Raw genomic sequence first — 114,827 nt, forward strand, 5'->3', positions numbered from 1 at the left:
TCAAGGCAAGAATACTGAAGTGGTTTGCCATTCCCTTCTCCAGTGGACCACATTCTGTCAGACCTTTCCACCATGACCCGCCCATCTTGGGTGGCCCCACAGGGCATGGCTTAGTTTCATTGAGTTAGATAAGGCTGTGGTCCTAGTGTGATTAGATTGACTAGTTTTCTGTGATTATGGTTTCAGTGTGTCTGCCTTCTGATGCCCTCTTGCAACACCTACCATCTTACTTGGGTTTCTCTTACCTTGGACATGGGGTATCTCTTCACGTCGCTCAAGCAAAGCGCAACCACTGCTTCTTACCTTGGAAGAGGGGTATCTCCTCACCGCCGCCCCTCCTGACCTTGAACGTGGAGTAGCTCCTCTAGGCCCTCCTGCGCCCCCGCAGCCACTGCTCCTTGGACATGGAGTTGCTCCTCTCAGCCGCCACCCCTGACCTCAGGCATGGGGTAGCTCCTCGCGGCCACGGCCCCTGGCCTCAGGCGTGGGCTAGCTCCTCCCGGCCACCGGCCCTGATCTCAGACGTGTGGTAGCTCCTCTTGGCCACTGCCCCTCGGGCATGGGGTCCTCCCGATTTCTGCCCCTGACCTCGGAGGTGGTCAAGAAATAGAGGAAAACAACAGAATGTGAAAGACTAGAGATCTCTTGAAGAAAATTAGAGATATCAAGGGAACATTTCATGCAAAGATGGGCTTGATAAAGGACAGAAATGGTATGGACCTAACAGAAGCAGAAGATATTAAGAAGAGGTGGCAAGAATACACAGAAGAACTGTACAAAAAAGATCTTCATGACCCAGATAATTACAATGGTGTGATCACTCACCTAGAGCCAGACATCCTGGAATGTGAAGTCAAATGGGCCTTACAAAGCATCACTATGAACAAAGATAGTGGGGGTGATGGAATGCCAGTTGAGCTACTTCAAATCCTGAAAGATGATGCTGTGAAAGTGCTGCACTCAATATGCCAGCAAATAGGGAAAACTTAGCAGTGGCCACAGGATTGGAAAAGGTCAGTTTTCATTCCAATCCCAAAGAAAGGCAATTCCAAAGAATGCTCAAACTAGCTCACAATTGCGCTCATCTCACACGCTAGTAAAGTAATGCTCAAAATTCTCCAAGCCAGGCTTCAGCAATACATGAACCGTGAACTTCCAGCTGTTCAAGCTGGTTTTAGAAAAGGCAGAGGAACCAGAGATCAAATTGCCAACGTCTGCTCGATCATCGAAAAAGCAAGAGAGTTCCAGAAAAACATCTATTTCTGCTTTATTGACTATGCCAAAGCCTTTGACTGTGTGGATCACAAGAAACTGTGGAAAATTCTGAAAGAGATGGGCATACCAGACCACCTGACCTGCCTCTTGAGAAACCTATATGCAGGTCAGGAAGCAACAGTTAGAACTGGACATGGAACAACAGACTGGTTCCAAATAGGAAAAGGAGTACATCAAGGCTGTATATTGTCACCCTGCTTATTTAACTTATATGCAGAGTACATCATGAGAAATGCTGGGCTGGAGGAAGCACAAGCTGGAACCAAGATTGCCAGGAGAAATCTCAATAACCTCAGATATGCAGATGACACTACCCTTATGGCAGAAAGTGAAGAGGAACTAAAGAGCCTCTTGATGAGAGTGAAAGAGGAAAGTAAAAAAGTTGGCTTAAAGGTCAACATTCAGAAAACGAAGATCATGGCATCCGGTCCCATCACTTCATGGGAAATAGATGGGGAAACAGTAGAAACAGTATCAGACTTTATTTTGGGGGGCTCCAAAATCACTGCAGATCATGACTGTAGCCATGAAATTAAAAGACGCTTACTCCTTAGAAGAAAAGTTGTTACCAACCTAGATAGCATATTGAAAAGCAGAGACATTACTTTGCCGACTAAAGTCCATCTAGTCAAGGCTATGGTTTTTCCAGTGGTCATGTATGGATGTGAGAGTTGGACTGTGAAGAAAGCTGAGCACCAAAGAACTGATGCTTTTGAACTGTGGTGTTGGAGAAGACTCTTGAGAGTCCCTTGGACTGCAAGGAGATCCAACCAGTCCATTCTGAGGGAAATCAGCCCTGGGTGTTCTTTGGAAGGAACCACGCTAAAGCTGAAACTCCAGTACTTTGGCCACCTCATGCAAAGAGTTGACTCATTGGAAAAGACTCTGATGCTGGGAGGGACTGGGGGCAGGAGGAGCAGGGGACGACCGAGGGTGAGACAGCTGGATGGCATCACCGACTCGATGGACATGAGTTTGAGTGAAGTCTGGGAGTTGGTGATGGACAGGGAGGCCTGGCATGCTGGGATTCATGGGATCGCAGACTCGGACATGACTGAGCGACTGAACTGAAATGAATGACTAATTACGTTGAGCACTTTGTCCTATATTTATTGTTCATTCAAGACTTTGTTCAAGACTTTTCCCTTCTTCCCTGACCCTTTAAAAGTTTTAAGTGATGTCTATATTTTTGAATGGTTTATAGTTACTTATACATTCTGAATATGTCCTGTTTGAGGGTATATGTATTTTCCTAATCTGTCCTAATTGCCTTTTTACTTTTTTACCTATATTTTTTAGGTGTCAGCAAACTTTTTCTGTAAAGGGCCAGATAGTAAATATTTTAGACTTTGTAAGCCATGTGACTTCTGTTGCAACTACCCAACTTCACCTTTGTAGCACAAAGCAGCTGTAGAAAGTCATACATTAAATGAATAAGCATGGTTGTTCCAATAAATCTTTACAGATACCAAAAATTTGGATTTCATGTACATTCCACATATCATGAAACATTATTGTTCTTTAAAGTTTTTTCAACCATGCAAAAATGTAAAAACTATTCTGAGCTCACAGACTGTACAAAGACATGTAGTGGGCTGAATTTTAGCCCATGGTTGGTGACCTCAGGTGTATTTTATAAATGTAAGTTCTTAATTTTAATGAAATCCAATTACATCTCTTCTTTTGTCATTATTACTCTTTATTCCCATATAAGAAATCTTTGCCCACCCAAGGTCATGAATAGATTCTTCTTTGTATTTTATCATTCATATTTATGTCAATTATCCATCTGCAGTTAGTTTTGTAAATATTTTTTTCTCTTTTGTTTCTGTGTACTCAAGTTACATATCTTTTCCAGGTTTTTTTCATAGCCCTTCCTTATCTGCTTTGTGAAACTTTCCCTGATAGCCCTATGTGAAACTTATATCTCTTTCATTCAACATCTACTTTTTGATGACTTATTATGTACCATGCTAAGCACAAAGATTTGGCTTATGTCTAAAAAATATAGATTTTTGAAGAAAGCAATTAAATCTTTACAATAAAATGTGATGTGTCAGGATAATACTGCAAGTATTTGTTTATTTTTTTTTCCTACTAAGAATGAGTCATTCGATGAAAGAGACCATAAACTTTCATTTGATTATCTCTAGCATCTAGCATGGAGAAGGCAATGGCACCCCACTCCAGTACTCTTGCCTGGAAAATCCCATGGGAGGAGCCTGGTAGGCTGCAGTCCATGGGGTCGCTAAGAGTCAGACACGACTGAGCGACTTCCCTTTCACTTTCCACTTTCATGCATTTGAGAAGGAAATGGCAACCCACTCCAGTGTTCTTGCCTGGAGAATCCCAGGGATGGGGGAGCCTGGTGAGCTGCTGTCTATGGGGTCGCACAGAGTTGGACACAACTGAAGCGACTTAGCAGCAGCAGCAGCATCTAGCATGAATTCTAGTATAGAATAGGTGCTCATGAAAATGTGTGATTAAATTAATAAATACCCATATATATATACAGTGAATAAATGCACATATATGTATACAGTGAATACATATATGGGATATGTATACATTGAATTCAGTAAATAATGCAATAGATGTGTATGTATGTATATGTGTGTGCTAAGTTGCTTCAGTCGTGTCTGACTCTTTTGACCCCATGGAGTGTAGGTCGTCAGGCTCTTCTGTCCATGGGATTTTCCAGGCAAAAGTAATGGAGTGGGTTGCCATAGCCACCTCCAGGGGATCTTACTGACTCAGGGATCGAACCCACATTCCTTATGTCTCCTGACTGTTAGACGGATTCTTTACCACTAGCACCACCTGGGAAACCCATATGTATACACACACACACACACACAACACCTTCACACATTCCATTCTTTTTCCAGACACACACAGCTGAAGTGCCACTAGGGCAAAGCTCTAATTTCTCCCTTGTATACCTAGACAGAGGACAAATTTATTCAGATTGATGATGAGAGTCTCAATGACTCATGTATCAGATGGCCCTCATTCAAATCCAGGGTCTAACACCTTGTAATCTCAGACCAGTTTCTTAAATTCTCTGGGCCCCAGTAACCTCATTTGTAAAGTGGGAACAGTTTCCTTACAGAGTTTTTTACTGAGTTCATACGTATAAAATAACTAGAGGCCAACAGCCTCAAAAAGGATAGGAATTTTTATCTGCTTTGTTGATTGCCATATCCCTTGTTCCTAAAAGAATGTTTGGTACATATCAGTTCAGTTCAGTCAGTCAGTCGTGTCTGACTCTTTGCAACCCCATGAACCGCAGCATGCCAGGCCTCCCTGTCCATCACCAACTCCCGGAGTCCACCCAAACCCATGTCCATCGAGTCGGTGATGCCATCCAACCATCTCATCCTCTGTTGTCCCCTTCTCCTCCTGTCCTCAATCCCTTCCAGCATCAGGGTCTTTTCAGATGAGCTGGCTCTTCGCATCAGGTGGCCAAAGTATTGGAGTTTCAGCTTCAACATCCATCCTTCCAAAGAACACCCAGGACTGATCTCCTTTAGGATGGACTGGTTGGATCTCCTTGCAGTCCAAGGGACTCTCAAGAGTCTTCTCTAACACCACAGTTCAAAAGCATCAGTTCTTCGGTGCTCAGCTTTCTTCACAGTCCCACTCTCACATCCATACATGACTACTAAAAAAACCATCTCCTTGACTAGACGGACCTTTATTGGCAAGGTAATGTCTCTGCCTTTTAATATGCTGTCTAGGTTGGTCATAACTTTCCTTCCAAGATGCTCAAAAATCCTTGTTGCATGAATAATAAATATTGGATCAGGAAAATATCAAAAATTATTGACTATTATCATTTAATGTACAATATAAAAATTCTGAATTATTCTTACAATTATTCCACCAGCTACAATGGTCACTTTGGGAATCCTAGCATTTTTCTAAAATGACACAAGGTGGCAGCATCAGTCTCCTTTTGAGTTAGCAGCCATGCTCCAGTTTTACTTGGTCTAGAGACGTTTTAAATTTGCAAGTTCCTTTGTCCATTCTGGATTTTTTTTTTAAATTAATGAACAGCATTGATTGTTTAAATTATTATGCAGTTAGTTCTTAACTGTGTAGTTTTAGCTAAAGAAAAGATTGTTGCTTGTAGAAAGGTAAAAATATTGACATGAATTGAGGCTGCTTTACAGTAATACTAGTGATTTGTATTCTCAAACTTCCTTTTGGTAACAAATAACTGCTTGACAAACAACCGATCCAAATCTTCCTTTTCAGTGACACAAAGTGCAACAATATCATTCCTTTCCAAATCTATAAGAAAAGACAAAACAGTGTAAAACTTTTTCTAGTTCTTTTTAATAAAGATGTGAGACTAATTTTGCACTCCCTTTAACGTACTCTGAAACTATAGATGAGAAGCAGAAATTTCTGATCATCTTTGAGGATGTAACGAAAAGAATCTTGATTTAGAAATTAAAGAGTGCTTCTGGAATTCTAGAGATTCCCTGGTGGTTCAGCTGGTAAAGAGTCTGCCTGCAATTCGGGAGACCTGAGTTTGATCCCAGGATCGGGAAGATCCCCCACAGAAGGAAATGGCAACCCATTCCAGTATTTTTGCCTGGAGGCACCCCATGAACTGAGGCACCTGGGGTGCTACAGTCCACGGGGTCGCAAAAGAGTTGTACCTGACTAAGCGACTTCACTTTCACTTTTCACTTTCAGGAATTCTAGTGCTTCAGGAATCCCCTTAACTCCAACTTTAAGTAAATCTCTTATCTTTCAAAAATTCAGTGCCTTCACTTCTAAAATGAAGATAATGATCTCTGCCTTACCTACCTGAAATGAGATCAGTGAATGTAAATACCTTTATAAACTGTAAAGGGCTCTATTTTACACAGCATGAGCTAATGTTAGAATCATTTCCATTTTACCTTCGGGGCAAACCATTCCTAGCCAGTTAAATGGGCTTGCCTCAGTTTTCTCATCTATAAAATGGTCTAATGATATCAACCCCACCTACTCTGGTGAGCTGTAAGAATAAAATAACAGATGTGAAAGTGCTTTTAAAATGAAAGTACTCCACTTGTACAAGATCATTAGTTTAAGCAAATAGCTTTTCTTGAGTTTCACAAACAATCCTGAAGAAAACCATGTGTAACTAAATAGTGTAAACGAAATAAGCATGCTTGATTTAATACCTTCAGAATTCTCAAGAAACTGCACATTTAAAAACATTTAGATATAGAGATGCTGAAAGTGTTATTTCATCTAGAGGAAAAATCAATAAAATTAAATGATACATTCAGAGTTAGTACTGGATGGGTGTTAGTCACTCAGTTGTGTCCAGCTCTTTTTGACCCTATGGACTATAGCCCACCAGGCTCCTCTGTCTGTGGAATTCTCCAGGCGAAAATGCTGGAGTGGATTGCAAATATCTCTGCCACATCTTTATTTGCATCCTAGGCAATCTGATACAAGAAGCACAAAGACTTTAACCCTCGATCTATACTGGATAACTTTTAAAATCTGAATTTAAAATAGGTATACTGTAGAAATAAAGTGCTCATTTAGGATTGTAACATTTAATTAACATTTGTCAACTATCTGTTGTATATATGTGTACGTGCACATGCTCAGTCATGTCCCACTCTGTGACCCCATGGACTGTAGCCTGCCAGGATCCTCTATCCATGGAATTTTCCAGACAAGAATACTGGAGTGGGTTGCCATTTCCTACTCCAGGGAATCTTTCCAATCCAGGGACTGAACCTGGGTCTCTTGAGGCTCCTGCATTGGCAGGTGGATTCTTTTACCACTGTGCCACCTGGGAAGCCCATTTGCTGTGGTGTACTACGTATTTTCAAATCTTATTTCATTACTAATGTTTTAGTCCCTGAAACCAGAGAAAAATGTCAGTTCCATTGAAAAGTTGAGGAAATTAAAGTTCAGAGAGGTTGTTGAGTGTTTCTCAAGTCAAACAGCACTCCCAAGATATTCAGACCTTAAATCCTCTGCTCCTTCCTGCCTTTCCTCCAGAGTGTTGCTCTGGAGGTCTCTGCTTAGTTCAGTGGGAGCTCTTGTGCTATTGAATCCAACACTTAGGAGCAGCAAGCCAACAAGTTTTGTTTAGTGAAAACCAGAGATGGAATGTAACACTTTAAAAGAACCTGGATAAATGGGTACTTGTTAGCCAAAACTTAGGGCTCCTTAAGTGAATTTCAACGACTTGGGAAATTTGGGCTCTGACCTTTTGACTACACAATTTTATGTAAAGAAACCCAGTTACCTTTCCTTTAAATATTTCCAAAGCCAATTCATGCCTTTTCAAAAAATAAAGAAATGATTAATTATTAAATGTTAGGGGTTAAAAAGGGAGAGAAATAAAGTTATGAGGTAACGAGAGATCTTAGAAATGAAGGCCATTTAAATCTCTTGGGAGGTATTAGTTATTTAAGAATGATGTGCTGTTGTTGCCACACATAATAAGTTAATCTTAAGGAGGCATTTATCCCCGCTGATGTTATAGTCTTTATACAAACTAGTTTAGTGAACTGAATGTCATTTTCAGGTGTGCATTCGGGTAGGCTATGTTTACCAGGAATTTAAATTATGTAATTACTTTGAAATGACACCACTCTAAACTATCAAGTCAGTTCTGTTGCATTTTACTTGCTAGTTGGTTTGTCCAATTTTAGGATTTAAAGCAAAGAGGCCTTCAAATGTATGCATCTGGGGAGGCTGTTTTATATCCTATTATCTAAAGAATGATACTGACACTATGCTTATGGCTTGTTCAAGTCCATTTTAATGAGTATCTGCAGTGTTCTGCTCCTTTGAAGAGTTATCCAAATGTAATAGTTGTTTGCACCCAACAACATGCATCAATTAGCACTATGATCTTTTTGTTATGGAAAAAGTAGCCCACAGAGCCTTGTAAATGGAAATATAAAGCTCTTATTTAAACATTCATTTATTTTCCCCCTTTTTCCACTCCCAGAATAACAGATTTTTATCCTTCTTAATAAGTAGCTGAATTTAATCCAGGGAACGTTAAAGCCAAAAAGGTTCCTGGTATTCAGTGTAGTGCTGAAGTTTACCATCAGTCTTACTCAGTTACTTTAAGGAGCCCAACAGCTATTGTTGAGTTATACCATTTAACTACAGTAAAAATCTAGCTTTTCAAAACGAGTATTCTTAAATTAATAAAAGTCATTCCATAGAGAGGGAAAAACAGACAGGAGATGTAAAGGGAGGTAACTTAAAATTCAAATAACAGAACAGAAGACTCTACAGTGGATATAAGTGGCTGTCAGTGGCACTTAATGATCCTCAGAGGACTTTTGATGCTCGGAGGAGGGAAAAATCAGAGAGGGCTGCTGAAGTCTCAGGGGCTTGTTTTTACTTTTCATCTGGGATTCCAAAGACGTAGTTTGGTGACTTAGAACTTCAAGGACGATCGTCATAACAAGGAGCGTGGGGTGGGCAAGGGTAGACACCAGAATCCCAGAGTTCCTTTTAGAATGTCAGTAATGGTGAATTGGCCTTGTAATTGTTGTAATTGGCCTTGTACTGTTTCTGCTATTTTAACATGTCAGGAAGAAGCATTTCTCACTGTAAAGGTGTCTAAGGGATCGGTTCTCTTAATTTCCCTGACTTTTCCTTGCTGCTATTTGAATGGAGAATGCTGGGTCTAATCTGCATCTAGATACCGCAGCTCCAAAACCGTCTTGGAGACAGAAGACAGCGATTTTGCCTCTCTTTGCCAACCCACTGGTTGCTATGCAGTCTAGACTTGAGCTTAATTTTGCAGGCACCAAACTCTGTGCAAGATACCTGGGAGATGCTTCAGAGCTGATAATCTACAGAGGGCACTAGTCTTTACTAACTATAGTACCAAATCAGATTGTGATAAATGCTATGAGAGTAAAGTGTTGAAGGGGAAATTAATTCTATTCAGGGGTCAAGGAAGGGCTCAGAGAAAAGGTGACATTTCAGACCCTAAAACAAGAGAAGCATTTTGGTAGTTAGAGAAGGGATAGATGTGTATTACAGGCAGAAGGAGAAGGAGGACAGAGTGTGGAGTGGGAAATGACTATTGGAGAGAAGGCAAGTGGCTTGTGGTGGCTGGATATAAGATTACTGAACCCCATAACAAGTCAGTATAAAAAAGAACATGATCAATATAATGTATAAAAAAGCTACAATATTTCTATTTCTGGATGTACAGAAAAAAGACATCTGGAAGGAATACCTATTTATGGTACTGTGTGCCCAGGTTTCCTATAGGCACTACAGAAGTTAAAAGGAAAGGCCCTTGCCTTGGAAATGTTTGTACTCTACTTGGAAGAAAAATTAAGAATCAAATACATTTTAAAATAAAATTAAAAATTAAATCAATTAAAAATAAAGTAATTTAAAAGCATATAACAATCTCTAAGGCAAAGCATTAGATCACCCCCAAACTACCCCACACCCCCCTCCCTCACCCCCCGCATAGTGGTATAGGTGGGTTGGGGGCCAGTTGATCTAGTGGAGGGCTTGGAACTCCTTCACCCTGGAAACAGGAGTAAAAATCACAGTTAACACCTATACCTGGCACTGTTCTAGGCCCTGAGGTAGATTAGCTATTTAAGTCTTCACAGTTCCTCTGTTTTGGAGAAACACATTAACTCCAGTTTACATATCGGGAAATCCAAGCACAGAGCTGTGGCCAGGCCAGGATTTCAAACCACAGGTCTAGTTCCAGAGTCCTGCAGTTCTTTTCCTGCTCCTATCCTCAGAATCCTGGGCTTCCCCACCTGCAGTGCAGGAGATGCAGGAGACGAGGGTTTGATGCCTCGGTCAGGAAGATCCCTTGCAGAAGGAAACTGGCTACCCACTCCAGTATTCCTGCCTGGAAAATTCCATGGACCACGGTGCCTGGCCGGCTACAGTCCATGGGTCCATACAGTCACAAAGCATCAGACACGATTGAGCACACATACACACACGCACCCTCAGATTTTACCCCAGTATCTGGTGCTGGGTGTTAAGATCTTAAAAACAATAAAAATAGATTTTTTTTCTTGGAATATTTTTGGGATAATAAGATTCAAATCAAAATAAAGACTTGAAAGCCCCAAACGTGTCATGGAGAAGAAACGCTTTTGAGCTGTACAGCCTAAACTTTTGCCTGACCCAAGGCCAGCAAGAAAATGTTTCTTTTTATACTTTTTTTCCCCCTCCTTTTGTGACAGTTCAGTGTTTCTGAACGCTAGGGGCTCCCGGATTCTCTGGTTTGAGAGTAACTTTTCCTTTTAGGATTTTTTTTTTTTTTTCTTTTGGAAGGGGGTGGGGGAAATGTGGCCTTAATTATCCTACGTCTTAGGCTGCTTAAGGAAGGGGCTGTGCTTTCAGAATCCCTTCTGAGCCAAGTAAGGAGGTCCCTCTCTTTCCCTCTCTCTTTTTTAAAAGGACCTCGTGCAATAAAAGTGCTGAAAACAAACCCTGGTGATCACAGCGGCAGCCGCGGCGGCAGCAGCAGCAGCAGAAAGAGGAGGAGGAGGAAAGTTGGAGTCGCGGCAGCGCTCGAGGGTGGCTGGGCTCCGCTCAGCTCCGCTCCGCGCAGCTCCCATTCATTAAGCAACCAGGCGCGGAGGAAGGTGGCCGAGCGCCCGAGCTGCCCACTCGCGGCTTTGCGCACAGACACGCCAGCTCCGCGTGTTGCAAGCAGTACAGCGCTGCAGAACTTTCCTCTCGAGAAGTTGGCTCCTTTCACCCTGGACTTTCGAACGATTCGCGATTGAGACAGGAAAAGCAGAGGAGCTCCAGGGGGAGCAGACAGCACCACCGCTTGCCTTGGGAAGCGGGCAGCGGGGCCGCACTCTCCCGCCGCGCCCCGAGCAGTCTCGGCCGGGAGGCGACCCGGGCGTCTGGGTGTGTGGTTGCTGTCGCCGGGCGTCTTGACCAGCGCCATGCAAAACTACAAGTACGACAAGGCGATCGTCGCGGAGAGCAAGAACGGCGGCAGTCCGGCGCTCAACAACAACCCGAGGAAAGGAGGCAGCAAGCGGGTGCTGCTCATCTGCCTGGACCTCTTCTGCCTCTTCATGGGTGAGCCCGGCCCCTCTGTCCCTCGGGCCCTCGGCGCCCGGCACGCGTCCCAGCCCGAGTCGGGCTGCGTGCGGGGCGGCGTCTCCCGGCCGCGCCGCGCAGTCCGCCTCGGGGGCCCCTGCAGGCTTCTCGGGAAGCGTTCGCGCGGCTCTCGGCCCCCGGGTCCCCGCCCTCTCGGTTCCCGCCGCCTCCCCGGCCTGTAGAGAAGCGTCGGGAGCGCTGTAGGCTTTCGCGGGCCACTTGGACACCGAATCCTAAAAGCCAAGCTGCAGTTGGAAACCCGGGCAGAATCCCACGAAAAGAGTGGGCTCGTCCCGCTAGGGAAGGGGAAGTCGATGGAACTGGGACCCGGAGCCGGCGTAGAGCTGGTTGGACATCCATCCAAGTAAGATGGATCTCCTGGAGCGCCGGGCTCCCGCCTGGAGAGTGCTACCTTCTCCCGGCCGAATGTAAACATCCAGCCCTTCCGCTGAGACTGCCCTGGCCTTTTCACTTGCTTTCACTCTCCTGAACGCCCCCCAGGGGTTGGGAGGGTGCTCTCGAGGGGCTCGATGCATGGTGCCTACCCAGCAGTCACTTTTAAAGCGCCTACTGTGTACCAGGTATTAGTTTTGACTGGCCCTCTCCGTGACTCGGTGCAGTATGAGCGAGGAGGTCCATTTCACCAGTGAGGAAACTGAGGCACTGGGAAAACTAGCCACCGTCCTGCACTGGGACCAGCATTAATTGTACTCCCGAAAAGTGAGGCAGTAGCTTGCTTCTGCTTTCCAAACTATTTGGAAGTCACAGCTAGAAGGAGTATAGGGCGTGGGGTGGGAGGGTCAGGAGGATTTATGAACTGCCCCCGGGGCGAGGGGTGGCTATTGACACGAATATACAGGAGTTCCAAGGTTGAAGTCAGCTTAGGGTTTTTTGTTTTTTTTTTTTTAAGCTAATCATGGTGAAATGGAAAGTGCGCAGGACTTGTCATCAGAACAGGGCCACTCTGCCACTTGCTGAGTGTACCACCTAACTGCCTCTTTGGCCTCAGTTTCCTTATCAATTGAGTGAGTGGGTTGAACTAGTTGCTCTCTGAGGCCCCTTCCTGCATTAAGAACTCGGATCTGGTCCAGGGACTGTTCTGCCAACTCTGCTAACTGAAGAAACATCTGTGTTCCTAATTTCATTCCCTTAAAATAGAACTCCTGCACAGGAGGTTCAAGTCCCCTTTAAATTGGATTTGTGCACGCAGAGTGTGCAAACCAGAGGCTTCTTGGGCTGGAGTCCCGGGTCCCTGTGTTCATGACTCTGTAGCAGGGTCCTTACTGAGGTCCGTCTGTCCTTGGCTTGACTGTCCATAGTGAATTTTCAGAGTCAAAGGAAGAAGAGACTCTTGGAGTTTAAATGGAAGAATGGCCTCCTTTAGATACACAGAGACAGCTGAAGGTCAGTTGTGCTCTGTGGAAGGGGAGAAAGGTGCCTGTAGAAAGGTGGCAAATCCCATTCTCACCTCTTCATATAAATTCAACATTAAGATGTTATGTAAAGGAATTGTCACTGGGGGGCCCACCTTCCTGAAGGCAACCGACTTATGCACAGTGGGGAGATTAGTGCTTAAAGTCTCCTTGCCAAGCTATTGAAGTTTTAAGAGATCCTCCCTGGTCCTGGGGGAGTACCAGGAACCCAGAAACACACTGAAGCTGTTTGCTGTAAACTAATCTGGGGCTTCCAGTCTTTACTGGTGCGTTTTGTTGGTGGAAGGGTGAACTCTTTCTAGACTGTCTGTTGCCATGTACCCTCCTATCTCCTACTTGGTGGTTAGGGAAGCAGAGCTCAGACAGTTTTGTTACCCTTCCCTCTGGGATTTCAGAAGGCAATCCCAAGACATGGTGTGTCTTATCAAAGGAAAAAGTGTGAAGGAATTTGCAGAAAGACACACCTATCAGCTATAGTTTAGCCAGGGACACACAAAACCAAAGATACTGTTGTGCACTGAAGGTGTGAGTAAGGTGTACATTTGTGCATTTCAGCTCCTCATCTGTCCCGAATCTCCCTGTGTCCCTTCCAAAGCTAATATTCTATACCTAGCTGTTTGTTAAGTTTATTTACTCTTGGCCTGTTCCAGCAAATGGTTTTGTTTACTGTAAAAAATGTTTATAAGATAATAGAATCTTTTATTTTACTGTAAGAATCACACAGCTCTCCATTTTAAGGGTATATGCCCTGCCATTAACATCATGTCAACCAAGTCATTTAAAATGTGTGCATATCCCCTGTGCATAGACCAAATCACAATATCACTAATTTGATGCATCTTGACCTCCTATAATAGGAAACACTGCAAGGTAAACATTTACTTGGGAAATTTATGCAGGAGAACTCCCTTTGACTTCCAAAAGAAAATTATTAACACAACATGTGATTTTAATATTCCACACATCACAGTCCTAAAAAATTGTTTCTGCTTGGTTCACTTTTTGCCTGGGACTGTCAGTCATGATTTAATTTTTATGTAGTCTATTGATCATGTGGTCAGGATTACAAAGCCCTAGTATATGACAAAGGGAGACACAGTTTTCTGTTTATTCTCTCACAGGAATGAATATACACCAAGATTCCTCTCCTTGTGTCTGGAAAAAAATAAGAGGCAATGTGCAATATATGTGTTGTTACCTTTTTGGAATGTAAAATTCTTGGTGAAACAACAGAAGTCCACTCGCCTTTGAGAGTGAAAGGAATCTGGTGTCAGACCATCACCTGTGGGAGTTTATATCCCAGAAAATAGCTATCTTTGCCAATTATTGCTTATAAATATGGTTATGAATCTTTGCATAGTAGTTTTTCTGAAATCGATTTTGTTTTTCTTTTGGTTGCATAATATGGATGGCTTTCTGTTTTTTTTTTAATACAATGTTTTTGCTGTACCAGGTTACAAGAGAGCAGCAGAGACAATTCCCATACAAGGAGGAAGGAGCATCTTTTCTATCTAAGCTCTATTAGACTCTTTGTCAAGTAAATTAGTTTATGTACTTTGCACTGCAACTGATGAAGAGACTATCTCCATTTTATAGATGAGATAACTGAGATTAACACAAGTCAATTTGAGTTGATCCCAGCGGGCTTGACTGGAGTCCATCCCCCTTCCCTCATCAGAAGAATCCTAAAACTCAGATTATTAGAAAATTTTTAAAGCTCTGTTGGTAGAAAGCCAGGATTTCTCTGGTGGTTCAGTTGGTAAGGAATCTGCCTGCAATGCCGGAGACAGGGGTTCGATCCCTGGGTTGGGAAGATCCCCTGGAGAAGAAAATGTCAACCCACTCCAGTATTCTTGAGTGGGAAATCTCATGGACAGAAGGAGTCTGGTGAGCTACAGTCTATGGGGTTGCAAAAAGTTGAACACACTGAGCAACTAACACACACACACAGTGCCCCTCCACATTTTCCAGCTAATTATTAGCAATGAAACAGATGGATAAAGGTGGTTCAGCTCTTCTGGTCAATGATATGGTCTCGTTGCCCTAAGGCATTGCTTTGATTTGGGGCTGTTCTAACACTGAGTTATTCCCAAATTTTGAGGGTGCTCTTTTACCCTATGAGACAGTGGTTCCAAAGAAAGCACAAACAGCGGTGCATAACTGTAGTGCAAATGTGCAAATTTGGTAAATCTATGTGGAGCTTCTCTGCTTCATCTCACCTCTTCCTCGTCTCTCTCCCCAGGTGTTTACTGACTGCCTCCTCCCAGCCCGTGCATTTTGATAAGTGGGCAGAGTAAGACAGGTCTAGCTTTTTGTCAAGGGCTCTATTCAAGGGCCTTCATCCTCTGAGGTCAGTGAGCCCATCTGTGAGATGGTGATCAGAGTAGCCGCTGCATTACGTTGCCATGAGCATCAGAGGAAATATTGGATGTGAAAATTATTTGTCATCTCTCAATCCTTGGGCAAATGCAAAGGATTTATAACCCAGACCCCTATATGAAGCTTTTGTTTTTTATGTTTATATGCTGTGTCTCAGAATCATAGGTAGATGAGACCATGAAACAAAAACTCAATAACAATATTATAGCAAAGACCACAAAGCATCCACGTCCAAAAAGAGAAGTTCACACTGGCCTAGTAGGTTGAAGACAGATGATTTTCATTCATTGTTGATCTAAACTTTAGCTGAGAAGGCAACCCCTAAAATTTAGCAGTATTTTGAGCCATCACATCTTCACAGTATATTCTGATCATGCTTTAGAGAAGGTTCTTTGTTCAGAATTTTGAGCATTACTTTGCTAGCATGTGAAATGAGTGCAGTTATACGGTAGTTTGAAGACTGTTCCTCCTTTGACTTTTGATCCTAGAAGGTGGGGTAACTGAGTTTATGGTGGGGGTGGGAGATCTTTGAAGGAGCAGGTGCTCAGGCAGGTTTGGTTTGAAAGGCTTGGCTCCTGTGTCATTCCTAACCAGGAAACACGGTTAGTGAAGCAAAGAGAAAGAAACTCAAATGGGTAAAAATAGTGAATTTGGATAGTCAGCAACTATGCTAGTAACTTAGTGGTTCTAGAATGTTTTTGGACACTTCTTGATTTGCAGTTAAATGGCTGAAACAAAATTCTAGAACTGGTTCAGTCTATGGGATAAATAAAATTATCATGTATTATTATTAAACTCTTCTCTTTTACTAGTGAGAGGGAGGCAGTGTGATGTAGTGAAGAAGATGGGAGATGTGGAGCCAGAAGTTCAGGTTCCAGGGTGGCCAGTGCCAGCAGCTAGTTGTGTGGTTGTGGCAAGTTAGTTTTTAATGAGTCTCAGTTTTTTTCCAACAGTGAAATGACTGGTTGGGCGGGATGATGTCTAATGTCAAAAGCAGCCTTGTGACATTCCAGGACCGATTTCTAGTAGAGAGGAATGGCACTTGGATTCATTGAATGTCTACCTGGTACCTGATACTTGCGCTCTGCTTAGCTCTTGGTTGTATATTAGCTCAGGAAGTCACAAGAATAAGGGCCTAGGAGTAGGAGCTCTGGTCTTGTATCGCCGTGTTGCTGTGTGACTTTGAGAACATTCCCTTGAATGCTGTGGGCCTGATTTCTTGATTATGATCACAAAGGAAAGGGATTAGATCATCTCTCAGACCGCTTCTAGCACTAACGATTTTATGAATCTGTGCTGATAGATAACTGGTGTAGAAACCCAGAAATTTCTTCTCCTCAATTATTTATCAACAGTTGAATTTTTATGTTTTTGTATCGAAGAAGTATTGCTGACAATTAGCTTGAATTGGGGTTCATTCCGGAGGGATAAAGAGCATTGTCTTTTCTTAGAGTTCATCCAATGTGCTGAGAAACTGGCTAGATTTTTTTTCCCGGCCAGGTGTGTCCTTTCACCTGCTTCCTAAAATTTATAGGAATTACAAACGAACAAGGGAGCAAGCCCAACAGGTTTTCCCTTCTACTTTTTTAAACTCTGCTATCATAGTCACTAAGTATGTGTTTTGATAACGCAGCAGACTTTGATAACTTAATCTACCACATGAACCAAAGAATTTAGAAATAGATTTTCACTTAGCAGCTAGTGAACCTTCCCGCCAAGAAGCATCCTGCACTGATTGAAATGAGAAGGGAGCCTCCACTTCGTAGGTAAGCCCTGCTGACTCTTCCAGGACAGTTCAAAACGTTTGTTTCTTCATTGTCTGGATTGGCTAGTTTTTTCTTTCCTCTTAGCTCTTTCATCCCTTTCTCTTGTACTTGATATATACCCTAGTGGTATAGCTGCCTTTGTAGGAGACTGTTAAAGTCAGGGTTGGCAGCCTCTTCCACGTGTAATGCTATTGATCTCCTGTCAATTTGACATTCTTTCTTTTCCACTTCCTGTGCAGTTGTTTGGGCTGGCAAACCCTGTTGTGCATAGCATGATATTAATAATGCCAACCCCCTGGGGCTACTTCCCAGCTTAAAAAGTTTTATTAATGGAGACTCACTACCCTGGGTGTCAGTTCAACATGGTACACATTATCTGGGGAGTGACAACTTTCAGGATTCCTGCTATTCAGGATTCAATACTTCATAGCCTCAGCTAACAAGAACACCTGTCTGGTGTGAAATACAGATTCTCAGGCTTCTTTCCAGAAGATTCAAATTCAGTATGCTCTGGACCATGGCCTAGGATTCTGTGTTTCGTAAAAGCTTCTAGTGATTCTTACCAGGCTAAATTTGAGAATCACTGTGTTGTTTAATAGCTAGTGTCTTAATGGCGATTGAGAAAAAGCTATTGGTTTATAGAGAAGGATTAAATATTCTGGCACTTTTTAAATTGTTAGATGGTCTGTATTTTTTTTTTTCTTTTTCTGTTTGTGGTCAGTATACCTGTCTTTTCCAATAAAAATGTTTAAGACACCTAGAGATGACCATCCTAAGTGAAGTGAGTCACACGAAGACAAATAACATATGCTATCTCTCATATGTGGAATCTAATTTTTAAAAAAATGATACAAATGAACTTCTTGACAAAACAGAAACAGACTTGCAGATGTTGAAAACAAACTTATGGTTACCAAAGGGGAAACGTCCGGGCAACAGGGCAACAGAAGGCGGGACAAATCAGGAGCTTGGGATGAACCTATAGATACACTATAATATATAAGATAGATAACCAACAAGGACCTACTATACAGCACAGGAAACTCTACTCAATATTCTGTGATAACCTATATAAGAAAAGAATCTAAAAAATGAATATGTGTATATGTATAACTGAATCACTTTGCTGTACCCCTGAAACTAGCACAATATTGTAAACCAACTATACTCCAATAAAATTAAGAAAAAAATATTCAAGACTTTTAGAACTCTTTCAAAAGGAAAAATTACCACTGGGTGCTTACCTGAAAGTCTCCTGTGATTTTTAGTGTGAGGACTTGGTGAATATGAAAGTGTCCAACTCTATGCAACCCTATGGACTGTAGCCCACCAGGCTCCTCTGTCCATGGGATTCTCCAGCAAGAATACTGGAGTGTGTTGTTATTACCTACTCCAGGGAATCTTTCCCATCCAGGGCTTGGTGGTGTCTCCTAGTTGCTGAGAATCTGGGACTTTTATTTAAACTGAGCTCTTGGTAGTGAACTTATTGAAGGCCAAGTAACCACTTTGGATATATGAAGTGTAAACTCTATAAATATTTTCTTTTGAGATATTGAAGTTTGTTGTGTGTGAGTAAAAAGTAAAATGAATGAATTAGATTTCTAAAGAGAGCCTTTAAAAAACCAAAGTTAGCTTGGCAGAGTACTGGAGAAATAGTACAAGCTTTGGATTCACCCAGAGCTGGGTTCAAATCCTGACAGAATGTCCTCTACACATGTGACTTGGGCAAAAACTGTTTAATCTTTCAGGCCTCAGTTTCCTCATCTGTAAAATACAAAAGCAAACCTCATGACACTCATGTATGGTGCAGCTTAGATGATATCATAAATCTGAAACTACTTGAAAAGTTTTAAAAGCACTGTCATTATTGGGTAGTATGTAGCTATTATTATTCATAGTAACAGAATTTTCCTTTCCTTCCCACTGTTCTTACTCTTCAATGGTTCTATGAAATCTTTTTTAATGTTTTAGTTGCAAAGTTGCCTGAAATATATTAGGGGAAACAGTTGTGAAGAGAATCTAAGAAAAAGCCAGACAGGGAATACAAATGTTCTCCATTAACCAGAGGAGAGCAGTGGCAGGTTTGGGGAAAGTCAGTGTGTGGGAACCTCAAGAGCCTTTGGTGGTTACTTTCTTCTCCTCTGGAAGTGACATGGCCGTATCACTTTACGGGAAAGACAGATACACCTTAGGAAGGCTGGGAGGAAGTTTGGACAAAGGGCCTGTTTCAGGGTCAACTCTTTTATGTGTCTTTTGAAAGCCCAGGGGAAAAAATCGAACTAAAAAGAGCAACCATGTTTGAAAATAATTGAAATGCTTGTCATCCAGGGCATTCTCCATGTCTCTTGAGGAAGGGAATAACTGTGACAGTGATTATATTCATTGCTCATGCAACCATGTGCTGTAGATATTAGATCCCTTTAGAGAGGAGGAAACTGCAGTTCAGAGAAGTAACTTGAACAAGAGCACCCAGCTAGTAAGGAGTCACTAAATTTTCCAGAACTCTTGTCAGCTTACCTTGCTGCCCACTTTCCAATGCAGTTTATGCCATGAAGGCTCCCTCTTTCTATTCCATTCCATTTCATTTATGTCCATTTTATTGGGTGCACATATGTACAAATATGTTCTGTAGGCCCAATATCACTTCTGTTTTATGTCTTAGTTCTTCGACCAGAAGGCATGTGGGATCTTATCTCCCCAACCAAGGATTGAACCCTCTGCACTGGGAGGCAAAGTGTTAACCACTGGACCACTAGGGAAGTCCCAATATAGGACGCAAATATGAGTCTTAATGCAAGGATCACATTGGGCAGTAAAGGGGACAGAGTTATATAGAGATAGCTGTGGAACAGCTTGGCCTGTGCTGACAAGCCTCTCTGTGGACATAAAGAAAATTCCATCAGAGCAATTTTTCAGTGCCTAGATTTGTGGACACTTGAGAATTTGAAAGTACCTTGAGGATTTCATTATCAACAATACTGAGATCATTTTTCTATCTCAGTCAGAAAAATAGGCCTCTTTGAACAGGGGACAGGTAGGAGATCTGAGGAGGAAGCACAGGCTTTGGAGACAGACAGGTGGGAGTTTGCTTGCGGTTATAAGCTGTACACCCTTGGGCAAGTTGTGGCTGTCTCTGAGGTCTCTGTTTTCTCACCTGTGAAATGGGATGGTATGCATTGTGGACCTGCGAGGTGATGCCTGGTAGAGTGCATGGCGCTGGGCATTCGCCAGCTGCGATTGTCACTGTCACCATGTCCTAGTCGGTGCTCTTCTCGTAGGAAGACGTGGAGGCTGGGACTGGTTAGTAGTTGTCCAGTGACAAAGGAGCAGGGCCTAGAACCAGTGCCTTTTTGCCATTTTGCTTTTCTGGTGTGCCCTTGTCAGTTTGAAACTTGGTATCATATATGAGGTGGTTCTCCAGAGAGCTCTATTCTCATTTTTCTCTTGCCTGGGTCAATTAAAAGAGGAACAAGACAAACAGGTTTAACTTTTAATCCAAATCAGAGGATGATAGTTGAGTGAGGCTAGAGACACGTGGTGCAGATCTGGACTAGGCAGTTTTTTTTTCCTATATCGCTTTTCTTCAAACTGGCCCTTGTTCTAGAAAGTGCTTATTACCAGAGATCACTGCTGACTGATTTGAACTTGAACAGGCACTGTCTTTTTCAAATGACCTGTCTCAGGAAAGGAGAAAGAGAAGCCAATGTTTTCAAAGTGTTTGCTTTTGACTGAGGAGGAAACTGAGTCTCAGATGAAATAATTTCCTCAAGCTCATGCATGAGTTGGTGGTCCCAGAGCTTCATATTCAAAAGAAGGCCAGGTCAGTTTGTCTGACATCCTTGTGAAACTATTCTTCCCTTAAGTCCAAGTTAAATTATAAATGATGATCTGCATTAAAATTCTTAAATTTAAAACAAACTGAACCAAACAACACACATGAGATCCAACTGGCGACTTATGAAAGGAACTTGATGATTTCTGTGTGCTTTTAAACTATACATTGCAATCAGAGTATTGGTGGGAAGTGTGTTTTTGAGGTTTGTCACAAATTAACAAAATTATATGCCTAGAGAGTTTTGCAGAGAAATGCAAATCAGTGTAAGCGCCTTGTCATAATAAGCAGTATGCTTCGGTTCCTGTTTATGTGTCCTTAAAGCATATAAGACACATGATTATTGACATGAAGGAAGCTGTTCTCATTGATGGTTTCTTTATATCTGGCCTCCAAATTAGTTTGTAGCATCAATCTGTATAATTTCTAGAGAATCTATATAATTTTTATGTTTATACCTATCTTTCAAGTATGTCTCACCTTCTGCAGTTGTTTCCTGAGCATCCACTATGCGTAACCCTGTCAGCCCCTCTTCCCCTCGGTTTGGGTCGGTTTGGGTCGGGTGGTAGGGCTCCTTGCACTTCAAAAATTCCCAGATTGGAAATGGGTACAGACTTTTTAATAATTTCACACATTTAGTCCCAGTGACTTGGGAGTGGTAAGGGAGGGGCTATAGCTGCACAAGGTAAAGCAATGAATTTGCCTGAGGGTATGGAGCTGGATCTTGCTAGAGAAATGATAGCCCACATTATACAGAGTAGAGAAGGAAATGGCAACCCACTCCAGTGTTCTTGCCTGGAGAATCTCAGGGATGGGGGAGCCTGGTGGGCTGCCATCTGTGGGGTCGCACAGAGTTGGATACAACTGAAGCAATTTAGCAGCAGCAGCAGCAGCAGCAGCAGCAATATTCCGTTGTATGGACATACCACATTTGGTTTATACATCTATTGGTTGCTAGAGCATTAGGTTATTTACCCTTTTTGGCTCTTATGAATAGTGCTGTTACAAACGTTCATATACAGATTTTTGTATAGACACAGAATTTCAGTACTCATGGGTATATTTATCTGGGAATAGATATGCAGGATGATATAGTAACTCTATGTTTAACTTTCTGAGGAACTGCCTAACTATTTTCCATAGTGGCTGTACCATTTTATCAATAGAGGTGTCTTAAAATTAATTAAGATATATACGGAAAAAATGCAAACGTTTTACTGAAGACTTTTGGAATTAACATATTTATGAAAACACTATAGTGTTGCTTTGTTTGTCAGAGAATTTTTCACAAAGAAAGTTTTCAACCAGTTTAGCAGTGTCACTGGGTTTAAGAAGAGTGAATGGAGAATAACAAAACTGCTTGAGGAATAGCTGGGTGGTCAGCTAGACCCACTCATCCACTGAGTAACATACTTCCAGAAACTCGAGTGTGACAAGCAGATTCCTGCTTCAGTAAAATGAAAAGCAGCCTTGGATCTTCAGAGTACCCTGAAAACAGTTAAAAATACAAATATTGGAATCTATATATTAGATTGGATTTGCTTTATGATATTTTTAAGACTGTGAAATAGAACTGTAGGTCCTGATAAGACTGATTTCTTTTTTCCCATCCTTTCACCACTGGAGATACAGCTGTATACGTGATCGCCTCTCAGAAACTAAAATTACTTAATCTAAAATTACATCTTTTAGATTTATGTGCTGGACACTGGGTGATATTAGAGTATAAGACACAAGGACAAATCTTTAGAAATTGGTTGGAACTGAAAATTACAGTGCAGATTAAGCTATAAGTTAATGAAAAATTAGACCACATACAATTCAAGAGGGCGAGGAAAAGGCACTCAACCTTGAATATTAGAAACTTTAGATGATATTTCAATTGATCTTTCCAATCACAGAATAGGGTAGATGTCAATAACTGGTTTTGCAACTCAGAGAGGGTAAATGATTTGCCCAAGTTCACACAACTAATAAGTGTTAGGTCTGGGGTTTGGACTTAAGCCTGACTAAATAATGACATTTGCTAACGTTTACTGAGCACAAGTATGTACCTCTCACTGGGCTACCCAGGGTGCAGGCATTCTCTTATTTAATCCTCCCAATGTGCCTATGAAGTCTTTATTACTATTATCTGCATTCACAGAATTGAGATTCAGAGATATTAGAAATAACAAAAGTTACGAGCAGGTGAGTTTAAGTTGGGGTCAGACCTGAGAAATCCGTCTCATGAGGCCATTCTTAAACAATAGGCTCTCCTGCTTTCGTTCTATTTCTGAAGCTCAAGTTTTCCCCACTGTTCCCTGCCAACTCTCACATCAGTAACACATGAAGACTTGTCCAAGATGAATTAGTCTTGTGATCTTTACCATGGGTTCTCTGGACCCATCAGTGTCTACTAGGGCAATCACAGGACATCTCGTGCACTTTTCAGAGCTTCAGAAATATCTAACATGTACTGTACATTGTTCAATGATTAACTTGCCTAGGTTAACTGAGAGCATCGGCCTCTGCCCAGACTGGTCAAAGCGCTGGCTTTCTACACTTGTGATTTGAGGGTGGAATGACACCTGGCAGATCCCTCTGGTCTTGCTGGTTATTTCCACTCATGAGGAGATGTGATTGGCGCTTCCCATGCTTTGATTAACAGAAGCAGACAAATGACTTACACGTAGTTTACCTGGTAAATAAAGATGTCATAGAGAGTCATGGAAGAAGGGCAAGGGATCTTTGGTGGTGAAAATGTTGAACATTCTAGAATGGACAGGCAGCTCTGTGGATAGTGGACACTAATTAAATGCCTAGTGTCTTCTTTTGAAGCAGCCGCTTGTATTGCTAGCAAAGGGAGGAACTTCTGGCAGGCTGAGATTTAAAAATATTTCCGAAGGTGTCACCAATTTATAGTAGTCCTCCTTTAATTTGCTGTTTCCTTTTCCATGTTTTCGGTTACCCTTGGTCTGAAAATATTAGGTGGAAAATTCCAGAAATAACTCAAAAGGTTCAACTTGCACACAGTTTGAGTGGGGTGATCAAATCTCTCACCAGGACCCCCAGCTGTCAACATGGGCTGCTACTGACCTCCAGCCATCCATGTTGTTATGTTTTGATGATCCACAGTCACCCGACGCACATGGTCCTGCTCCTGACATAAGATCAGAAGGTCAATAGTAGCTTAATACTGTGTCGAACTTTATCTTATCATGTAGGTATTGTATCATTTTACATCATTGCAAAAAAAGGGTGGCTACAGTACAAGCAGATATTTTGAAAGAGACAGACCACATTCACATAACTTTTATTGTAGTATTATTATCATAATTGTTTTTAATTTCTTCCTGTGCAAAATTTGTAAATTAAACTTTCTTATAGCAATGGTATGTACATACAGGAAAATTCTTAGTACTTATATTATTCAGTACTGTCCACAGTTTCAGGGACCCACTGAAAGTGAAAGTGAAAGTGAAGTCACTCAGTCATGTCCAACTCTTTGCAACCCCATGGACTGTAACCCACCAAGCTCCTCCGTCCATGAGATTCTCCAGGCAAGAATACTGGAGTGGGTTGCCATTTCCTTCTCCAGGGGATCTTCCCGACCCAGGGATCGAATCTGGGTCTCCTGCATTGGAGGCAGACGCTTTAACCTCTGAGCCACCAGGGAAGTCCTACGTGCAAGGTCTCTTCAGTCGTGTCTGACTCTTTGTGACCTATGGACTGTAGCCCGCCAGGCTGCTCTGTCCATGGGATTCTCCAGGCAAGAATACTGGAGTGGGTTGCTATGCCCTTCTCCAGGGGATCTTCCCAACCCAGGGATCGAACCCAAGCCTCCCATATCACCAGCAGATTCTCTACCATCTGAGCCACCAGGGAAGCCCCAGAAGTCTCGGAAGTCTCCCCCAAATAGGAAGGCTACTGTACTGGAATCTTGCGTTTAGCAGGCTTCTCATTTAACTGTTTAAAGAGAGTGGCTCCAGTGACACAGAGGGAGGGATGATGGTCCCACTCTTTGGATGGTCTGTACTGCAGGCATGGTGTGAATGCAGCCTTCTCTGGGGCTGGCTGGGAAATTAAAGTATACTTCTTGGGTCAAAGCATTCAAAATACAGAGCTTTCAATCTCAGGGGAAAATAAGCCCTCTTGATTTTAGATTTAATTTTCCAAAGGCCAACTGATGAAGTTGAAGAACTTTAATTATAATTTTGCTTTAAATTGGCTGTTTGTAGCTGTGTTGGCCTCTGCTGTGAAATCCAAACACTTATTATTAATTAATAATACCTTTCACTGAATAGTGCTACCAAATGATAATGTGTGCATTAGATAATTTGAATGTAAATATTCTTTCTTGCCTCAGTTCATTTTTCTCATTCTAGCTCTTAAGCTTCCCAGCCCTGAAAAGCCCACAGAAAAATGTACCCAAACCACCCTACTGAGGAGGTCATTTTCCAGATGTCAACATGAAAAAGGCTGGAAAAGGAATATTTTTAAACCTTTCCACTATAGTTGAGCACATTCCCATATCTCATCAAAGTCTACAATGGTGAAGGGAAGATATTACTGTAACTGATTTTACAGATGTGGCAGTCGCCCTTGGGAGAGGTTGAGGAGCTTTTGGGGATCCTGTATCTAGAAAATGGTGGAATGCCTGGGATAAGAACCGGCCAACACCTATGTGGACTCTTTCCTCCCACGGTGAGGACTGGCATTGAAATTTGCACTGGCTGCTATTTTCAGTAATAAGCATATGAAGAGCCAGCAAGCCAGCCAGAAAGTTTTAAAGTGAGATGACCAGGCCTTGTGAAGTAGTCAAGTGTTATTTGGGGGTTAAAGCATTTTGCCCACTTTTTACTATTGTTTGTTTCTTTCTAAATTCCTGGAAGATAGAGATTAGACTCAAAAACCTCTGGGCTGGAAGTGGGAAGGGCATCTATCTCCATTGCAGGCAGTCATGCAAGGGGCTAGTTAACCTTGAATTTCACAGCAACCTATGGAGGAGGGTGCGGAGTTCATTTCAGTTTTCTCAGAACCTGGTTAGCCCTACCTGTCTCAACTCTTTTTGGTGGGTGGTATATTAATAATTTAGCTAGTTCATCACTAGCAGAGATTGTTTACTGAGATTCCAGGGGAACTGCTTTGCTAGAATCTACTTGGAGCTTGTAGCTTGGACCATGTATCCATTTTAATTGAAACTATGTCACAGAGCTTCCCAACTCCAGTTCTGCAGAACTTCAGATGAAAAGGGCAGAAGCCTTGGCAGGGGAATACTTTGCCGATTTTGTACAGGAAGGGAATGACTTCTCTTCATGCAGAGGGATAGCAACCTCAGATGATATTGTTAATTCTTCTTATTGGTCTTCTGCAAAGGAGTTTAAAAGGCCGAGAAATGCAACATTTTGAGTGCAGCAGCTTACACTTGGGTTAGAGGCTCTGTGTATTTCCCAGGCTATTGTAGCTCCTATTCAGCTGGGATTTGAATGGAGTGTGATTTGCATAAGAGCAAGTGTATAAAGTAGGTCTTTTTTTCCCTTTCCTCAAAGAAGTTTTGTGCCATTTCTTATTCTGACAGAGTTGGCATGAAGCTTTGACAAACACAGAGCCATGGAAAAGCTAAACAGGACTGAGAGCAAGCCCATTTTGTACAGATCCTTCACACTTAGAATGCAGAGCAGCTGGCAGGAGGCAGCTCAGATATAGGCGTCATGGCAGAGGCTGTTCGTCTGCTGTGAACTGGTGATGAATGGGAAGCGCTCACAGGACCAATGGGAAAATGGATCATTGCCTATTTACCATTCTTTGTGGTTGGGGGAAACTACAGATGAGAACATTCCTGGGACTCAGCTGGCTATCTTATCTATCCTTTAGTATTTATTGAGATAAATACAAAGAGATAACAAAGAAATACTAAGAGGCCGATCTTTCCCTCAAGGAGTAGGTAAGAAGATGAGAAGGGAAACACACACTCATTCTTGGGGAAAACATGACCTGGTGTCTTGAGCTGATCATTAAATGAAAGTTTAAAAACAGGAGGTCTACAAGGCAGCTCCATGCTGATCCTGGGCTGTGTTCCCAGCTTTGCTGTATTAGTTGGGTGATAGAATGGAGATGATGATTCATTCCTTGCCTACTTCATGAAGCTCTTGAGGCCAAGAGTATGGTATCATGTTTATATAAGGAAAATGCTTTGAAACTGTAAAGTCATATTTGTACAATGGATATAAATGTATGTGCATGTGGCTTCCCTGGAGGCTCAGACAGGGAGACCTAGGTTCAATCCTTGGGTTGGGAAGGTCCCCTGGAGAAGGAAATGGCAACCCATAGTCTGAATCTGCTGTCCTCTGTTCTCCCTGTTTCTATCCCATTTTATCTTTAATTAAAAAAATATTTATTTATTTGGCTGTGCTGGATCTTACTTGCACCATATGGGATTGAGTTTCTCGATCAGGGTTCAAATCTGTGCCCTCTGTGTTGGGAGTGCAGTCTTAGCCACTGAAGTAGGGAAGTCCCTATTCCATTTTAAATTCATTTCTTCATACACCTAGATCTGAAAACATTCCTTTATAGGTTTTATTTCTAGGGGGATAGGCTCTCCCATATATTATTTATGCATTAACCATATAGGAATAATTTCTCAAAACTGCAATTTTAATGACACAGGTCTTTCTCTTTGGGATTTTTTTGACCACCACCACCCCTCCTGCCCCCACCCTGCCACCCTGGTTGACTATACTAAGACTTAGTATATTTGAGGCTCTTTAGAATCTGGCCCCAACCAACCTGCTAGTCCCTTTCTTCCCATCCTCCCCAATCCCCACTTTGTGCCTTTGCCCAGATGTTTCCATTCTGTGACTCTTCCAGGAACTTTCCTACCAAATCATTTCTGTTTGTTCCATACATGTTATTCACCTCTTATAATCAACTCCAATGCCACCCAGTCTGTGAAGCCCTTTCTAATTTCCTCTGGGCAGAATTAGTTTTTCTTTAGGCGATCATAGCACTTTGTATTGACCTTTTTAATGTCAAAATTTTTGGGTTGTTATATACAGGTCTGTCTTAATAGACTATGACTCCCTTGTATAGAACTAATGCTTGAAATTTTTTAATAAAGTCAACGCATTGAAGAAAGTGTCAATAAAAGGCTGTTTTGGTAAATATAAACAAGAAGCAAACAGAAAAATACAATTTTTGTTGCCTATACTGTACAATCTTAAAGCAGCTGCTGGCACAATGTCTCTTCTTTCTATAAATAGCTGAATTATTATTAAGTATAACTATAAAGCTAAACACTGGGTGCTTAATACATACTTCCTGCAAATTAGTGTGATGGAATGGAAAAAACCTTCACTTGCTAGAGTTTGTAATAGCCTATAATAAAGTATTAATTAACCTGAGAGATTGGGAGTATGTACTTAACTAAAGGCAGCTAGATATTTTAAGTTCAAGTTTTACATTTTATAGTGTTTTGAACTTGGTCAACAGACTGAATTTGTACTAACCATGATAGCTTCCATTAAAAAAAAAAAAAGCTGAAGTTACGCTAAAAGCTAGGGCTATATTTTAGGATGATTTTTTTTTTTTTTCATCCTAGTCCTGCCCTGTGGAGAGGCTCTGTGAATGAGCAGAGCAGAAGCCTCCTCTCAGAGAAAGATGCCCAAGCGGAGAGTGAAGAAATCTGGGTTTATGTCCTACCTTTCTTGTTAACTTACTGGATCACTTTAGCCAAGCAGCTTTCCTTCTCTGTGACTCTGTTGCCTCATCTGTGAAATGGGGCATGGAGAATTCTCCGGACATTTCCTCTGAAATCTCTCTCTGTTCCGTAAAATACCATGAAGTTCACATTGAAGGAGGAAGAGAAGGCTTTTTCCTCCTTTCAGCTCTTTTCTATCATATTATTATTCTGTTTATTTCTGCTAGCACATCAACAGTATTTGATTCATTGCCTTTACCCACTGGAAAAACTTTTAAAAACAATCTCTTAATATCCTGAGACACCACAGTTTGTATGTTTACCTTTTTAGATATTTATCTGGGTTAATCTTCCTTCTCATAATTCTGAGAAGGCTGGGATTGAAGTACCAAAATGTCTGATTCAGAAGAGAAAGGAATTCATAGAACAGAGCACATAATGTGTTTTATTCAATCCTTATGATATCCTTGTGTAATGGATTATCACTTGAATTTTACAGATGATAAAACTGAGGCATGAAGAGGTTAGGTACTAGGAAGTAACCCCAGTGTCTACCCTCCTATAATTTTAACCCAGCATCGACTATGTTTGGTTGTCATGCTGGTAAGTCGTTATTAATATTAATAATAGTATCAATCAGTTTTATAGTTAGAAGCCCCTGACTGATTGGTGGTGATGCATCACTTCAACTAACATCCATTGAGCACCTTTCGTGTACCAAGTACTGTGCTTGGTGTTGGTGTCTAATGACTTGGATGTAGTCTTCTAGAGTCTTCTAGAATGGACACTGGGCGGTAGCAGTTCTAGAAATACAACCTGGACACTGTATAGAGGTAGCAGAATTGAGCTGGGGGGTCTGGGGGTAGTGACATCACCACTTGTTTGGATGGCCAATTCAGGAGAATGCTCTTGTGCACTGTTGTTGAAAACGGCATTGCACTGAAGAACTTCATTGAGCTGAGTGATTCCTCTGCCTGAGTTCTAACCGTTGGTACAGTCACCATCCTTTAGAATGCTCTTAAAATGCAGGAGTGGAGGGGCCCAAGGATCAAGGGTTTCCCCTTGCCCACTCCCATCACATAGGTGGGGAAACTAGGCTCAGATAAATTTACTCTCTTAAGAAAATGAGTAGAATCCAGAGGAAATAAAACCCTTACCTTGTGCAGGTTTAAGTTTAAATCCAATAAATACCTTATTTTAAAGCATCCCTTTACACCGTGGATTTGGTTATCCTGTAAATCAGATAATGGTCCCGTGTGTCATAATCTACAAAGCCTTTTAAACCTTAACATAACATCCCAAAGCACAGTAATGCACTCTTATAGTAAAAATATTCCAAAAATATGATTATGTTAAAAGGGGATAACCCTCTCACCATCCCTCCAAATTCCATTCCCTGGAGGCATTGCTGTTAACAGTTTGTAGTTCCTGCCAACCTTATTTTGAACGCACAGGTATTTTCAGTGGCATCCACCTTCATCCACATTGGTCTTATTTTTTTTTTTTTTTCCTTGACACACCCCACAGATGTCTTCCTTCTGGCCTTGAATCATGTCTTTGCTCTTCAAAGCACCCTCCCCTTCTTCTCTGCCTATGGGAAACAGTATCCATCCCTAGGCTGGTTTCTGCACATCTCGTGCCCTTACTAGTCCAACCTTAGGGAACTTTCACTTCTCATTTAAGTGCTTCCAGCTGAAACGCTAGGTAGTGACCTTCAATCATTTGTGTTCTGTTGGTCTTTTCCTTCCTAAATAATGGGACAGGTGAGTGAGATGATCTTTAAGCTTTGCTGAGTTCATCAAATATAAAGGACTCCACATTTAGTCAGTGCTTCCTGGTTGGATATCTTGATCCATGTTGAATTGCTGAATCCTATCAGAGGGTTGCGACATAAGAGAAGAGATGAAGAGAGTCACCCTAAGAAGTTCCCACAGTTTAAACTCAAGTCAGAAAGTTTTAAACTTTCAAAGGCCACATGACATAATGGAAAGAGATTGTGTCCTTGGGGACAGTTCTGAACTCAACTCTTGGCTCCACCATTTGCTAGCTTATAAGTGGAGGCCAGGGTTGTAACCTCTCTGAACTTCAGTTTCATTATCTGTAAAATGGGAAGAACAGTTCCTGTCTGACAGAGCGTCCCAAGATCGGGAGATACAGACAGTAGGCTCTTCCACATTAATCTCTACCCTCCTTCCTACAATCTTTTTGTTTGGAAACTCTTATCTGTCAGAGATGGCAAGCTTCACAAGGAATACAAGATAGCATTACCTGGATGTATAGCAGATGTAGTGTACAGAGAATGGATGAGATGCAGTTTACCTGATCTGTGAAAAGGAAAACTTTGGAGTCCTTTCAGGGAATCATCAAGCAGCTGCACAGATGTAGTTACCTTTCCATCCGCGCTTGCTGAAGGAAGGTATTTTCCCATTTGGAGAGAACCTGTTGGAAATGTGTCTTTAATGCATTCCACTGTTCTGAGGCAAAACTTCCCAAGAGATTGAGCAGAGCCTATGAACCAATATCATTGAAAGTTGATTAAAACTATCATCTTAATTAAATACAAGGGAACAAGAAGTTCTCAGTATTCTGGTAGCAATTAAAGACTAAAAAGTCAATTTGAAGTTGTTTTTGCAACTCTTAAAATAATACTCCCTCTCCCCCACCCCTCATGAAAAGAGTTTTTAGCTATAGACATGCCCTCACATTGAGGTTTTTGAAAGCTGTGAGGACCACAAACCTGCTGGCAAAGCCTTCTGCTGCCAAGACATCGAAGTTCTCAAAAGCAAGAGGGTTCAAGCTCAGGATACGCTGATTTGGAAAGAGAGTCCAAACAAAGGGCCTTTTGAGGCAGGAAACTGGGCTTTGGCTTCAGCACAGAGCAATGTGGGATTGGAAAAGCGCCCTGGGACTTGCTGAGGAGGAGAGGGACTATGAGATCGATGGAGGAAGTATAAAGTTTCTCCATACAGTGAGAGTTTCTTTCCAAATCCTCGAAAGTTGGTTTCAGAAGCTGTTATCTTTCCTCTGTCAGCTTCATCTGCATGTCTTTTAAATGTGGACTTCACAACATGGTATGTCTTTGAACAGAAAAGGGGAAATGAGTCTCAAAGGCACTTGTGGATGTTCCCCTTTTAGCATGACTCCTGACCTGAAGGCCAGTGGTTTTCTTTGAAAACCAAAGCAACCACATTCATGAATTCATTCATTCACTCGCTTAATTGCAGTATTTTCTGATCACCTGCTACATGCTAGGTTGATGGGGCTGTAAAGTTAAACGGCACAATTCCTACTCACGGAGCTCAACATCCAATTAACCAGAACTTGAAGTATGTCCCACTGTGTTCTGTATACATGACTCTCCTCCCCTCCATCACCCTAATAGGGTTTTACATGTGACCTTTCCCGAGGTGAAACTTGTCATACTCACCTTTACAGGTATTCCAAATAGCAGCACACTGATCAACAGGAGTCCAGCAGGGCCAGTCCAGGCAGAGGAGCGCTATAAGCACAGGGGAAGGCTCAATGATGGAGATGAGGGAAGAGAAAATAAATTCTGATGGATTCTAGTCTTCAAGGTTTTTTCTGTTTTTCACATTTCATTTGTATATATAAATTCACTGTCCACTGCTTGGTAAGATGGAGGGAGGGGAGTGGACATAGAACAGCAGGAGGAACAACAGAAGGGAAAGGGTGGATTTGGCAGAACCGCTGGCACGAGAACTTAATCTGGAGGGGCTGAGTCAGTGGAGTCTGTCCATCACTGTAGAAGAGGAACAGTGGCTTTGGGTTATACATTTGGAAAACTGAGTTTCCTGGAACACAGAGGACTCAAAGATTTAAGGCAAAAAGGGATGAACTTTCATGTATTAGCGATCTTAAATGTTTACTCTATGCCCCAAATGTGTATTGATAATGTAGCCCATGCTTATGTGTCTTCCAAGAATCAAGACTCCAAGCTTACCCAGTCTCTGCCTCGTAATGTTATGTGCCAGGTTACCATTAATTGCTCCTAAACAGTAGTTTTACCAACATAAGCTCGATCAACAAATGCAAACATGCTTGAATTCAGAGGTGTAAGGGCTTTGAATTTGAGTAGAGGTTACCCTAATATTAGATGTTGTCCTGTGACATAGGGATGTCTTGATTCCTATTACAAGTGGTGTTTTTGATGACTGGACTTAATCAGAGAAGTTACAATGGCTGGTTGGTAGATTGAACAAGATTTAGAAGAAAACTTTCTGGTGTGTTTGTCAGCACTGGACCACACACATGGCTTTTCTCTTGCTCTTTGAATTGGAGCATTTGTATGGTAGATTAAAATTTGGGGAAAATACTGTGTTCCCTATGTATATGGAGAGATATAAAGAATAAGTGAGGGTTTATGTAGAACCTTGACAGTGAAATCTGAGGTGGGGACCTTCTTTTTCTTACTTTTCTATTTCTAGTGCTTAACTCGGGCCTGTACATATAAGTTGTTCAGTAAAAATTGAACAAAATAGAAAAACCCAAGTCAGTTTTGACACTCACATAAGTTTTATAGCCTTTTTTCTAAAGGTAAATTTGTCTTTCAACATTGATATGTTAAACTACATCACCTAAAATATAGGGAAAAGAGGGAAGATCATGTGTAATTCACCAACTTGCACAAACATTATTACTATTGGGCATATTCCCTTTTAATCATTTTTTATTTAATATTCTTTCAGTTACTTAGATTATTTCTGTGTTGCTAATAGTCACCATAATGAAAGTTACTTTGTCTTTGCTTGATTGTATGACCCTTTACAATCATTCAGAATCAAGCATCATCCTTTAATCACAAATTTCTCTTTCACCCTCTTTCTTTTCCTTCATCCTGCTCCCCTAGACCAAAATTCTATTGGGGGAGGCACTGTTGCCCCCTGTTTGCTTGGATGCCTGTAACAGCAGAAATGTGTTGTCTAAGAGAGATGGAGACGGAAGTCTGAACTCAGAGTGGTGCAGGGGACTCTTCCTGAGGGCCACGCAGCAGGGGTCTGCTCCCTACCTCTCTCTGGCCTGTGGATGGCTGTCTTCATGTTCACATGGCATTCTCCCTGTGTACCCTGCATGCACCTCTGGATCCAAATATCCCTTTTCCGCAGGTTACCAATCATATTGGATTAGGACCCACCCTACTGTTGTCACTGTAACTTGATTTACCTCTCCAAAGACCCCCTTTCCAAGTAAGACCACACTTGGAGGTCCTGGGAGGTTAGGACTCCAATATATGAAACTTAGGGGAAGGCACAATTCAATCTCTAACACCTCCCATTTATATGTGAGAAAATTGAGGCCCAAGCCAAGTAGCTGGAGATTTGATTTTAGGCCTAAATGACTCTGAGGTCATGTGCTATCATCACATCCTGTTTTCTCTGCATGAACTGAGAATATCATGAAGAAAGGGGAAAAAAAAAATCTTCCTTTATCTGAGTTTATTTATCATGAGATAAGTTTGATGGTTATTAACTGATAAATTTAACTGAATTTGAATAGCTGAAACCTGTATAGATCATGTTATTTAAAAATAAAGTCAAGTATAGTACATTATGCTTAGTTAAAATGTTTTATTGCTCTGAAGCTTCTGCTAAGTCTGTTACACAGATTCTTCTGTTCTTATTTGAAAGTACCAGGGAATACAGTGACTGGTAGGCTTTATAGCATCCCAGTAATTGTCTGGCAATTGGACCACACTTTATAGCAAAATCAATCAATATTAGATATGGATCACCAGTTTTTATCTTGTCTGTCTTTTCTGTAGATTCCTTTTAGGTTTTTCATTTTCCTTCTCCTGGGTTAGTGACTATGGCAAGCTACATGCGAACACCCTGCCCACCCCCTCCCCCCGCCCCCCATGCACACACAAATAGGCCCCAGGGAAGGCTAGGACCAGCACAACAATAGTCAGCTGATGTAGCCCATCATGGTACAGTTGGTCAGTGCATGGACACCTGTGTCCTTTTGTCATTGAGTGCACTTAGGCAAGACGCTACTACTGTTAATTTCCTCCCGTGAATTAAGCAAACAAACAAACACTTTGACTTAATGATCACTGCATCACCCCAGTTGCTCTTTTCTGTGCTTTTTTTGTTGCAGGTGCATAAAAATATTTACTGGGCAAAAATGATTGAAGAGAAAGTGAACACATAGTCTCAATAGATGTGAAACAAGGAAGATCCAAGTGACATTCCATACAAACCAACATGAAGTGCTGAGAAAATCCCGTTATTTTCTTTTAGCTGGAAATAATCAAACATTGAAAAGATGTTGGTGTTTTAGAAAACTCTGCATATACTGATGGCCTTGCCTGCTTTAAAGGAAAGGAAAGCTCCTACATAGAGACATAGGGATACCCCCATCATCTTTCTTCGTTCTAATGTATTTTGTGGGGAGACCATGGGAATAACCATAGCTTCATGTATTGAGTGCACTCTGAGATGGTACTGTACCTCCAAACTTCACAGTAACCCCTCTACTGACCCCAGTTTGCAGATTCCCTGAAGAGGTTAGCAGCTTACCCAGTATCACAGGACTAAACAGAGACAGAGCTGAGCTTCAAATCTATTTGACCACAAACCCTGTGCTTTTCTTAATCATCTGTATTGTCAGTTACCCACTCCCATTTCATAAAAAAACCAGAGGCTTGGTGATTTTAAGATACATGTTCAGTAACTATATGTGAAGTACATCATGCATTTAAAAAATATATTTGTTTATTAATTTAGCTAAGCTGGGTCTTAGTTGCAGCACATGGAATCTTCAGTCTTTGTTGTGGTACATAGGATCTTTAGTTGCAGCTTGTGGGATCTAGCTCCCTGACCAGGGATTGAACTGGGTCCCCTGCACTGGGAGGATAGAGCCTTAGGCACTGGACCACCAGACAAGTCCTCATAATGGATTTCTTAATGGACCAAAGTGACACTTGTCTCGCTCCTTCTTAGAGAAGACACACCATCCCATATTCATGATACCAGTAATATTAATTGAGCATTTCAGTGTGCCTGGCATTATATGAAGCATCTTTGCATATCGTATCTTTTTCATGTCATATCCTTATGGAGAGTTAACTGATGTGTTTAAGGTGGAGGCAGGACTCAGGTGTGTCTGACTCTGAAATCCACACCATGCTACTCTTTGCCATGTTCTTCAGTAGCCAACAGATAGATTGCCACTCCCTTTAGCTGCATACTTCTTGTCTATACCTAGTTATGCTCCTGAATAATGCTGTGTGTTAAGATAACCTGAGAGAGTCTGATACTAGCAGTGAGTTTCATAGAGGTGCAGGAAACAAAGAGGGGAACAGCCCTGGCCACTCCTGGAGAGAAGGCAGTGATTGTTAGGGTTGCGCTCTCCAGGACCTAGCTTGGTGTCAAGGCTTTAGTATCTCTTTTTAAGGGCTAATGGAGATATGTCTAGAAAATATAGATTTTTTCCTTGGGAAGATGCTTGGTCATGCACCATAAGCAGGGAGCTTTAGATATGAAGTCCTATGCTCCAACCCCTTTTCCCTGTGGCCACCAGGGTGCTCTTTTTCAAACACAGCCTGGCCATGCTGTCTACCCCACACGTATCCCCTTATTTTGAGTCTCTGCAGTGCACCCAGCACTATATGATTGAATGGCATTACCAACTAATAGGATAGGATTAAAAAAATAAGATGAAAAAAAAAAAAAAAAACAGACTGATGGCTAGGAAATCAGTCTCATTTGAAAGCCATATCCTCAAAACATAATTTTGGAACTGGTTAGAGATCATTCAGGCTAGGTTTTCTTAGGGAGGGCTCTGGAGAACTCTCATTCTTCTAGGTTGTACATTTCCCTGTTGAAACTCAAAAGTAAACTCGGATGAAAGCTCCAAGGAAAACAGTTTGTGCCAAATATGCTTTGAGATATAACTGAGTAGTGCAGCCTCCTCTCCTTAATAGAAAAGGAGGCTTGGTGAAGAAAAGGGACTTTCTGAAGACATGGAAGTATCCAGTGTTGGGCTCCAAGACCCAGCCGTGGGCTGCTTCTGCTGCACAAAACCCCCCTAACATTACTCTCCACTCTGTTTCTGTCTTTAGACCAGGCAGTCCTAAAGTATGTATTTTCTCCTGTATCTTGAAACCATATGTTTCTTAGGGTTTTTTTCTCCCCTCCCCTCCTAAGATAAGCCTCTGATGTTTTGTGTCTGAAATCATTCTGGGTTTTTTTTCAGAGCCATTTCAGCAAAAACATTAGAAAGCTAGGTTTATGATGCGGCAGAAGAGAATGTGAGAGGAGGATTGCAGGTGTGGATTCTCCCAGGAGCTCTAGTAGGAAAGACAGGGTTTCTATGGGAATGTTACTGGCCCCCTAAATAGAGAGCTCATTGAGGGCAGGAACCCTGCTTTACTCGTTGTGATATTTCCCAGCTCCAGCACACAACAGGTGCTCAGTAAACCTTTGATATTCAATATGATTCAAAATTTTGTTTATGCTTTTTAGAGTAGTGATTCCCAGATTGCCTTGGGATAGAATCATCTTGAGGTCCTATTAAAAAGGGGAACTTTCAGGCCTTTGCCCCAGAAAGTCTCATTGAGTTATCAAGTGGATTCTAGGCCATGCCCAGAATGTGTTTTTTAATAAGTATCTGTGATGATTTGGATGATTGACCAAATCTGAGAGTCACTATCCAGAAGATAATCTTGTTTGATCCTTCATGTCACTCTTAAAGACAGACATGAAAATAAGCACTGACCTTCAGGCCTGGAACCTTCAAACAAACACACCCACAAAGAGGTGTGTGCAGAGGGATATGGAAAGGATGTATGCAGAACAATTGGCCAGTATAGCTTGGGTCAGATGGAGAGGGGCGATGGGCAGAAATGATTTGCAAGCCTAATTAGACCTGCTCCCCAGTTCTCAAAACTGCAGCTCTAAGCCTCCTGCTAATTGGCAGTCCCTTAATAGATTAGGACTTGGCATCAGGTCTGCATGTTATTATAAACCACACACAGAAAAACCCAGTGGCTGAGGAACTCCTGCCAAACTCAGGCCTGGGTTTTTGTGAGGCTTTTGAAGTGCGCTGGCCTTTCAGTATTTTGTATAGTCCGTGTACTAAAAGGCATCCAACCATTCCTTTGGATGGGATTTGTGAAGGGTGAGTCTGTTGAATAATTAATTCCCCAAGACCCATTCTGTCATCTTGATGGACAGGCCAGAGCCCACATACACAGCTCTGCTCTCAGAGGTCCTTGGAGCACGACAGGAGAGACGATTTCTCACAGATCCTGTCCTGTTCTTAGGAATCTGTCCCCCTCCCCTTTGTGCGCTTGTGGGATGGGGAAGAAGAAACGTTAAGAGGCCATCTGCTGGAACCGGGCTGTGTGACACACCATCTCAGGAAATGCTCACAGCAGCCCTTCCAAACTGCCTGATCTGTTTTGCCAGGGAGGACGCAGATGTCCTGAGAGCTCATGAGTCCAGGGTTACTCTGCCACATGTGTCAGAGAGGGGTGGGACTCCTACCTGAGTCTGCTCCCTCCAAACTGCCACCAGACCACACCAAAGCCCAAAGACCCTTTTTAATTTTCTTGGTGTTCAGCTGGTTAATCTGGGCAGTGAAGGAAAGTTTTCTGTGATTTACAGCACCTGCAGGCATACCTGTTTGCATACCTGGATAATGTATGTCTGTAAGTCCTCCCCTCCCCACTCATGTTAGATAATAGGGTCCCTGCCCAGAGGCGTGGTACCTTTACAGGGTGCCATGTTGTGCAGAGGGGCACAGTGGACAGAGTGGGGCTGCAGAGAGGGGCTTTGCCGGAGTACGAAGGCCTTCTAAGGGCTGCCAAAGGCACACTCAAGTATTCCTGGAGCCTTTCAACCATTCCATGGGCCTTGCCCTCTGCTCTTGTCTGCCCAATTAGGTTTCTGTGGAGGCTCCTTCCATTTTTTTCCAAGTCCGTTTCCACAAAGGGTGAGCTGTAGTGGAGCCTGAGATTTCCATGAAAACCTTCCATTTTTCAGGCAAGCATACCAGGCAGCTCTCGTGGCAATACCATGGTGAAGGAGAATAATGTTATTTGGCATTCCGCCCTTTTAAGAAAGTGTATGTGTCGGGGTGGGGGGAGCGGGGAGGGGGCGTGGGGGTGTGTGAGGGGGACAGGTTCGGGGGAGGATGGGTAGAGAGAACAGTGGGGGCTTTGTAATTTACTGCAATAGAGAGGTCAGTGGGCAGGGTCATGAGGAAAACAGGGGAGCAGAGAAGGCCTGAATGCCCCCCAACCCTTGGGCTTTCAATATCCTCTACTCCCCGTTTTCCTGATTCATACATTTTGAGAGGTTGTAAAGGGGACGTTGACGAGTTCTTTTTATGTTTTTATTTGGAAGAAGGGCTCTAGACAGTCTGTCCCTCTGAGAGAAGCTGGCTCCTTGCTGCTTTGCAAGGATTAAGGGCCTGGCTTCCAGAACCGTTGAAGAAACATCCCAGGAGCTACCCTTTTCTCTTCACAGCTGAAAAATGCATCATGGAGCAGTGGCTTCCTGCAGAGTTTTGGCACAAGAGCTTCCCCCTGGAACAATAGGGTTCCTATAGCAAGCCACCTAGGAGTTCTTTACTGCTGCTGGCTCTCCCACGTGTATCTGAATGCCCACATTTTGTTTCCCTGATCCTGGCGGGGATGGGGCGGGGCCAGAGCAGCAGAGGGTGGCCCCAGCGCACAAGGATTTCTAGCTAAGGAGGGCTGACCAGTTTATGAGAAGTACCCCTTTGGAGGTCCAGTCAAAGTTGCCTACACATAGGAAATGTGATGGCTGCGGGGCACTGTGCAAAGCCAGCCTGACCTGGCAGCATTCCTGCACTGCTGCTCTGTGGACTTATTTCTCATCTTCAGTTCTGGCCTTTGCAAAATCAAGCGGGTACTGTTTACTGGAAAGGATTACCGGGTGGTTTAGATGGCTCAGACAGTAAAGAATCTGCCTGCAATGCTGGGGACTCAGGTTCGATCCCTGGGTTGGGAAGATCCCCTGGAGAAGGAAATGGCAACCCACTCTGGTATTCTTGCTTGGAGAATCCCATGGACAGAGGAGCCTGGTGGGCTACAGTCCATGAAGCTACAGACAGTTGGACACAACTGAGCAACTAACACTTTCACTTTCACAAATGAGAGGAAGCTCAAACTGCCCAGAATGGTATCCAGTTTGCAGGAGTAACTGATGCTAATTCCCCCCGCCTCTAATCCACACTGAAATGTTGTTGATATCTACTTCTTTGACTGAGCCAAGAGCTGCCCATCTTGAATTTGGTTTGTATCTGAAGATCGGCAGATTTGGGGATGTTTTCTGAGGCTCTTTATTTTTATAAATGAGCATCTTTGAATCTTCACAAACTTAAAATAGCCTGGTCCCCAGTGGCCCCAGCTGGGATAATGGACAGGAGGTGATGCCCATCTGCTCTGTGAGGATGCCATGGAAACAAAGCCTTTGGTTTGTTCAAAAGTTGCCTTGCACTCCTTGGATAAAGGTGACAGCTCCAGAAGGTCCATTAGATACCTGGTAGGACCACCTCTTTCATTTTGCACTAGGAATTGCATACCTATTGGCTGCCAGGTCATGTGCTATCTTCCATGCTCCCTGAATATTTTAGAAATGCCTCTGTCAAAGTTTCCATGAAGAAATAGAACCCAAGTGAGCTGAAGTGTGATGATATAGTTAGCAGCAGAGTTAGTACTGATGAATAAACATTTTTATTATTACTTATCAGGAGAAGGCAATGGTGACCCACTCCAGTACTCTTGCCTGGAGAATCCCATGGATGGAGGACCCTGGTAGGCTGCAGTCCATGGGGTCGTGAAGAGTTGGACACGACTGAGCACCTTCACTTTCACTTTTCACTTTCATGCATTGGAGAAGGAAGTGGCGGCCCACTCCAGTGTTCTTGCCTGGAGAATCCCAGGGACGGGGGCGCCTGGTGGGCTGCCGTCTATGGGGTTGCACAGAGTCGGACACGACTGAAGCGACTTAGCAGCAGCAGCAGCAGCAGCAGCAGCAGTAGCAGCAGCAGCATTATTAGTTATCATTTGTTAGTATTTGTTTTTAAGGTGGCCTTAGCTGTGGCTCAAACGGTAAAGAATCCACCTGCGATACTGGAGACCCAGTTTTGATCTCTCGGTTGGGAATATTCCCAGGAGATGGAAATGGCTACCCACTGCAGTATTCTTGCCTAGAGAATTCCATGGACAGAGGAACCTGGAGGGCTACAGTCCATGGGGTTGCAGAGAGTGGCTACGACTAAGCGACCAACTCTTTGGCTAGAGAAACTTAAATTCCCCAAACTCACTTGTGCTGTCTTTTTACTACCAGGCCTTACTCCACTGAATTAAAAACTAGTGTGGAGATCATTTTCCTTCCAGGATATTGGTCGAGCTGAGCCAGCTCAGACTACTCAAGACTCCTCCTTGCTCAGTAGGTGAAATTTACTCAGTAGGCTAATTTACTAGAATAGAAACAAAGCTGAATGACTCTAATACACTGATCTACCTTCAACTTACTACAACTTATAGTGATCCTAGTGATGAGAAGGAGGAGAAGGGGATGACAGAGGATGAGATGGTTGGATGGCATCACTGACTCGATGGACATGAGTTTGAGTAAGCTCCAGGAGTTGGTGATAGACAGGGAAGTCTGGCATGCTGCAGTCCATGGGGTCGCAGAGTCAGATGTGACTGAACAACTGAACTGAACTGAATTAAGTGATGATTAAGTTAGAAACTTTTTTCCTCCAAGGAAGAGATTTTTTCTGGAATGAGTAACATTTTAAATTCTGTTTTTTCTCTTTTTGCATCTTTTCAGTATCTGAGTTTTAGGAATTAGGTGGGTTCCCTCACACTACTTTTCTCTGTTTTTCTCAAGGGTAAAAGGTAGGTAGGAGATGTGGGTGAAACACTGAAGCAGTTTGTGGGGGGTGGGAGAGGCTTTCCTGTTCTGGATTTTTCTTTTCTTTTTTGTATTGCCTTAAGTACAAAATTGGCATTGGAATGACAGCAAGGAATCTTTGAAATGCATTTACTGGGCTAGTCAATAAACCGGTATTGCATGCCTATTGGCTGCCAAGTCATGTGCTAAAGGGCGTCTTCCATGCACCCTGAATATTTTAGAAATGCCTCCGTGGAAGTTCCTGTCACGTGGCATCATGGGTAGTTGTCCCCAGAGTATGGCTTCTTAGAGGGCAGAGACCACTTCTTATTAATTTCTGTAGCTCATAATTCTCTCAGTGAGGAGTTTCCTCCTTCAAAGCAGGCTTTTTCTTCTTCACTTTCTTGCCACCCAGTCCAATTTGGAGAACTCAGTGAGGCGTGCATCAAGCCTCAGATGTCTGGGAGAGAAGTTTGACTTGTACTTTAATCAGGTGTTCTGTAATGCCATTCACTCCCTGGATACGTCTAAAACGAAAATATAGCCTAGAAGGACAGCACAGAGAGAGGAAATAAACTACAAATTAAAAAGTGATTAGTGAGTGTTTAGGCAGAAGGTCAAAGGGATTATTTTGGACTTCAAACTTTTCAGCTTTCAGGGCTTGTATTCAGTTACAAAATTACATCCTTGAATTATTTGTGCAGGTGGCAGCTGTCAGATTTGAAGAAGGTTTCTGTGTTTTACAAAAGGAACATTGACAGGGCCAGGAGTGGGGAGGGTGCTCCTGGGGTGAGGGCTGTCTTCTCAGCCGCGCACTGGAATTGCTGTCATCTTGGGCAACCTGCGTGACAGTCCTTGTCTGAGCTGACACAGCCCTGTCCAGGTTAGTCCAGCCACCTTCTGGAGGAAACCAGTCAAGCTGGTTAATTGGTATCGTGGAAACAGCCAGAGAGTAGATTTTTAGGACTGTGTTAAATGCAAAGGTACATTTAATAAATACCTTGATTAAATGTGGTATTTCATTCTCACGGCTCTTCAAAGTGGCTTTTGGCGTCCTTTTTTTTGTAACTGGGCCACAGTGAAGTTAAGCAATTTGCTGAAGATTGCTTAGATGATAAGTAGCAAAACTGGTTTTCAAATCCAGGTCTGTTGCTTTCTTGAAATCTGTGCTCTTCCTCTTACTGGGAACTTTCTTCAGGGCAGAAATTCCCAACAAAATCAGAGCAACTGGATTAGGTCGAGGTGTGCTGAAATCAATCCTTAGCCCTTAGCCGGTGTAAGAGGGTGGACCAGGTGCTGAATCACCGCAGCAGCCTCCTCACTTTACCCCTTCCCAGTATTTTCTGATAGTTCCAAGGCATGAAACACCTGGGAAACTCTGAAGATTAACTGTCTTAAAGATTATCCAGTCTAATCACCCATTTGGTTCTTGAAGCTGGTTAGGTTCTCCATAATTTATTCCTGGTACAGTCATCTGTGCTTTATGAGGGTACTGTGTTGCTTTGGGAGACTGTGTTCAAAAAACAGGATTTAGGGATATGAAAGAGATTAGATTAAGTTCAGAAGGAAGGGAGTATGGCGGGGAGGATTCACAGATCATTAAGTGTGTTAGGGGTGGAGCCTTTTCTTCTGAATTTTAGTCTGTTTCCTATACATCGGGCTTCCCTTGTGGCTCAGCTGGTAAAGAGTCTGCCTGCAATGCGGGAGACCTGGGTTCGATCCCTGGGTTAGGAAGATCCCCTGGAGAAGGGAAAGGCTACCCACTCCAGTATTCTGGCCTAGAGAATTCCATGGACTAGTCCATGGGGTCACAAAGAGTCGGACACGACTGAGTGACTTTCGCTCGCTTTCGCTTTCCTATACATCTATTCAGTACATGTTTGTTGAGCACCACTAAGTGCCAGGAATTATTCTTTGTGCTGAGGATACAGAGATAAATAAAGTAAGGACCCTTTTCTGAAGAGATTTACCAGAAAGGAGTAATCACGATGCTAGGGTGTGATGGATCTCAGTATTCCCATCTAGCAAATGGAATATACTATAAAGAAAGCTGAGCACTGAAGAATTGATGCTTTTGAACTGTGGTGTTGGAAAAGATTCTTGAGAGTCCCTTGGACTGCAAGCAGATCCAACCAGTCCATCTTAAAGGAAATGAGTCCTGAATATTCATTGGAAGGACTGATACTGAAGCTGAAACTCCAATACTTTGGCCACCTGATGCAAATAACTGACTCATTTGAAAAGGCCCTGATGCTGGGAAAGATTGAGGGTGGGAGGAAGAAGGGGATGACAGAGGATGAGATGCTTGGATGGCATCACCAACTCAATGGACATGAGTTTGAGTAAACTCCGGGGGTTGGTGATGGACAGGGAGGCCTGACGTGCTGCAATCCATGGGGTCACAAAGAGTCGGACACGACTGAGTGACTGAACTGAACTGAAATGGAATAACTGATGCCTCGGATCTCTTGTAGTTTCAAAACTCTACCAGCATATTACTATAATGTTCCTGACTCCGCTAGAGTAAGATTTGTAATTACCAGCAACTATTTGGTGGATTTTTATTTATAAATTCCTTCTCACTTGGCTTTTACTTTTTAGAATGAATGAGCTTCTAATCAGAAAGAGGCTTTTTCTTTTTTTAACACTATTGCCTTGAAAAATAGAACTCTCTGATAACTTCACTTAGTATATTACATAGACATGTATAAGTTGTGTTTACTTCTTTCTCCTGAAGCATAACCATGTAATTTATTAACACGTACACCTTCCTTAACTTGCCGGTAAGGCAGATTCGTTCTGGCCCCACTGCCACCCTCATTGAATAAACTTGCAAAGAACTTTGTTGTTCAACAAGCCTTGGCTTCCTACCTCATTCTTTTTGCTAACCGTGAGATCTTTGGCAAATCACTTAGCTTCTGAACTTCAGTTTCCCCATGTCTAATATGCAGCTATTATTAACTGCCTTGCAATGGTGACTTGACACCATGTTTGGCTTTGAAAACATTGATAGGAGGCACAGTCTTTGGTTAAGTCTTTGACATACCTATGTACATACCCATCCACTTGGGTCTAATATGGCCATCACTTACCATGGAGGAGATGATAAGTTGAATCAAGTGTTCATTGTTTCTGTTTTTGTGGGTTCACCTAAGGACTTTATATTCTTCAGAGCAGGGAGGGAAAAACCAAACATCTCCAGCGATCAGATATTACTATTAACATAAATGACTGAAGTGCACCAGTTACAGGAAGATTGACAGTACAGACTCAATGGGAATGGAACCAAGATGTAGCCTTGGTATCAGGGGGACAGAAGGGCATGGTAGTGCATGGAGAATCTGTGTAGCTAGTTACGACTACCTACATTGATTGCCACTGGACAGTAGAGCTGGTTTAAGATGCTGAAATCTGGGACTTCCTGGTGGTCCAGTGGTTGGGAGTCTGCCGGCCAAAGCAGGGGACACAGGTTCAGTTCCTGGTCGGGGAAGATTCCACATGCTGTGGAGCAACTAAGCCCATGAGCCACAACTACTGAGCCCTCGCACCCCTAGATCCCATGCTGCTCAACAAGAGAAGCCAAGGCAATGAGAAGCCTGAGCACCACAACTGGAGAAAACCCTTGTGCAGAATGAAGACCCAGTGAGACCAAAAATAAATAAATAAAAGAGGCTGAAATCTGAATGTTATGTAAGACCTCCTGTTATTAAATATTAATAATGAATTTTAAAATATCTTAAAGACTGGGGGGGGTGCCAAACAGAAGATCTCTGAAGGCTAGATTTGGCCTTGGGCTGCCAGTGTGTCAACTTTGACCTAGAACTTGGTAGGGCTGTGTATGAGTTGGCTTAAAGTGCCCTGATGGCCTTGGATTACCTGCCAGCATGTTTTTATTCTTGCAAGCCTCCACCTCAGTTCTTCATTTTTGGCGCTGCATCTGGCTCCAGCCTTGCTTTTTGACTATCTCTAAAGTGTCTGATGTCCTGCCAGTCCCCATGTTGTTTATTGTACCACCACGTGAACTTGGTGTTTGTGTACACCTGGATAGCATGACTCTGATGAGAGCACACTGCTGACGAATGTATGTTTAACTGTTGGAAAAATAAGATGTGCTTTTCACCCTTATTACACCTCCCCTTCAGCCTCCTGTGATCTTCAAGAATGTGGGGCAGGGTGCCTGCTGTGATATTTCTTCTCTGTGTCAGGGTGCCAGGTCCTGCTAACCCCTTCTGTTTACACAATCCCAAGAAGTCCCTGGAATTAAAGGATTTTATGAGCATGCTTTTCCCGTGGGATCAGATTGCATTGGGAAAGGGGCTGGTGGGGCTGTGGCTTTTGACAGAACTCTCATCATGTCTTGTCCCTGCTTAAAAGCTTTCTGTGGCTTCCTATCACATACAGAAGCAAGAAGTAACATTTACAGAGCCAAGTGACTACTGGATGCTTTATAAATTGTCTCAGTTAGTCCTCCCAATCCATTCTGTATGTTGAGAACTATTGCACGATGATGGAAATGGAGTTCAAAGAGGTCAAGTGACATGCCCAAGGTCATACAGTAAGGATAACAGGTGATAGAAGTAGAATCCTGTTTGCCTGATTCCAAAATTTCTGGTTAAATTGGAAAAAAGTAACTCTGCCAGAGAGGGTTACGTGGCTAAGTGGCTCCTTTGTAGAAAAGATATTCAGGTCCTGAATCAGAGTTTGCCAGTGATAGTTTAATCCAGATGTTAAAAACATTACTTTCCAGAACTGTCAGGCAGATCAGAGGTGATCATTTACCTAAGAACTGTGAAACCACACATGTGATTCTTACCATGTCCTAGTTCTGGGTTGCAAATGAACATCTCTGGCTCATAAGAGAGACTGAGAGTAGCTGGATCTGTAAAAATGCATCTCAACATCTTAGGCTTTACTTTTTAGTCCTTGTTTAAGGTCAACCTCCTTGTAAACCATCTGCATAGACAGAGTTCATGTGTGCTTAAGAAGGACAGGCTCACTGGCCCCATCTCTGAATGAACTTTAGAGTCAGAGTATTTGATCACATACTCTGGTTACACCTCTTATTAGCACAGTGGACACTGAGGCGAATTATAATCTCTGACCTTCTGTGCTTTGGTAATTAACTGATAATTTAGAGGATTGTTTGGAGAATTAAATTAGTTGATCTATCCAAACCTCTTGGCACACAATAAATGCCCAATGAGTGTACATGGACTGCCACCCTTATTTAAAGAGGCATCAAAAGAGAGAAAGGAGGTCTTGACCTATTTTTACCTGGAGGAGAGGAATCATAAGTCCTTTCTGTAGTAATAAAAATAAAGTATCCCATTTGTGAAATATATAATGGCAACAAAAGAGGTCTGGAATTCTCAGTGAAAGGTATAAATCACTGACTGTTGGTTGACCTGTTTTTTACTTCTTGGTGGATATGGCAGCCCTTTAAAATTCCAACTGCAAAAGCCCAAACTGCCAGAGCTGAGACTTTTAAGGTGGCTCTTATTTATTCTGAAGGATAAAATGCTTTTATAATACTTTCAGTTCAGTTCAGTTGCTCAGTTGTGTCCAACTCTTTGCGATCCCATGAATCGCAGCACGCCAGGCCTCCCTGTCCATCACCAACTCCCAGAGTTCACTCAGACCCACGTCCATCGAGTCAGTGATGCCATCCAGACATCTCATCCTCGGTCGTCCCCTTCTCCTCCTGTCCCCAATCCCTCCCAGCATCAGAGTCTTTTCCAATGAGTCAACTCTTTGCATGAGGTGGTCAAAGTACTGGAGTTCCAGCTTTAGCATCATTCCTTCCAAAGAAATCCCAGGGCTGATCTCCCTCAGAATGGACTGGTTGGATCTCCTTGCAGTCCAAGGGACTCTCAAGAGTTTTCTCCAACACCACAGTTCGAAAGCACCAATTCTTCGGCGCTCCGCCTTCTTCACAGTCCAACTCTCACATCCATACATGACCACTGGAAAAATCATAGCCTTGACTAGATGGACCTTTGTTGGCAAAGTAATGTCTCTGCTTTTGAATATGCTGTCTAGGTTGGTCATAACTTTTCTTCCAAGGAGTAAGTGTCTTTTAATTTCATGGCTGCAGTCACCATCTGAAGTGATTTTGGAGCCCCCCAAAAATAAAGTCTGACACTGTTTCTACTGTTTCCCCATCTATTTCCCATGAAGTGATGGTACCAGATTCCATGATCTTCGTTTTCTGAATGTTGAGCACTTTCAAATTAGAAAGACCATTCAAGGTTCTTTTTCATACCCCCAAATAGACTAAGTCAGGTGTCTCTTTGTCATGGAACCTGAGACTTTCTGAAGTTATGGAACCTAAAACAGTGCTCAAGGTTATGTGCTGAGCACCTCACCCAGTGCCCAGTGCTCAGGAACTGTCCATATGTGCTTGTGGAATCCAATTAAAGACCCAGGATTTAGACTCAAGAAACCCAGGAGCCAGGGCTGGACCTGCCATTCCTTTCTTCATTTCTACCATGTGCTTGCTTTGGGTTCTGACAATCTTCTTTCTGTGAGAAAAAAAAAAAAGGCCTGAGCTTTCCAGGACCAAAGAATTGAGCATTTGTCAAAGAGAACCTCTAGACCAGAATACTGAATGTTCACACCAGCCAACAGCAAGTGTTTTTCATGGCACCCTCTTTCAAAGGTGGGAAACGCCTTCATAGTAAACTTAGTTTTGTCTCATCTGGATTGTGTCCAGTCTAAAAATCTGGACAAATATCGTAAACCAAAGAAAGTTTGCACACTTCTAAGACCAGTAGCAATTAATTACTTTAAATAGAAACCCTGTCACTTACAAGCAACATAAATATTTGTATTTTGAACCTCTAAGTAGTAGTTGGGTTGACCATTCTGGCCTTAAGTGATTAAAAAAAAATCAGTTGGTCATATTTTAACAGGGAAGACATTTATAAAGAAAGGGAGGGTCAGGTCATGGAGTAAGAAAACATAAGCCAAAAGAAAGACAGACCTGAGTTCAAATCCCAGTGACCAGTTGACTCACTTGGGAACCTTGGCCACATTATACAAGTTCTGGCTTCAATTTTCTGTTGGGTAAAAATGAAAATAAGAGCCTGTAACTTTTCAAAGCTGTTGTAGAGATTAAAATACATTAATTCCTAATTAGATTCTAAATTCTTTGGAATCAGAAGCCCAGTGTGGTCCATCTGTATTTTTCTTTCTTTTTCTTAATATTGATTCATTTTTGGCTGTATTGGTCTTAGCTGTAGCAGCAGGATCTTTCACTGCGGTGTGGGGGCTTCTCTCTTGTTGAGGCATGCAGGCTCCAGAGCACATGGGCTCAGTAGTTGGGACACACAGTTTTTGTTGCCCCGTGGCATGTGGGATCTTATTTCCAGAATCAAGGATCCATCCTGTGTCCCCTGAGTTGGCAGGTGGATTCTTTACCACTGGAAGTCCGCTGTCGAGCTCTGCTTCTGTACCAGTCTGAATTGGTGCCATTTGCTCACTTTGACTTAAGATGGACTTCTTAACCTTTCTGAACCTTAATTTTCCATTTGCTAAGGGAGTAAAACAGTAAAATTTATAGAACTCTATACCCTAGCTAAGATGTATAAATTCCTGTTGCAGAATCATTAAACAACTAGACTGCACATGGGCTCTTTATCCAATATTATTTTGTGAGTAAATATGTAGGCTTTCTGCAGGTATTAGTTGAATGCTAGACTTGGCTCATTTTAGGGCAACTACAGTTTGGGTGAAGTGGAAAGTTGGACAGTTCTGGAAAAGGTCTACAGGAACGATGGGAAAATCTCTCCCCGATGCTCTGATTTCAGCCACGCAAAACTGCAAAAATTTCTCATTCACTCTCCCACCCCACTCTTCTCCTACCCTCACAAATGCTTTCTAAAAATCACTTTGAGAACAGGAGGCTGTGTTTAATTTTGCACAAACTTGGAGCTGTGGCTGGAGGGAGCAGGGCTCTGGGGTTGGGTCACTTTGGTAACACTTCCCACATGACTTTATCAATGGGTGGGCCACGAAAACTTATCCCATGTTTTCTTACACCCCACCCCCAAACCGCCCAACCAGCCCAAGTGTTAGTTTTTCAAAGCCCAAGAACTTTCAAAGGCTGAACCCAACACAGGGGCTTTTCTTCATGCTTTGATTTTCTGCCCATTAAGTGTTTGTCAGTGAGTTCGTATTTCACCTCCCCTGCAGCCTACACATCCCAAGAGGTCCCTGGAGGTTTAGGAAGTTAATTGATCCTTGATTAAAAGAAGGAGAAATGCTTGAGTCCGAGGTCTTAGAATCACCAGGTGGGGTGTGTCTGTGTGTGTGTGTATGTGTGTGTATTCACTTACATTTTTGTTTTGCTTTGCAAAAAGCTTATAATGTATCTTTCAGTATAGATAAATTTAATTCCAGGATATTGGCCTCAAAGTTTTAATAATATTAGACACTAACGTGTGTAGTACACGGTAGATGTTCAGGGAACAGGAGCCAGTGCTGTTGCCTTGACTGTTCCAAACAAAGCACTTTCTTTCTTCAAAGACCATGAGATTTGCTGAGCTTCAATTAATTATTAATACTCATAGGTGCTTCCTTCTATTTTAAGTGACTCATTTACTTTAGAATGTGCCCAGGAGTCAGAGCATTTGAGCCCATCCACCTCCACAGCTTTTCTGACCCAGTGACTCTGGTAAGTCACTTTAATCCCTTTGAACCTTAGGGTGACTTAATGTGTTAACTTTTATGACTGCTTCTCGTGTTGGCCTTTGGGCCACTGGAAGGCTGGGACTCCAACTCAGTAGTTCCATCAGTGCTGAGAACAGAACAGGCAGCAGGTTTGTCTGACTTGCCAGTTTATGTGGGGATCCTCTGCCCCTTGGGTATCTCTCCCACCTCTGTGGCCAGATTTCAAATTGTATTTTCATCATAGCAGTGACCCTCATTTTGTTGATAGCCTATTGCAGTCCCTGTACTCTGTGCTCAGTTGCTTAGTTGTATCTGACTCTTTATGACCCCACAGACTGTAGCCCTCCCAGGCCCCTCTGCCCATGGGATTCTCCAGGCAAGAATACTGGCTGGGGTCACCATTTCCTCCTCCAGAGGATTTTTCCTGACCCAGGGATGGAGCCTGTGTCTCTTGAGTCTCTTGCATTGGTAGACAGATTCTTTACCGCTGGGGCCGCCTAGGAAGCCCTATTGCATCCCTAAGCGACACTGTTTTTATGAGTGTATTTAGGACCCCAGGGAGAAGGAAATGGCAACCCACTCCAGTATTCTTGCCTAGAGAATTCCATGGATAGAGGAGCCTGGTGGGCTGCTGTCCATGGGGTTGCACAGAGTTGGACATGACTGAAGCGGCTTAGCATGCAAGCCTGCATTAGGACCCCAGAAACCTACTCACAGGAGTGTCAAATTAAACCTCCTCTCTGGACCATCTTTAGTGTCCCCTGTAGAGTGTTCTTTTGTGCGTTCATTGTACTTTCTACATTGGTCAGTCCTTACACTATAAAAATATTTTAGTGCACTTGTTTTCGTGACTTTTTTACACCACCATGAGCTTCTTGAGGCCAGGTACTTTGATGTACTGTCACCTCAATTTCCAGTGCCTATCACTAGGAATTTTCTTGAAATGAAATGGTCAGGAAATATAGTGATTGGTCATAAAGATAGTGCCAACATTGGAAATGGAGATCCTGCTTTGGATTAGAATGGCCTCATCTCTGTGTCCTGGAGAGGCAAGGCGTTATGTCACTTGAGGACTGGCTGCCCCATTGAGGGAGACATATTTACGCTTTTCCCATCAACCAAAGGGAATCTGAGGTTATTCTTTTCCTGGAGCCAAATCAAGACTCGACTGGCATCACCCCCAATCATGCCACAAGTCTGTAGGGGAGACAGAAAAGGCCACTGGGTTTTCTCAATGCTGTCTCCATGCCTTTCAAGAAAATAAAACGAACCATATTCAGATCCAACTTCTTGTCTGCTTGTGGTCATCATCCATATTATTGGAACCGGAAACCCTCCCCAAGCCTTGGACTAGGAAGGAAAGAAGAGGGTTTGGATGGCTCCCAGGTTGAGTGCAAAAGAACTGACTAGACAGATTTTCTTTCCTAACCTTCTCTGTGGGACTTTCCCTTCCTTCTTCCTTACAGAATTTTTGAGTGTCCACAGTGTGCACCAGACTCTGTGCTGACCCTTCCCCATGCTCTTGCCTGGTTTTTTCCAACTGAAACAACTCCCTGTACTGATTTCATTCCATGATCTATATCTTCCCCTACTAGACTCTAAGCTTCCTGAGGGCAGGACTTATGTCATCTCTGCATTCCTTGTACTTCACAGGCATATTTGAGACTCGATAAATACTTGTTGAATGAGTGAGTGAATACGTTAATGTATTATACCATCCCATCAATCTCAAAGCAAGTCTTCATTTTTCCCACTGAGCAGACGAGAAGGGGGTCGTGAGATGGGGAGTAACTCGCTCAAGCAGTGGCGAGCAGAGTTGAAATCATTAACCAAGTTCAATCTGACTCCACAGCTCTCTTATATGTGTTTTATTGTCCTTAGAAACATATGCTTTACAGGCCTATCATGTGAACACTATTAAAAATAGAAGTTGGAGGCCTAAGAGCGGAGCACAAATGTAAGGAACTGGTGGTCTGTTCCCTTCCTGAGTTTATTAGCAACGCTTTGGCTCCTCGGCACCACAGAGGCTGTGGCTGGGCTCAGATGCGAAGCTAACAGTTGATCACGATGTGTGGAACTTTAAAAGCGGACTATTAATATCATACTGCTGGCTTCGCAGCTCCTTTTCATAGCCAACTTGGCCACATTTCAAAGTGTTCAGGCAGTGGAATGAAGATGGCTCAGGCCCACAGGATATCTTCTCTCTCTAGCCCCCAACCCAAGAGGACCAGCTAACTGCACTTGCTGCCACTAAGCCAGAACATGCATTCACTGTCTCCCCTTCCTCCACCTTTTCTCCGTCCTTGCAGAGACAGAATTTCAAGAGCTGCTGGTGATTGCCTTCCAGGGCCCCTCTGTGTTTACTTTCTGAAGGTCAGGCACAATGCTGTGGTGTGTGGCTGGGCTTTCTTTTCAAAGCACCAGTATGAATTTGATAAAGTAAATTGTTGTTCTAGCAGGAAGCAATTAGGGGTCACAAAATAAATAGCCGTAGAATTCAAATAAATCCAAAGAATAAAACCAAATAAATCCATGTGTGTATGCAGAATGATACATAAATACACTTTTTAGAAAGTGAGCATTTTTATCACTGCTGGCCTGGACTAAAGTCACTGTAAAACTGTGGAGTTCATGGTACATTTGTTTTTTTTTTTAAAGGCAGTCTGGGCCTTTGAGTAACATGATGTGAGCTTAATTCTTTTGGAGAAACATGAAAATGGAATCTTATCTTTTAAATGGCTGCTTATCACATTTTTTCCCCCCACTAATGAAATTCCTATATGGATGAAACCAATTTGTAAGGTTAAATTGGGGATTCAGGCACTTTGGAGGTGGACTAAGAGACTCTGAGTGAGCTAAACAGTCATTCTGAGCTTCTCTTTTCTCTACTGGGAGATGAGTGATAGTAGTGCTTATATGATTTTAAAATGACCACTCAGGGTTGTTGGAGGGTTCAATGCAAAAATGGATGCAAAGTGTCTTATACATTGTTGGCGCACATCAGCAGTGGCTATTATCATTGACCAGATATTTCTCATGGTCTTCCTTAGTCTTGACATTCAGTGGCTCACCTTTCACTTTTATTTTACCTTTTCCTCATCTTGGTGAGATGGCAGTGGGGCTTGGTGTTGAACTTGGAGGTAAGGGAGGAAGTGTCTTTCAAGCTTAAGAGGAGAGCATGAACCAAGACAGAGGTCCCGTGTCGTTTTGTTGGAGTGTGTGTCAAGGAGGTTCGGGTTGTGGGAACTCCAGAGGTTGGACTTAGGGACGTCATCTTGTCCTGTGTGGTGGGGAACCATTGACAGACCTTGAGCACGGCTGTGACATGCTCATGCCCAGGAAGTAAATGGGTGGATATGTGTGAGAGGCACAGAAGGCCAGGAGACCAATTTGGAGGCTGCTGCCTGGTCCAAGCAGAAGAGATTGTGGGCCTTCACTTTTTGCTTCAGGCTTAGAAGGGCCTTTCCTGGCAGGTGATGAAATCTATTTTCCATGACCTTTAAGAAAATGGCATCTGAACTGGACGCTGATAAACTAGCAGCAGCTGCGAGAGTGCCTTGCGGTGCTCCTGATGCCCTTGGGCTCTGCTCCAGGTCTGCAGGCAGCAGGGCCCAGCTCAGCTCTGTTCAGTCTTGTCAGTGACTTGTTGAACAGTGAGAGGAAAGAATTGGAAATGCTGTTCACTGAGTAGCTTCTGTGTGCCAGCACTCTGCTAGGAGTTTTGGATGCTTTGATCCCCTTTAGGCATCAGTACAGCTCATTTGTGAGGGAACTGGGGCTCAGGAAAATGGAGAAAGAAACAGAAGTCTCATTGCTAGGAAGTGGTGGATCTGGGGGTTCAAATTTAGGTTATCTTACTTCAGGGTTTTCAGAATTCCATGTCTGAGTGCCTTGAGGTGAGCTTTTCAAAGGGGAAGTAGGTGGCTTAAGAGAGGAAGGCACTTGGAGGCATCGTGAGACCTCATTAGATTTGGAACTTTGTTAGTGATAATTACAAATCGTGCTTTGACTTTAGCAGAATGACGTAGAGTAGCGGGAAAGCTCCTGCCCTGGTGCTTGCACTGTCTCCCTCTGTGCTCTTGGTCAAGACAAGAGGATCATGTGACATCTCTTAGTCATGAGTAAAGGCAGAAAGAGGGTGCATGTAGAGAAGGCTTTGTTGTTGTTTGGTCACTTAGTCAGTCTTATCCGACTCTTTTGTGACCCATGGACTGTAGCCCGCAAAGCTTCTCTATCTATGGGATTTCCCATGCAAGAATCCTGAAGTGGGTTGCCATTTCCTTCTCCAGGGGATCGTTCCAACCCAGGGATGGAACTCTGTCTTTCCTACACTATAGTTGGATTCTTTACCACTGAGCCACCTGGGAAGCCCCAGAGAAGGCTGTAGGTCACTACAAAGGCAAGGAATTGACATCACTATCGATGCTGTTATCTGGGGTGGTGTTTGCTGTAGGTCCTTCTTCTTCGGCCTCTTTGCACTGATGTTTTCTCTCTGTTTTGTTTTCTCCCCTGTATATGGTGATGATGGTTCCATCTTGACCAGCGGGCCTGCCTTTCATCATCATCGAGACAAGCACCATCAAGCCTTACCACCGGGGGTTTTACTGCAATGACGAGAGCATCAAGTATCCGCAGAAAACCGGGGAGACAATCAACGACGCTGTGCTCTGCGCTGTGGGGATTGTTATTGCCATCCTCGCGGTAAGTGCCCAGACTGCGGTGGGCAACCTGTCTGATTCCCTGGCAGCACATCATGGTCTATCTGATATAGCAGAGGTTTAGAAGATCAAGGGTCAATCACTTGATTAACACTATTTCATGCAGTTATTACTATTATTAAAAGTATTGGGTTGGGCAAAAAGTTCATTTGGGATATTCAAAACCCAAAAGAGCTTTTTGTCCAACTCAATATTTTAAAATAGAAAAACACATATACACTGTAAGTATTATAAAAGTATGCTAAGCAACCTTCTAAAATACTTTGCATACATTATTTCTGCAATAGTCAAAGTGTAGATATTGTCCTTATCTTTCTCTACAAATTAAGAAACGGAGGTCTGCAGAGTAAAAATAATTTGCCTAAGGTCACTTGGTTCATGAGTGATAGAGCTGGGGTTTAAACCTAGTTGTCTTCCTTATCCCAGGCTTCCCAGGTGGTGCTAGTGGTAAAGAACCCGGCTGCCAATGCAGGAGCTGTAAGAGATGAAGGTTTGATCCTTGAGTTGGGAAGATCCGCTGGAGGAGGTCACAACAACCCACTCCAGTATTCTTGCCTGGAGAATCTCATGGACCAAGAAGCCTGGCAAGGCTACAGTCCGTGAGCTCACGAAGAGTTGGACACGACTGAGTGAGCACGCATGCACGTCCCTTACCCCAGAGTCTGAGCTCTGAGCCACCATGCTGTAAATCTGAGCCCCAGAGGACAGGAGAAATGCCTTACTGAATATCTTGGGCATTTTCTGTATTTTTTTCCACACTGTTGTGCCGCTGCTCTGACAGTGATAATGCCACTGGCATGATCTGGCATGTTGTTTAATTCTCTCACCTGGTAAATGAGACTCGCAGTCCAGAGACCTGGGTTCTAGTCCTGGCCCTCCACTGCCAAGCGGTACATCTTTAAAGCCAAGGGTGACCATCTTGCTTCAAAGCTTTGCAGTGAGAAATAAAAGAGATCATAAATATTGAAGTACTTGATAAACTCTTAATTGCTGACCAGGTCGCTCATACCCAGGGGTAAAGTCTAGACTTATATCCAGATCTTCCCTTAGAGGGTGAAGCCCTCACTGCAGGTGCAAAAATGTGCTACCAGCTTGACAAGGTCCAGAATTATTTTAAGCAATGGTAGCCATGTGGGAATTGGGGTATCGTCTATCTGGGCTGTACTTAGATCACAGCTTTGTTTTAGATGTGTCCATCTAGAGCAGAGGAGGGGAAGACTGAGGGGATCCAGTCTTATAATTTGTAGTTCATATGTTTTCACGGACATCCATTCCACATATCTGCTATTTTCAGTTTTTTCTTTGTCCTTAAACCCCAGCAACGTGGGCAAAGGGCTAGGCACCATGTCCACCAAGATCAAAAATTCTCTCTTCTAGATTCTGAGTCATCTTTGTGTTAATCCAATCATGGAAGCTTATCTCTGGCCTGTATTAGCAAGCCAAGAAGGGAGAAAGTTAATGGACTTCTCCAGGCCAGAATACCGGAGTGGGTAGCCTTTCCCTTCTCTAAGGGATCATCCCAACCCAGGTCTCTCACCTTGCAGGTGGATTCTTTACCAGCTGAGTCACCAGGGAAGCCCAAGAATGTTGGAGTGGGTAGCATATCTCTTCTCCGGCAGATCTTCCTGACCCAGGAATTGAACCGGGGTCTTCTGCACTGCAGGTGGATTCTTTACCCTCTGAGCCACCAGGGAAGCCCAATATTAAGAACACTGCATGTAAAATAGGGGCTTAGTATTCCCATCATTCAGATGGAAAATCTGAAGCTCAGAGGAGTTCAGTGATATCTCAAAGTCAAAAGCAAGTAAAAACTGGGGTTCAAGCCTAAACCTGGTTTATTCCAAAGCCCTCTGTCCGTGTTGCTGACTTGATTGTGGACAGGCTGTTGGCTGTCCTGTTCAAGTGCTCGGTGGGATAGGCGGTTAGCTACTCTTGCCTTCTCTGCATCAAATATAAACAGCTGATGGTCCACGGAGTGCACTCCATGAAGTTTTTCTTTTGAATTCCCCACTCTGGGGGTGGGTTATAAACTTTGAGACCCCTCTTTGTTTTTTAATAACATCGTAAACCAGGCACACAATCAACAGTTTGACATTGGGGAGGGGGCAGGGAGGCAAGTAGAATTCTTTCCAACCTTTAAAAGAAAAACAGTCCATTTGGCAACTGTAGTAAAGGTGGGCTAAGGATCTTTGTGTTCAGAAACTGAGAAATACAAAATCTCATTTTACTCTTTGCTCCAAAGTTACAGTTGGGGTTGAGTTCTTTAGGAAGAATGGCTTTGCCTGGAAAAAACGTTTGTAATGGAAGGTGAATACTTAACACGGTGTCTGGTGCTCAGGTTTGAACAGGTGTTTTTGACACTTGGAAGCTCAGTTAAATTGAATCCTTTTAGAAGCTGGCTCTAACTTGGGAGCTGTTGAGATAAGAATATCACATTCACAGGGATGGTCTGTGGCCTCTGCTCTCTTTACGTGCAGTTATTAGTGGCGTGCCTAGTGGGCTGCTCCTGGGCACGGCACCAGGGAGAGAGACCTGGGGCCCCTAGACTATGTGAATTAGGTAAATCCCTGGGCTGCCCTGGTGGCTCACTCATTAAAGAATCCGCCTGCAATGCCGGAGGCCCCGGTTCCGTCCCTGCTTCGGGAAGATCCCCAGAGAAGGAAATGGCTACCCACTCCAGTATTCTTGCTTGAGAAATTCCCATGGACAGGGAAGCCTGGTGAACTACACACAGTCCATGGGGTCACAAGAGTCAGACGTGATTTAGCAGCTGAACCGCCGCCACCTGGGTTTTCTAGGCCTCATTTTCCTCATCTGTAAAATGAGAGTCCTGTTTGATTTTACACCTGGGGGCACATCCTTGGCTGCAGTGGGCTAGGACAGAGGGCACTCATGTCTCTTCTCCTGGATCCTTGCTTCTTCCTTCCTCACTAAGAGAAACCTGCTTTGAAGAGCTTAGTTGTGACTGGCTTCCCTCCTCGTGTCACGTGGAAGTTTTAATTAAAATGCTCCCTGACCTCCCAGATTCCCCTGAAAGAGTCATGCACTGTGCCTTGGTTATGGGATGGGATGTTATGGGATGGGCATCGAGGACGTTTCCCCCAGCCGCACAGTGCCAGCAGAATAGGTCTGGAGGTGCTTCCCTTTGGTTCTGAGAAAGCCGTCCTTTGCCAGGTGCTACTGTTGCGTCATGGAAACCTGGGGCTGTGTTCAAGCCTTTTGCACCCTCCCAATACACACACACACACACACACACACACACACAGAGTTTTTTGGTGTCTCAGTTTCACATGGGGTTAAAAGTGGGGGCTCTGGTTCACCCCCAAGCTCCTCTGCTATGGAACGTGTAGAAAATTAGTAAGCCTCCTTGCTCTCATCTATGAAATGGAGATACTCTGAAGGTTTTCAGAAATAAATGAGCTAATATGTGGAAAGTAATTCAGTGCCTGATACAGGCAGTATATTCAGCAAATGTTCACTGTTTTTATTGTGAGTAAACAGCATCAAAAAGTGATGAAGTAAACAAAATATTGATGAAGTGACTTAGTCAAGACCTTTTACTTGGCAGAAGTAGAGTTAAGAAAGGCCCTCCAGCCTTTGGATTCATCACATCTCCCGCTCTTCCCTTGTAGTTTATTCATGAGAACTCAGGTCTCTCGACTCTCATGCCAATACTCTTTGCAAGAAAACTTTAGCCTCCTGATCCAGCTGCCCCTGTATTTCAGCTGGAGGCGTGTGTGAGTTGTGGGCTCCTAATGAGGTATGCTCACCCGCTTACCTGTCATTAAGGACCAGAGTAATCATGAACAAGAGGAAAAGCAAAGACCTCAGAGGAAAAGTGAATAATTCCCATTAATACATATGGTCAATTCTGGAAAATCTATACAACTTGAATTCAACAACAACAACCTTCTCTCCCATTGTGACTGGCCAGAGAGCCTGGCTAGCTCTATGCCGAATCTGCTTCTGATCAGAGGGCGTGAATGACAGTCAGGGAGGGTGAAGGGGGACCCAGAGCTGGAAATCTAATCAGCCTGCTACTTGCTGCCCTGGCCTCCTCCTGCCAAATGTCAGGTTTGTTTAAAACAACAAGAGAAGCCTTGACGGATCTGGGTGCCCCTGCTCCAGTCTGAATAGTCCCCACAACAAAGGAATGGCACACCAGTGGGGTTTCAAGATGCAAATTTCAAAAGTTATAGAGAAAGCAGACACCTTTCTATGGCAGGAGACGTGGAAAAATCGGGTCATTTTGACCTCTTTTTCAGATGTATCTTAGATTTTGAAATTATAGCATAATAGGAATTCCTTCCAAATCCACAAGGCAATGGTTCCTATCCCTGCCTCCTAAGGGTTTAATGACTCTAGCAGCAGTGAGATTAGGAGCAAAAACAGTAAATATCATCTTTTATCTAGCCTTCTCTCCAATTGCCTTGCACCATGCTGTGCAAAGAATTATGCACAAAGATTTTAATATGGAAAAAATGCTTAGTATTCCTTTTAAATAAACAGGGGCTCAAGTGCTTGCTTTGGTCAGACCCTGAAAGGGGTTTAATAAAGATTCTTAATATCTAGGAGTTGAAGTATGATGAGTCATGAGTGAATCCACTTCTCCCTCTGGCCATAAAAATGCTCCTTTTCCTCAATCCCATCGATTTTGAACCTCTGTTATGACATTCCTAACTAGAGAAAAAGCTCAGATTTTGGCTTTGATTGAGGTTCGTGGCCTAAAACTTCTGAGCTTCTTCATTCTGTGACTTATCCTTCAACTTCTGTCAAGGCATTGACCCCTTTGGAAAAGAACTATACCTACGTTTGCTGTAAATTGGTGAAATAGTTCACCAACTCCATAGGCTAGTTCTGGGAGTCCAATCAACTGACATTGCATGTGTCGTGAGTGAGGATCGGCCTTTTCGTCTCTATAGTGGTGTACAGTTTACAGAGTGCCCTTCATGTGCACATTCTCTTATCTGCACCTGGTAGTGACTCTGTGATTCTCAGGGGTGGATTGGTGTGGCTAAGGGAACTGGAGATCAAGAAATGAAGTGACTTTCCCGTAATTAATGAGTGGCAGGGCCAGACCAGGAGTCCTCTGATTCTAAGGCAAGGCTTTTTAAAATGAGACCATTGCTGCCTTCTAAAGCCTGCTTCCCTTCCACAGTTACTTATTAAGCCCACAGGGCATGGCAGGTGCTGGTGATCCAGGACTGAACCTTCGCTTAACAAGCTGTGTGTTATCTCTTGTCACTAAACTGCCTGGAAGCTGCCCCATCTCCAGCAGACAGACAGCACCTTCAATATATATCACCTTGTAATGTGATTTGTGTCCACTTTTCATCTCCCCAGCTAGATAATAGGTTCTTGCAAGGCAGAGATCAGATCTTTCCCTCTTGCACATGGTAGGTACTAACTAAACACCAAGCCAATGTCACCTTCTCCAGGAAGCATTCCTTGACTGCCTCCTCCCCCACCTTCCAAAGGTCCCAGAGGTCCCTGGGCCCACCTCTGTCTTTGCAGTTATTGTATCGAACTATCATGTCTGTTTACCTGACTATTTCCTGGTAATTCTGCTAGAGTAGGCATCCTCTGATTTTGATTTTATTGCTAGCATAAGGCAGAAACTTGGGTACTCAATATATGTGATTGTAAAAATCATAGAGGAGACCATACATTTCGAGCAGAAACTGACAAGCATTAGGTCAAAAGATGTTAGAGGACCTAGGCGAGCAGGGATATGTGTCCTGTTTCTCTCCCTAAAATCTGGATATTGGCCTCTGATGCACACGGGAGCCTGCTCTGTACCACATGCACATTTCTGGCTGGAGAGACAAGAAGAAGAACTTATACCTCCAAAACTTGTTTATTCAGGATCAGGCTTCGGTTTGCCCACATCTGGACTTCATTACTTCCTCCCCACCCCCCATCTCCCTTTATCTGAGAGAGCACTGCCAAGAAAACAAGGTTCCCCAAGACTGCCTCCTCATTAAAGGTTAGTCGAGTCTTCAACTCTGAAAAAAAATGTGAAGTCAGGCTGGCCCAGCAGTGCCCTGGTGGGAGACCCAGTTCCCCCAGTTTACAATCCACTATATCTGTGCAATTACCAAGACCACCAACAGAGAATGATCACGTTAACCCTTCAACTGTGTCATCCCTGATCAGAGGGCTACAGAGTTCTTCAGACCTCCTTACTGCCTGAGGAGGGGGCGGGGGGAGGGGCCCTATTTGCAATGTAACAAACACAGGCACTGAGATTAGGATTTAGGTACCACCCCCCCCCCCCCCAGCAACCACACACAAGCTGTAGCAATTCTTCCTTAGTTACTGTCATTCTTAGGGGTTCAGGACTATTTGGAAAATCTATCTAATATGAGGGTGATAATATTCTCCACTTTAAGTGACAATTCTTAGGAGGCTGGGCAATCTATTCATGTGAGTCAGTGTTAGGGGATGGGATAGAGGATTAGATACCATTGACCCACTATCTAGTGGGCTGGAAACTAATATGCCTTATCTTAAATCCTCTTCAGCATCTGCAGGGGATAGGTATTATCGACCCCATTTTACTAATGAGGGAGGGTCCTAAGGTTTACAAGGGGAGTGTGGCCAGTGTGAAGTTATTCTGCTTGGTGAACAGGGAGCAGGAATTGATACCCAGGTCTGTCTGTCTTCAAAACCCAGCACACGAGCTGACATTGAAGATCCACTGTGTGCTTGGGGCTATGCAGAGTGCTCTGCAATTAGTGAGCTAGAAAATCTGTAGTTCCTGGTTGTAAAGAGCTCTTTGTATGGAGGAGGACAAAACATCTAGGCTCCTGGGCAGATGATTGCCCAAGACTGACAGTGTAGGATAGTGGGTTTTCCTTTTTTTAACAACAATTTTTTTGTTTGTTTTAAAGTAGATTTTAATTTAGTTCTTACTCTTCTTTTTATTTTAATTATTATTTGTTTTTTGGCCTTGCTGTGCAGCATGTGAGATTTTAGTTCCCCGACTAGGGATTGAACCTGCAGTCCCTGCATTGGAAATACAAAATCTTAACCATTGGACCACCGGGGAAGTCCCTGGGATGATGTTGTGTAGGAAGTGGTTTGTCAGAAAGTGAAAGCCTTTCTGAGTGAGACCTTCCTTAGAACATACAGGCAGCTTCTAGGCTTCCCCTTAGCCTAGAAGCTGAGATACAAGACACAGATACTGTCCTTGGAGCTTATGGAACAGGCCAAGTGCATGATTGACTGTGCCATTAGACCCTCAAGGAGACTAAAGAACTGGTCAGGGAGCTAGAAGATAGTCAGGGCAGTGAAGGATAGTAAGACCCAGAGAGGTGAGAGCTTCAAGGACAAAAACAAGAGAAATGCTGTAAACTAGCAGTCCTCAACCTTTCTGGCACCAGGGACTGGTTCTGTGGAAGACAATTTTTCCACCCACCAGGGTGAGGCGTTGCGGTTGGGGGGCAGTGGTGCGCGGATAGTTTTGGGATGACTCAAGCACAATACACTTATTGTGCACTTTATTTCTATTATTACATCAGCTCTACCTCAGATCATCAGGCATTAGATCCTAGAGGTTGGGGACCTCTGCTGTAGATGGTCTAAGGCAGAAATAAAGTACTGTGCGAGTTGATAGGAAGATCACTCAAGGTCGTTTTCCTTGGTGAAGGCTTCATCATCATCGTTATCATTATTCATGGAGCACTCCATTTAATTATCACAACAACCCTTGGGCTCTTTCTGCCGCCACCATATTATCTCCCTTTGTACACATAAGGAGACTGAGAGTCATCGAGCTCAGTTGCCTGAGACTCTTGAGTAAAGGCGCCCTCTAACCTGGTGCACTAGCTGGCATCGAGCTCTACTTTGAAGCAGAGGTGAGACTGTCATCAGAGATCCTGGCGTTCCAGACAGGGGATGGCTTCACCAAGACTGAAACAATAGGGTCTTTTCAGGAAGTGTCAAGCAGACAGACCTGCTCAGCTAGAGAAACAGAGTATAAGGGAGAAGACAGAGATAAGGTAGGAAGAGATGACTGCAAGATTGTGAAACTCCTTGAGTGCTGAGGAGTTTTTACTCTCATTAATAGGCTACAGATTGATGAAAGTATTTTCAGCTCACGTGGCCAACTTTTCAACCAACGTCAAGGATGAGGTCTGAACTGCCGTGGTGGTAATGCAAAGAGAAGAGAGAGAATCGGATGGATATGACATCCCACCTTGCAGACATGGGATAATCAGAATTGGGTTACAATGCGGGTAAAGGAGAGGGTGCAGTCTAAGATTTCCTGTCTTTGCAGTTCTGTGTTTGGTGGCATCTTGGGTAGGAATGGAGGGAAGAGAAGTGAGTTTTGGGGCAGAAGTTGGAATAAGTGTGACTTGGTCAGGTGGACATGCTGATAATACTGGTTTGATAACTAGTTGGAAGCTTTGGCAGAAGATTGGAATAAGACTGATGGGGTAAAGAGTGAGCTGAAACTAGAGAGTGAAAGAAATGCCCTTTTGAAGGTCATTTTCACAGGTGAAGTCACAGAGAAAAGGCAAAGATACAACCCTAGGAAGACTGACATTTATCTAACAGCACCCAGAAGTGGAGCCACTGGAAAGAGAAAGGTGTTTGAGAAACAGGAAGAAAGCACAGTGGTGATATTAAGGATGGTAGGAAATTCAAGGTCAAAGGAGCGAGAAATGGGCAGCAGGCTATGCTACGGAGAGAACTCTTGCATGGAGAGGCAGAGCTGATCATCTCGGAGACTCGTGCCTTTGAGTCCCTGACTTTGGAAAATAGACTGCTTCATCTTTCAAGATGCCTCCTCTGTAAAGCTAGAGGGCTTAGGGCGGCCACTGTTGATTTCAACCATAAATAGCTCCTGTGCCCTCTCTCTGGCTTCTTTGCTGTCCATGTTCTAGACCTACCCATAAAGCCTAGAAACTCCACTGGTGGCCTTGGACAGATTTGGGTCCCCATTGCCTTTCCTGATCTGTGAGGCACTGATCTCCTACCAAGAGGTTACAGACAACTGGGTGGGAGAAGAATGGGAGACTGAATTTCTCATCAGTTAATTCCAGTCGCTGAAGATACTGCATTTCATTGTAGTAGATGGAGCAAAGCTCAAAGAAGACAGAGCAACACTTCTGTCTCCATCCTTAGAAGCAGGACTTGGATATGTTATGTTTCCCTTTCCCTTACTGAGAAATCAAGTGAGATAAATGATTCTTCCTTCATTAACCTCCATCATTCAATGCCTGTTGAATGAAGGAATCTCTTCTGGATTGAAAAAGGTTCATGAATCCACAGAGCTGAGATGTGAAGGGGGAGCTTGGTGCTCTGTGGCTGATGGGGATCTGGATGTGCAGGTGCCTGACAGGGTGACATGATCTTCGTAGGTGTTCAGGGAATGCCTATCTCACTGGAGACTTCCAACCTGCCGCCTGCTAGGGCTTCTAAGAGAAAGCCAGCCAGATGCCACCGGGCAGAGCATGGGAGGCCCAGGCTGCAGCAAGCGCCCTGCCACTGTCCACTACCTTATCCCCAAGGGTGATGCAGTGGCCTCTCTGGCCTTCATCACACTCATTTATAAAGTGTGGAGGATAATTTAGCAAATCTTAGGGTGTTGTGAGAAGCAGGTAATGCAGTGGATAGGGAAAAGTTTTGTGTTGTTACAGACTATGCAGATGTTATCACTGAAGCAGATCACAATATTAGGGAAGTTTGTCCTTTGAATTTGGCAGCAGAAGATGAGTTCTCAGACTCTGTAAGAGGAATTGTTAGGATTCTGTGCAAAAGTCTTACTTTTTTTGGGATAATCTGTATAGTGGACTGTTACAAATAACATGAACAATGCAGTAGGGTAGCCCTTGCTGCCTGGAATTTAAACTTTCTGCTTTGTTCCCCTGAAAAAGACATCCTAGATGAAATGGTCAAAAACCAACATCTCCACACTCATATTTTTCTGGTTCTACCCTGGAGAGGTAGTACTCCCAAATTCTTTAGTGTGATATGTTCTTTTCCAGGGATCTCTTAGAACTATTTTGGAAAAGATGTTTTATACAAGTACAGACATTTCCTGGAGCTATTGCACGTTCAGTTTCAGATCATTGCAATAAAGCGAATATTACAATAAAGTGAGTCATGGGTGTTTGGTTTCCCAGGGCATGTAAAAGTTAGGTTTACACTAAACTGTAATCTGTTAAGTGTGCAATTGCGTTATGTCTAAGAAACAATGTTTGTGCCTGAATTAGAAAATACTTTATTGCTAAAAAATGACCACCGATCATTGATTGTAACAAATATAATAACAATGAAAAATTAGAAATATTGAAAGTATTACAAATTTCAAAACATAGTACACATAGACATGAAGTGAGCAAATGCTGTTGGGGAAAAAAAAAAGCTGATAGACTTGCTTGATACAGGGTGGTCACAAACCTTCAATTTGTTAAAAAAACAGCAACCACAACAGTATCTGCAAAGTGCAATAAAATGGTATGCCTGTGTTAATTTTTTGTTTCTTTTTTTCCAAGGGAAGGAACAAAAAAATAAAACATTATTGTTTGCAGAGCTCTTCTGCTAGGTGCCACATAGTTGATATATCATCTTCTTGATTCCCCTGGCAATCTTGCTAGGTAGATTTTAGTCCTTTTAAAATTTTTCATGTCTTTTTTTACCTTTAAAATTTTTGTTTTATATTGGAGTATAGTTGATTAACAGTGTTGGGTTAGTTTCAGAGGTACTGAAAAGTGATTCAGTTATACATATACACATATCAATTCTTTTTCAAACTCTTTTCTCATTTAGGTTATTACAGAATATTGAGCAGAATTCCTGTTGCTATACAGTAGGTCCTTGTTGGTTGTTTTAAATATAGCAGTGTGTACTGGTCAACATATTACTTTTACTTCATAGACAAGGAGACCTAAGCCCAGAGAGGTGAAGTCGCTTCTCTAGGTTTATGGTAAGAGATGGGATATACAGATCAAGATTTTTCTGGCTCCAAAAGTCAGTGCTTCTTTCACCACTGTGTAATCTCTCCTTTCCAAAATGTCTCTCCTAATGTGTTTTCAAATTTCCTCTCCAGAGCAGCTCAATATTTGTGAATATGTGGGCAGTTGAGCCCTTGTATACCAGAAAAGACAGGAAGAGGAGCTGTCTTAAGAGTTGGAGCCAACTTCCCTCAAACTCAGCCATTCTCTGGCGAGGACTGATTGATCCCGTTCTGTCCCCTCATAGCTTAATTGCAATGCTTTCCCACTTTATTAGTTTCCAGATTTTGTGCCAAATGCTTTAAAAGGCAGGTAGGGGAGAATTCTCCTCTGCTCGCCTGGCAGCCTGCCATCACCCCCAGAATCTGTTGCTTGCTGTTTCAGAAAGGGATCGACATTGAAGGCATTTTTCTCAGCCGTGAAATTTACATATCACAACTTTGCTGACTGAAGCAGAAACCAGGGCTCCCGGGGGCCAGAGTGTGCGAGTGGGGACAGGGCCTTTGTAGGGGGAGGCGGGGAGGGAAGAGCTTATTTTATTACCCGGGAATAAAAACATTGCGAGTAATGAATAAAGTCCGAAAGCAGTAAATCTGGAACTCCAGAGTTAGGTGTGTAACGTGTCGGAGAACAATTTAAGCCTTCGTCTCTTCTGCAGAAGTGAGGTATTTGGGCAGCCCGAATTTCATTAAATGGTCTTTTAAGGGTTAGGATTACAAGAAGCCAAACCTGGCCAGTTCATAACGATGATTTATGGCTGTATTGTCGACTCCCCGACCCTTCTGTACAAGGGGATGGAGAAAATACATAATTTGTTGCTCATTAACTCCAAGATCTGTCAGGGCTGCCCCAGAAGCCATGTGGTCCTGGAGTCATATGTCTGCTAAATGGCTTCAGCCTGATCCTGTCCTTGAAAATACACAGTTGCTATTCTATAGTAGAAATTGTTTTTAATAATAGAAATAATAAAACAATCTTAATGTAGTCTTCTGTGGGTCTTTGAACTTGAGAGTTAGAATATCTGGGCTCTACTTTTAACTGTCAGCTTTCTAGCCTCAAATCCTTCAGATCAGTCACTATTTCTCAGTGCCTTAGTATTCCCACCAGTAAACTGGGTATATTGTCCTCACAGGTTGCAGATTAAATGAAACTGTAAGTTGCAAAAGAAATTTAAAAGATTGCTAGTATTATTAGAGTTATTATTGGGAATTTGAGGGGCCACCAGATGTTCTCTTTATATCATTATCTTCCCATGAGAGGAGGAAGCATTTTACTTAGCAGCTTGCTATTTGCAAAACTGTGGCATTGAAAACTGAAGTTTCAGAATGAAGGATGTGAGAGCTAAAGATTGTCCTTGCGGTGTAACCAAACCCTTTCTCCCTGAGATGACTGAAGCAGAGAGGTGACTCCCCTGGGATTAGTCAACCATAAAATGATGTAAGAGATGCTGATCTGCAGTGGAAACCCACGTGTTCTTTTTCTGCATCAAACTGGAAATCATACCCAAGACATGCCCATTTAGAAACAGTTTCTTAATCTGTTTAAGTGGATGGTTCAAGGAACTCAGGAGCCATCCTAGGGCAGGAATTATGCATGGGGTCTTGATTCTGTTCTTGGCTTGTGTCATCTCACAAGTACGTTTCCTTTCCTGCTGCTTATTATCTTTGCTTTGATGAGAGGCTACTGGTGAAGGTAGCACAGGAGAGCTGGGAATAAATGTCACTGCAGTTATGAAGGAATTAATCACGGAGTCTAGTGCCTTCATTTTGCAAATGGAGAAGCTGACTTGTCCCAGATCACTCAGTGAGTAGGGACTTGAACTCTGGCCCCTTGACTCCTAGCTTAGTGCTTCTCCCCCATGTCTAAAGTCAAGTGAGCATGATTTATAAAAAAAGAAGAAGGAAGAGCGAACATGATGGTGGTAATAAACATCTGGAACATGTTAGCCCATAAGGTTACACAGGGTAAAAGTATAAACAGGTTCAAAAGGGGAATTAGACCATGAATGGTAGGAAAGAATGCTGGGTGGAGAATTAGAACACCTGGGTCTAATCTTTAGATGTGAGTTAATTTGAACTTCAGTTTCTTCCATATATAATGGACCCTTTCATTTATGACTGGCTAGGCTTCTCAGATTTTAATCTCTGCAGCATGTTGTCAAAGGACTCTTGGTAATGTTTAGAGGACATTTCCAATTTTGCAATAAAAACAACCATGTGGACCACCATCTTGCTCCCTTTCATTCATTGATTCATTCAGCTGATGGTCCTGCTGCTCTCCCAGAGAACGGCTAAGCCAGGATGCCAGACGGGGCTGGCCTTTGACCATCTCTCTAATGGAATCATATGATCTCGGAAATTCAGTATGATCCAGGAAACCAAAGGGTAGCTCTGAGAAATCACCAGCATTTATAAACACAGAATCACTGTATAAATGTTAGCAGCACTAGGAGATGTTCTCACGACGGCACCTGCTTGCCCCTGGGCCCAGCTGGCATTTCACGGCCATCCTCCCCTCCAGACTTGGGAGCCCTGGACTGGGATCAGACACCCAGCCTGGATGCCTTCCCCAGCTAGAAAAGAATGAGGGAAGCCCATGAGAAGAGTGCCCGGACGTGTCAGTCTATTGCTTCCCTCGTGGTTGTGAACACGCTGTCTGTTCCCTGAAAGGGCAAGTGTGGCTCATCAGCCTTCCCTGTGAGGAAGTGTGAAAGGGACTTTGTGGTGAGTGATGAGTTGAACATCACTGTCCCGGCACTGTGGTTGTGACCAGGAAGTGGCCAGAGCTGTGCTGTGGAGTTAAGTCAAGGACAGCAGGCTGAGCGGTGGTGTATCACCAGCGCAGAACTTATCCTCAGCTGTGTAGGCATTTAAGGTGTTTACCTTACAGAGAGTCAGCTGACCCCCTTCCCTGCCCTAAGCCCCCACCATTCTTAATGTAAAAGCAGGCAGTTTTGGTTAGAGAGCTTTTCCTCTCTGAGTCTCAGTCTATCTCCTGGTAGTTGTGGGGGTGTCATAAAGTATATAAAAAATAAATGCTGACATGCTGTTCATAATCGATGGTTGCTGGCTCTTTTTTTTCTTCTTTTTCAAGAAGTGATGAATCTCCCTCCCCTTAACATTAAAGAGTAGACGCAGTGGGATGGAGGAAGGATATGAAAACCCAGACTTGCTCACTGTCTTTCAGGATGGAGGAGACAATGCAGGCACCCTTGGGAATTCACAAACTCTGAAGGGCCTGGTATAAAAGTTTCTTGGTTTGAAGGCCAGTACTCTTTTCATCATGCCCTACTTCTTAAGAGTAAAATGAAAGAATTCCTTTCTGTGACCCAGGGCATTTTTACCACTTGCCACATTTCTGACTACCTCTGTAGAGGTTCAAGTTATTTTAGAAGGACACCAGGTAGGTGACAGGGCCTGGATTCAAACCCCAAACCGAGTCAGGGAGCATTCACCCTTTCGCAAAGAAACCTCAGCCAGGGCCCAGTGTGGCACAGGTGAAGGCCCTGTGTAGGGTTTGATCGTGGTTGGTGATTCGTGACCCCCAATCCTAGAATCTGGAGATTTGCTCAGACCCTCTGACATCTTGCCATGCTGTGCTAAGTCACTTCAGTTGTGTGTGACTCTGTGCAACCCTATGGACTATAGCCCTGGCTCCTCTGTCCATGGGATTCTCCAGGCAAGGATACTCGAGTGGGCTGCCATTTCCTTCTCCAGGGGATCTTCCCAACTCAGGGATTGAACCCACGCCTCTTATGTCTCCTGCATTGGCAGGCAGGTTCTTTACCACTAGCACCACCTTGGCCACCCTTAATCATGATTTTGGTTCCTCAATAGCTAAGTCCTTATTTGTCTCTCTCTTTGGTTGTGTGTGTGTGTGTGTGTGTGTGTGTGTGTGTGTGTGTGTGTGTGTGTGTGTGTGTGTGTCGGGTTGGCCAAAAAGTTCATTCAGGTTTTCCCTTAATGGAAATACCCTTACTAACTGTTTGGCCAACCCGATACACACACACACACGGATATCTATATCTTAATATATATATTTAATATATATTTTGTATATTTACATATGACTGTATTTGGTTACATATGTTTCTTCCTAAGGAATAAATGACTGTGTCAGTGTTTCAGTCTTTTCTCCCATGCACATTGGTGTCTTATATACTTCTTGAATAGAAAATCGGGATTTTTCTAGATTCTAACCTATAGCTATGTACTGAATATCTTCTGTGTCACTGAATACCCTTACAGCCTCACTTTTGTTGATGGGTCCTGATGCCGCCTCATGCCCCTCTTCGTTGTCTTTCAGGTCATCACAGGGGAATTCTACCGCATCTATTACCTGAAGGAGAAGTCCCGCTCGACGATTCAGAATCCCTACGTGGCAGCCCTCTACAAGCAGGTGGGCTGCTTCCTCTTCGGCTGCGCCATCAGCCAGTCCTTCACAGACATTGCCAAGGTCTCCATAGGGCGCCTGCGTCCTCACTTCTTGAACGTCTGCAACCCCGATTTCAGTCAAATCAACTGCTCTGTGGGCTATATTCAAAACTACAAATGCAGAGGCGAAGACAGCAAAGTCCAGGAAGCCAGGTGAGAGTCCACCTCCCGTGGCACTAGGTTCACGCCTTTGCTGCAGGCAGTTCAGTGAGTACTTACTGAGTACCAAGCTCAGTCCTGGGGCCCTGATTCAGTTGGATGAATAAGGCAAAGTCCCCATTCTTAAGGAACTCATAGTCGAATAACTGACAGATCGCAAAAGCGATTACAGTGGAGCTTTGGTAAGTCCATTCATTCATTTGTTTTTTCCCTTATTTATTTGTTCATTCATGGGTGCTTGCTACGTCCCGGGCAAGGTGTCCAAAGCACTACCACGGATGCAGCAATGAGCAAGGGCTACTCTTAGGGTCACAGTCCCGGGAGGGAGCAGACAGACCAGCAGGTAGTGGGGATGTGAACATGGCCCTTACACACCCATCTCTTGCTCTTGCAGGAAGTCCTTCTTCTCTGGCCATGCCTCCTTCTCCATGTACACTATGCTGTATTTGGTGGTAAGTACTTTGTCTCTGATTCCAATGAAGTCCAACCCCAACTTAAATCTCATCTGTACCTAGAGCCCTTGTACTGGTTAGGGGCAGACTTCACTGAGGAATCTTTGAAAAAGAGGTTGGCTAGAAGAATTAGTTTCTATTCTGAGCCCTGCCACTGCATTAGCAGAAGTCATTTCACTTTCCAGACTTTCCCCGTTTTTCAAATAAAAATAATATTTACCATGGATGCTTGATAAGGATTGAGCACCCATTTTGGAATGATTAAGTGATAAAGACACTTGTATAACATTTTGTGGTAACAAGCACCATTTTCTGAAAATCCATTAACTCAGTTGATCCTTCCAGGAAATTTGTTATAAGTAATATTATCTCTACTGTGGGAAAGGATCACTAAGTAAGGTTCAGACAATTCAAGCAAAGTGCCAAAATTCACATAGACACCAGAACTATTGCTCAAATCCATGCCTTCTGATCAAATTCCTCATAATGTTCTCCATGCCATGTCCTCCTCCATTATCTTCTGATGAAAAGGCTTTAAATGTCACTATCTGTCTACAGAGTGATTTTGAGTTTTGCAGAATCCTTCTGCATCCATGAACACAGGTGACCTCATAATAACACAGTGAAGTAGGAAATCCTCAGCCCCAGTGCTCAGATCTAGAGACCAAGGCCCAGAGAGGATCACAGTGTGTTGGAGGGCCTTCAGCTAGTGGTGGACCCGTCTGAGGCCCCATGTTGGCCTTGCCATGGCCATGCTTCCTGGAAATGCTGGGGCGGTTGGTGCAGGTGGAGCACCCTACTTCCCTCTGGCCGCCACACAGCCAGACAGCTGCCGGTCTGTTTCTGTTTGTCAGTTAAATATGGTCCCCCTGCCTTTCCTCTCCCCTTGAAATGAGGTTCCTATGCCAAGGCACTTCCTGCTTTTGGCTGCTTTGATGGAGTTCAGAGCAAGAAGGCGCTGAGAGGTCAGACATAGCTCAGAGGAGCATAAAGTTGTTTGGAAAAAGAGCATTTTGCTTTCGTATTTAAAAAACATAATTAAGAGTTGGAAAAAACAGCAGAGAGGTTTTTTTGTTTTGTATTTTTCCCCCAGTCCTTTCCAAGTCTGGAGGTCTCCAGGCTTCGCATTTCCTAGGATAGAGAGCTACAAGGTGGGCCCCAACCTCTAAAAGCATTAAACGTGGATTTTTAAAATTCATGGATAGCACTTCCCACCATACTTTATTTTTCTGTTGTTTTTGTTTTCTCTTTGCTCTGAGGCAGGACAGTTTAACAATGATATTTCACTTCCTGCTGCATTTGTATTTTACCCAGGTCTGGAAGCAATTTTACAAAATATAATTTCACTCTTTTGTAAAGTAAAAGTGCTGACAGGTTTCTGGTGCCATCTATGTGCCAGGCACTGCGTCGTGCTCATGCTATGACTTTGAGATCCTCTCAGTAACCCAACGAGATGTGTTTTGATTACACTATTTTCAGTTTCAGACACAGAAACCAACAAATCTGAATTTAAGAGGCAGGAAAGGTATTTGAAGGCTGGTCTTCATGACCCGAGCCTCGTTGTATGTTCTTTTCATGGTGCTGTGTGATAAAAAAAATCAAACAAACCTCTGCAGGATAAACTTACAGATACAAGCTCCAACCCTAATTCCAATGTCACTTGAAGGCGACCTGCTTTTCTTCAGATCTGCTCTAATGGGTGAGATGCCGCCTTACCCCCACTGCCCATCACCTCCTGGCAGCTATGATTATAGCAAGAGCTCTCTACGAGGGTGTTGGGTAAGGCCTGGATTGTGACTGTTTATTTACATCTTCGAGGGAGGAAAAAAACTACAGTGGCTTTATATTCCAAGAAGGAAGGAAAGAAAGAGACGAAGGAAGGAAAGAAAGAGAGGAAGAAAGGAAAGAAAGAGAGGAAGAAAGAAAAGAACCTCCTTAATCCTTCATCTCTGCAGCATATTTTCACACACTCTTTGGAGCGCCTGCACACACACATTCTCAGTTCACAGGCACCCACACATACAATGTGCAAACTCAGGGCTCTCTTTTTAGCTCTAAGTTTATCTTGTCTTAAAATAACTCTGAAAGTAAGAGCTGAGAAGTAGGGAGGACAGTGTCCTTCACCATGGCTCCTTTTTATGTGATGTTGCACAGAAATCTCAACCCTTTGAAAGTCCAATTTGCAAAGCTTTCAAAGGAAGTTTGAAGAACTCTGTTGCCGCCTGTCTGGAGAAGTCGAAGATACTGCAGTCCCTCAGAGAAGCTCCTCCCGAAGCTTTTATGTTGAGCTGCAGGAAGTGCCTGAGTTGGACACACGAGATTCTGGCAGCCCCTGGAGCCCTGTGGGATTTTGTTCAGGCAACCTGGGCCCCAGCTTCCTTGGAGCCTTGGGAATACTCCCATTTGGACTGGCCGAGTATGGCATTGCCAGTGTTTGCCTTTAGAGTCAGACAGACCTGGGAGATTCTGGCCATGCAATTACTAGCCACGGAACTGTGAGTTGGCTTCTTAGGTTTTGAACCTCAGTGTCCTCTTCTGTCAAGTGGAGACAGTTGTGTCTGTTTTTGGAAGTTGGGGCCACTTTTCTTCTCCAGGCTCTGCTTTCACCAGCTGTCAAATGTCAGAGTGGAATTAGATGGTGTCTACCATCTAATTGATTTCTCAATCCCTCATGGTTGTTTTTAAAAGAAGTTTGGATTAGGTGTTGAAAGGGAAGATGGGAAGCAGGCAGAGACAATTTTGTCCTGATTTCCATGGAGTTCAGAGAGTGGCGGACCAGAACACCAGCCATCCCTTTGCCAGGCTACCATCTAGAGCCTCCCATGGCTTTGGAGGGTGCTCCGTATTAGGTTTTGATTTGTAAAATGGATAGCTTGGAAAACCATAGCTCGAAACACCAAATTATCTCTGGGTACAGAAGCTTAAGGATGAGGTTAAGGCTTGTCGGAGATTAATGCAGATACAAATCAGAGAAATCCCACAGCATATGTAAACCTAAACGGCGCTCCCTACCCTTGAGCCCTGGTCTAAACTCCAGAGGACCACATCTGGATTGGCCCTGGACCTCCATGGTCAGGGACTGAGGATGACCTGGCTGCCTGGATAAAACGCCAACACGGTTGAGGGAGGGAGGGGGCCACCAATTCACATAGCATATCTGGAGTTCCCTCTGTTGTACCAGGCACGCTGCTGCCTTCTGGGGCTACTAGATTAATCAGCCCTGGGCCCTGCCCTCAAGGAACCCAGCACCAGTTTAGTGAGGAATTGCTTCCCAGGTGGAGCTAGTGGTAAAGAACCAGCCTGCCAATATAGGAGACATAAGAGATGCAGGTTTGATCCCTGGGTCGGAAAAGTTCCCTAGAGGAGGAAATGGCTACCTATTCTAGTATTCTTGCCTGGAGAATCCACTGGACAGAGAAGCATGGTGGGACTACAGTTCATGGGGTCACAAAGAATCGGACATGACTGAAGCAACGCAGCATACACACGTGCAAGCCCCATGCTAGAGGTGGGAATGTAGTGATGGGCAGGGCATGGCTGTGGTCCTCAGGGAGTTCAGTCTAGAGGAGCAGATGGACAATGAGGATAGGCTGGTCCATGGTGCAGGAGGGACAGGGGTCTATAGGTTATTATGGAAACTCTTGCTAAACTGCAGAGGGGGGTAGAAGCCAAAGAGGGTGTCCTGTAGGGTAGTCACTTGATGGTAGGAGGTTAGAAGGACATGAGGACAGTGGTATGGGGTCTGCACATGTTCAGTTGAGCATGGCTTTGATGGCTGATAGGAAGCAGACGATGGAGGGTACACTGAAAGCTGAGAAGACCCCGTGAGCATCAGCCCTGGCTCCTCCTCCTGTTGCTCAGATCAGGCAGCAGCAAGTTCAAGTGAGGCCTTTCCTGGACTGCTGAGTTCCTCTCCCAGGAATCTGCACCTTGCCCCTCCACTTCCTCCGGACACTGTCAGAGAAGCCTTTCCTGGCTGCCCCATCTTATGCTCCCTAGCTTCCTTTGCAGCCATATTTTTCCCCCCAGTTTCTCACCATCTAAAACAGCCTTTGTGTATCTCCACTAGATATATTACAAGCTTTGCGTAGTAGAAGTTTTTGTCTCTTGATTTATTGCAGTCTCTCACTTCCCCAAACACTGTCTGACAATTAAGAATGCAACGAATGCTTGATGAATGAATGAACGAATGGACCCAAGTAGTGTCTGACAGTTAAGTATGCAGTGAATGTTAGATGAATGGATGGATGGATGAATCCTGTATCTTCTGACACTTCCAGGCCACGCTGCTTTCCATTCCAATCAAAATTTTGTTCACCTCCTCATCACTGACTTATAGACCATGAAGGGCCCATGTGATGTAGGGAAGGACTTTGCTGCCTCTGAAGTATTTACCTGTGGGCTCTTCACCATGGTGCCCGTGAGAATTGGTGTCAGAGGGTTTGTCGGGTACCAAGGAAACAGGGAAGTGGCTATGCTCTGACAGCCATGTTCTCCATCCTGTGGCTGTTAGTCATTGAGGTTTTGTTCAACATGTTTAGAATCCCAGAGCAGTGGGGTCTGGTATGTCCACGAGACATGCCCACAGATCCTGGGAGTGTCTGGTGAAACCCCTGCCAGGAACAAGATTGTTTCCACGGGGGAATAAAGAAACCACTGGACCAGATGTTTTTCCTCTTCTTCCTCTCTGCTTCATCCATCCATCCCGCATTTTCTGAGTACATGTTCTGTGCCAACACCTGGGGACATGAAGAGAGCTCACATTTTGTGAGGAAAGCTTGAAAAGTAAATAGTTGCAAAGCAGCTGGCTGAGTTCTCTGATTGGGGTGGACTGAGGGTTTGGAGGTCAGAGGAGAGGGCTCTGAGGCATGTTGAGCCAGTTCACAGGCTCTGCTGAACTTAAGATCAGGTCAGAGACCCCTCTACTCTAACTCTTACGAAAGCTATAAATCTGTTTTTAGACATGCACACTTAAAAGGTCTAACAGGTGAATTAGAGGAGCCTGAAGTTCTAAATGTCCCATTCAGGTTGTCCTCTAGTCCACGACACCTGTGTAGTCTCCTCAGATTGCTTCTCCAGAGACAGAAATCCAATACAAAAGACCAATACTTGGCTTGCAGAGCACTCATTCCCTAAGGAAAGCCAGGTAGTTCTGTGGTTACAGCATGGACCTAAAAGAGGCAGATCTTACTCAGTGTCAATCATGATCCATTGTTACCTTGAGCAGGTGGCATGGCCTCTTTTGACCTTTATCTCTTCAACTGTAAAATGGGCACAATGGCGTCTGCCTACCAGGATGGTTGTAACAATTGTAGGGAATGTAATTTAAGGCCCCTTGCTCAGTGTCTCAATGCTGAGCAAACTGATAGTTTCTTTTTCTTCCCCTGATAGTGACAGAAAGCAAGACCTCTTTCCTTCTCAATGAGGAGAAAAAACTAAAAACTCCTCTTGTCCTGAATGTAGTTGAATAACTTCCCAGTTCTGTACTGTGTAGACTCACCAGCTCTGTGAACCAGAGTCAAGTATGAGCTATGGATGAGATGGGAGAAGGGAGAAAGTTTCTCCCTGTGGATGTCTGTCAGCAATCTAGACAGACTTCCAGGAAGAGAGTGGGCAGGGACAGAGGAAGGACAAAAGCCTCCTTCTCACTCTTAGCAGAGAGCTCCCAAGAGCAATGGAAATGAAGCCAGAGGACAGTACAGACCTGTTTCACCCGTATGCAAATCATGTAATGAAACACAAATGACTTAGCAAGAACCAGTGAGACTCACCCAGGTCTGACTTGCTGGTTCAGCCCCAAGCCAGCCTGAACTCAGCCAGACTTTTCTAAGGAGGTTTTGTTGGAATTCCACAGGACCACAGTTTGGAAGCTCAGACCAGAAAGAAGAGAGCTCCATTTCTGGAGTGAGTTCTGTGTGCTGGGGACTTTCTTGTACATTGGGGTTGGGGGCAGATGTATACTTTTCTACTGTAGTTTCCATATCTGCGATCAGCAGTTTTGTTTTAGAAATTGGAAGAACAATCTTAGCCCCAGAAAAAGACGGAAAGATTATATTCTTTTTGTGTGTGTGTGAAGGAATTTGTTTTATTCATGTCTGTGTCTCACAGAGTTTTGGACAGAATTGATACTTGCAACATTTTTTTAAATAAATAAAATCTCCTTATGTTACATATGGGAAAGCAGAAATTCAGAGAAGCGAGTGCTTTGTCCAGGTCAGACAGCTGGTATGTAGAAAAAAAAAAGATTCAAATCCGGTTGTTCTGTTTGCAAGTTAGGCACTTTCTGTGGCATCACACTGATGCCCAGGAAGTGGGTTCTCTGAGCCCAGAGGCCTTCACACCGTTGGGGAAATAAAGACAGAGAACTAAGGACCTTGGGGTTGCTGACCCCCAGGAGAGGTCAGGCTGATTTAGGTTTTCTGGTGTTGTCCAGTTCTGCTCACCTCTTTCTAAATCACCCTTTTCAGGGAGCCTGAGACTTTGCTGAAGCCCCTGCAAGAGTTTTGAGTCTCGGAAAGTCTCCATGCTCTTTGGCCCATAACAGGGCATTACATCCTTGTGGCTGGTATGTTTGACTCCGTCTTCTGGATAAGGGCTACCTGCCCCTATGGAGTATGGAGCCTCCTGACCCAAATAGCATTCCCAGGTTGGATTTCCAACGGAGCAGGGCGCTCCAGAATGAACTCACGGATTCGGAGGGGGCCTGAGCCTCTGGCCCTGGTGTGAGTGGCTCGTATGAACTGGGCTCTGAACTGGCAAAATCCAATCCATTCAGCGCTTAGATTGGGGTTGGGTAGAGGGTGTTATCACATTCTTTGATCAACCTCAAAACCTACTGCCCTCAGCTGACTTCTCATTTATGAAGTAGTCACTGGGCTAAAGGTCATTGCACAATCTTCTTCTTTAGTGATTCACTTATTTTGGTGAAATCAACTACAGTCATTTGAGTCAGCCTCATCTATCAAGGCGAATGGGTGGTGTTGATTTCTAAAGAATGCCTTCAGTCCCTGTCTTCTGCCAGACAGGGTCCTGTGATGTCTCATTTGATGCTGGCAACCCTGAGAGGAAGATCCTGTCCTTCCTGTTTCACGGAGAAGGAGACTGAGGCTTAGAGAAGTTAGTAAGGGACTGAAATAGGGGCCTGTTTAGATGCTAAGTCATGTCTGACTCTTTTGTGACCCCATGGACTGTAGCCCACCAGGCTTCTTTGTCCTTAGCATTTCATTTTCCACAAGAAAACTGGAGTGAGTTGCCATTTCCTTCTCCAGGAATCAGGGTAATCTCACCCCAGAATTCACTTGATTATTGCTGTGCCCCAGCTGCGGATACCAGGCTTGATCCTGAGATCTTGAGACATTTCTCAATAAAGGTACTAGTTACCAGTGGATGTAGGGGAACAAGCTTCCATCTGCCCACTAATTCCATGTCTGTGTGTATGTGTGTGTGTGTATGCTCAGTCATGTCAGATTCTTTGCAATCCTAGGGACTGTAGCCCACCAGGTTCCTGTGTTCATGGAATTTTCCAGGCAATAATACTGGAATGGGCTGCCATTTCCTTCCCAAGGGGATCTTCCCAACCCAGGGATCGAACCAATGTCTCCTGCATTGACAGGCAGATTCTTTATTGACTGCCCCACCTGGGACTGCCTCCCAAAGGGATTCTAGCCCCATAGTGGCCCCCTCTTCCTTTCTAAGCACTCCCTTCCTGAAGCTATTCTGATGACGTCTCTTCCTTCCTCCTCAAGCTCCTCTCACAGATTTATTCTTTTCTTGTATTAAGCTCTAGCCTTCAGTATCTGAGTCAGTGGATGGGGAGATGTATGCCTCGTCCAGTTGCGAAACCTGCCCTTCCTCTGCTCCCCCTACATCTCCAGGGCCGATGATTTAAAGGCTACATGGAGGGGGCCAGGGAGACTCGGAGGATTTTGAACAGTCATTTTCTGAGGACCTGTAGAGTTTTAAGTTGAGAGAAATGAGAAAATCTTGAGGTTATCAGCTCCAAATTAAGGAAAAGAAAAGTGGTTAGAGAGTAAAATCATCTGTTTCTTTGAGCAGTGCCAGGCATTTATCACCAATCTGTCCTACAGCCTATAAGGTAGTTGTTACATTTATTTTACATAGGAGAAAAGTGAGGCTCAGTGAGGTTTATCTGATGAAAACCTGTGCCGTTTCAGCTACTCCCTTCATCCCTGTTCCTTGCCAAGACTGGCTGGAGGAAGGCTGGACCATGGCGGTCACACTGCTTATGGACTAGTCCTTCTTCCCTGAACTTGCCATTGTCTTAAGGACCAGGTTGAGTTGGTGCTACCAACATCATTCCCATTCTCACTCTCAAAAGGAAGAGATTCCTTTGACTCATGATTGCAGAATCTGCTGTTTGTTGGGTTATTTCACTAGAAATGAGGGAGCGGCCTTTGACCTGAACATTATTTTTGGGGGGGTACTGAGTCTCTTACTTAAAAATAATTTGGTTTTTTCACCATGGCTAACAGTAATATTTCCCAGTTGGGATTCAATAGATTGATACTCTATAAAAATAAGTCTTATAAGTGATAAAAATAAGGATTTCATATTTATCAACTTTTTTTCTTTTATTTTCTTTTTAAAACATTAATTTACCTCTTTTAATTGGAAGCTAATTACTTTACAATATTGTATTGGTTTTCAACCTTTTTTTAAAAAGACCTTTGGAATGTTCTATGAAGTATGGTTTGGGAAAGAAAGACTGACCTAAATAGAGGCCACATTCCTTTGACATGCAACCCCCTTCATGAATTGCCCCTGCTTGCCTCTGTAGCCCTGTGTCTCACACCCTGCCACCCCACACCCCCACTGGTTGCATGTACACTTTTCTGTTATTACTGAACTTCCAGAAGTTCTTTGCAGCTCTGACTGTTGGCTTCTAGGCCACTGAGCTGCCTGGAACACACACTTCTCAATACATCCCCTTAACTCCTAGCAAATACTTAGGTATCTTTAGGATTCAAATCAAGTATGCCTACCCCTTAGTAATTGACCCTGGTTCCCCAGCTTCTTTCATAGTTTCTATAAAATCCATAAGTGCACTTAAACCTGTTTTCATATATTCATCTATATTTAATATATTTCATATATTGCCCCTCGTAGGGGAGGAATGATAACTTCTCATTTCTGTGTGCTTCAGTTCAGTTCAGTTCAGTCGCTCAGTCGTGTCTGACTCTTTGCGACCCCATGAATTGCAGCACGCCAGGCCTCCCTGTCCATCACCATCTCCCAGAGTTCACTCAGACTCACATCCATCAAGTCCATGATGCATCCAGCCATCTCATCCTGGGTCATCCCCTTCTCCTCCTGTCCCCAATCCCTCCCAGCATCAGACTCTTTTCCAATGAGTCAACTCTTTGCATGAGGTGGCCAAAGTACTGGAGCTTCAGCTTTAGCATCATTCCTTCCAAAGAAATCCCAGGGTTGATCTCCTTCAGAATGGACTGGTTGGATCTCCTTGCAGTCCAAGGGACTCTCAAGGGTCTTCTCCAACACCACAGTTCAAAAGCATCAATTCTTCGGCGCTCAGCCTTCTTCACAGTCCAACTCTCACATCCATACATGACCACAAGAAAAACCATAGCCTTGACTAGACGGACCTTCATCGGCAAAGTAATGTCTCTGCTTTTGAGTATACTATCTAGGTTGGTCATAACTTTTCTTCCAAGGAGTAAGCGTCTTTTAATTTCATGGCTGCAGTCACCATCTGCAGTGATTTTGGAGCCCCCCAAAATAAAGTCTGACACTGTTTCTACTGTTTCCCCATCTATTTCCCATGAAGTGATGGGACCAGATGCCATGATCTTCATTTTCTAAATGTTGAGCTTTAAGCCAACTTTTTCACTCTTCTCTTTCACTTTCCTCAAGAGGCTTTTTAGCTCCTCTTCACTTTCTGCCATTAGCACTTAGCATAGTGCCTGGGCTTATGTTTTGATCTATTTGTTTGTGTGTGTGTGTGTGTATGTATGTATTTATTTGATCTTTTAGGTTAATTTTATAATAATTTTTAAAAGTTTTTTCTCTAAACCTTTTTAGGATGTTCCTAGGAGTCTGATTAAATTTACATATTTACATATTATCTTTTGAGCTTAAAAGTTGAGGGTTCTTATAAATGAGTGTTCTTAAAATTAAAATTCTGTCTATTCAAATTGTCCTCCATGTCCTTTGTTTCATCTTGGGTCTATGCAGTTCTTGGTGAGCTAATTTCTACTTATATCATCATCTGGGCTATTATGATGATTTTACCTCTTCTTTGAGATTTTAAAAATTTTTTAAAATTAGCATATAATTGCTTTACTTCTTTTTGATATTTAATGGGGTATTTTTAATATTTGAAAAATGACTAGTTTTTATCACCTGCTTAGCAGCCAACAACATCAGTGCATTGTCTTTTTAAATTTTTATCTGTTCTTAGATTTCCCCAAAATATATTTATGTGATTTCATAATGATTATAAAATTGCCTGCTGTTTTCCAGGTCTGGGTGTTTTGAAATTGTCTCCCAAGCAGTTGAGGAGTCAGTGTTAGGCACTCTTTCTACATGGGCAAGAATGATTCTGGAACCTTCCACTCTTCCATCTCTCAGATTTGCTGCTGGCTTGTCTTTCCTGACCACCCAGAGGAAGGTGTCCGTTTGTCTCAGGAAGGGCAGAATCACTCCCTTGCCGCTGCCCCAGGTCTATCCTTAGGCCGCCGCCCCACTCCTCCTCCGCTCTTTTCCCCTTTCCCTGGTCTCCAAGCGCCTCGCTTTGATTTGCATCGGAAGTTGCTCTTCGTCCTCTTGCCTCTTCCCCTTCATTTCCCAAGTTCCCACAGGAGCCTGAGAAGTGGGCTGTGCCCAGAGGTTAGGACGGAAACTGCAGCAAGATAACTTCAAGGGACAATACCCAGCTGACGTCACTGCAACCTCTTTGCCTCGGCCAGAGTGGCTTTTTTTCCTTCCATTTTCCTTCAGGTTACTCTTCTACCCCACCCAGTGCAGTCTCTGTCAACCTCTGTTTGAAAGATCTCTTGCATTGTTTGGTTGGTTTATGTGTTTCCTCATGTTGTGATGCAAAATCCATAGTTCCAGGTGGAGACTTGGAAATTTGTTCTTTGTTAGAGTTGCTTTCTTTTGAATCGGAAGCATTGCCTTGTGACTGACATAATAACCTCCCCTGAGCAGCATGCATGAGTTTCCATGATGCTTCTGAGAGGTGGAAAGTGAAGGAATTGTATAGCCATAATCTCTAGGAAAATACACAAATGCATTGAATGAATTGTCACTGAATATAAAAAAGAAACCGTTATGAACCCTGGTTAGTATTCTTTAATTGGTTTCAGTCAAAAAATGAGAAAAGGAAACTCCCATTTATGGAATGTCAGGCAGCGTGCTAAGGCCATTCTCTTGAATTTTTTCCTTCAATTCTCTCTAGCTTAGCTCCCTAGAAAAGCTCCATTTTTCCTAGTTTTTAGTAGAGGAACTAAGACTTAAGTTAAAAAAAAAAAAATGGGCTTGAGGTCAAGTCCAATTTGAATGCTCTTTCTTTCAGATGATTCCATGCATGGGAATTAAATGCAGGTGAGCGGCCAGTCACTCAGTGTCTGTTCTTTCTGTCTCCTCCCTCCAGCTGTACCTGCAGGCCCGCTTCACTTGGCGAGGGGCCCGCCTGCTCCGGCCCCTTCTGCAGTTCACCCTGATCATGATGGCCTTTTACACAGGACTGTCCCGCGTGTCTGACCACAAGCACCATCCCAGCGATGTCGTGGCGGGATTTGCTCAAGGAGCCCTGGTGGCCTGCTGCATAGTAAGTAGCTTCTGGTCCTCAGCACATGAGCAGGGCCCTGAACAACCTGCTCATTAAATGTTTTTGGTTCAGTGACCAGAGCCAGGGCACTCTTAATCCTCTTCTCTGCCTGGTGTCCAGCGAGCCACCCTGCCCCAGGACCTCTCCAATGAACTGAGGATAATTCCTGCTTCTTTCCAACATGGAAGTTTTATTTTATTTTTAAATTTTTATTGAGTTATAACTTACCTACTATACAATTCACTTGCTTTACTTGCATAATTCAATGATTTTTGGTATATTTACAAAGTTGTATAACTATTGCCACAGGCATAGGATTTTTTCACCGCAAGGCATGTGGGATCTTATCTCCCCAACATAAGGGGATCTTATGCCCCCTACATTGGAAACACGGTGTCTTAACCTGTAGAGTTCCAGGGAAGTCCCCATGGAAGTTTTAATCCAGCAGGACTTTATAAATCCTCTTCTCCAGAAGGGTTAGGCTCATAGTTGCAATAACAAGGTATCTTAGATAGTATCCTACTCACTTACTCTATTCATGAGGGCATTTAGGGTTCAGGAGGGGAAGAAACTTGTCCCAAGTCACATGTCAAGAGTCTTAAGTCTCTGGCTCATCTGTTGCTCACATGCTGCTTTGGTGATCACTTACTATTCAGAGGCACTTTCCAGTTTCTTGAAAACTTTTACCCTTCCTACTGTGACCTTGGGCTTCCCTTGGAGCTCAGTCAGTAAAGAATCTGCAGTGCAGGAGACCTGGGTTTGATTCCTGGGTCTGGAAGATCCCCTGGAGAAGGAAATGGCAACCCACTCCAGTATTCTTGCCTGGAGAGTCCCATGGACAGAGGAGCCTGGCGGGCTACAGTCCATGGGGTCTTAAGTGTTTTGGCATGACTTAGCAACTAAACCACCACCACCACCATGACCTTTACTGGACTTAGTCAGACCCTTGACTCAGTGTTGGCTGGGTAAGAGAGAACTTGGTGAAGGCTCAGCTCTCTCCTAGCCTGAGGGCTTTGTACATCAAACCACAGAGCTTCCTGGAGAATGGTCTTGAATGGATCACATTCTGATTTGCCCCAAATGGCAGAGTTACCCCTTCACATACCTCCTTCCTGACTCCTGGTAAAGGTGGGGTGAGGCATTCTACCTCTGAGCCTCTGTGTCTTCAGGTCTCTCTGCTTTTCTTGCCTGCAACAAATTGTTTTTAAGAGTCAAAAAGAGAAACTTGAAAAAAAAAATCTGTACAACATTAAATTTTGTGCTGGAACCTTTGAGAGGCTTATTCAGCCAACATAACTGAGCACCTCCTCTGACACCATGCTTTCCTGTACTAAGGGGTACTTACCCCGGTCCAGCAGGAGTTCTAGAACAGAGTACTGGCTGGGTGTTCTAGTACTACACGTGCAGGTCATATGGTTAGTTTTAACCCTTGTTCATTCCCAGTAAGAATCATGAGGTAGAGAGATCTAGACCAGCCCCTGGTCCTTTCCTGGGTACTCAGCCTGGCGGAAGCCTCGTGTCCCCCTGCACTAACCACCTTGTCGCCTATATTCATCACTCTGTGTTGAAACTGTGAACGTGTGTCTCCCTGTAGACTGTTTCTCCTGGACAGGGACCCTAGTCAATATATGTGTTATTCTGCTTATGTCACCAACACCTCTCAGGGATGATAGTTCAGACTAAGTGAGTGGGTGTGTAATCAACAAAGCTAGGATCCATGAGTTGATCCACTTTTTCTTGAGAACATTCTCTTGAAGGCAGGGGGATGGATAAGGCACAGTTCTTGCTTTCCAGGCAATCCCAGTTCAGTTGCTCACAGCCAGGTCAGGCACAGGAACTACAGTAGGATGAGGGGCCATCATGGGGACTGGCCAGGACACTTTAGCAGGCATACAAGGTGAGAAAAGGGGCATGGAGTTGGGGCAATCAGAGTGGGCACCATGGAGAAAGTAGCATCTGAGCTGCCAGCCAGCCTTGGCCTGGGAACCCTAGCCTAGGGACTGGCTGTTTTGCGGGCTTTATTCTTTACTTTCTTAAGTATTTTTTTGTTTGTTTGTTTGTTTCCAGTCAAGGCCAGAAGGGAGAGAAATTGGGGGAGCACACCGTTCATGAGAGCAGCTTTCACCGAGCAGCTTGTTCTCTGCAGCCTGGCCCTTTAATGTGAAGTGACAGCGGGGGATGGGTGTTTGCATGACAGGGTAACCCTCTGCTGGCCCTGCTGTCTGAGCTTCACTCTAGGCAGGAGGTCGGCCCACGGGGGCCTGCTGTGGCGTTTCCTTTTCGGCGCCACTGCCCTAATTAAAATCTCCTGCACCCCCAATTAAAAAAATTGAAAGATTGGGGGTGGGGGTCCTTGATAGCCTTCCTGTCTTTTATAGAGCACGTTGTACTACGTACAATGGGACAAAGTGTATGGGAGGACCAAGGTTTATTTTCGAGAAGGGAAATGAGGGGTCTGACTTTTATCCTGTTTGGCTCTGGCAGGCTGGAGCACTGGATAGGAATTTGGTGCGAGCATTTGTCAAGCACCTACTCTGTGTTGCTCTGTTCTAGATTCTTTACTCATCAGCTCCTTTTAGGGTACATGAAGCCATTGGAGACTATAGTCATTTTACAGATGAGGTAACTGAGACTCAGAGAGATGACTCAGGTCATCCAAGATAAGAGTTCCTGGGGATGCTCAAAGCTGTGCCCTCTGGGATTGGCAAGGAGGTGTGGTCACCTGAACCAAAGTAGCCAGCTGCTTCCAGAGCAGAATTTAAGGGTGTCAGGGGCCTTCCCAAGCCTTTAGGCTGCTCTAGTTGCTGCTTTCAGTTTGTTAGCCTGTTTTACAGTGTAAAGATGTCTTAGAAAAGGGTTGTAAGCATTTTTCCCTGTCCCACTTAGCTCTGAACACATGAGGGTAGGGACTCAATATTTATCATTTTTCTCCCAGTGCCTGACTCCCAGCTTAGTCCTCAGGAGCCCGTGGTCCTAACTGGTTCAGGATTCCAGCACCAAGTGAGTCATTTCATGTAAGCTACTCAAAGAGGCCAGAGCAAGGTGTGGGGTCAGCCTAGGAGCTTGAGAATGCTCAACTGGGGATAAAGAAGGCAGTGTGTTATTTTCCATCATAAGAAGTATGAGGAAGATAGAAACAAAACTCACGATGCCAGGATGAGCTAGAGATGGGTCTGGGGAACTAAGAAGAGGGGACAGGAAGGTGGATGAAAGGTGTCTGCCTTACAGGTTTTGCCACACCTCTTATCAGGTGCTTTCTTGGAGTTGTACCAGGTAGCTTGCAGCCTAGGCAGGAGCCTGTGGTCTCTGCCCTGCCCTCATAGCAGAACTTGGTCCCAAGAAACAAAGCTGCCCAGGCACATCCCAGGCAAAGCCATATTCTCTTCTCACCCATAAATGTGGCTGATTTGAATGGATCTTGACACAGGGGCATCACTTGAGACTGGTTAGGAGGACCAAGAAGAGGCAGCCCAAGAAGGTGCAAGGCCACTTCCCAGGGGGCCAAGGAATGTTTAAGCCATTTCCCACCCTTGCCAATAGTCTCCTGAGCCAAGCTTCAATGCACCCCCAGTGACAAGGGCATCACATTTGCTAACATGCATGGAAAGCTCATGTGCAGCTACTATGTTAAGCACTTTACACTGATCCACTCCAGTGTCCAGAAAACCCTACACCCTGCACTGTCCTCACTAAAGAGATGAGGAAACAGACCAGGAAGGATGAAGTAACACAGAGAAAGGGTAGAAGGGTACAGGGTCGACTCCAGGCAGTGCAGCAGGGCCAGCTCTGAAGATCCCAGCCTCTTGTAAGACCTCATCTCCCACTCCTGTCACACCCCCTCCCCTCCAGGCACAGCACTTGAAACAGATTTTTCGGAACCCTGAGGTCCTGTCTTAGACAGACAGCTGTCCCCTTTTGATGGAGCACGGTTTCAGTTTCACTCCATCGTTGAAGAAACCTGTGTTACTTTTCCATGTCGCTGCTCTAACAAATTGTCACAAACTTAGTAGCTTAGAACAACACAGATTAATTTTCTTAGAGTTCTTGAGTTCCGAATTCCAGAATGCATCTCACTGGGCTAAAATTGACATGTTGCAGAGCTGCATTCCTTCTGGAAGATCTGGGGAGAGTCTCAAATACCAAAGATTGCTTGACATTTCCAGCTTCCAGAGGCTGCTTGCATTCTTTGGCTTGTGGTCACTTCCTCTATCTTCATAACCAGCAGTGTAGCATCTTCATCTCTCTTTCAGACTCTCTGGCCTCTGATCCCATCAGCACATCTTCTGTGTTTCTGACTCTCCTGCCTTCCTCTTTTGAGGGCCCCTGTGATTACATTGGGCCCACCTGGATAATATAGGATCATCTTCCCATCTTGATATTCTTAACTTAGTCACATCTGCAAAGTCCATTTTGCCATGTAACATAACGTATTCGCAGGTCCTGGGGATTAGGGACCTGAGCATCGTTGGGGGTGGCATTGTTTAGTTTGCCACATTTTCTCTTCTGCCTTTTCTGAAGACAGTTGCTTAACTTTCTTCTAATGGTGCCATGGCCCCTTGAATGTTTTCCACTATGACATTCAGCCTGGTTCTGTCATAATTATTCAAATGTCTGTCTCCCCAAGTAGCCTTATGGGTACCTTGATGGCTTAACCCTTGGTTGTTCATTCTCCGTGCCTAGTGCTGTAGCTGACACACAATAGCTGCTTGATAAGCATTGGTTAAAGAATGAGTGATGTTAGCTTGGGACTTTCAGCAAGATACTTCTCCCTGAGCCTGGTTTCCTCATCTGTGAATTGATCTTGGAAGCCCTTTAGCTCCATAACCTTCTCCCACAGAGATTCCGAGGCTCAGTCAACTTTGGGCTTTGTTGTAACTGAGCTGGATTTGCCTTCCTGGGACTTCCAGGTGGCTCAGCGGTAAACAATCCACCTGCCAATGCAGGAGACACAGGAGATGCGAGTTCTATCCCTGGGTCTGGAAGATCCCCTGGGAAATGGCCATGGCAACCCACTGCAGTACTTGTGCCTAGAAAAGTTCATGGACAGAGGATCCTTAGGGGCTGCAGTTCATGGGGTCGCAGAGTTGGACACAGCTGAGCGCATATGCAGAGAGAGACCTGCCTTCTCAGACAGAACCGTCTCTGCAGTGTCCATGGAGGTGGCCTGTATTGGGGGCCACAGCATATCTTTAAGTTCCCAAGGGTTACAATACATCACTCCAGAATGTGGGCTCAGCCACTGCAGAGCCTTGAGCAATAGGCTATGACAGCCAAGCACTTGACCTGGGTCTTGAGAGTAAGTCCTGTCTATCTTACAAAGACAGGACTTTGCTGTCTTACACAGCAAAAAGACATGTCTAGACAAAAGTCACATGCCAAACAGGAGAGGGTTCGGTTTCCTCCCCCACTGCTGGGTAGTTGAACTCTTTCCAGAGGAGGGCAGCAATGGTGCCCATCACAGACAAAAAACCTACACGGCATCATGGACTCAACACGGAGACACAGACACATGGGGTCCGAAGGGCAGGCACACTGATGTACACTTCACACATGTGGATGCAGGTGCGTGGCACAGAGGCACATGGTCAGACCCAGTTGTACACAGACAGTCATCCATCCTCTTCCTGTCACCAGCTCTCAGAACCACGGATACACAGATAGGCCAAGGCAAACACAGGCACATGCTCACCATCCCCTCTCTCTCACACACATATACACACAGACACACACACAGTCACCCCTCCCAAGATTTGAACTCTACAGCTGGGCTCAGCATTCCCACCCTTGGAGTAACCCAGGGACCTGGATGAAGCGACAGACAGTGGGTTCATTTCCTGTCTGGTGACAACTTGCCTATCTGGCCACCTCCTCCCTGACCCTCCAACAGATGGCAAATTACGGGGCCCTGGGAGGGGTCAGGGCAGGGCCAGGCTGCCATTGCTGCGGTGCAGCAGAGGAAGCAGCTGCTCGTGAATTTCATAAACACGCGGCAGAGTCTTTCCTGGTTTTCCTCTCGTGGGGGGTGTGGCTCAGCCAGCCGTTGCTCTTTTGTGTGCTGCTGTCTTCCTCCAGGATGTAGGGAAGGGCAAGGGTGTTCTTTGTCTCTGCCTCAGAGAGGTGACCTTGAGGGAGGAGGCAAACGAGGATGTGAATGGAAGAATTCAGCGATGACAGCCTCCCCAGAGGAAACCGGGGTGCAGAGAGAGTGCAACACACCTGAGGACACATGGTGGCAGAGTAGGAACCAGATCTCGCCTCTCCTGATCTTATCTTAAAAGATTAAGCTAGGAAACCCCAACCATGTGCAGTCTATGCCATGAATTCGTGGGATGATCGCCTTCTGTACTGGGAGATTTCCATCTGTTTCCACTGGATTTGTTCCCCGCTGCCCAGGCACAGGGAATGCATGAAATAACCTCCTGAATCTCTCTGACCCTGCAAAAGCCTTGCTGTTTGTCCAGAAGCTCTGGGATGATGTCGCCACTCTGGGCCCCCATTCTCAGATGGGCAGGGGTGGCAAGGAACATAGGTGTGAGAGAGAGAAGAAAGCAGAGGCAAAGGTAAGCTCTGCCCCTCAGTAGAGAATGACAGTTTGCAGAGTCATTCTATTGGGTTGGCTGACATGTTCATTCAGGTTCTTCCGTAAGATAAAATCTCCTTTCTTATTCCCCTGCTGAGATCAATGGGGTGGATGTAAGGCCGACTCAGAAGGGGGGCGTTGTATTCTCACCTCTTAGTTAGATGTATTGGCCAAGTTACTTCCTCTCAGCTTCCTCTTCCCATCCCACCAGGTAGGGATGGTACGTCTTAACACACAACCTCATCTTTGGATTGAGGAGTCAACGAATTAAAGATGCGTCATGCTGGCGCATGCAACACAATGATTGAATGTGTATTCCGTGTTAAGTACGATGCTTCGTTTTAAATATTCACAAGCTGAAAAGAGTTGGTCCTTAAAGAGCTTATGGTTCAGTGGTTTCCCAACCACAGTCCATAATAAGAAATACACTGTGCATCACAACCCATGAGAGGCAACTGTGCATGCGTGCTCAGCTGTGTGTCCAACTGTTTGTGACCCCATAGACTGTAGCCCACCAGCCTCCTCTGTCCATGGAATTTTCCAGACAAGAATACTGGAGTGGGTAGCCATTCCCTCCTTCAGGGGATCTTCCTGACCCAGGGATTGAACCCATGTCTTGTCTCCTGCATTGGCAGGCAGATTCTTTATCACTGAGCCACCTGGGAAGCCTAATAGATCCACCGACACATAACTAAAATATTTCACAAAATAAGACACTTACTGTAGGTGATACAGTCTAATGTTTTAAATTTAACCTTTAAAATGCTGGTCCCTGGGATTCTCCAGGCAAGAACACTGGAGTGGGTTGCCATTTCCTTCTCTAATGCATGAAAGTGAAAAGTGAAAGTGAAGTCGCTCAGTCGTGCCTGACTCTTAGCGACCCCATGGACTGCAGCCTACCAGGCTCCTCCATCCATGGGATTTTCCAGGCAAGAGTACTGGAGTGGGTTGCCATTGCCTTCTCCGAAAATGCTGGTAGTGACCACCTAATAAATTAATGTCATGACTTATCAATGACTTGGACTGTGCAGTTTAAAAAACGCTGCTCTAGTGGGAAGGACATAAAACACCCATTGCAGTAGATGGGCAGAGCCATTAGGATGGGCTCGTCTCCTGGGGACAGTGGGGCCACAAGAAGGGGAGTGCTCCTTTTTCTTGAAGGTGATGGAAGTCTGGAAAGAATTCCTAGAGTAGGAGAATATTGAGCAGTGTATGGGTATTTTCTCTGAGATATGAAGGATAAGGAAGGACATTTCATGTAGGAGGAATAACACAAAGACATGGGGATGGATGTGTATATGGCGTGACCTGTGACCCTAAAAATTTCAGAATGATGGAACATGTGAGATGCTTGGGAGAAGTCAGTTATAGTAGCCTCCTTTGCCCTTTCCACTTCAAGAGGTGGCATTTCTGGAAGTGGCCTCCTGCTTCCTCCAGTCTCTACATTTCTTGGGTACTATGTTCCTGAACTCTGGCTGATGCTGGATCTAGCATCCTAGTGACTGAGCGTCAGCTCTCTGGGTCCCCCTTACCAGCTACCCTCCTCTGTATTAACTGAGAAGTGCCCTCCTGTGAGGCTCTTTACAGGGTTCAGATGCCTGTCTCCTTCAGAACTGCCTATGACTTTCCTCCGCTGCTCCAAACCCTCTTTCTTTTCATGGGACTAATTTCCTTCATGACCCTCAGTCTTGATGATGGTCATGAAAGACAATGACTGAGGATTTGAAGACCCTTTCATAGGTATGAAGTGTTTTTACATGAATCCTTCCATTTAAGCCTTACAGAAACTGTAGGAAGGTAGATTTTTAAATAGCCATGGCACACAAGTGAAGGGCAGACCCATCATCTGAAATCACAAACCTCTTCGTCTTGCGCAAGTGCAAGCCTAGACAAGAGTGTGCATTGGCCTGGGTCACACAGCAGCAGCAATTTGGGGACTAGATCCTGTAGCCTGATGTCTTGTGTGACACTCTTTCTACCTCATCAAGTTTCCACTCACATACACGAAGAAATTACTCAGTATGGACACTGGTAAGTTCCCAGGGCCCAAAAGTCACTGACACTGGCCTTGTTAACATCAGAAAGTAATTACCGTAATGAAGTAACTCCTGTTTAGTCAAAAGACAGGGCTGCCAAAGATGGCTTTTCTTTGCGTGTGTGTTCACTCACTCAGTCGTGTCAGATTCTTTTGCGACCCCATGGACTGTAGCTCATTAGACTCCTCTGTCCATGGGATTTTCCAAACAAGAATACTGGAATGGGTTGCCATTTCCTCCTCCAGGGGAACTTCTGGACCCAGGGATCAAACCGTGTCCTGCATTGGCAGGTGGACTTCAGGTGTGAGGGTGGGCCAAGACCCAAGGCAAAGGACAATTATTCTGTAATCGGTGCGATTGTTTATTATGGTAGAGCAGGATGCTCGAAGGATATCCCAAGACCAAGGCATAGAGGGGTATGCAACAGGGACAGCCCATGGTTTCTAGCCTCACGAGGGGAGTGAGTGGACTAGATTTACTGAGGGTTACACATGCTGGGCTCTGAGCACAGCTCATTCCCTTGAGTAGCTTGTCTGAAATCGTGACATCACATTTAAAGCCCTGGATCTGCACTGAAGTCTAGGCCTCACACTAAGATGGAAGGTCATTAAAAGTTCAGTATGGGTACCGAAGAGAGCAGGTAAGAGCAGCTCAAGGAAGGGCTCATGGAGCCCCAGTGTACAGATAGGGGAGCTGCTCTCAAAGAGATTACAAGATGTCTAAGACACACAAGCCAGTGAATGGCAGGTCTAGCAGCCCATCTGATCGTCTGGAGCTTGGTGAGCTCTAGGCAGGAAGCCCCTCCACTGGGCTGGGCTGTGTCCTCTGGGGAGTGGCATATCAGAGCTGGTGAATGCCGGCAACACGACACTGGAAGCGTCTTTCTTTTTGATTGGCTGACTCATTCCCTCCAAAAGCCCCAGAAATTATTAGACTTAGAGAGCAGATCCTATGTGTACTATGGAAAACTCCCATTCCACATGGTCTTCGTGTCTGACTTGAATCGATACAGGCTTTCACCTATTCATTCGTATTCTCGATCATTTCTATTTCCCTCTGATTTTTATTGTTTCTACTTCCTTCTCTTGTTTCTTTTCTTTCTACCCAAGAGGCTGGGGAAGAGAGGTGACTGGACGTGGGCAGGCACTGAACACACAAGCCAGTGATCTCGGCTGTTTGCTATCAAGCCCCACTTGCGCCTTTTGTGACACCATGTATTCCTTAAGTAAGCCTGAGGTATTGTATCCCTCATTTAGGTATTTTGCTGAAAGTGGCAGAACTTGGATTTGAAGACAAATCTGCCCTACTCCCAAGAGCAAAGCCCGTTACCGGTGCTGCATGTATAGGATGAGGAGTAGGAGATGGTGACCCACTGGCACAGTAATAAGAGTCACCGTTTAAATAAGGAGACTCCTGTACATCTCTCGTCTCACCACCTCCAGTGGGATTCCTCCAGCCTGGAGTTGTCATGTTTGTGTGTAGCCTTGCTCTGGCTGGAAGGACTACATTGTCCTGAGTGCCTGCCTGAATCAGATCACCATACCCTCAGATTAAGATCCTCTCTGACTCAGGAGGTCAGAACCATATCTCTAAGCCAATGTCAGAGGGAGCCAGAATATTAGAAGACAGAGGAAAGCAGAACTACAATTTTTTTTCCCCCTAGGATAGTCACCCAAACAGAGTTTTGATGGGAACAAGTGCAAGATTTCTAGAGTTGAAAACAAGACTAAGAAGAGAAACATAGGTCCCCCTGCATACACATCCACCCACGTAAATATGCACACCTCTCTTAACCGCAGTTCTGGCCTCAACCTTTCAAAAACCTATCTTGCCTTCTTTGTCTTCACTGCGTGATGGTTGCACAGGACTCATCGTCTTCTTTTCTGCAACAGTGTCCTGACCAGTAGCCCTGCTTTCAGGCGCCCAGCTCCCTTTCTGATGCCTTCTTCTTAGATAATCGTGATCTTAATGCAGGTCTCCCCACCGTGCTGCTTTCCTGCTTCAGCCTTGACCGTGGCTCCTCAGGCTGTGCCATGCTCCTTCTCAAGATCTGGCACCCCCTCCAGCCCCCTCACCGCCCAGCCCTCCCCACGCTGAGCTTCCCGCAGCTCCCGGACTCGCTGGGCTCCCTCACCCTCTCTGCGTGTGCTGTCCCCTCTGCCTGGAACGACATTCCTGGCGTTCACCACCTGGCTCCCTCCTACTTATCCTTCAAAGCGAAGCTCAAATAGACCACCTTTGGGGGAAGCTTTCTCAGCCCCTTCCCTCCCCTTCATCCTGGGTTAGATGCCGTGTTCTCTGTACTGCTTTAACACCCTGGCTTCCCTCTATCATAATCCTAAACCACGCTATTGTATTGCTCTATTTACCTGGATCTCTCCCTCATTGACCTGTGGGCTCTTAGAGGGCAAAGAATTCTGTCTTCTGTATAATTATCTTTATCATCTCAGGGCTTAGAACAGAGCAGATGTTCAAAAAGTGTTTACTGATTGTGCTTTTCAAAAAGGCAATTTATGAAATACAGAGAAGAGGAGAATAGGAATTGAAAGCATATGCTCAGGGCGAGAGATCTTAGAACTCTTAGTGGTGCTTGGCACATCGATTTTGTTTGCTGAGACTGTTGTCTGCTGGTACTTTCCCATGGCAGAGAAGTTCTGTGCAGTGGGCTCTGGGCTGGGAGGGGGTTTGTCCCACACACCTGGGGTAGTCACCTAATTTGCACAGACCCTTCACAGCCTGGGCTTCTGGGTTTTCTTTCTGGGTGGAAATCATCTTCTGTGGAAAATAGAACTGCTCCAGGACAAAAGGTTTTCAGTTTTTCTAGTGCTTTTTTGTGTTCTGCTGTTCAAGCATGAAGAAGACAGAGCCCTGTTTGAGTCTCAACAGGATTATGTTTCATGATCCCCAAAAAAGTATTTGTTGTAACTTCAAGCTACGCAGAAGGTGAAATATAGCTTACAGGGGGATCCTGCTGGACCAGAGTCTACTTCTCATCCTGCTGTGGGGCTGTGTGCACTTGGTGTGGGAGGATTCGATCCCCCTGAGGTCTGTAAGAGTTCTACATGGTGAGAAGATCCAAGGCCAGAGTGCCTGCTTCCAGTAGGGAGAAATGTAGAATTTCGACACCAAACATAAGCTCCTAGTATATGCAAGGTTCAATGCAGTGTGCAGGTGATGCAGGATGATTGGGATTGGACTCCATCCTTAAGAAGCCTCCTATCAGAAGAAAGGCTGATGAGCAAAGTTTTGCAGACACAAGAGCACATGGCTTACTCTAGGCCCAGACATGACTCTGGTTCCCAGACAAGGTACACCTTTTATTGAACTATGTGCCAGACACAGGTTTAGAATTCTTATCAAGTACTTTCTCGCCTTTAACCTTCATTTCATTCTTATCTCACAGTTAGGAAACGGAAACTTTTAATATGTATTGGGTGTGAGCTCAGGAAATTAAATTGGGAAATCAGCCAGTAGACAGAGGTGGTGTCAGAATCTTGAAGGGAGGGATGTTTGATTGAGGGTGTCCTCTGCTCTCTTTGCCCTCAGTAGATGGCATGCAGGCTGGAAGAAAGATCTCTAAGAAATGAGATCAGTAAGAGCCTTTATTTGGTGAGGCTCGCTGCTGGGCTAGAGGAAGTGGAGTTGAGAGCCAGCAGTGGAGGGACTGACTGAAACCTCTTTCTTGGGGACAGAGAGGAGGAGGAAAGAGAAGGTAATTTCCAGGTAGCCATGAGGACATAGGTTATACACCTGTCAGAGAAGAGTTGAAAAGTTTTATTGATCTCTACATTTAACTGTGTTTGTTCAGATTTCCTTATACTGAGGCATCTGAAAACCCCCTTCCCCACTTTTTGGTAGAATTCCCAGGCAGGGCAGCCTCAGGCCTCCTGGCAGGACTGAACAGACCTTTTCTCTCCTGAGTCTCAACTTGTCCCTGGCTACGAGACACACCTTCCTGTGCCACGGCTCTCACTGTTCACACCTCCTTAGAAAATGAGACAAAATGTTTAATTTTTTCCTTTGCAAAGGGTCCATTCAATTGCACTCAGAATGTAAATGTTTTCAAATGTTCCATTTCTTGACTAATATTTCACTTTCTTTTTTCTTTTTCTTTTTTCCACTTTCTTATAACTTAAGAAATTGTCTGGCCCTTCTTATTTTTTTCAACAAAGGAATAATAATAAAATGCTTGAGTAGGTCATCTATGAAATGGGTACAAAAACTCAAAATGTACAAAGGATTTTGTGGTGGCTAGTAAGCCACTGTTTCCTTTTCGGCCTTCTAGTCACTGAGTTCTCCCAAGGTAACCAGTGTCCAGTGATAACCAGCATCCCTAGTGATTTTGGTTGCATTTTGCTGATGACTGTATCACTAGAGAGAACACTGTGGAAATTGGTTCAACAAAGGATACAAGTCCCTTCTGTGGCCAGGCTCTGGCTGTTACAGCCTTGGTGTTGGTGCAGTCTTACTAAGAACTTCATTTTTTTTTTTTTTTTTTTTGCCTATAATGTGTCCAGAATGAAGTCACAGGGCTGTCCTTATTAGTGAGTGCATTACCATCTTCAGGACAAAGACTCTTCCAGCCAGAAAGCTGTTAGACGTAGGAACTTTGAAGTGTTTTAGTCCCCATTTCGAAACTCAGCCATATGTTTCCTATTAAATTACATGACCGACAGCTGCCTCTTACAGTTACTTAGTACAAACTCCTGTTGCTAACTTGCTCAAATGGGGATCTGTGTATTTATTTTCTCACCTAATACAAAGCATAAATTTCTCTTACTTGGGTAACTGAGCAAGTTCTTGAATCTTTCATCATAAGCTAATTGAGGCAGAAACTCTGCCTAAGCCATCCTTATACACTAGTGAGTAAGCACTCAATAAATGTTTCTCAGTGATTCTAAGACGACTTAGTGAGGTCATATGCTCAGAAGGAGGAAGGAGGTTGGGAATGAGTGATAGGAGAGTTTTCATTGACCTTTCCTCCGGGTTAGTTGCTGACTCCTTCAGCCAAGAGACCCTGGCTTCTTGACCTCCATCAGCTTGTTGACATCACTGGGCTTTCAGGAAAAAGTGATCATGACTACTTCCTTGCTCCAGTGCCTGCTGATAGGAATTCATATTGGCTGATCTCTTTGGGTTACACCCTAGATTCCTTTGTGAGGAAAGGGAAAGTATTGAGGACTAATGACGGTGACTAATGCTTCCTTTGTTTGAGAACTTATCTTTCACTGCTATTCATTTACCTTGAGAAATAAGGAAGTGGGGCATGTAGATTGGGAGCACTGGACTGAGAGCCCATGGATATGAGGTCTGCTCCTACCCTGGCTGTTCAACTTTGGGCCTGTCACTACCCTTCTCTGGACCTCAGTTTCCCTCTCTGTGCAATAAGAATTGGACTCTGTGGTCTCCATGTTGTTGTGTGTTTAGCTGCTCAGTCGTGTCTGACTCTTTGCAACCCTTTGGCCTGTAGCCGCCTAGACTGCTCTGTCCATGGGATTTTTCAGGCAAGAATACTGGAATGGGTTGCCGTTTCCTCCTCCAGGGAATCGTCTTGACTCAGGGATCCAACCCACGTCTCCTGTGTCTCCTGCATTGCAGGCAGATTCTTTACCTGCTGAGCCTTTGGGGAAGCCCATAGTCTTCGTGGTCCTTCCCTATTCAAAGTTTGGGGGCCCCTTTTCCTAAAGTCCACACTCCTAGGATCTTCCCTTTGCCTGTCCCCAAGGCCCAAATATTAATGACTGATTGGGATCTCTGATTTTATGCTTCTAGGTTTTCTTCGTGTCTGACCTCTTCAAGACCAAGACAACACTCTCCCTGCCTCCCTCTGCCATCAGGAAGGACATGCTTTCACCTGTGGACATTATCGACAGGAGCAATCACCACAACATGGTGTAGGTGCCACCCACCTCCTGAGCTGTTTTTGGAAATGACTGCTGACAGCAAGTTTTGCTGCTCTCCAATCTCATCAGACAGTAGAATGTAGGGAAAAACTTTTTGCCCGCCTGATTTTTAAAAAGGAAAAAAAAAAAAAGTCTTACCTTGTGGCCTTCCAAAATAGGTAGCGTTCACCTATATGGAAACAACAGCAAACTAACAGCAAGTGCGGGAATCCTGGATATGCAGTTGGTTTAAGTGTTCATGTTCTAGTGAACACGGGCTTGTTCTGGAACAAACACTAAGACGATTTGAGTAGAGTCTGCTGGTCACCTTTGTGACCTGAGGAATCCCAGGCCTGTTGGGAAAGCTCACATTCACCCTGTAGCACATGACGCCAGAAATAGCACTGAATCAGCAAACTAGCCATTGGGGGCTCCCGTCTTGTGTCCACACCACTCGATTCTCCACTGTGACTCTGGTTCAGGAACCTTACTGGTCTGTTTGTTTTTGCTTTTAAATATAAGAAAAGAGCAGGTTTGCTCAGTCCAGCGATCAAATCCTAAATCCAGATTCCCAGTCATGAGGGCTCATCACTCACTTCCTCAGCCCATAGGCCAGCAACCACAGTCCCTCACTTACAGTGATTAGGTGACTCTTTGTGGATGAGTGAATTTCACAAATAGCACAATTTTGGAAGAGCTGGAGGGTTCAGGCCCTCCTGTGTCTTCTCTTGACGCACCATCCTGTGATGCTGAAGTGTCAGTTACAGGATGCTGATGTTGTGTACAGCAATCACCCGGGCACTGGCACACTCAAGTAGTGATGATTAGCTTCGGCTACTGCTTTCTCCCTGGAAACTCTTGTTGGGTGCCCACCGGGATGGCCTCTGAGGGCCTGGAGACGAGCACAGATGTGGTCTGCCATCAGCTGATGGAAAGCAGCCTTCCATGCAAGAGATGGAGGAACGAAGAGGGCAGAATGAAAAATGAACCAACCCTTTGGCTACTCACAGTCTGAATGAGCCAGAGTAGCAGACGGTCTCCTATCCCAGAGGCAGCCCTTCCAGATAACGGAGTTGACAGGGACAGGGTCTCTGGGGGAGCCACTCTTGCTAAGCTGTGTAGAGCACTATTGTCTTGGGGTCGATCTCTAGGGCAGTGTTTGGTAGGTTCTGCTGGGCAGAACACGTGGGTTAAATCTCCGTAGAGTTTCCTCATCCTCTCTCCATAAGTGTCCTTCCAAGCAAGGTCCCATTTGAGGCAGCAGTCAGGGACCGCTCCTGCTGAACCTTTGAGGAAAGGAGGAAGGAAGAAATGCTTTCAGATCTCGGATGCACACCTTTCAAAGGGCTAAATGTAACCACATGGGTCAACCACATGCACAGCCTTACTACAGAAGCCGTCCTTTCATTTCAACTTATAGCAAGCTATGATTTTTATATATAAATATTATATAAATAATGTATAAAACATTAAAAGTTAACTATGTAAAATATTATTTCTGAAACAATTTTAGCTATATCCACTATGATTATAAACTGTGTCTCGACCTGTGTTATTTACATTAGCTGCTTAAAAAAGCATGGAATTTAATTTTTTTTAATATCAACTAAAATACCGTAGTTCTGTGGTAGATGTTTTTACAATGAAAGAAATAACTGCAACTAGAGAAAACTGTATAAAAACATTAAATTGCCAGTATTTTTGTAAGGTTCCATTTTGTAAAGAGAATAATATTCAAAGACTTTTGTAGAATACAAAGTGAAAACTTGTATCTGCGAAACTATACGTGTATTAAATGTGCTTTTTAAATAAAAGCTCATAACAACTAAGGAGGGAGCTGGAGACTTGGAATAGTTGAGGGGGGTTGGTCTCAGTGGTTGGGGGCTGGGAGGAGGCCATACTCCTTCAGGGGCTCCCCTCCCCCGCCAGGCACCACTGTGGGATTCTCTCCCTGGAAAATACAGTGGCTGCGGTGTAGATACTGATGCCCTGAGCTCTTTCATCTCCAAGAGCCTGTTTGCAGAGTGACGCTCTGGTCCTGCTCTCCTCTCAGAGAGCCCTCCGCTTCTAAACAGCTTTTGTATTCTAAAGGGGGGTTTCCCCAGGGAGGGGGGAGTTGTGGGTCCCCCAGAGGCATTTAAGGAGCAGGCTGTGGATCAGCTGTGCTTGGGGAGTTCACTGAGGCAATCCTTTACACAGCCAGCGACATCAAAGGCAGGAGGGTGCACTGCTAAGAGTGACATTTGGCTCCTGCTTTTCCTCTCTGATCCCCTAAAGAAGGGAACAGCTACCCACTCCAGTATTTTTTGCCTGGAGAATTCCACGGACAGAGGAGCCTGGTGGGCTACAGTCCATGGGGTCGCAAAGAGTTGGACACAACTGAGCGACTTTCCCTCACTCACTTTCTTCTGTGTTTCCTCAGCCTGGAAGAGGAGGGGAAGCTGGACACTAACATGGTTTAAGCACCAGTGTGCCAGGCACTGCAGCCTGTTTGTTGCTTTTGATTCTTTCAGGAGTTCTGATTTTGAGAAATAAGGAATACGAAGGAATGCAAAGATGATGTTTAAGATTGTGGAGGAGTGAACCACAGGCCAGAACTCAGATTCCTTTCCTATTGCTGCTGTAAAAAAAATTACCCACTAACTTGTGGCTTAAAACAGCACAAGTGTATCACCTCCAAGTTCTGGAGGCGCTAGAGGCGGTTTCCTGGTCTTTTCCAACTTACGGTGGTCATCCACTTTCTTTGGTTTGTTTCCTCTCTTCAAAGCCAGCAATGTTGGTCTGAGTCCTTCTTACTCTGTCATCTCTCTGATTCTCTTCTGCTGCCCCTTCCACATTTAGGGCCCTGAAGATGACATTGGATCCACTCAGATAGTCCAGGATAATCTACCCAAGTTACAGTCAGCTGATTAGCAACCTTAATTCCATCTGCTACCTTAATTGCTTAATTCCCCCTTTGTCATGTTATACAACATATTCACAGGTCCCAGGGATTAGGACGTGGACATCTTTGAGGGGACCATTATTCTGCCTACCTCTGGCTCCCAAAGATTTACATCCATCCCATATTCAAAGTACATTCACCCTATCCCAACATTCCCCAAAGTCTCAACACATTATAACATCAGTTCAAAATCTCAAATCTCATCATCCAAACTACATCATCTAAGTAAGGTAAGAATGAGGTTCTGGGTTTAGTCTATCCTGAGGCACAATTGCTCTCCATCTATAAATCTATGAATTTGTGAAACTGAAGAGATAAATTATCTGCTCCCAAAATTCTACAATGGGACAGGCATGGAATAACAGTTATAGATAGTCCTATTCAAAAGAGAAAATGGAAGGAAAAAAGGAGTCACTGGTCTCAAGCAATTTTAAAATCCAGCCAGGCAAACTCCATTTGATATCCCCACTCAGATCCCTGTCCTAATTCAGCATTTTTTCGGCATTTTCCTGTGAATGGACATAACTTTGGATCCCAGAATGCATAGAGGGAGATTCTTAAGGCCAGAGTCTGAAGTTTTCCCTTCAAATCTAGGGGAACAAAGGTCCAGATAGATAAAATAACTTGCTAGCAGGAGGAGGGGGATACACAGCAAGTTAGTGGAGGAGCTGTGGAGATCAAGTCACTGCATACTACTAGTCTCCCTGTCTTCCCGTTATACTTATCCAATAGTACTTGATGAATTAAACTAGTCTCAGGAAGAAGTAGCACCACTTCATGGGTACTTAAGGGAAAGATGGGCTTCCCTTATGGCTCAATGGGTAAAGAATCCGCCTGCAATGGAGGAGACCTGGGTTTGATCTCTGAGTCGGGAAGATCCCCTGGAGAAGGGAATGGCTACCCTACCCAGTATTCTTGCCTGGAGAATTTCATGGGGTTGCAAAGACATGACTGAGCGAATAACACTTTCACTTAAGCAAAGATGGAACCATGCCATAATAGAGTGCAGCTCTGGGATTCAGATTCAAATTATTTCAGTTATTTGCTGATTAATACTCATTAAGTACTCTGTACCACGCACTGGTAAATCCATGAAGGACATTGGGTAAAAGGGATGAGATTGCAGCTTCAAGGGACTTGTGAGTTAGAGAAGGATGCAAAAAGTCAAATAATCATTTAAGTAGGTAATTAAGAACTAAGACGAGTGTTGCAAAGAAAGAACAGCAAGTTAAGAGAGATATCAGCTGGAGGACCTATCCTGTCTGATGGTGGCTTTCCTGAGATCTATCTACAAATGGCCAAAGCCTGTTTACACTATCTGCACCAATGACATGAATGGAAAGGGCTCTGCAAGATGTAGGTCTAGGAGAAGAGACGAGTGAGTGAGTGATTATCAGTTCAGTTCAATCGCTCAGTCGTGTCCGACTCTTTGCGACCCCACCAGGCCTCCCTGTCCATCACCAACTCCCGGAGTTCAACCAAACTCATGTCCATCAAGTCAGTGATGCCATCCAGCCATCTTATCCTCTGTCGTCCCCTTCTCCTCCTGCCCCCAGTCCCTCCCAGCATCAGAGTCTTTTCCAATGAGTCAACTCTTGGCGTGAGGTGGCCAAAGTATTGGAGTTTCAGCTTTAGCATCAGTCCTTCCAATGAAGTGATTATGGTAGTATGATAATGGGTGGAGGAGCCTATGTGAAGTGTTGCAGGAGCGTAATGAGCAGAATGAGTTAATTAGACATTGATGTCCTCCATGTGGACCCTCTCCCCATCTCTGGTAAGCATCCCTTCTAGAATATCCAACCCTGAAAAAAATTCCAGCTTCTGGATGAACCCTTCCAATGATGCTAACTTTGCCTTCAACAGCCCACTGCAGTCTTTGGAAAACTTGAATGCACACATCACATTTGGATTCTCTTCACCTCCTTCGAAGAGAAGACAAGGCATGAATGGCCCCAGATATCAGAGGGGAATGTTAGAATCAGTGAGGCTTTGGTAGTATTCTTTTGATATCAGAATGGTTTGTGAATAATGATGACTAAGAAGAAGAGAGACGATCCATTTTTAGAACTTTCTAACAGAGGGTATCTCCTCAAAGTTGCTCCAGTGCTGCACAGCTACCGCTCCAGTGCCTGCCGTCTTGGTGGGGCTTCTCTGAGCTTGGACATGTGGTGTCTCCTCAAAGTCGCTCTAGTGCGGCGCAGCCCCCACTCCAGGGCTGTATATTGACACCGTACTTATTTAACTCTCTATGCAGAGTACATCATGAGAAATGCTGGGCTGGATGAAGCACAAGCTGGAATCAAGATTGCCGGGAAAAATATCAATAACCTCAGATATGCAGATGACAACACCCTTATGGCAGAAAGTGTAGAAGACCTAAAGAGCCTCTTGATGAAAGTGAAAGAGGAGAGTGAAAGAGTTGGCTTAAAACTCAACAGAAAACTAACATCATGGCATCTGGTCCCATCACTTCATGGCAATAGATGGGGAAACAGTGTCAGACTTTACTTTTGGGGGGCTCCAAAATCACTGCAGATGGTGACTGCAGCCATGAAATTAAAAGACTCTTACTCCTTGGAAGGAAAGTTATGACCAACCTAGGCAGCATATTAAAAAGCAGAGACATTACTTTGCCAACAAAAGTCCATCTAGTCAAAGTTTTGGTTTTTCCAGTGGTCATGTATGGATGTGAGAGTTGGACTATAAAGAAAGCTGAGTGCCAAAGAATTGATGCTTTTGAACTGTGGTGTTGGAGAAGATTCTTGAGAATCCCTTGGACTGCAAGGAGATCCAACCAGTCCATCCTAAAGAAAATCAGTCCTGAATATTCATTGGACAGACTGATGCTGAAGCTGAAACTCCAATACTTTGGCCACCTGATGCAAAGAACTGACTCATTGGAAAAGACCCTGATGCTGGGAAAGATTGAAGGTGGGAGGAGAAGGGCATGACAGAGGATGAGGTAGTTGGATGGCATCACTGACTCAATGGACATGAGTTTGGGTAAACTCCAGGAGTTGGTGATGGACAGGGAGGCCTGGCATGCTGCAGTCCATGAGGCTGCAAAGAGTTGGATGCTACTGAGCAACTGAACTGAACTGAAATGAGGGTATACAAGATAGACATAGATAAACATAGAAGTGTGCTCAGCTTTATTAGTCATAGGGAAATCCAAATTAAAATCACAGTGAGATATTGCTTCATACTTGTGCCACCCTTGTCTAATTAAAAAAAGAAACCAACTGGTAGTACGAAATGTTGTCAAAGAGGTAAAACAGCTGAATTCTCATTCACTGCAAGCAGGGATGCAAATTGGAAAATGTTGGGAGTATCTACTAAAGTCAATAATGTGCATACCCCATCCTCCTGAAATTCCACTCCTCGCTAAATATACACCCAACAGAGGGATGTATATATTCTCACCAAAACTGGAAACAACTCAAATCCACATCAATGATTGAGCAGATCATTAAATAATGAAATTAAACATTCACACGAGGATACCATTTAGCAATGAAAATGAACAAACCCCTGCAATGCACAACAATATGAATAAATTTCACAGAAAGAATATTGAGTGAATGGAAACAGGCACAACAGAATACATACAGTATGTTTTTATGAAGTTCAAAATAAGCAAACTCACATCAAAAGAAACAATCAACAAAAAGTCTACTGAAAGGGAAGATAAATATCTGCAGACTTTATACCCAATAAGGCGTTAATACCCCCAAAATATAAATAAATCATATAACTCAATAGCAAAAAACATATAATCCAATTTAAAAATGGATAATGATCCTAGGTAGACATTTTTCCAGAGTATATGGATGACCAACAGGTACACGAAAAGATGCTCTACATTACTAATCACTATGGAAATGCTAATCAAAACCATAATGAGATATCACCTCATGCCTGTTAGAATGACTAATATCAAAAAACAAGGTATAATAATTGCTGGTGAAAATGTGACGTACAGGGAATCCTTGTGCAAGTGGTGGGATGTAAGCTGATACAGCCACTATGGAAAAACAATATGGAGATTCCTTGGTGGCTCAGAGGTTAAAGCATCTGCCTGCAATGCGGGAGACCTGGGTTTGATCCCTGGGTCGGGAAGGTCCCCTGGAGAAGGAAATGGCAACCCACTCCAGTATTCTTGCTTGGAGAATTCCATGGATGGAGGAGCATGGTGGGCTACAGTCCACAGGGTCGCAAAGAGTTGGACACGACTTAAGTAGGAAACAAAAAAAGAGTAAAATTACTATATGATCCAACCATTCCACCTCTGGCTATATATCTGAAGAGACTGAAAACTTTGTGTTGAGATATCTGTACCCCACCCCCATGTTTTTAACAGCATTATTTACAAAAGCCAGTTTATGGAGACAACCTAAGTGTTCATCAACAGATGAGTGGATAAAGTAGTTATGGAATATATTACACATGTGATGGAGTATTATTCCAGTACTAAAAAGAAATTCTAACATTTGCAACAGTGTGTATGTAACTGAAAGGCATTATGCTAAGTGAAATGAGTCAAACAGAAGAAGGCAAATGTTGAGTGATCTCACTTATATGTGAAACACAAAAAACAAAACCCAAACTCTCATGTGCCAAGAGGGAAAATGATGTAAAATAAGCGGTTAGTGATTAATGGAATTGGTAGAGTCAAAATAACTAAATTTAGGTTGTTTGTGCTCAGTTGCTCAGTTGTGTCTGACTCTTTGTGACCCTGCGGTTGTGGCCCACAAGGCTTCTCTGTCCATGAGATTCTGCAGGCAGGAATTTTGGAGTGGGTTGCCATTACCTTCTCCAGAGGATCTTCTCAACCCAGGGATCAAACGCATGTCTCTTTCATCTCCTGCATTGGCAGGCCAGTACTTTACCACTCTGCCACCTGGGAAGCCCAACTAAATCTAGGTTACTAAATCCCAAAAGAACAGACACGTCATGAGTGACACCAAAAGGGATTGTTATAAGCTTTCTCCAGTTCCTTTCATCACCTACTAGAAGATCCCTCCAAACTGCGGCTCTAATCCCTCTTCTTTACATTTTATATCCTCTAAGTCTGGGTTATCTAGGAATTAGTAAAATTATGAAAATGGTAAAATATATGAAAAGTCAGAGTTTCTTTCACTGGGGGTTTCAGGTCTAGACTCCTCCATTGGTCACTGATAAATGCATTTTCAAGAGTGGCTATTTGCTTGTTTTGATTTCTTTTATGTCCCAATAAACCAATTTATTTTTAAGATATACATCTTTTATAAATGAAAGAACATATGACAAACGGAGTTATAAATTACCAAAACAATGTGGGTTTAGAATGATGCTAAGAGGTAGTTTAGTTAAATTGACATTTTCATTTTTAGAACTAAGTTATCTTGGCAAGAACTAACATGACCCTTTCAACATGATAGTCACATTTTATGGCAAATTTAAGAATGATTATCACTACTTTATCAGAAAAGATAATCTTTAGAGAAATGTTAGTGTTTGTCCATTCTTTGCTGATATTTATTATATCCTGGGAATTTTAAATTTTATAGCATAAACCAGGAACAGGGATTTTAATATCCATAATTTAATATACATAACCATTCAATATCACAGTTATCCAAGTCTATGCCCCAACCAGTAATGCTGAAGAAACTGAAGTGGAATGGTTTTATGCAGACCTACAAGATCTTTTAGAACTAACACCCAAAAAAGATGTCCTTTTCATTATAGGGGACTGGAATGCAAAAGTAGGAAGTCAAGAAACATCTGGAGAAACAGGCAGATTTGGCCTTGGAATGCGGAATGAAGCAGGGCAAAGACTATTAGAGCTTTGCCAAGAAAATGCACTGGTCATAGGAAACACCCTCTTCCAACAACACAAGAGAAGACTCTACACATGGACATCACCAGATGGTCAACACTGAAATCAGATTGATTATATTCTTTGCAGCCAAAGATGGAGAAGCTCTATACAGTCAGCAAAAACAAGACCAGGAACTGACTGTGGCTCAGATCATGAACGCCTTATTGCCAAATTCAGACTCAAATTGAAGAAAGTAGGGAAAACCGCTAGACCATTCAGGTATGACCTAAATCAAATCCCTTATGATTATACAGTGGAAGTTAGAAATAGATTTAAGGGTCTAGATCTGATAGATAGAGTCCTTGATGAACTATGGACAGAGGTTCGTGACATCGTACAGGAGACAGGGATCAAGACCATCCCCATGGAAAAGAAATGCAAAAAAGCAAAATGGCTGTCTGGGGAGGCCTTACAAATAGTTGTGAAAAGAAGAGAAATGAAAAGCAAAGGAGAAAAGGAAAGATATAAGCATCTGAATGCAGAGTTCCAAAGAATAGCAAGAAGAGATTAGAAAGCCTTCTTCAGCGATCAATGCAAAGAAATAGAGGAAAAGAACAGAATGGAAAAGACTAGAGATCTCTTCAAGAAAATTAGAGATACCAAGGGAACATTTCATGCAAAGATGGGCTCGATAAAGGACAGAAATGGTCTGGACCTAACAGAAGCAGAAGATATTAAGAAGAGGTGGCAAGAATACATGGAAGAACTGTACAGAAAAGAATTTCATGATCCAGATAATCATGATGATGTGATCACGAATCTAGAGCCAGACATCTTGGAATGTGAAGTCGAGTGGGCCTTAGAAAGCATCACTATGAACAAAGCTAGTGGAGGTGATGGAATTCCAGTTGAGCTATTTCAAATCCTGAAAGATGATGCTGTGAAAGTGCTGCACTCAATATGCCAGCTAATTTGGAAAACTCAGCAGTGGCCACAGGACTGGAAAAGGTCCGTTTTCATTCCAGTTTCAAAGAAAGGCAATGCCAAAGAATGCTCAAACTACCGCACAGTTGCACTCATCACACACGCTAGTAAAGTAATGCTCAAAATTCTCCAAGCCAGGCTTCACCAATATGTGAATCGTGAACTCCCTGACATTCAAGCTGGTTTTAGAAAAGGCAGAGGAACCAGAGATCAAATTGCCAACATCCACTGGATCATGGAAAAAGCAAGAGAGTTCCAGAAAAACATCTTTTTCTGCTTTATTGACTCTGCCAAAGCCTTTGACTGTGTGGATCACAATAAACTGTGGAAAACTCTGAGAGAGATGGGAATACCAGACCACCTGACCTGCCTCTTGAGAAATCTGTATGCAGGTCAGGAAGCAACAGTTAGGACTGGACATGGAACAACAGACTGGTTCCAAATAGGAAAAGGAGTACGTCAAGGCTGTATATTGTCACCCTGCTTATTTAACTTCTATGCAGAGTACATCATGAGAAACGCTGGACTGGAAGAAACACAAGCTGGAATCAAGATTGGTGGGAGAAATATCAATAACCTCAGATATGCAGATGACACCACCGTTATGGCAGAAAGGGAAGAGGAACTAAAACGCCTCTTGATGAAACTGAAAGAGGAGAGTGAAAAAGTTGGCTTAAAGCTCAACATTCAGAAGACGAAGATCATGGCATCTGGTACCATCACTTCATGGGAAATAGATGGGGAAACAGTAGAAACAGTGTCAGACTTTTTTGGGGGGGGGGGGGCTCCAAAATCACTGCAGATGGTGATTGCAGCCATGAAATTAAAAGATGTTTACTCCTTGGAAGAAAAGTTATGACCAACCTAGATAGTATATTCAAAAGCAGAGACATTACTTTGCCGACTAAGGTCCGTCTAGTCAAGGCTATGGTTTTTCCAGTGGTCATGTATGGATGTGAGAGTTGGACTGTGAAGAAGGCTGAGTGCTGAAGAATTGATGCTTTTGAACTGTGGTGTTGGAGAAGACTCTGGAGAGTCCCTTGGACTGCAAGGAGATCCAACCAGTCCATTCTGAAGGAGATCAGCCCTGGGATTTCTTTGGAAGGAATGATGCTAAAGCTGAAGCTCCAGTACTTTGGCCACCTCATGTGAAGAGTTGACTCATTGGAAAAGACTCTGATGCTGGGAGAGATTGGGGGCAGGAGGAGAAGGGGACGACCGAGGATGAGGTGGCTGGATGGCATCATGGTTGATGGACGTGAGTCTGAGTGAACTCTGGGAGATGGTGATGGACAGGGAGGCCTGGCGTGCTGCAATTCATGGGATTGCAAAGAGTCGGACACGACTGAGCGACTGACTGAACTGAACTGAATTTTGGTTTAAGGATAATTTCCCTCTCAAATATGTTGGCTGGAAAATGTATATAAAATTTTAAATTTAACTGTCACCCTTATTTTATTATATACTCCAACGCCATAGGCACTGTAAGTTCATTGTTTAAAACAGCTCGCGATTTTATCTTAAAAAAAAAAAGAAAGGAAACCAAACTCAAAGAAAAAGAGATCAGATTTGTGGTTACTGGAGTCAGGGGCTGAAGGGAGGTGGAAGTGGATGAAGGTGGTCAAAAGGTACAGACTTCCAGCTACAAGATAAGAACTAGGATGTAATGAACAACATGATGATGTAATTAATGCTGCTCTATGGTATACATGGAAGTTGTTAAGAGAGTAAATAAATCCTAAGAGTTCTCATCACAAGGGAAAAATACTTTTCTTAATCTTTTTTTTGGGTGTGTGTGTTACAAGAGATGATGAATATTGACTAAACTCATTGTGGTAAACATTTCACAATATGTGTAAGTCAAACATTATACTGTACACCTTAAATGTATACAGTGCCGTATGTCAACTATATCTCAATAAAACTGAATAAAAATAAAGAAACCAAACAAAACAAGCAAGTAAAAACAAGGAGTTAGGTAAGAACAGAAAATTCCAAAGCAATGATGACACATTAGTCAGAAAAACTTTACACTTGAACCAAAAAATAAATATCTGTACCACTTGATTCCTAGTATTGGCTGCTCCTGGTAGGAAACCAAGGACATTATATGACTGTCATAATGATACCCAATCTTGTTTTTTCTACTCATCTCCCATCACAGATTCTCAAAACAGGGATCACTGACTTTCCCAGCCTCCGGGAAGCTGCTCATGTTCTATGTATTTGAGAAAACAGGAAAGCGCTTGAGATGTCTCAGTAGCCTGGTTATTGCTGCCTCCTTCCTTCAACATTTTGCCGTGAGGGTGTGATGTTTGGGTCTGTGGCAGCCATCTTGCCAGCCATAAAGGATAAGTCAGAACCTCACAGAGTCACTGACCCAGTGCCCTGGGTGAATCAGCTCTGGAACCGACTGGCATCTAGACGACTCATTATGTGTGATAACTACTGTGTGTGTGTGAGGTCTGCCGTGTCCAGCTCTTTGTGAACCCATGGACTGTAGCCTGCCAGGTTCCTCTGTTCATGGGATTCTCCAGGTAAGAATACTGGAGTGGGTTGCCATTTTCTCCTCCAGGGGATCTTCCCAATCCAGGGATCGAACCTGCATCTCCTGCGTCTCCTGCTTTGGCAGGTGGATTCTTTACCACCCTGCCACCTGGGAAGCTGTGATAACTAAATGCCTCTCTTATTTCAATAAATTCAAATCAATATTTTAAACAATATTTATCTATAATGATAAATGTCAGGTTTGTGATCACCTTTAGGTGCATATTGACTGGGAGAGGACTTAATATGGGTACTGGTCACTTAGTGAAAATTTTTTAAGCAGTGTACTTGGAGTCATGTATTTGTCTATTGCTATGTCATACTTCAACTGAAAGAGGGAAAAGAGCAAAGTTTACTAAGAAACAAAACAAAACAAACCTCAATACCAAAGGAAAAAGATTGACAATATATTGGCAATTTTTACTTCATAAATATCTTTCAAACTCACCCCTTCCCTTTATTCCCTTTATTTGAGGCCTCATTAACTCTTCAAAATATTGTTTATTTATTCATTTGGCTGTACCAGGTCTTCTCTCTAGCTGTGATGTGCAGGCTCCAGAGTGCTTGGGCTCAGTAGTTGTGGTCTGTGGGTTTAGTTGCTCTGTGGTACGTGGGATCTTAGTTCCCTGAACCTGTGCATCGCCTGCATTTCAAGGTGAATTTTAACCACTGGATCACCTGGGAAGTCCCTCATTAAGTCTCTTTTAACCAACTCCAAGAATCTCCAGTAATCAGGTTTTCCCTGCCTGAGTCTACATTCTGGTAAGAACTCTTCTGCACAGGGGCCAAAGGGAGCCTTCCAAACAGAAATCTGACCATGTCATTCACCTTCTCAGGGAATACAATCCTTCACATAGTATTTATTCTTCTTTTTAAATTTGAATTCATTTCAAAAATGTACAGAGAATAACACAAGAACCATGTGCCTACCACTCAACTATAAGAGATTAGCATATTGCCCTGTTTGTTCCAATCAAACATTGTTGCTAAGAAAGTATCAGTTAAGATACAATTTTAGCCCCATCTCTTAATTCCACAAGTCCCTCCCCATTATCCTGAATTTGGTGTGTGTCTTTTCAAATCAGGTTTTCTTATTAACCCAAAATAATTATACATCCATGACCTCTATATAACTGTTTTCTGAGTTTAAAATATGTATATATGTAAATAGTATCAAGTAGTTTTTTAAATAATCTGCTCTGATCACTTAACATTGTGTTTTTACAATTTATACGTGATGGCATACAGATCTACAATATTCGTGTAACATGCTATATAGCATCACTGTATGGGTAAACCATACCTTACTCATCTATTATAAAGTTGGTGAACATTTAGATTCTTTTCAGCTGTTTGCTGTTACAAACAATGCAGAAATGGACTCCTTTATGTATTTCTTCCTTTAGTTCCAGTATACAAAGAAATGGAATTGCTAAATGGTAGGAATATAATATACCGCCACTTAAACAGATATTATTGCCTACATGCTCTCAGAAGTAGTTGTAAGAAATTTGTGCCATTACTATTAATAGCAGCATATGAAATTTGGCAACTGATTTCCATCCTCAACAACTGGTATTATTAGAATTTAAAATTTTAACAATCTGGTAAGTATGAATATGTATAATCCCTTTGAATTTTAATCTTCATTTTGCATACTAGATAGGTTAAGCTTGTGTGGTCTATAATTTTTTTATTGCGAGCTTATCTACAGCAGGGCTTATGTTTTCTGTGGGAATCCCATGCACCCTGGTCTCTAGAAAGCCATTTTGTCTTTGTGCTGCTAGGAAGGAATCCCAGGGGGTTCATAGGTCCTAGCCTATGCAAATCTAATTTTATTATCCTCTTTTTAAACTTTCTACAGGAAAATTTCAGAAAACAGTCCAGTTTCATTGAATGGATATATAAGACTGCTTGATTTGGCTTCTACACACTTTAACTTCAGCTGGAAGCTTATTACCTTGATTTTATACTCTCCTTTTATTTCTGATACATGGAATGTCTGATCCATGCATCAGAGTTCATTTGATCTGTATTCAGTGGAGGGAGCTATTATATTTTATTCAGTATTTCTGTGTGTGTGCTTTTTTTTTTTTTTTTCCTGGGACGGCAGTTCTATGTTAATGAAGTCTGCCATGTTGCTAGATTTGGAATTTCAGCATGGAATTCCTTTTATGAATTTGTATTTCCTTATCCCTTTACCCCTATTTTTTTTGTGATTCATCTACCTTTCCCCTTGTCTTCTAAAATCCAGTTATGCTGAACTGCTTGCAGTTCTCCCAAACTCATATCACTTTGCTTTTGTATATGTAGCTACCTTTTCCTAGTCATTGTCAAGGATCACATCTGCCTCTACCTCCCTGGAAAAACTCTGAGCTCAGAGGTTGGGCTGGATGGCTTTGCTGGACTTCCACTCTCATCTGGCTCTGCAATTGACTAGATGTCTATTTCATCTATTGACTGTGAACTCCTGCAGGCAATGACAGTGTCTTATCTTTCTTTTCTTTAGGATGGAGCATAGTGGCTAATACAGAGTAAATAATTAATTATTTTTTGACTAAATATATGCCCAGAGGGTGCCTTTTATAGTATATGTGAAAACATGGTTATGTGTTAATTATATGCAAGGATGTACATATAATTGCAAACACATGGTTGTGTATCTCTGGACATGCATGCAAGTGTGTGTGTGTGTGTGTGTGTGTGTGTGTGTGAGTATATTCATGTATGCAGATATTTGCTCTGCTACTTCTGACTGGGTGACACGAACTCTTAGGTGGCATTTGTGGGGATGCTAAGATGTTTGCGGTGACAGTGGAAAGAGAAAATAAAGGATAATTGCCACTTGGGAGACCAAACTGTGGAATATGTGGTCCAAGCAGCTCTCAGAAACTCACCCCATGGAGGGTGCCTTTTATGGGGCTGGGGGTGGAACTCAATGTACCTAAGTAAACATTACATTGCTGTTGAAACCAAGGGTTTGAGAGGAAGTGTTGGAAGGAGTTTTGACATCAGTGGGACAGCCTCAGTGGACAACTCCTATGGACCTGATCTCTTTGATTTAAACTGAAGCTCTGTGCCAAATTTTCAATTTTCCTTTTCTTTTTAACCTTTTAGGGGCAGTTCCTGCCTCACACTGCAGCCTCTTTCCATCCCATTAAACCTCTGCTTTCTATTTCTATGTTTCCTTTCCTCTCATTACTCTGGCATGTGTGAGCAAACAAACTTTCTACCAGTACTCCCAACTGACATCTTTCTCTTTCTGCTGGATTCACAGGATGCTGTCTGGGGGTCCACCTTGATTGGCAGAGGAGTTCTATGACCATGATGTCACCTCTGCTCAGTTGGCGAACCCCAGCCTGAATCAAGACATCAGAGGAAATGAGCGGTGATCCCCCAAGGAGACAAGCTCATAAAGTCATCATCGGTGACAGCAAAGGAAATTAAAGAAAACGGAAGTCAGAGTTATAAGAGTACAACCAGTGTTTGTTTATTCATTCCTCATTCATTCAGTGACTATTCACTTTGTTCCTACACTGTGAATTAGACATAGTTCCTGCCCTCAAGGAATTTCCAGTCTAACGAGGGAGGCTGATTGGATGGACAAACAGAAAGACAAAGGGAAGCCCAGGGTATTCTGAAAACCTATAAAAGAGGAATCTGAATGGCAGGATGGGGAAACAGTGGAAATAGTGACAGACTATTTCAGGGGGAGCCTCCAAAATCACTGTAGATGGTGATTGCAGCCATGAAATTAAAAGATGCTTACTCCTTGGAAGAAAAGTTATGACCATCCTAGACAGCATATTAAAAAGCAGAGACATTGCTTTGCCAACAAAGGTCCGTCTAGTCAAAGCTATGGTTTTTCCAGTAGTCATGTATGGATATGAGAGTTGGACTATAAAGAAAGCTGAGTGCCGAAGAACTGATGCTTTTGAACTGTGGTGTTGAGGAAGACTCTTGAGAGTCCTTTGGACTGCAAGGAGATCCAACCAGTCCATCTTAAAGGAAATCAGTCCTGAATATTCATTGGAAGGACTGATGCTGAAGGTGAAACTCCAATACTTTGGCCACCTGATGCGAAGCACTGACTCATTGGAAAAGACCCTGATGCTGGGAAAGATTGAAGGTGGGAGGAGAAGGGGATGAGAGAGGGTGGGATGGTTGGATGGCGTCACCGACTCAGTGGACATGAGTTTGAGTAAACTCCGGGAGTTTGTGATGGACAGGGAGGCCTGGCATGCTGCAGTCCATGGGGTGGCAAAGAATCAGACATGACAGAGTGACTGAACTGAACTGAAATGGCAGGAAGATCAGAGAGGAGACAAATTTTACACACATTGATAAAGGACACGGCTCAGAGTCAGATCGACTTGGGTTTAAATCTCCACTCTGCCACTTAACTACAGAAGCCTGTCATTCCTCGAGCCTGTTTCTTCAGTTGATGTTGGAAATAAATACTTAGATAAAATGGTTGTGATTATTAAATGAAAAGAATTTTTTTCTTTAGTTTAGAGCCTGACTCACAGCAAGCATTTAAATGGAAGATCTTTTCTATCTTGTATAGATGATGCTTAAAGTTAAACTTTGAATCAACAAATAGGAGACGGCTAGATGAAGAAAAGGGAACATGATGTTCTGGGCAGCGAGCACAACCATCTCCAAAGGACAGACATATTTCATGAGGTGATATTAATATATAGTATGTTGTGGTTAAAATAAAGGGGTTACATGTGGGAGCAGTGGCAGATGAAGTCAGAGAGGTAAGTTGAGGATAAACCATGTAGTCTTATAAATCTACCCAAGAAGTTTGAACTAGTTTCTGAGTTCTGTCTTTAGAGATTTTCCAAAGGGAATAACATGATTAAATTCACATTTTTAAAAGGTTTCTCTGATGTAACTTGACAAAAGTCTTAGGAGCCTTAAGCATGGCCATATAATTTGCTCTAATAATTTTATTTCTAGGAATTTGTCATAAGGAAATTATCAGAAATAAAGACAAAAATTTATGTCCAAGAATGTGCACTGAAGACACATTAGTGAAACTGGAAAGAATCTAAATGCTGAATAATTAGAAAATGATTAAACAAATTATACTACATGCAACTGATGTGATATTTACAGCATTCAAATCATTTGACAATATTTCAAGGTATAGGGACACATGCATAATAAAATGCCAAGCCAAAAAGAGAATGCATGATTCAGGTTTTGATTTAAAATAGATAAATAAATATGTGCACAGCAAAACCAGGAGGAACGGTACCAAAACCAAAAAATAACTATAGTTATCTCTGCATAGTGGAATAGTTGGTGATTTCTGTTCTCTTTTTCAAGTTTTTCTGTGCTTTCCATATCTTTAGAATGAAAATGCAGCTTTTACAATTTAAAATATAGTTTTAAATGATCACTTATAGAACAGAGTCTTATATAGGAGAGACAGAAAGAAATGAGATAATTAGTTGACTACTACAATAATTCAGGAGAGACATGAT

General features: G+C 43.5%; 1 protein-coding gene across 1 annotated transcript; it reads left to right on the forward strand.

The window, feature by feature from the left end:
* Nucleotides 1-10,658: 10,658 nt before the first annotated feature.
* PLPP3 (phospholipid phosphatase 3) lies at nucleotides 10,659-98,875 on the forward strand. Its single transcript, XM_052636633.1, has 6 exons — nucleotides 10,659-11,352; nucleotides 54,565-54,722; nucleotides 70,009-70,289; nucleotides 70,690-70,747; nucleotides 82,380-82,556; nucleotides 96,945-98,875. The coding sequence occupies exons 1-6, from the start codon at nucleotides 11,214-11,216 to the stop codon at nucleotides 97,068-97,070; spliced, it is 939 nt and encodes a 312-aa protein (XP_052492593.1). The 5' UTR covers nucleotides 10,659-11,213; the 3' UTR covers nucleotides 97,071-98,875.
* The last annotated feature ends 15,952 nt before the right edge of the window (nucleotides 98,876-114,827 follow it).

Source organism: Budorcas taxicolor, chromosome 3 (genome assembly GCF_023091745.1).
Source record: "Budorcas taxicolor isolate Tak-1 chromosome 3, Takin1.1, whole genome shotgun sequence".
Lineage (NCBI taxonomy): Eukaryota > Metazoa > Chordata > Mammalia > Artiodactyla > Bovidae > Budorcas > Budorcas taxicolor.

Excerpts from the sequence above, each read along its gene's own strand:
- PLPP3 (XM_052636633.1), top strand. The coding sequence starts at position 11,214 with ATGCAAAACTACAAGTACGACAAGGCGATCGTCGCGGAGAGCAAGAAC. Across the intron at positions 11,353-54,564 it reads CCTCTTCTGCCTCTTCATGG|CGGGCCTGCCTTTCATCATC; the intron begins GTGAGCCCGGCC and ends CATCTTGACCAG. Across the intron at positions 70,748-82,379 it reads ACACTATGCTGTATTTGGTG|CTGTACCTGCAGGCCCGCTT; the intron begins GTAAGTACTTTG and ends TCCTCCCTCCAG.